The sequence below is a fragment of the Melopsittacus undulatus genome, chromosome Z (assembly GCF_012275295.1).
Source record: "Melopsittacus undulatus isolate bMelUnd1 chromosome Z, bMelUnd1.mat.Z, whole genome shotgun sequence".
Lineage (NCBI taxonomy): Eukaryota > Metazoa > Chordata > Aves > Psittaciformes > Psittaculidae > Melopsittacus > Melopsittacus undulatus.
The window spans coordinates 46,955,467-47,099,645 of NC_047557.1; the positions used below are offsets into that span (position 1 = coordinate 46,955,467).

A 144,179-nucleotide genomic window follows, 5' to 3' on the forward strand; every position below is an offset into this window, starting at 1 on the left:
TACTCATACTTGTACCACTTTGATACACATCTAAAACATTGAAACAACGAAGTCACTGTGTGGAATGGGGGCCCGTTCACATTAACAGCTCATTTTTCCTTTTTCTTCCTTTTTGTATTTCCTGTTCTCTTCCTGTAGAAGAGCATGAAAAGTTACTTTGGAAATGAAACAGGCTGTTCAAAATCACACAGTTATTTCTTGTTCTCAGAGTGTCACAAAATTTTTACTGCTTGCAGTACTTCACTGCAGAGACAAGGCAGAGTACAGCCATGCTCATCTAAAACTCTGACCTCAATCTTAACAAAGCATTACCATCCCACTTAGCACCACTAAACTAAACTTTAGTCTGCTTGAAATCTGTGGAACACAAAAAGGAAGGACAATGCAAGAAAAATCTTTAATAGTTATCGCTGAGCCATAAGATGTCAGAAGAGAAACACAATGTGGGGGAAATATTCCCTCTGAATGCTGTCAGAAGTCTGCATCAATTTATAATTACCAGTGTAAAAAACAGTGAAAATGGTTCATGTATACAAATTTTCACCCTGCATGTGTTTGGTGTGTGGCCTGATATTGGGGGTAGAGGGTAACATTCAGTTAAAATCTTAAACTGAGGCAAATGTTTTCTTCATTGTGGGAAACAACCAAATTTAAATCTTGCCTGTTATAGGATAATCTAGGGAGAAGTATAATGCTTTCTGCTATTGCTAGGAGCAGCTGTCTGCAGGGGCACCAGCTATAGTGATTCTTAGATGGCATCTTACTTGTTTCCAGATTGCTGAAAACCACGGAGGAGATCGCAAGACAGAAAACGTGAATAATGCCTTAGACATTTCTTTATTAGATGCAGAAGGACAGTACTTCAAACAGCAGTGCAGGAAAACAGATCCACTGTGGATTAAGTAGGCCCTCACATTTTCATTCTGCAGTTATTCACTAGGAATAGTCTTAGAATTCATTCAACATTTTTAACTTGGATGCGCTGTAATCTCTCTGTATTTTGAGCATTAGTCAGAACTTCTTTATTTGGTACAGAAACTTTATTACCAGAAGAAATGTGTTAGAACAAATTAAATTGCTGACACATGAAAGGAATGCTCTTCAAAAGACTGGGATAAGAGTGTAAGGGTAAACATATTAAAAGAAAGTAAGTAGCTAAGTTAAAGTGCCTTTAAATAAAGGTAATCTACATTTTATTATTAATCTCTAAATCATATGCCAAGATCCTTAAGCCCAAAATTAACTGGTTTGCTTAATGAACCCAAAAGAGAAGCCATACAATCATATTATATTGTTTGAGCAGCACAGCTTTTATTGCGACCACTTTCGTTCTTCCTTAAGCTGAAATAACTTGCATCAGAAAACCAGAGAGAGTTCCAGCATGGGATGAGTGGTACCTCTTCTGGCATATAACTTAGTTATTCTTTGGTGCCGTAAAGATATCCTCTCCAACCTCAAGCTTCAGGTGATCTTCCTGAGTAGCCATTTTAATGCCAGCATTACAAAATAAGTCTTTGAAAGCTGTGATATTAAAAGAGTGCTGGCTATGCTTAACTTACATACATTTCTCCTTCTAGCCTGTTTGTTCCTTTGTGCATTAGAGGCTGTTTTTCTTGTTGCAGCTCTCCTGAAGAAGAAAGAAATTCAAAATAATGTGTTAATGCTGCTTTAAAAGTTAACATAGGGTTTAAAGGTTGCCTGTACTACCTGTTCCACCTGCAGCAAACAGAGCTTTTGGTTGTCAATTTATGATCTGTTCTAACTGCTGGTGAAAAATATTAAAAGCTAGCTCTGGACTATTGTTCTTTAAAGGCCAGGATTGATGGGCAGTCCCGTTTAGGAAGTCCAGTGGTCTCTGCAATCCAGTTAGTGTACAGATGTGCTGAAATTAATCTACTGTTTCCATATACACAGACTTAACTGTGTTAAGTATTTCCATATACACAGACTTAACTTCAGGCAGGATAAGGATTAATGACTGATTAGTAGACTGAAGGAGCAAGCTGTCATAACTGTAATAGATGTCACAAATCAAGCAGACTACTGCTGAGAGGGTCAAGAATGATGACACGTACAGGAATACTGATCACTGTTACATAAATACATTTGGTTGTAGAGGCATCATAGACTATCTATAAAATCCAGACTGTAGTGTGCCATGTAGAAAGCACTGTGGGAAATTTCTGGAAATTCTTACCCATGTTTTTCTCCAGCTTTGCATCATCTTGTCGTGTTCACTGATGGCACTTCTCCAGGTATGGAATTCTTTGGTCCATCCATCCTGATCAGCACTATCTGAGAATTGTACATGGGGATGAAATAAGTGGATGGTATCTGTTCAGTTGTAATACTTCCTGTGGAGGATTGGGAAAGAAGGAACAAAAGCCACCATTTTGTCCTTCATTTTGTTCTGCCTCTTCTCGTGATATTTAGAAGTAAGGTCTGTAGAAATGGTCATGTCTCTTCCCCTCTGCAGCAAACTTAATAGCCTCCAGAGTAAACAGATTCAGTGCCTTTACCTGTAATCCAAAATACCTAAAAACTACAACCTGCAAGCTAGGGTTCAGACCCATCCAAGCAGTTCAGGAATGCTGCAGTTAGATTATACCACGCCTGGGGAGAAGAATGATAAGATGCAGCTGTCCACATGCAGTTTGTAGTTTCTTCATTTTTTGGTAATGTTACATAGTTATTCTTAAATCCACTGAGAACTTAAGGGCTGTTTGCTGTATCTTGGTAAAATTCTAATTCAGATTCTATCTGCCAGTTTTTCTTGCAGAATGTAACACTGGCGGCAACGTACACAGATGTAGTATTTTCTGTTTATCCTTCAGGACACAAGCATCAGTATACAGTACTTCTGGAGCACACTGAAAGCTGCCCTCTGCTTTACCTTTACAGTTGTTTCATTGAGACGACCTTCATTCTGCTACTGAGACAGACTTCAAATTGGAGTGATGGCAGGACAACTGTGTAACTCCTACTGCTTTTCTCCATCACTGAAAAAAGAAGAGCTATTCCTGACAAGTTCATGTTTACTAACCAGCTAATTCTTTTTAACTTTATGCTGCCAACTTCATCACTCCTGCTATCTTGCTAAACACTGTTCAGACCTTCTTCAGGCCCAGATAAGTTCCCAAAAGGTAGTTGTTAAAAGTTGTTCGAGTTGCACTGATCAGTTGTGGGTACCCGAAGATCTTGCAGAGCTGCTGAAGTTAGCTCTGACCTCCTGCCTTGTTAAGAGTCCAAAGCAAGCAGTAGGAACTGACCTCACCCAACTGCACATGATTTGCTGATAATCTGATTTTTTTTAACAGCCTGGGTTGCAATCTGGGGGTTTCTCTTTGCCATCTGACTTCCTTGGCATCAAACAGTTTTCCTATTTTCCACCCAGAGTGCCTGTTTTTAATGCTCTAGTTAAATCTGAATTTTAATTTGTGTTCATTAGTTCAGCAGTTTCATTTCTAGAACATAACTGCTAATGGGCAGGTTAGTCCTTTGTAGAAAGAATTTTAGTGGCTCTAAAACCTTTTCATAAACAATTAAAGCAGACACATTAAGAAAGAGTTACCATCTTTAGATATACACATTTTATGGATGAAAATTACAGAGCTCTGTTCATGTCAGGGTCAGGCCAAACACTGACTACATTCAAAACCAGCCTACCTTTATCTTCCACTGTGATGAGCACTTCTGATGTTGTGTTCCCAGCTTCTGAGACGAATGAACATTTATATTCTGTATTTTCTGATACTGAATCTTTCACCCAACTCAGGACATGCACTCTGCCATCAAACAGCATATGAGATTGCTCAGTGATGCATGCCTTCATCTTCTGTCTGTTCTTTCTCCAGACAAAATAGGAGCCATCCGGACCTGTAAAAATGTCAGCTTATTTTGTAAGAAAATACAAGTCTTTGAAAAGAAAACAAAACCCCAAGACCTCAAAAATTAGGCTCAAAAGCACAGCTGATTGTAATATTTCATAGGCTTCTTCAGCTGAAATTCTAAGTAAATTGGGATAAAACAGAGCTAGCATTGGTAATTTATGTTAAAGCCAAAGTTGTAAATGAGTTCATGTCTATAAATTCCATCTGGATTCCCATGAGGGGGAATGTGTTCCAGAAACATGATAAAGCAGATGATGAACATCAGCAGCATCTACCTGCCTGTACAATTTCCTTTGAAGCTAGGTCACATAACCTAGTGCTGATCAAGCTAGCTTCTGGTACAAAGCATCTGAGACATACCTTGCAAAATCTGAAATAAAGGCCAGGAGGGGAAAAAGTTCAGGAACTCAGCGTGTCAAAGATGCTGGAACTAATAATGAAAGAAGCAGAATTGGAAGAAGCACAGGACCATTAGTCACAGCAGGCAATTAGGCAAGACAGAACTTGGAAGAAGCTTGGATCAACAACAAAGAGCAATCCAATCTTTTATCTTTGTTGCTATTATTCATCTTAACCTGCAAGGACTGAATCTGAGTAAGTCAGAGATTGACAGTAGCCCAGAGGACAGAACAGCTGCTCCCAGAAAACCAGCCAGGCTGGCTGAAGTGTATGTGGCAGTATCTAGGCCTTCTCATTTGAAAGGAGACCTCTGAGCCCAGCTAAGAACTTCGAAGTGATTCTGATATGTAAAACATGCCTATTTCTCCCTCAGGACCTAGGATCCAGGCTAGCCTTAGCAAGAGAAGATGTAAAGAGAAATCTGGTATGAAAAGAAAATAAACTATTATTGCAAGTTTCTCTTGACAGAACAGGTAACCTATTAGGTCAGCTTCTACTACAAGCATTTCAGATTGCAAACTGATGTGTCATCTTTTCTCTAGATGATCTAATTCTAGGTTAGTGCCCTGAGAACTAATTAAATTTAGATGTTAAACAAGTATTCTTTACATCTGGCACTTCCTCAGGATATTGTGTTAAATCCTTAAGTAATTTGGAAATAAAACTAATATATTACAAATATGGAAACATAAGTTAGTAGTGATAGTAAGGCTGAATGACAGAGAACCTCATCAAGTGAAAGCCCGGTACAGAGTTTATCTCTGAAGGAAAGAGGGAGGGAAATGGCACAATCTCAAGAGGGACAGGCAACAGCGCTGACAAAGTGGAGATGGCAAGCATATGCTGAACTGAAAAAAAACACTCATTATGAAAATACAGTAGTGTATGGGTGACTGTACATGTTCTACAATTAACAGTAGATAGGTTACATGTAAAAATCATGGGAAGTCTGGAACAAAAGACAAAATATTTCAGTAAACAAGTGCTGAAGCTGGAGTTTGGACAAAGCAGAGGAATAGTAAATACAGGCACAGCAGAAAGAAAACAACAACAAAAAGGTCTTGAAGAGCACAAACCTACATTCAGTGGATTACAATTTCTAAAAGATGCCACAATCTGTCACAGCATTCATGCAGAAATAAAACAAAGCAATAGTATTTGCAGAGGGCAAGCTGGCTTGGAGAAGTTAGGACCAACTTGACCACAGTGAAGATCAATAAAAGGAGGGAATGCCACATATGGCACAGGCCACACAGATGAACTTTTCCAAGCACAGAAGAGTTACTACTCTAGCATTGCAAAGCTGAAAGCCAGGTGCTTGAGTAAAGCCATAAGCACACAAACTTTATTTGCATGAGACATGGGAACATGACCATGACCTAAATCCACCAACTTGAAAAAATGCCATTTTGGGACTATGTGGGGAAGGGGCATGTTCTGTGTGGGACTCTTCCTAAGCTGCCTTCAAGTGTTACTGTTCAGGCCAGAGAAGCTGTTCTGTTTGCTGGTGCTAAAGATCACAGTTGTTCCAGAAATCTGTCAAAGGCTGTGCTTAGACACACATTCCACTAAAGGACTAAAATCCAGTGGTTTCCCAATGTGGAAAATTCTGCAAGCTGCATTGCTTCTGGTCAGCCACTTAAGAATTGGGCAATTTTACCCTCCCTTTCTTTTCTTTGTGGAAATCCCCACAGATACACTCATCCCCATCTAACATATGATACAAGTTAGTCAACAGCAAAATCAAAGTCAGGGGTTTTAGTGATCATATTTCTGTTTTCAGGCACTGTGCTATTACTTTCTCTACTTCAACTTCCTCTTCAGGATTAGGCAATAGAAACCTAATTATTTAGGCAATAGAGCTTTATCTACAAAATCTCTGAATCACAACTGTTAAATGCAAGTATTTCCTACAACACCAGAGAGATAAATTCAGACTCGGATGTAATAGAGAAGTATTTTTTTGAAGATTAAGGAATAAATATGAACATACACTCCATATTTGCTGCTCTTGCTGTAGTACCAATTAATTACATGTCTACTGCAAACTTTAAAATATAAAACTTCTAACATTATTTGTTATGTTGGTATGTTTAAACATACTTACTTTGCCATCCATTTTAAGAATGCTTGAAAGATTGAAAAAGGTCATCTTATTAAGACAGTATATTCAAGCAGAGAATTAAACAGCACATCAGTTCAGCTACGTACATAGCTATGTTTAAGCAACAGTGAAAGATATTATAAACAATTTTGAAAACATTGCTTCAATCTCAGAAATACAGTATTAATTATTACGTGCTCATTAACGATTTTAGAAGGGGAAAGGTTAACAGTTGAAAATGAAAAAGCCTTGATGCATTGTCTGAACTACCCATCTCCTCTGCATGAACCCTTTGTGATTTCCATTGTCTGTGAAAGTGTTTGCTTCTTTTCTGGACAGATTTAATTTTCTCTACCTCTGCTTTCAGCACTTGGAGTAACATGGTACTGCCCACATACCACATGAGTAGTTTCTGCTGGCAAAATAGGTTCTCTGACCTACATCAGGTCAGGCAGGTTTGCACAAACCATGCATTTAATAGCCACATTATTCTGCCACAAGATTTTCCACAAGGAGAAACCTCAGCAGCCATAAGTAGCATTAGAAACCTGAACCACTGCAGCTGCTTGTAAGCTTTTATCCACAGTCTAACTGCATTCACTGAATTATTGGTGCAGACTTGATCTTAAGGTTAAAATAATAAGTAGCACCAGATACAAAGAATTTTAAGGGAACAGCCACAGATTCAGAGCAGCATGCTGGTGTGCCCTGATAAACTGTACCAAATTAAGCATTTGCCATATATGCATCAAATCCTCATAGACATATGGCTTGCAAGAAAGCTTGGAGATACTAATTTGAAAGCAAGAGATTATAGATTAAGTAGAGATCACTGACATAAGCCTGGGGTGGGGGAGCAAGAGGGAGTACTGGCCAAGCCAGCTCCTGCCGAATGCTGCAACTTGCAGAACTCTGTATAGGCATTTCAAGAGCCATCCAATGAAGCTGTACCATTAAATACTCAGAAGTGCTATCCCATTGCTGTTGGTTTAGCACAGAGTTTCACCTCATTATCAATATGGTTCTTGAAGGGTGACATTAAAATAAGGCTTCCCTATAAATTATTCAGAGAAACACTCCCAAGATAGAGGGAGGTAAGTTGGGTGAAAGAAAGCAGGAGCCATCAGCAAGCCTAAACCTCTTAAAGCTTTCCCCAGCAAAACTAATCTCTGACAGCTGACAGCAAACTGAAATCCAGTAAAGATAACCAACAGGTATCCCACAGAGAAATCCTGGCAGAGTAACAAGATGTCCACACAAATTCCTATGATCTAGACACAGAACTGCTACCATAGGCTATCCTCAGTGACAGGAAGTTTAGGTTTATTCCCCCAGTACACACCAAAACCCCTTCCAAAGCTCAAAACGTGCAGCAGATAAAAAGTAATAATGTTAATCTTAAAAAGGGATGCCTGGATTTAATGCTTGCTATATAACTTGCAGCTTTGGCTTGAACCAAATGCGACTGAACTAAACATCTGAGATGTCAGAAAACCGAGATCATACAGGAAAGCTGTCATACAGAGCAGGGATTAAGTTTTAAACAGACACTATAATCTGGGTGCAGAAAGATTATTTTAAATCGGAGACCAGAGTTGGCACAGAAGGTCAGTCAATCATTAACATTGAAAACAGCCACCAGCACTACTCCACAGAGGGCTGAAGGTTGGATTTAAGGCTGGTCACAGTTTAAGCTGTCGGACTCAGCCACTGCTGCTGACATGCTAGCAGAATAACAAATACATAGCACATGAAGCTATGTATTTCATCAAGAGGGAAACACATTGGAAAAGTGGGGAGGGAAAGAAGGAAAGAATCTTTAAATCAGACAAGCATCACTGCAGTTTTCTGAAAACAGTGTCCAAGGTTGGCAGGCTGCATCTTGTCACTGGGGGTCTGGGGGTTGGCTGCTTTGGGTTTTTTAAACAGGGGCAATACTTCTTAGAAAACAAACTAGGAATAGGTTGACAGCAATGAAAAAGGAAAATCCCGGGAAAATGGACCTCTCTGAAATTCTAACAACGAATATTACTTCAAACACCAAATATTTCATACTGAGGAACCCACAACATGTTTCTTCAAAACCTGGTGTCCTTGTCAGTTATTAACACATTGGTGTTAACACCACCACAAGCTGATGTGGCCTTATCAAGGCGGATTAAAAGCAGGAAGTGTTCCCTGTGAATCACAGAAGCTGGGAGAAGCTGCCTGTCACCAGAGGATATGAGGCACAGCGCATGGAGATCGAGGTAGGACACCATGTCTGCCTTCTCAGGGTGCAATGCAAAAGCAGGTTGGGAAAATGGCTCCTGGCTGTGAGATGAAAATGTGATCCATAACTGTCCATGCTCCCTGTGATGAACAGCATTTATTCAGATATTCTCCAAGGGGGCACAAAAAACAATTTGCAGCATGAATCCAGATAATTGTCTTTACAGAGTAATTAAACAAAGCACTAGCATCTAGAATTAGGACAGGCAGAAAAAACATCAGGTTGCAGTTTGAGCTTGCTCACTGATTTTTGGCCCTCCTATCAGCTAACACACCCACTATGTCAATTGCAGAATTGAAGAACATACCTGAGGGAGTAACTTGCTCTCTAGAAATCACTGCTGCTCTCCAGAGTGCACAAGCTATGGCTTTTGCTCCATTGTTCACCAGACAGATCTAGGTGAAGAACAACTGTAAATAAGATATTCATTTCCACAGAGGGAACAATGACATGTTGAAGCACCTCTGTGTCCTGGGTTCAGCAGCAGCAGTCATTTTTTTCCTCAGTAGCTGGTGCAGTGCTGCGGTTTTGACTTTCAGCCTGGGAACAGAGCTGATAACACCAACGGTTTTAGTTGCTGCTCAGTAATGTTTGTCTGACCAAGGACTTTCTGAGTTCCATGCTCTGCCAAGGAGGAGGGGAAGCCAGGAGGAAGCAGAGACAGGGCACCTGACCTAAACTGACCAAAGAGGTATTCCATACCACAGCACATCTTGCCCAGTATCTAAACTGGGGGCAGTTACCTGGAAGGGCTAGATCACTTCTTGGTTGGGCTCGGTATTGGTTGGTGGGTGGTGAGCAGTTGTATTCTCTTCCCTTGTTATTTCCCTTATCATTATTATTATTGGTGGTAGCAGTTTTGTGTTATACCTTAGTTACTGGACTGCTCTTATCTCAACCCATGGGAGTTACATTCTTTCTGTTCTCCTCCCCATCCCTCCAGGAGCTGGCAGAGGAAGAACGGGGGAATGAGCGAGCAGCTGCATGGCTCGGAATTACCGGCTGGGCTTAAACCACGACACTCTGGTAAGCACCTGCTGCTGAAGTAGTTAAAAAAGAGGAGACAGCTCTGTTCTAAATCAGTACCCAGTTTTATCAGCCATCACACGGAAGGATTAGTTATCACAAGCCTACAGGTTGTACCTTTCTCGAGAAAGACAAGGAAATTAAGTGTACAGGTAGGTGGTTTGCAACCGGGCTGCTTGGGTAACAAGTTCTGAGGAAGAGCACACAGAGTTGTGGTTATGCTCCAGAGACTCTGACACCCAACCAACTCCACCACATCTCACTAGGCAGGACTAGCTAAGACATCACTGAACAAGAGCTGCGTATTAGTAAGGAGAAAAGCATTTTTAACTATTTATGTTGCATTTCTAAAGAAGAACCACTTAGCTTGGAGGTCAGGTAAAGGTCTTGTAAGCAAATGGTACACAGAAACAGATATACACCAAAGTGAATCTCTACTGAAACAAGACACAAACCAAAAGTCCTTAGAAATCTGGACCTCCAAAGCCTCCAATGTGAAGCAAACTTCTCCTTTTATATATATCTAGTCAAACCATAGAAGCTGCCACAGATTCTGTAGCACCTTTTTCTTGCAGTCCCCCCATAATTACATGTATATTAAACTGAAATGGTGAACAGTGCCTGTTTTGTGACCAAATCAGGTCATCTCTGCAAACAGCCCATGCAGCACCCAATTCCAAAAGTAAGCTGAAGAGCTGAGTTGATCAACTAAGGAGCAGAGCTGCTGCTTCACAGAGGTACCCCTCCATAGGGGCACCTGGTGTATTCCTCAGTCTCAAGAGACTTTCTGATAAATTATTTTCTTAAAAGGATGGCTTGTTGAAACTGCAGATACCAAACAAACCCTTTTAAAACTATGTGGTGGGCTTAATTTACCTAAACCATCTGCTGACACATGATGCTGAAGATAGAATTTACCAATGAGTGTGCAAGAACACTCACCTACTGGTATAGGGGGGAATACATTACAGCACACAGTGCAGTTTGGAATGTTTTAAGCACATCACACACCAGTAATACTTGCAGACCACAGCTACAACTCCTAACTGGACATGATTTCCTCATGGGAAGAAAGATATTCTAATGTTTTGTTAGGGTTTAAGCATTTACAAATATAAGTCAAACAAGGGGAGGTTTCCCCAACTGAGCTTATTCTAGTCCTTACAAGAAAACATTAAAAGAGGGGTGTGTGTTCCTTTCCATGTATTTCTTCGCCTGACTCCAACCTTTACAGGTGAAAGTGCACAGCAAGAGAAATTTCCATAGAAATTTTCCAAAATCTGCTGTTATGACAGAATTTTAGGATGCATCCTCTAGTCCCCACAGATATTAACTTTCAGTTGCACTACAGAAGCCTCAAGGGGAGAAAGCCATCAGAGCCCCAGTAATACTAACACAAAGGTGTTTAATGCTGCCAGTTTTGCACATAAGAGGGCACAGCAGACCCTGGTGACTGTAAAGAAAAGTGCCAATGTCTTAGTAAGATAACTGCAGCCCCGAGATATTGCAATCTAAAGTAACAGGAAATATACCTCTAATGTCTGTGTATTATGTAAAAATGGTCTGCAATATTTATGTCATTTTATAATTTTGTCACAACTTCTAAGCCCTTTTCTGTTAATATATTAAAGGAACAATCTTAGTTTTTCAACTTCAGATTATTCGAGATGCATGTTCTAGATGCATCAAAAAATAAAAACCAGGTGGCATGTCAGAGACCTGCACAAAGTAATGGTTTTACTCTGAGATGCCTTTAAGTGATGAATATTCAGTCAGTGCAGAAATCACTGAAAGAAGTGGTACAAAACTACAGAATTTAAAGCTGACCACTGCTGTGAGATTACTGTAGCCAAAGATGCTGAAACCAAGTCATACACAGACAGCATGCAATAGAACACCAAAGGTCTGAGGAGAAGGTAATCCATAAAGCGGGATACAGGCCTGTTTAAAAGGTACAAACTTAGCATTCCTGGATGAGGATAATGACAAACCAAAAGCAGATTACTAAGCAACCACAGAAATCAAATTCAAGGCTATTGTTTCAACAAAGCATTACCATGTAAATATAGGTACACTGCACAAACACTTCAAAAAATAGAAAGTTTTAAAGTATTTGTACAGAGGGTTTGATTGTTCTGGGAAACACAGAGCTTTTTTTCCTTTCTAAGCTACCAGTTAAACCATTTTCAGGTATCAGAAACTGCTACATCTGTCCACAGGTATAACTACTAAGAAACACTCATGAAGACATGAAGACATGAAGAGATGCTCTGAGGAATATTTTATACAGCAGTTCACAAAACCCAACAAAAACACAAATAACAAAAAAATAAAAATTAAAAAAAAAAAAAAGCAAAAAAGACCAATCAAACCCAACACTGGGAAACTGCAACTGGTTCTGAAACAGAAGTGTGTGTCTGTGGGAAATTGCTGTTTGTTATTTGTGTTCTTGTAAGAGTAGAACAAAGTGACAACTGAAGTGAACTCCATTTTAAGATACCGAAACACTGTTAACTAGAACGCTGTAATTTACAGTCTTAGACCGCCCAGCACAAAGCCCCTTCCTCCACACTCATTCTGCTCCGGGTGCTGTGCACCTCAACACCTCTCTCTGAATGCTTTGTGCCAGGTCAGCCAATCAGATCACCCCAGGGTATCACAGGCAATGCAATTATCTAGGAAGCCTCACTCCAAGATGTCTTAGAGAGCCACTTCCAGAGGGAAGGTTTACTCATTTCCGTGGGCAAGTCAGCCTCTTGACATGAGCTGCTTCTCCTCCTGGGGCAGACTGGGCACACCCCGGGGCACAGGGGTTGAGCCCCATTGCCCAGACCCATGCTGCACAGCACTTCATGAAAACAGTACTACAGCCAACAGGGTCACAAGGTCTGTTCTGGACTCACTCTAGATGGTCTTTGTCTAGAACTTGATCCAGTCTGCAGCAGCACCTGGTGAAGGGCACCGTACCTCCCTGCCTTCCCCCTTCCCCCCCCAATGCCTTTCAGCACAACTTCAAGCTTCACCAAAGACAGAAAAACTGCAGTGAATCACTTGCAAGTGGATGTGGGAAGCTGTCTTACACTCCCTTTAAAATACCATAGCCACAGGGAACAGGCATTGTGTGCGAGAGTTATCAGATACTCATCTCAATATCTCCATGAAATAATAACTCCTTTAAAGCATATTGCTGAGTTTGCAGAACATTTACCCAGGGTTCACACTCCAGGGGTTATTTTAATGAGACTGAAAAGTTAAGAAACCATTGTGGAAATACTCCAGCTTCAGAGGAACTAAAGGAGATTACACTTCTTGACACCATCCAAATCTCAGATGCTTGAGAGCTTCTGAATCTGAGGCTAAAAAATATAAATAAAGCATAACATTTTGTACTATTTCTGATTATAAATGTATTTAAATTGTTGCTCAGCACACTCAGGATATTCTAGTACTTCATAACTTGTCTGTGAACTTAAGGTCAAGAAAATACTACTTTACAGCTGGGTGAGCTGTCAGTAAAACACCTGTAAGTGGAACCAAAACTGCTCGGAAAAAACCTGTTTCAACTGTACCTGAATTCAACAGAGCACACCAGAGAAATTATAAAGCATCAACTCACTGCCGCTCCCTAGCAACAAATCGTGTAGTAGTTTGTTCAATTTATTTGTAGCCTGCCTCAAATGCCTTTAACGGGTTTAAAGTTCTACAGTGTTGGAGAAACCAGAGAGGAGACCTAAGGCTTGCCAGTCTGTTTCTAGCAGACAGGTCTTTGGAGAAATGTGTAGATGTGAAACTCTTCAGAGGAGCAGAGAGAATCTGGGGGGCAGTTTGTGAAGGGAGCTGTGTTCCCTCCTTTTCAGGAACGGCAGGAGTATTCCATTCCTGAAAAACTTAATTTCCCAGAAAAAAATAAGTGTCTGCATGTGGCTCTTTGTGCCATATCCACTTTAACTTAATGTTGTTGAAATGAGACTGTTACAAGCTTGTAAAGTATTATCCTTAGGCAGCTTTCAGGTTAAAACATGTGGGATGAGTAACAGATGCATAAGAGAACTCACCAATTCCTGCTCAGTTTCCAGACAACTTGAAACAGACATGTACAATTAAAAAAGAAAAAAGATACAGCAATTCTCATAAAAATAGTAGAAACTTGACTGAAAATAAATCTCATTTTTTTTGACTGGATGATGTGGCAATCTGTACTTGCATCATACCAGCAAGGTAGCCATCATTTACACAGAAGACTGGGTATACAACATTTAACACTCTGCCTCTTGGTTAACACTTCTGCTCCTTGCAAACACATTTTAAGTTATGTGCATAGCTGAGTGAAATGAAGTTTCATTACTTATGTTTATATAAAGAACTATCAACAGGCTCTAAAGGAATCCAAGTAAATCCAAGCAGAGGGCTTCCTAGCAGAAGTATTTGCTAATCCACTCCACCCAGGATAAGTATATACATCCTCATGTGCAGGTCCCAGAAAGATGCAAAAGGTTTCCATCAGTCAGGTATGCTGGTTTGCATTCACTGTTACTTGTTTGTTTGCCTGTTTGTTGGATATTTTTGTTTGGTTGGGGTTTTTTTGGTGGTTGCTTGCTTTAAATGATCAGAATAAAGCTGCAATTCTGGGCAAGGGTGCCAAATGTCTTATTTTCCAAAGGAAGTCAGCCCCCCATTCATACCACAGAGCCCAGTCCTTCCCCACTCTCTGAGACTGATCGGAAATGCCTCAGCTGCTGGCTCTTCTTGTCGCTGCCTCTGCCATCCCTGAACCTCTTGGGTGCCTGATTCCTGTTTTTTCCAGTCTTCGACCATATCCCCTCAGGACTAAATTCCACAAGCTGACCTTAGGACACTGAACCTTACTGCTTAAGTTTACTGTGAAGGCAAATTACGATTACTGCCAATTTTCTAAAAGCAGCACAGGTATCATGTTAAAATTGACATCACTGGACGAAATAAAGCAATTTTAGAATAAAATCCAGATATTCAGCACAATCAAACTGTTTAAATCCTTTGTGCTATCAATTTTTTTTTCATGGTGGACAACAAAGAGATTCTGAATTGCCCGTAAAAACAGTGAATGAATTATTGCTGAAAGGTCTTTTCCAATCTAAGTGATTCTGTGTTTCTATTCTGTGAAAGAATCCGCATCTCGTTGTTCTTTTTATCCATGGAAATACAAATCATGCCTTTGTTAAGACCTACTCTAAAAATAACATTTTTTAATCTGATTCTGTGTAACACTAACACACAATACAAAACAATGCTACTTTTAGAAATAAATCTCTACCTACAGTCTCTTCAGGAATAAGGTTACATCCTAAAACTAATTCAGGTCCATTAAATCTCACTTAGCTTGAACAGGCAACTACTATGCAAACAAAAACTTACAGAAAAATGTTGAATATCTATACAGAAAAGAGCTTTGCCCCTCTCCTGTGAATTTTGGATAATATATTCTTCATAAAATGGAAGTTGTCATTAATATAAGTACCACTTGAAATAAGACTGAAGAAAGAGTAACTGACCTAGACCAGAAACATACACTAAATACAAACCCAACAGAAGTGTATTCTTAAATAGCATACATACTGATAGTGAAGAATATTTACCTGCTAAACATCCATATGCAAACGTGATTCAGTAAACTCCTTCAGAGCATGCAAGTGAGCCTATTAAAATTAATTGCCTATTAATATACTACAGTAGGCTGCTAAATAAGAGGCTGCATTTTACAGCATTCACAGTGCCAGATTTTCAGTAACAGCATATTGATAATATAAGCTGAAACGGTCTCTTTTCTTTCCTTCTCCCTCCTGCCCCCTCCAACATCCAAAAAGTAAACCATACACAGAACATGACAATGTATCTAAACCTTTAATGCAGAAAATGCTGGTTTAGACAGGGGTCCTCCAACTTACCTGTGGCTTGGCAGAAGAGGCGAAAGGGTCCTCGGACACTAACATGCTGTGCCTGGTCACTTAAGAAAGGTGGCAACAACATGATCTTTAGAGAGTCTGTGCTAGACCAAACATCAGGCTGGGTACTGGTGGGTGAAGGAGATGAGTCACTCCCAACACAGGACAAAAAGGAGGTACCAGTAGGAGGGAAAGGTATAGGAGATGAGGCTGTGTGACAGAAGAGGACAGAAAAGAAAAAGAGGGTACTAAGGAAAGAAGTTGTAAGAAATACATCATACTGAAGAAATAATGCAGAGACACAAACGAATTTTAGAAGAGTAGTATCCCAAAGCCCCTAGAGAAGAGCTCTTTCTTCCTTCACCCACATTTCTTTTTCCTTCCTTCCACCCTGCCCTGGGTTATAACCCATTCAATTAGAGCTGAGAAGAGAATCTGCTCCAAACTGAAATTTTTGAAACTACTTTTCCCTCCTTAAAGGAAACCACATCAGTGCTTGCAATATGGAAAGTAGTGTCACTGTGTCAAGTTTCATAAAAGTCAAGGTATAATACAATTTATTTTAATATTTATTCTGTAATATGTACATAATTAAAAATAGAAAAATAAAACCAAACTGAATCTTATAAAATATAAACTGTTTACACTAAGATGGTCTAAATTATATTTGCGTGAAAGTTCAACATAGAAAAGCAGCCCAGGCATACTGTTTACTGTTAAAATGTATTCTACTTGTAGCAATATTTACAGAAAGATGCAGTGAGAGGAACAATTCTTCAAGACTGTACCGCACAAAATGCTTTTACAGACAAACAGTGCTGCTGTGAACCAAGCTGAGAACAAATGCACACTTTCACAATTGCAGGCATGATTCACATAAAGAGTTCAAACTGATTGTTTTGAGCAGCTCCAGTTTCAGTCTCCAGTTGCATAGGAGATTGGGAAGGTGTCATCCAGAAAGGGTGACGCTGCAAAGATTTGTCACAAAAAGAAGCTGAGTTATTTCTGAATCTGAAAAAAAGAGAAAGAATCGGCAACGTTTTCTCATCAGGCTGTATCCTAACAGTCCATTCCAGCAAGTCACTAGCTGAATTATTGTAGTTAATTCTTCTTGATTCCAGCTCTGCTTCCACCATGCAAAAACCTCTCTCTGCATCACTACTAACTGATATCTGCTTGCCTGCACTGTGTCATTAAAAATAAAATAAAATAAAGCCAAGAAGAAAAAAATCAAAGAAATTCAGTCTTGTACAGAAAACACAACACGATTGTGTCCAGCTTGCTGGCTGGGGGGGAGGGAAGGGAAAAAATATAAGAGCATTCCTAAACCTATTACTTCCTCCCTCCCCCCACTTACTCCATGTTTTGTACTGATACTGTTGTACCTAAACTGCTAGAAAGCAGTGAAGAAAAAAGACTTTAAACAAGATTATCCCTGAGTCTTACACAAATCAAGGCAATACTATCCCCATTGTTCCTTAAAATCTCAGATACTTAAAAAGCAGTTAAAAAAATTAACTTTAAACAACTAAAGAGACCTAGTGTGTCAAAACACAAAGCATAAAACTAAAAGTAATCACTAGAAGCATAGAGAAAAAAAAAATGTCCCAATCAGGACAAAGACTATAATTTACCAATCTGATAAACTAAACTTAATTTCCAATTTGGAATTAAAATGAAACTAGGTCTTTTTAATGTCAGCAAAAAATATGTGTAGACTGAAGTACTTTTTAAAACCAACTGAATTAGAAAATTACTTTTATCCTATTGGAAGAAGAGGGATGAAGAACAAGCAAACAACCGTTCACAAGAGCAAAGCGCTCCTTGGGGGTAAAATTGGGAACAAACAAATGGTGATCTGAAACTGGCCATTTAAAAAAAAAAAAGTATAAGACAGTACAACACAAGATGCTATGGTCTGCAGACAAGAACACTACTTCTCTAATCTGGCGAGATCTGAATGCTAATTGGCTTGCTGTACAGCATAAGCATGTAATCCCCACTATGGCTCAGCGGTCACACCCGCGCTCTCTGTGCTCAAATAGCTAGCCACGGGACCACAGCCGACTTCCACCACTCAACCAGACAATTGGGTCCTTCAGTCCCCATCTGCGTCTGAGTCGGCATACTTGAGCTCACACTTGACATCGAAGGGCTTGTCCTTGGCTTCTCGGGATGCCTGTGAATCCCCAGCCTGCAGCTGGCCGTTCCCACAGTCGGGCTCAGTCTCATAGCCAGTGTCGTGCGCTGGCTTTGGCTGCTCCCCGCTCTGGTGGCTGACGCTGCCTTGCTCCACCAGTGTCTCCTTCACGCTTTGCTCACAGTCAGAAAAATCTGACTTTTTCTTCTTACCAAGCAGCATGATGGAGCGGAATTTCAAGCACTGCCCTGGCAAGTACCCTTTGTAACAGTTGTAGGAGAGCAGGCACAAGAACAGGATAAAAAAGAAGAGGAAGAGGAACATCAACAGGAAGTTATCATTTGACTTGAGGAACATTGTCTTTTCCGGGACCGTGTCAGGAATGGAATTGAAGAGCTCTGTGTTGGAGGGTGCACTTGTTTGAACAGAGCCAAGGGGCTTTGTTACTATCCTTGCTGTTGTTACTGGTACCATATGAGTAGTCAAAGTGTGAGCGGTTGACCCCTCAGTTGATACAGCTGACACTTTCGGCACATCACTATTACCTTCTGTTGGTGCAGCTGCCGTGGTGGGGCCCACCGTGGTATGCTGGATCTTTTTCAGTTCCAAGACATGCTTGGCCAGCACTTGAGAAAATTTCTTATTCTTCACTTTTTCTTCTGACAAACACTGGTAAACACCGCTGTCTCCTTCTGATAAATTGAAGATGAGCAGTGCCTTTTCCAGCAAACGGTACTTGGGACTCTCCACTCTCAGCACATCATCTTTGAACTTCCAAACTACCTGTGCCAGATTGGATTTTTGAGAACACTTGAGTTCTGCTGTGCTCCCATGCTTGAATGTATGCTGTAGGGAATTCTCGCTTACTTTATCTGGAACATCAAAATAAATGTGCAGAGTATCAGGAATGATTCCCATTTGCTCTAATCTGTGTAATTTTCACAAGACTGTGCTATAGTCTTAACAGAAATGTAAAGATTAAGACATTCAGATTACCTCACAAGACCAAGATGACAGCATGCAAAGATCTTAGCAAAATACCAAGCTACAATTACGTGCAAGACATCGGGACAGACTAGGAGATAGGACACCTCAAACTCTAAGACAGCCTCCACTTCCAAATAAGGATGACAGGTTGTTGATCCGCAACTGAGTGTGCATCTGAGAAGAGCCATTGTTTGAGACAAGGTGCTGAATTTGGTATCACTTTATATGCAGTTAGTGCACTTTAAGTAAATCAGCAGCTACAAAATATCCAAGAAGGAACTGAGCAAAGTGCTGTTACTCAACTTGAACTCTCTTCTAAAAACAATACCAGCACTTACAGCATACCCACAGTGCAACACCATAAATTAATGAAAAACTAAGAAAACTCTCATGGTGGTCCATGCTTTGCATGAATTAGAAATAAAAATAGAGTAAATCGAACTCCGCAGAGGTTTTTTTTTTTACTGCAGTAAAAACCTCCTGTAACACTGCTCTTAAGATCTCCTTCATCTGGTGTCAGCAGCACATATTACAAAGAAAGAATCTGTGGTTACTTTTGTTAAATCACTGCAAAGGGTACTTCAGCTGCTCTGCATCATGTTCTGAGTCATCATTCCCTCTCACCAGAAAACCAGCTTTTTTTGGGACCATTTGCTCTGATCCAGCTGCAATAACCAAGCACTTATCAAGTCTCACAGCAGAATGTCAAATGCTGTATCACAGAGACAGGCCTCTGCGCTAGAATTACTTATGGCAAATACTGCTTTCATTCACAAGTCGCTGTTGAGGTGCCCCCGTTCATTTCAGCAGTCTGTGCACTGCACACTGAAATGCATACAAACAGACATTTTAACACAACATGCAGGCTGTACAGGTTCTCAAATATTCAAAAGTATAGTATCATACCTATTAAGATATAAATGAATGTTCCGATAATCACAAAAAAGCTAAACTAAACACAACTTTCACTAATTCACCTAGAGGCATGAAAGAGCTCTTCGAAGACCTACTCACCAGAACAAGACGATGCATCTCCACCTATGTTCTGAATCCAGCTCCTGTAAAAGGAAGTCCAAGTATTACAATTTCAAATCTTGTTTCCTACAGCCTGCTCATCCTCCTGTCCTAAGCAAGATTCATTTTATCTAAACAGCACAAGTAGATGGAGACAGATAAGAAAAAGTCTGTATCTGAAAACATTTGGCTTAGAAAATGGCACTATCAATAATGGGCAAAGCTGATGTAACTGTAAGGTAATAAAAGGCTACCATTACCTTTCAATTTCATTTTCTTTAAAAATATCAATGCAGGAAGCTTCATGGGGATTCCAAGCACAGTAAGGATCCCTTGCTAAAACACAGTCAACACAAGTGGTGTACTTGTCACAGAATGCAACTGGAGACTGAACTACACCAGAATTAGAACCAGCATAGAGGTACCTTCTGCCCTAAAAAAAACAAAGCACAAAAACCAACACAGACAGTCATTTCCTCAAAGCCAAACAAACCAACCCATTAAACAATTTAAAGAGTTGCATATATTAACAGCCATATTTGTAAAAACTGGAACAGGAGCAGAACAAGCATTTTGATTACCTTAGAAAGGAAGCTTATGAAAATATTCAGCTAGGCTGGAAGTGCAAAGAGACAAAAGAACAAAAACCTGAAATAGATACAGTTTATGAGAATGGAAAGTAACCACGTCTAACCATGGCTTCATCACAGAGTTTTTCCACAAATACAAATGCATTGACAATCCTCCTATGAGGCAATGCAAGCCTGTGCTGATGACAGGGGTGAAGCAGGCACATGCAAGCCTGAACAGGCAAGGCCTCCTCTATGTAGGAACTGCTCCTGCTCCTGTTAACCAAAGCAGCACCACTGCCCTCAGCTCTTCTGCCAGTTGGGTCTCTGCAGCCACATCAGCAGCAGCCTTACAAGAGTCAGATGCAGCTACCTACTTGGGACTCATGGAGATACACTGGACAGTATTCAAAGGAAATAGCACTGGAAAAGATGGAAAAGGAAAAGTGGGATATAAACAGAACAGCTCTTTCACACACTGCTGCTGGGGATCCCAAACAATTATTACCCTGAGTATGACAGGAAAAGAACACTCTTATCCTGAACACCCTTCTTATAAAAGGCAGGCAGCTTCCTTATTTCACTCATCTGTTCCAAAGCTCAGGGAAACCAATAGCAAAAGGTACACCGTGAATTTACATATTATTATGCAAAGCCTTAAGAAAGGAGCCTGCGCTGCAACCCAAAACCACTAGCGACTGACCCTCTGGTCATTTTGAGAGGCTGTGAATACAAAGCTGAACAGCACACCCCACCTTGGCAGTGGGTTGCCTTCATCCTGAGCAGAATACCGAGTGGATTTATCAGCACCCTACTGCAGTTGTCATGGCAAATAAGCCAGATCCAAGCACAGAGTAGCTTTTCCTGTACTGCAACCATACAGATCTCAGTATGTAGAAATGTACTCGGGGACTGTGTCTGCAGTGACTCTGGAAGGAGGAATATGATCACAAAGTGATGGGCAGACGTCCAAAAGATTCCAGTAGAGAAACATTCTTTGAAAACCTCATTTCATGGTGCAGACTTCTGGTCTTGACATAAGAAACAGCCTCACCTAACACGGCATCTTAGGAATGGATTTAGGGTTTGGGGCTCAATGTCATTCTTTCATTAAGGATGTAAGGAGGTTTTGCCATGAGAATTCAGGACTGGTTAGTATCTTTGATGCTATGGTCATGAGTAAGTGTTTTAAAATCAAGCTAACAAATGATGCATTTCTGGCTAGCAGCATTCCCTAGAGTAAGCTACAAGACCAAGTACAAATCAGGTTAGAACCAATCTCATATGAAGTGTGCACACAGCTTTCAAAGAAACTGACACTGGACAATGAAAGTTGAAACTATCAAAAGAGAATCTGCTTACACTACTGGAAGATGGACTCAGACAATCAGGCTCAAGAGACATAAACTCAAATGCAGTATTTCATCCTGAAATTTGATGTTTTAAAATCAAGACACATCTTTCAGTAAAGCAGGAGTTAGAAGGATCTACTGTAGGCTCATCTGACACTGTCCACTAGTCTTCAAACAAGGTAGACGTACCATAGGAAGGGCCTGAAGACTACTGCAGTAGTGTGTTCAGAAACAACTGACTCCAGAGAGGTCTAAAGTAGCAACTATTAACCTCCTGTGATTAATCCTTATTATGGCCAGTACGCATACTGCAATACCACCTTGACAAATGACTTCAGTAGCAACTGACTGTGATTGCTGCTGTGATGTCCAGGGAGGTAGAAACTTGTGTTTTCATGCTGGGGAGCAGAAGTAATCCCTGCTTGGGTGGTACCACAACTATGCATCTTTCGTGACTCACACTTGACCCAATCTCCACTCCTCATTGCTGAAATTATCTTATTATCATTATCTTGTATCATAAAGCAAATGCCAAAACTTCCTGTCAAAGTAAGGCATTTAAAGCTTTCTTTGCAGATAAAAATAGAAGACATTAGCAAACACTTTATATATACATACACACATACTGTCTATATATGTAAGTTGCTAGTGCGATGCATCATATATTAAAAATATTACTATTTTTACAAAATCTATAAGCACTGAAATTTTTATTATCACACAAAAATAAAAGCTGTTTCTAAGGTATCTTGGCATTATTGCTAAATGTCTAGCTGCAGAGTTTTTATTGATCACCAGGTAGCTACTGAATACCAGCATTACTACAAGACATTTCAAGAGTTATTCTTTCCTTAGGATTAATAAACCCCAAAATTTCACCAGTTTGAGGGGTGTGATACTATAAGCCACTGCTTTAGGTGGTGATTTCATAGACATTCAGGGATCTGCTGGTCTGAGTAACTATGGCCAGAAGTATAGATACAATAAGTACACAGAGTGATTATCCTCCCACTCTCACAAACCCAGTATTAAACCAAGCAACTGACTAATAACTGGTTTGCAGCCTGCGGCAAGGCTCACCCCCACAAGCTGGAGCTGCAGCTGGTGCCTGCCAGAAAGACAGGACCTCACCAGAGGTCCTCATTGCACTAACATGAGTGATCTAATGATACATCTAGCGTGCAGAAGCTTGCAAGATTTGGGTTACACAGCTTTGAGTCTCTCTAATACACAAGGCTGTTCAATCATCTTAGGTCTATTTCCTCAGAAAGATACACTATTCCTCTGCTAAGCCCCCCAAAAGATTTTTCCTCACGGATTTGCAATGGCCACAAGGGGTCAGGATTTTTACGGAGCTCCTAACCTGAAAACTGGTACCTTAAAACACCACTTTTAGCGTCTGCACACGAAATCGCAGTGAAGACCCCTATACCTGTACTCCAACCTCCACATTCCCCATTTCTACACACTTTTAGAGGCTTGCACCTACCAAAGACACTGAAATGCAGCAGGTAATACATAATATTGCTGCAGCACAAGGAGTTAGAGATGCAGCCTTTGTCTCTGTGCAGTGACAGCTTTTTTTTTTTGTCACAACAAGGTTATAAGGTGGTATTAAAAAGTTTTGAGGAAGAGCAAAATGAGAGGAATGATGTGAGGATTATAGCACCTACTGTTTTGGATGAAATCAAGAGAGTTTGGACTGGCTCAAATTTGGGGAAAAGTTGTGTTTCTTCAATAATATGCATTCCATTTTCATAGCTGATAGCTTTGTGCAGGGCTCCTCGATCTGAAACGACAAAGTAAAATATTTAAGATCCTTAAAATAAAAGCCAGAGAAAAAATTGCACAACTGCTGTAAGCTGACTCAATCGGCTTGATGTTCAGCTGAAGATTTCACACAATGTGTGCCAATGGCAATCCTGAAATCTGCTACCATAAGGACCTCTGAGCAAGAAATAATATTTTGGAACAAAGAATGACCACTTAGGGATTATCTTAAATGCATTTTTGCTGCACTCGTTGCAGTTTTGCAGCTCTTTTCCTGCATTGCTTTCTCAAAGCATGAAAGATTCTCTACTCACTATTGCCCTTTACTTTTTAACAAAAGCACCAACTGCTGTAAAAGCATTGTAAATATGGAAACTCAAGAGTTTTCCTTAACATATTTGAGCCTAATGAATCAGTACATCATTGAAAAAAAGTCTTCTTCAGAACCCACCTGTACTGATGAACATAACATCATATATGGAGCCATTGAGTGCTCTGACTCTGTCTACTACAATCTGGGTGTACTTCACATCTCGTTTTACTAGTCGAGGTCTGTCTCCCATTGGAGTCACCGAGTCATCCATTAGGGGATGATCTTTAACAAACTGCAATGTTTTGTCTGGCAAATTCAAAGAGCTCATGTAGTTTGATGCTCTGGCTTCATTGTTTATGCACTAGTGAGGGGAACAAACCAAAAAGAGCAACAACCAAATTACACCATTTACTTGTACAAGGGAGAGACAATTACGAGCAGCTACGTGCGTTTTCTTTTCTGCATTATTCTGGCCAGTAAACACACATTTATATTATACTCATTCTACTGAGGAGGGTCCTCAGGTCTCATAGCACTTGAGCTTCTGTGATGTACAAATCCCTGAGGTTTGGACTACATTTTTATTTGGGCCCAAAATACATTTTAGAATCTCTTGCTTCTTAACTACTTTTACCTGTCACCTCATTCAATAGTAGCAACTGCAGGAAATGTAAGAAATTAAGAGAAATGTGAAAGAGACCGAGCACTATGAATATGTTGGTTTGCAGGCAATGCACTGTATTGGATAAACCTGCTGAACCCATTGAGACAATACAATGTTTGCTGTACTTCTGTTCAACTGACCTAAAAAATACTTGATGTTGGCTAGCGTATAATGACATCTATTTTGCCACTAGAAAATCAGTAACAAAATCATGAAAGTGCAAAACCAGCAAATAACTTTACTGTAGATTTAAAAAACCCACTTTTGATTTCCAGAAATAAAGTTCAGAATAAATCACTTGCGTGTTTTTTTCTACAAAGCCTTTAAAACAAGAAGTATCCAGGCCAGCTACCTAATATTTACCAGTTTCTTTAGTCCTAAGCATTATAAGGAAAAGTCTCTCTTTTTCATCATTTGTTATCAGATTCAAAATTATACAAACTTACAGCACCAGGTCGAGGATGAGGAATTTCCCCATTGTATCGTACCCACTTCGTATGAGACTGTTCTACTGTAGCACTCTGCATGTATTTTCCTTTCGAGAAAACCTCTTCTACAGCAGACAGATTGTACGCACACACTGCAGACAGCCCCATGTTATTCCTAAAAGTTCAGAATGAAAGAAAGAAAACCAGAGGACTAATTATTACTTATTGCGATAACCAACTGAGATTAAAAGTACTTATCCAGGAAAAGGCTGTACCACACTTACAGCTGTGGTGTGAAGACTCCATATATGACTGGTTCCTTCAAAGTTGTCGACTTGAGAATAAAAACATCATTGATAATATTGAAAACTAAATTCTTATCAGGGTTGGTACAAATCAATCTGGCCTTCAGGAAGGAAGTCCATTTTTTCTGCAAGGTCCTTAATCCTCCTTGGTCCCTCTTTTGACATTAAAAAAAAAATAAATAAAAGGTGTTTGTGAGAAGAATTAGCAACATTTTTGCATTTAAGAACCACTGCTCTATAGCATGAAATTCCTGAGCACTGCTACTTTCTAACGTTTCACTATAGGCACATTAGTAAGTGTTAACACAGCAAAACATAGAAGCCCCAGAACAATTAGTCAAAAACATTGCAGAATGGTTTCTATCAGTGCACAGAGGGGAGATATGAGACTTACAGAAAGAACAATACTTCAGCAGCACTTGAAAACTAAGATGAGTAAAGACCTGCTTATTAGAACAAGTAAAATAAGTATGGAATTATTATACTGTCCCTTAAGACAAGAAAGAAGCATTGCATTGTTCTGTGACATCTAAACTGTGATTTTAAATTCTAATGTTATGATAAGCACTTGAACTTGCCTGATATTAATAATTTCCTTAGAAGAAATGCAGCAGTGGTTTAATTCTGCAAACAGTTACCACCTTTATTAAGGACTTGCAGGACCCACACTTAAAGCAGTAAAGGTATATTGATTAGATATGTTTAAAAATATTTAGTACTCAAGCTGTAGCTCTGTTACTTGTCTTCAAAAAGCAGGGCATATTTGAACATTGCTAATATTTCCCATATTTCCTATGGAAAATATTAGAAGAAACCTGCAAAATTTAAGTATAAATGCTTATAGATTTGCAACTTGACATTGATTTCCATTTTAGACAAACAGCAGCAATAAAGCTCTTGTATTTCATGATACTCCTCTTTTAAGGAGTGCACAAGCTGCCAGCAGGCAGAGGGCCACAATAATAAGCCTCATGTAAACCTGCCTCCAGCTGCTTGTTTAATGGAAATCTCAAGAGCACTAACTCGTTATTGATGTTTTGACTTCCATGTTTAAATATAAAACAGTAAGGTCTAAATAAAACATTTCAACCTCATCAAAATGAAATGGCTAGATAAATTTCCTGTCGTAAAAAAAAAAAAAAAAAATCCTGCGGAAATTGGTACATTCCTGTGAAGATTTTTCGTTAAATCAACCTACTAAAAAATAACTTTCTTCATCAGCAAGATTCTTAACCAGCACTCCTAAGTACATACTTGAACCAGCCTAACACACTGAGGTTTAAACACATCACATGTGACAGAATCAGGCTGCTGGTGACCATTTTCCTTGAGGCTCTGGCAGCTCCAACAGCTTCATGAAATTTTACCACTGTGCAAAATTAAATCAAGTATTTGCTCCTAAAGCAACAATAAGGCTTTCTCAGTTCTGAGTAACTGACTGAAACTGCTGATTCACCAAGTTTGACTACTTCCATTTAATTGGCAGTAAGTCCACAATAATAAACACTATTTAAACACACACACAAAATTCTACTTGAATTAGTTAAAATAAACTGAATTAGTTAAAGTAAACTAACTACATCCCACCTTGCACACTCTAGCTATTCTTGGAATCATCAGTTTTCCAACAAATTCATACTCCACAGGCACCTCGGTGAAAAAGAAGTATATCTTGTCATCTTCTCCGTCTGTGCTGTTTTGGTCTGCTCTTATGACATCAGCAAAAACAAAATTAGGCTCTACAAATACAGAGAGAAGAATTTTATATTATACATGAGACTACTAACTTGATTCCCCCAACGACCCTACAGGAGTCCCCTTTCACCCAAACCTCACACTGCGTATAGGCTCTCCAGGCACTGACTTGCTTATACAGTTTGGTGTTCATAATATGAATAGCATTTCTAAAGAAATAGAAATGGGGGGGGGGAAACAACCCACAAACCCACAACCCTACATGAAAGCACTAAGATACTTGAGAGACCTCTATGGTCTGGTATCTCATTGCTTCCAACATTTTTCAGGCTGAAGTGCAGTTTTCTAACAGGCCTGAAAAGGTACCCTTGCTTGCACACCACTTCCCTATTTCAGCTATTAGCAGAAACACTAAAAAAAATATAGTATCGTTACTTCAACTCAGTATTTTGTACTTTTTGGACTTAATGCATGCAAAATAAACTGTAGCACTTTAACATCAAGTTGAAGCCTGTGTAGCTTAAAACTGTTTTCATTGCCAATGCTATAAAAATCCTGATATTTCAAAATAATGTTTCTTGAGGGCACACAAGGGCACACCCTTACGTATCCGTGAATGCCAGTATAACAATATCTTTCAGATATTAGACAATTGCCCCTTAACTCAGGTAAGGCACTTAGACTCTGTCTGGCACTGAAGAATGAAAAACAATTTGATTCAGACAAGTTCTCATGCCCACTTACCATTAAGCCAAGGTATCGCATACTCTGTTCTGAGAGGGCTTTGATGGGAATGCCTTGAAATGATAGGTTCGCTTCCCAAAAAATTGTAGGAAGTCCCGGAGTAAAGCTCCTCATCTTTAACACAAGAACAAATATTTCAGACTTTCTTATGTGCTAGATATCAAAAAGGGTATATAAATATTTAAGGAGACTATGTAAGCTTAAACTTCCCACAAGAAAAGATAAACAGTGATTTCCTCTAAACTGCTCCAGACATGTTTTCAATGTTTACATTTCTCCTTACCATTCTCAAGGCTGACACTTCCACACTTGGGATTATTATTGCTCTAACACTGGCAACTGGCAAAAGTCAGTATCGTTTTTGTGGTACTTCAACATTTAACATATAAACCTATGGCTTATGTACCAGTATGTAAATTTTCTTCAAAAATGACAAATTTTGCAACTATTTTACTCCCTCCGTGCCAACATTATTCAAACTCAACTTTTAAGAATCTAGGCAACAATATGGGAGTGTGTTCTTCCCTCCTTATTTCCCATTTCATGTTACTTTGAGTTTCTCTTTTATGGTCTTGTGACACTAGGGTACACCCAAGAACTCTGATTTCACTAAATTAAGATTGAGTAGTATCTAACCATACAGATATACACTCAGAATATATTTCTCACTTCCCCATTCTGTCTCATGGATATGTCTTCAGGACAGCTAAATATTCTACTTATTACATTTACTGGAATAGCTTTTAACAAATAATACTGTAGTATTTGATACTACAAAGGCAGTGAAAGTACACTGGGACAACCTCAACTTAATAAACACCTGAAAATATAGTTTAAAAATCAAGTTTTTTAAACAAGCTGCTTACAAAATAACAGAGTTTTAAATTCTCCTTTTAAGAAACATGCTAAGCTTGACTAGGTAAGTATTTTAGCATCTATCTGAGTACACAGTAAAGATGTACAAACATGGACACAATATCATTTCTATATTGAGAGCCTGGAGAATGACAGTGGAAAATATCTAACACTTTAATAAATAACAATGAGGCATTAAAGTCTGAACTTACCAACCATAACAGATGTGTAGCTTTGAGCAGGATCAAATGGACATCTGCCCTTACCATCTTCATTTTTACCTCCAAGTGCAAATGAAATTAAATTCTGAAAAAAAAATAAGTTGAAAACCACAGAACAACTGTTAGCACTTTAATCTTTCAGCTACTTCACTCAGAAAGGTAATTGAAAGAATTAACACTATATAATGGACCACATAATCAACTTCCAGCATCAAAGGCATTTTTTGGTAGTATTATAAAAGGCAAATATGCATTTTCAGAAAATCTTAGAGTCCAGCAGACAGAGAGGAAATGTGATCCTATGATTAGTGGGTGGAAGCAGAAAAGCACAGAAAATGAAAAATTAAATTCAGACAGACCTCAAGAGAGGGCACCAAAAAGAGCCAGACAATGAAAGGCAGAAGTTAACTGATATATGGAGAGAGCCAGCAATTACTGAATTAGCCTGCACAAAAATTGAGAGGTTTAGAAATTGGAGCAGCTTTCTGAAGTAGACTCAGCCATTTTCAAGATGGGTCACAGTCTTAATTAAATTTCAGAAAGCAACAGAGTAATTTGGCTGCTACTTTACAAATCCCTTAAAAAACAAGGGAATGAGGATCAGGAAGATGACTGTAGCCTCAGTACTGGGAAAGTGATCAGTTACACTGTGTAATGAAGATATTGAAGGCTAAGGGCAATGACTTCTGGCAATGTTCCAGAGGTGATGGCAGGCCAACTTGCACACAGGGGAGCCAGAAAAGAACAAACAATTACAAGATTTCCCAATTTCAGAATTAAGAGTCACAGTAAGGCTGATGATACAAGAGTCAGCAGCAAGAAAAGGGAGTTGATTTTGTGCCAAGACTTCACTCTTAAGTGTTCAGCACTATGAAGCTGTGGCATAGCCAGGAGCAGAGACAAGTAGAGACAGGAATCTGAGAAATTTCAGGGACATTCAGTAGTGGATGGAAGTCACAAAGAATGTAATTTCAATTTTAGAAACTGTTTTTATGCTAACACACAATATGCAAAGAATTATGAAAGCTAAGAAGAAGTAAATCCACAGTTAAACAAGGTGAATCAATAATTCAGTAAGTGCTTTGAAAAAAGAACAGTACAATTTGTTTCCATCCTCTATCATTACTGTGGAACAGTGTAATAAATGCTCCAAACATTACAACCAGCACTGAAACTGCAACAGTCTTCAGGAATAGAGATTAACTCCTTGTTTAAATGAGCTGCTTGTAAGTTACAGTTGCTACTGGGTCAAAACTGTATGTACATTCTTACCAGGTAATCACATGTTGGCTGAAACGCGTTAGTTCCACACACATAGAGAAAAGTATCGTTCAGCTGTTGCAACACACGCACATAATTACGACACTCTGTCTGTAACAAAGCATGAGAAAAGGCTGATAAACCACAGCTTCCAACATAAATATACAAAAGTTGTGCTGTCAGCTCATCTGTTGCCACTACTTATGCCACACCAGTAAAGCTGGGCAATACAATCATCACTGGGACACCCTTCTCCCTGCAATCTCTGGGAGCTGTGGTCCCCCAGCATCTGGTTTCCTACAGTAGTGCACAGCTGCCTCAGTATATCTATCAGAGTAGCATTACCAAGTAATGCATATACTCAGCAAGGTGCATCTCAAGTTGTTCCATGAAAACACAAGTTCCAAAGACACATCCAATCCATGGGAATGCCTAGTTAAACATGGAGTAAGTTTTAGACTTTGCAATCCCTTGCAAGCCTAGATGAAACAGTGATACTCAAGGCTGCTTCTTAAGAGAAACCTCTAATACCATTAAATTAGCTTTGTCACTTGTATCCATTTTGTTGGTTTGGAGTTACCCCACCATCACCACCACCATCCCAGTCCCTGGTATCAATTGCTCATCCAAGGAAGCGTCTTCATTCTTTTGGCTCAGGAACAGAACAAGGAGTTTGAGCCAAAGCCTTCAATAAAGGATACCATAAAGTTTCAGAATGACCACCAAGAAAAACAACCCACTGAGAGAAAAAAAAAAACAGTATCAACAACAACCCTTAATCCTTGGTGGCAACACAGCCAGATACCACCACTGTACTGTAGTTTCATAAACTACTTATGCAAGAATAAGCACTGTAGTTACTCTCCCTTCTTATGAGCCAAAGGAGGTATTTCTGCGACTGTACGGTGGGTTTGATATGGCAGAAAACTACGGGTTAGGTGAGGAAGCTAAATTTTTTTTCTGCCAGATGAGGTCTTTCCACAGCTGCATAAATGCCTTTTGGTGACACTAAACAGCACAGGAGTGTTGCCTGAGGCAGAAGACTGCCCATTTTAGTGTAAGGAATAGCAGTAGTGGCTTTAATACCTTGACTCTTTTGAAACTACTGTACTATGTAAAACATCACAGCTACTATAAATGTGACTCATAAAGGTTATGAGTACAGTGAAGGAAAATTATGGCTGGCAATAAATGTGACCTGCTAAACTGCAGGCAGGAAAAAAAAGGAAGTTTGGACTGCTGTCAAAGTACTTGTTTTGGGGGTCTAACACCCCATCTACCTAACGCTAATAATCTCTGCAGAAGAGTGGTAGTGATGCATGCACCACCTGCTAAACTATATGCGAGAGAAATTCATATTTTCCGTATTCAGTTGTGGATGTGTGAATTACTAGTAAGCCCATCTGAACCTGGAGAACAGAAATGACACTCTCCACTGCCTCCTGAAGAGGCAAACATAGTCCTTAAGTACCTGCCACACCTCATGTCAGAATAATCTATTGAAGGCTGTCAGTTGAAGAAAGACAGTAAGGTGAGCCAAGGGAAAGAGAGGCCACTCCCATCTTCAGGAGCCCCATGAATGCAGGAGATCTATCAGCTCTGGATGCGGCACCTGGGATTTTATAACAGTGTGAACCAAAGAAGCTGCCAGGTGCCGATGTCAATCCTTGCAAGTGTAGGGCAGGACTGCTTTCTGTATTTGCAGGGCTTGCAGACTTCCACTTCCTAACCTGTGCTTAAAAGCCTGACCAGTCTTGCACAGCAAACCCTCATTTTACTGTATCACTAAATGAAGCAGTGCTACACATACAGCCAACTGCCACAAGCAAACAGTCTCCACAGAAAGGCACAATGAGCAAGCCAGCCTGTTCACTGGCAGTGGCGAGGAGTCTGTGGGATCCCAGAGGCTGAGCTGCCTGCACTGCCAATCTGGCAGGAGACCAGGCTGCTCAGGTGCTGGGATGCTGCCTGAGCAGTCACACCATCGAGAAGCTGCTGCCACAAGTGGCACACCTGTTGAGCACTACAATAAGGATTTGTTGTTAGTGAATAAGATGCTGATGGAACAGCACTGGCCTAATAAATAAACCCTATGCCCTAAAGAAGAGCAAACAAAATTATCAACCATTTTCTGAAATCAAATGCTGGGGAAGAATTACTGCAATAACAAAACACAACAGTTGCTATCAATTACTCAGTGAAAGTACTGTTGGTTTGTAATTTCAATAGAAAAACTTGTAGTATTAAGCACACATTAGGGGGGTGTTCGGATTTTCAAACATTCGAATAATATTCACCAGCAAAAAATGAGCTAAGAATGGGGAGGGTAGAGGAAGGAGAGAGGGAAGACTAAGGAACATTGCCATTTCTAAAGCTCAAAGAAAATAAGGTGATTATTGTAAAATTTTAATTTCAAACAGTTGGAGCCTTTTTTCTTTTAACATCACTCCTCCTTAAGTGTAAGGTATAACATTTTCCCAAAGTTCAATAAAAATACATACCTGTTCTGATTTGCCCTTGACTGCACATTTAGTCCTTTTATCCTCTGTGACCTTCCAGTGTAACTAAGTGAAAAAAACAAGCAACAAAGGCACATCCAGAGCACTTTAATTCAACACAAGTTCTGAAGATCTTGTAGTAACACACAAAAAAAAGGCAATCCTAAGACTATCTGCAGCAAATGCAAGCCATTTTGCAAGTAGCTTTCAAAGGTTCAAAACCATTCTTTTCTGAAAAGGTCACACTTCCAAATGCATGTGCCTTAACTGGGGTTAAACAACTGCCATTATCTTTGGGTTCATCCCGATGTTTCCCCTCAAATTGCTAACAAACTTTCCATTACCATAGCCATTAGGGAAATGCAACTGTAACTGTTTCAAGTACTTCTCTATTTTAAGTACTTCTCCATTTCATTCATATGTAAATGAAAGACACTTGAGGGGGAAGGTCAAAGAAAATTTACTGGACCGGTTTATACTATGTGGAGAAGTACAACTTTGGCAGCTACATGCACTCATAAAACAAGTTTTATACACTGGTGAAGACCGTCCACCACCACCTAGGAACATGATGCCGTGACTCTAAATGTCAGCCTGTGCTGCTGATGGGATGAGGAGCAGCAGCCTGCAAAGGACTTGGAAACAATACAATGTTAACAGACTTTTGTATGGGCTCATCTACTCTGAGAAGGCAGTGTCAGCACATCCAAAGTACTTCTCTGAACAAGCTGGGTCAGACTTGTCTGCACCACCACTTGTGGTTCAGACACACCTAGAGACACAAAAGAGAAGCTGAAACTGCAAGGACAGGCCTTCATTTCATGTGAAACATGTCTGAAGCCTGCTACTCCTAAGCAAGCCCCAACTTTGCTTCGGTTTGGGTTAGATTACCTTCTGATTCAGATTAACAGAAGATGGCCCATTCCTGCTAATAAAAAATATGCATAAAAACCACCATTACAGCTGATATCAAAGTCCCTCCAGTTCAACATTCTGTCCCCAGGAAGAAAACACCTAAGGAAACCTCTAATTCCTTGTTTACATCTAACTTCTTTCTTCCTCTCATCTGATGGAATGTTTTATTCTATAGTCTCTTCCAGTAAGTAGCCCACATACAGTATTTTCTCTTTTAGGTACATTGAGCCAAATCTAAAGTGCAATGCTACTAATACCAGGATATGAAGCCAAACATTAAGTTTTGTTGTTTTTTTTTTTTATGTGGATGATAATGTATTAAACCCATACCTCGTGCTGCTTTTCAGCAATATTCACTGCGTTTAATGCAAAGATCACTTCTCTGGCTCCTATATATAGAACATCTTTGTCTTCACTTAACAGCAAGGTTGAATAGTTCGACACTTCCGATTCATGAAAATGTATGAGCTGGACTTCTATTGAAATGGAAAAACATCACCACATGAAGAAACAGGATCACTTAATGTCAAGTTTATGTTATTTTTCTAAGTTACATAATAGCTGTCCGATACCTTGGAAGCAACAAAGGTTAGTTTGGACAACCCACGTAACAGAAAAGAAAGCTATCAAAAGCTTGTTCAGCATAAACAGGAGCCCCCATCATCAACATTAAAATCACTGGTCCCCACTTCTCATTCCATTTCAAATGCCTAAATATTTCCTCTCATACTGATTCCTGTAACTCACATTTTCACATTTTTCCACCTGTTAATTCCCTTTTGCCTGATCTTCCATCTTGCATCCACTGTTGGGTCCTTCCTCACCTTTTCCCTTCCATACACCCACCTCCCATGGAAAATGAGCATAGTCACCACATCCCTTGGAAGTGCCCCAAACAAATCTCACAGGAAATTGTGCACCTTAAGAAATGACACTTCAGCACAGCAAGAAAGAAGACACAGAAGCTAAAATGGGACCATTTACAGGGGATCAGTAAGTTGATGTTGGAGACCACAGGTGAAGCACACATGATAAAGAAGTAACACTAGGGGAAATCAGGATGAAAAGGAATGAGAGAGAGACACTGGGGAAAAGGTAGTGGAATGAGGAATTATGAAGACTAACAGAATGGCTGGGAGAAAGATTACACAAAATGACTAATATACAAGAATACTTTTTCTGCATGTACAGCCATAGTAGAAAAATGACTGAAAGCTTGGAAGACTGCATTTTGTGCAAGAGACTACCACAAGATTAATTAAGAGTGGCCTTTTAACAAACAGGCAGAAAACAATGTATTACGGCTCTCAATTCTAACATTAGAAATTGCATTTTCAACTGTAATACTGCAGAAACATTCTTTTTAAACTAGAGTCTCAGGCATGTATTTTTAAAATCTTTTACTTGCTAGGAAAATTTTCCATAAATGGATGAACTGGTTCATACCACTCCACATGTTCATTCCTACATTGAACTAAGTTCCCCGTCCCGTTCAAAGCAGGCTTCTCATGTTTAAATGCAACAATCTTTAGCAGACAGAGACAGGGAGAAACAACAGGAATAAAAATAAATTCCATTTATTTTGAGCAATTTGGGTATGGGTCTACAGTGCATTACCATATTACCATTAAACGGTACCTTGCCAAATTTTAACTATTATACAGGACAGGCAAATCAAGGAGTGTAAGCAACTTTGTCTAGACCATTCTTTCCCAAAAGCTACATCAGCAACTCGCTTATTGCTATACCAATAAACAGGGAAAACACTTCCTATAGTCATCTCAAATAAGTTTACTATATTCTCCATCTCCATTTGTTTTTTCCTACACTGCAACTGCTCAGTATTTAACAACCTTATTTAGCGCTGTTTCTTCACACTACCCACATGCTTGGTTTTGTTGTTACAGCACACTTGAGTAAGTAATTGTTGCTAACTACCTAGTAGTAAAGGAGACCCAAACACAAAACCTTGTAAAATGTGAAGTATCCATGCCACATGTGGGGTGTGTGGGGTGTGAAATAATTCACAAACAGCAGCAAATAACTACTTCTTAGTCCTTGCTCTAGAGGTCTCTTCAAATACAGGCTAAACTATTGGAACCAAAAGCTAAAGGATTTTCTGATCCCTATTACTTCCCTTTGCACAGAAAGAAGAGAGAACCCTTTAGCGTTTTCTCTTGGAGCAAGCTTCAGCAGCAGGATCCTTCAGCTGAGAAAGCCAAAAATCAAAATTTCCCCTTTAAAAAACTACATTTTCAGATCTGCTTGAAGGACCTGAAAGAACCTCAGTTAAGCCAGTGCCTGAATCACTTTCGAATATTCTTGTACTAAGCACTTCATAAGATGACCAAAGCAACCAACACCTGACCAAACACACAGCAAACAGCCTGAAGAACATCCAGCCTCAACAAGTTTCAGATCTCACAGAAAACCTGAGGTTGTAACAATGTCCCATATCACACTACTACAGTTTCTCTTCTTACCTTTGTGTTCCCAAGTGATCCTTGGTACTGGGCCAAATGCTATTGCTACTTCCAGTAAAAAACCCCAAACTGCATAAAAAGCGCGTAGAGCCATCTTCAGTGTTCTTGCTCTTTGGGGCTCCTTGGATAACTGCAGCAGATAGCGTTTCGTTGGCAGAAAAAAATGTGTGTATCCAGGAACTATTAGAAATCAAGCATTTCAGAGCTTGAAATCAGCGCAACAAGGCAGCCTGGAGCAACTGTGCTTGTACGTGCTCTTCAGCAGATCACTTCAAGGGAACGCACATTTTCCAGGATGCTGCATACAGAGACTGCCCACACTCTCCACAGGCTGTGTAGCTGCTGAGAAGTGCAACTGAGCGCATTCTTCTGTTTCGTTACAGGATAAATGATGCTGTGGGGAGAGGAGGGAAGAGAGAAGTAGAAGAAAACTGAGTACTGCCAAAAATAGCACATTGTATGCACTGATCTTGCAATACTTCTGCAGCTGTCTTCATAGCTTAATTTAGTTAGAGTACATTAACGGGTGAAAATATAATTCTCGAAAACAAGCCATACATTTACACAGCAAATCCGCAATAGTTTAAAGCAGTCACTTCAATCTAGAGTGCCAGGTATCAATATTTTGTACTGCCACTTATGTTTAATACACCGAATTCAACTCTACATATTATTTTAAACAGCGAGTTGAAGAAAATCCCACTTCTCTGATAAAGATAAAAATCACCCTAAGTTCAGACAGTAAAAAACATGAGAAGTGCAGCATTCACCTTAAGCATCAGTTACACAAACCTGCCTCACTTCTTCACCTCCCATCCTTGGAATCCGTAGGAATTTTTAGCAATGTCTTTTCATGTTATTAATGTACTCAAGGTGTGTGGGGGCAGAAAGTAAGACAGCCACAGAAAAAAAGAGCTAAAGCACTGCCTAAAACAATAAAGGGAGAAAATGCTTAAATACTAAATCTGTTAAGATAGCCCTATGAATGTCATTCTGTCTCCAAGGCACCCATTACTCAGGTTCCTCAGCAATCCACAAAACCATTCGCGGCTTTAGAACTGTGATACACAGGGGTTATCCAGGATGAGGGAAAGGAAGTGTTCAAGAGGAGTGGGGCAGCACTTGGGGAGGACAGAAGTTAAAACTAAGGTGAGCTGCAGCGTGTCTCCAAGGACAAGTCTGCTGCTCACAGCCTCTCTGGGAGGGACAGGCCCCATGCTTAAGTAGGCAAAGGCAAGGAACCTTTTCAAAATGCATCCAGCAGATCTGCTACAAACACAGAACTCATGTGGCTGAGTAAAAGATGGACAAATACAGTAGAAACTTTTACACCTGGTTTACTAAATGATCACGGGGAAGGTTTAGAAAAGAAAACAAGAAAAGGAAAAAAAAAGTCTTATTCCTACCCATATCTTGTCTGCTAAGAAATCCCCACACGCACACACACACAATCACAACTCACTCAAGCTAAACCTGTGACGTAATTTTATTCCTTTTTTTTTTTTAACTTTTGGTAAACACTTCGGATCAGATCCAACTGTTTGTAATGGATCATACAGATTAATTTTTGGGTTTAAGGTGGGGTATTTTCAGTTAAGCTTACTAGGCTTGTTTGTCTATGTTGCACCCTTCCTGTTTATCATCATACATAAGCAATTTCATGATTTGGTCTTCAACATGTTAAAAAGTACCCACTCATCAGGGCTGCAAGGTATCACACAGGCTATTCTGGGCAAACAGCTTTACAAGTAAGTATTTAAAGACTGAAGAGTAGCTCAGTGATTAAGTTCAAGGCAGTTTAGTAGTTTTATTTTAATGGAAATGTAAGGTGAAACCCAGAAGTTTGAATTTCTACACAGTCCTAATTCTTTTTTTGATGCCACTGTTTGTTACTGAAAACACTCCACAAAATAATCTATTCCCAGTTAACTTCTGAATTCTCTTTTTTCAGAGACAGACAGAACATCATTATTCAGCATCAGTCCCAGTAATACGCAAACATTTATGTACAGAACAATAGGGTAGGGAGGTCTCCAGAGAAGGCTTCTCAAATCCTGTAAATTTTCTGGACTTCAAAATAGATTTGCCAATGCTATGCCCTTGTAAAAGAAAACCCTGTCTCCCCTACAGGCACGGTTACTTTCCTAACCTAGCTCACCTACCTTAGAAAATGCAAAAACACAACAAAATCTGAAACCTACTATGTTACTTTTGGAAAAGGACAGAAGGTCTGGTTGGTTGCCTACTTTGCTGAAGCAGAAATCTGTTATTTCATTCCCACTGTACACGTTTGCAAGGCATGCTCTTTTCCACATTAGTAAGATTGATTTGTGGGACATTGTTTGTCAATCTAGGGTAAAATTCTGCATGTTAAAAAAAAAAGGGCGTGAGCCAAACTACAATGAATATTACATGCCCAATCCTGCAAGATTCACTTTGTTCTCATTTCTGTGACTTTAAATGGAGAGGGAAATGCACTCAGGACTTTGTCCTTTAATTTAGCCTTCAATCTAATTACTCTTCCTCACCCCCCCTCCTCTTTCTCTGTGCTGAAAATTATCTGGAATAACTCCTTCACTGACATGCATTGACGTGTCATCCATAATCTAATATGAATGTTTTTTTATATAACACAAGGGGTAGAAGGATTGGAGGGGGAGGCCCAGACAATGTCCTAATTTCCAGGTTAGCTCAGTTCCATCAGTTTTCACTGGCTTTGATAAGATTTGAGGGCTTTACATTTCTGAAAAGTTAGGTCTCCTAATGCTTTTGGTTCTACCCATGAAAATGAGCCACACGTTGCTTGAAAATAAGAACATTGAACTAGTAAAGCAGAAATAAACTTGAAACAGTTACATAGCTAAGCTCTTATTAAAGTGACCACAAGCCTACTTTTCTGTTTTCTGTAAAACTGTTGAAAATTTTCTGAAGTACATTTAAACCAGTAACTTGAATTCAGGCACTCTGCTGAGGACGATTTTAAGTAAGTGTAAAATAACAAACTGGAGCAAAATAGTGTGTAAGCTACTTGCAAGAGTTCTCCATAATGCTTGCATTTGTGGTGACTGAAAACAGGGCAACGGTAGAAGAATTAAACAATCAACAGAGTTTCTGTCAGTTTGGCAGAGCACAGCTGGAAATTCAGAGCTGTGAACATTCCCACTGACATGAATAATTTGAATGTAAAGGCACAGAAACAGGAAAAGACAAATTTCTGCTTTCTCAAAAGGTAAAACTCAAAACTATTACGAAGAAAAAATTCAGTCTGCCTAAGTGCTAATACAGAATACTACCACTAATTCTGAAAGCAGGGAGCTGTGATGGAGTTATCTTGACTGTTACCACCATCAACAACCATCTGGCTCTCACATCGCCTGTGTCAGTGGGCATCAAAGAAACAGTGCTCTGGTCCACCTGCTAGAAAAATGCAAAATGCTAGCTTCACAATGAGAGAAGGTGGAAAACCTACAGCGGGGAGAGATGACTGCCATCTTTCTGATCCTCCTGGGCACAGAGGCAAAGTAAGCACAAAGAGGTATTTGTGAACAAAAGATTTAATCTTTCACAGATGCCAATTTATTAGTAGTAAATTATTTTTATATATATAAGTAATAAAACACAACTGCAAAACCCCAGAGGTACATGTTTTCTTCCCCAGTCAGCACGGGTAAAGCTGGATTCATGTATCCATCGCATACAAGATACTTGCAAAAGCTACTTACATTCTGGAATTTCAAAGTTAGGAAATGCCCAATTTTGCAACCGTGGTTTTGAAATGGTTTATTCTTCTAATAAGTACTTAGCTGCATTGTGCAACCTCTGACTTCCATTCAGTGTTACACAAAATGCTAAATGGATCTATCTTTATCTTCTCTGTGAAGGTAAAACTGAATGAAAACTTACTGACACAGCTGCAACAATTAGCACTATAGCTGAGATCCTTTCAACTACCCAGAAAAGATCATTAGCATTATACAGATCATGCAGCCTCTCCCTGCAGAAAGCCAAATGGGCACTGGCCTTCCTGGCGTAATCCCATTACTCTTTCCATGATTCCTGAGGCACACCAAGCACCCACATAATTTCATTTTCCTGCTATTTTGTACTGTACTTTATTTTCCTCACTGGGGTTATCTTTTCTTGCAATCTCCCACCTACTCTGTGGTTACACTCCCACCCATGCCACCACCACTTCCTCCCAAGCACAAACAGCACACAACTGTATGACCACAAGACCTGGCGAGGCTGCCAGACAAAAGACCACTTTCTTCTGGGCTGGAAAGGAGACCTTCTAGCATACATACTTCCCTAGCTCTCCATGAAATCACTTTCACACCCCATGCTATCCTAGCACAGCAAGCAAGGGCACCAAAGTAAGCAACAACTGACTGCAAGGCATCTCCCTTTTCATCATCAGGAGCAAAAAACCAAGGCAGCATTTTCCAGGCAGCCTACCCTGAAATTTTTAAATAAAATACACACACACACACACATATATATATCCATTTGTAAAGCTCATAACTAACTATGATGAGAGATATGAAGTTCAATCTATGGAGACAGACAAATTCATGAGCAAATTGTTTCTTCCAGCAGAAAAAGGGGGGAGTTAACAGATTTATGCCCTCCGTCAGAAGGCATAAATTGCAAGCTGTCACAAAATAGCTTCCTTTAAAGGCTCTTGAAAGCTTTAACAGAATACAGACCTGCTTCAGTGATGCCTATTTGGTAAAAAAAAATAAGGCTTCACAAATGGAAAAAACAAACCACTGAACTCCCAGTGTGATGTTCATTTGCCCAAATTTTTGTTTCCAAAACTAGAAGAAAGTTTGCAATGCTTGTATTTTAAGTATCAAAATTATTACGCAACTTACCTTTGACAGCTGAGCTTTACTTATACAGTTAGTTTATTTTAGACCAGTAAGGACAAACTAGATATAGCCTTTGCTTTAGTTTTCACCCTTTCAAAACCTCACAGTGCCATTTTTAGAATATCTCATTAAACACAATCTTTTTTGTATGATACAGTATGTACAGACTTATTTTCTGCTGAGTTACTTTAAAACCTAAAACTAGCAGACCAGCAGCCCTTTATGACTAACATACATGTAAAGCATGGGATTATTTACATTTCAAACTGCAACCAGTAATACTTTGCAGCTGCCAGATGCTTACAAATTAGATGAAGCTTTTTAAGATAATTTGATGTGGACTTTACCTACACTACAAAGCTTGCTGTAGGAAGTGCTCTAGTGCTAAGAGGATAAAAATTCTGAGGAAACCAGAATTCCCAGTTTTAGGCTGAAATCTTCCACGGAGACAGTATTTTCCTAATCCTGCACAATATATGCGCCATCAAGTAGCACTCAGAAAACAAATACTTGGTCTTAAAGCAGAGAATATTTATAATCTAGGACTACGTCAAAGTAGTTTGAAGAAGCCTAGCAGCAACTAAGGGTGAAAACACCTGTGTGTCTAAATTAACAAGCATGCAAGCTTTTAAGTAAACTATCCTAGGTGTTATACAATACTTTCAGGATTCAAACTTCTCTAGAAGCAAGCCCTGTACCTCCTGACACACAAACTACGCAACACAAGAGAGCTGCAATCCTGAGCTGGGACTTTTCAGTGGTAACTAAAGCACAGGTAAACATCAGGACAAAGAAGACAGTGTCCTCCTTTTACAAGAAGTCACATAGAAAAGCTCATGGGTGCAAGTTACTGCTGGGGAGATTCTGACTGGTCTCAAGAGAAAAATTTTTCACAGGAACTATCAGCCATTGGAGTGACCTCCCCAGGGAAGTGGTGGATTCCCCAGCACTGGGCACTTGTAAGGTTTGGCTGCACGGGGTGCTGGGACACCCAGTCTGGAAAGGTGGGACCAGGTGACTGCTGAAGTCCCTTCCAACCTGGTATTCTACAATACAGTACGTTCCCAAGTTAAAAAAGTCCTTTTTCTAATATATTTCTTGAGAAGTATTCTGGTCTTGAAGCAATACAAAATAATACATCAAGCTTATAATTAAATCCTTATTTATGTTTTTCCATATGAACTAAGTCCCTAGTGTTCTTGCAGTGTATTTGTTTTACTAACAAAGACACATGTAATACTGCCAACCATAAATCTACCAAAGCCCTCTTGCTGGTGAGGGAACTGGGGAGATAACCCTTGTTTCACTGTACGTACCTGCTGCCCCTTGGAGACTTCTGCACACCCCTGTAGTTGGAAAGCAGTCAGAAACACGTCCTTTCTGCAGAAAGATGAGAAGCAGGGTTTGACATCATTGCCACATAAACCCAAAGGGCAAGTTCTGATACGGGAATTATAATAAATCCTCCCCCAAAAGTTTGACTTTTAATTCCCAGATTACCAGGGCAGATAGTTTCTGACAGAAACCAGAACTGACACAGTTGCATCCAACAAGCCATGATCTTGATAATGCACTTAACACAAAAAGTCTATTAAGCAGTCCTGATAAAAAACACACACATCAGCCCTTTTCAAACTCAAATTGTTTCCTTTAACCTAAGCTGACTGGTAACTACTCATTATAAAATTACTCAGCATTTGCATTGCAGTAGCAATTACTGATCCTGGCAAGAGGCTGGGACCCATCTTACACTGGTATGGGACATACAAAGAAAGTTCAGAAAGGTTAGACGCCAGCGAGCCCCACAAACAATTACCATTACTAAATCCATATAAGGCAGATCAAACACTCCTGCATTATGGAACAACCTCATTATGCTTAAGCTTAGAAACAGAATATCTGGATATTTATGATGAAGCCTCATGTGTTCATATTTAATTTGGTGTAATCAAAGGAAAAGAGTGGCCCACCCTGAAGCAGTCTCAACAGGGTGCACTATACATTTATCCCAACACTGTTCTAGATAACATTCTTCTAAACATACAGACTTATAACACATCAGCTTTTTCTTAGCATATATACTATTTGCTGATCATCCAACTGCTTTTAGAAGGGCATAAGCTACCTGAAGGGATAGTGGTTTTTATATACAAGTCACCATAGGTCTGATCTGGATTTCACTGAAGTCAGCAGCAGGGGGGTTCCCAGAAATCCAAATGGGAGAATCGTGCACTTGAAGTAAGTTTCCACTGAGCATCTGAAGGCTTGATTCTGGACCCACAAGATTGTAATGAAAGGCTCAAAAGACAGAAAAGGCCCAAAAGAAACAGGCCAAAGTTACAAGGAACAGCTCAATTTTGCACTTATCTAAGAAAAGAGAGTCTATACAGACTCTTTTTAATGGTGTAGTATCTGCCCTTCAACTGTCTTCAGTTTCCAACAGTGCACATTTTGTGACTGCCAGTACAGCAGCAGGTGTCAAACAGGTACATCAAAACCCATTCTGCTTACAAAAACTCTTCTCAAAATCTTTTGTATCTTTTGTGTTACAGAGAGTGGAATCTCATCTGACTCTCCCCACAATGTTTTTTCAATAAGATACCCCACAGAAACCCGTAGGCCATCTATATGCTATTACCTGCTGGATATATTTCACATACTAGCAGGATACAACTGGCTTATTTTTGCTGTCAAAGGAACCATCTACCTTTCATTCTGCAGAGAAAAGCAGAGCAGGCAAACTGTGAATCATGCAACCAGTTATGAAGCTTTACATGAGCCAGCTTACACCAGATCATCTCTAAGGCTGTACCTACTCAACAGTTAAGTGGAGAGTTAAAATCCACAAAAATTGCTGGCAAACAAGAGGCCATCAGCCACCACAGTCACTATCGCTAAATAGAGTTTTTAGATCCTAGTGTGCTTCCTGATGGCTTTCTGCTTGCAGAGCAAAGATATAATCATCCACTTTAGCTGTAGGTACCTTAAGGGGAAAATAAAATTGTCTTACCACTGCTGAGAAAGGACTTCCAGCAGCCTGTGGCTTGTACAAACACTTTCATTTTAACAAAGCACATCTAAATAAATGGCCACAGTAGGTGCTGAACTGCTCACAAAACCCTTGCAACAAATTAGCTGACCTAAAACTTCACTGGCTCTCAAAATAGCCTACTGTGGACATTTCTATGTCTCAACAACAGGCTCCTGACCTAGGGCTTGAGGCCACTGGGAACCTAAAAGCCAGCTGGTCACATGGCTGGAGCTCAAGCTAGTTCTTTGCCAGCCCTTGGATCTCTGTGGAGGTGGGGAGAGGCAAAAGAGACACAAGGACTTCAGAGTTTCAGCACCTTAGCTCAAGAACCCAGCTCCCAAGAGCAGCACATCCTTCCTCAACTGCCCCTTCGGAAGGGGCCACTAACCATCGGTGTTTGGGGCAGAGAAGCCCACGGATGTAGGGCTGGATGTGAGGGTGGCCAGACTCAGCTGAAGGGTGGTTTGCACACAGGGGCTGACTTTTCTCCTTTGATCACCCTACTGCTGGCTGCCTGTCAGGACACCACCTGTAGTCACTCACAACTTGCCAAAAGCAATGACATAATTAAACTCTTTAATCCAACCAGAACTTGAGCATGCAATTAACATCCATGTAAGCACTGCAAGTTTGCAGGCACTCTTCAAGTTCTCTTGTTTGACCGAAAAGGCCCACAGTTGGTCCTTCAAAGCAAGCACTGCAGGAGCTCCCTAACAAAACTTAAAACACTGCTGGGTTTTAAGAGTGAAAACTGTATTTCAGTGTAAATTTAAGGAGGAGAAAATGAAAACAACAAAAAAAAAACCAAACCTTTTTCTTCTGGTAGCAATTACTTTAGCTTTGGGGGAGGGTACAGGAACAACAAAAAATTACACCACGAAAACTCATTATTTTGACAACTGTGACTAAGTCCTCCAAGATTAAAGAAAACATCTACTGGATTATAAATGAAAGACAGCCTGGAATATATTATGTAGAATAACATGATAGTCACCTTAAGGAAAATTTTCATGAAAGAGCCACAATCCTTCATATGTGTGTTTTTGCATATATTTATCTGAGGACTTTCCTTTAATCTGTCAAATTCCAAAGCACATTAATCTATTACAAGGTACTTCTGCCTGTCACAGCCCACTTGTATTAAAAAAAACAACCAAAACACAAACAAACAACCAAATGTAACTTGCACTGCTTCCTTCTGTATATCAATTACCATCCAGATCAGAAGCATTTCTTTAATCCACTATTCAAGCATATGTCTGCTGTAACCATGCCCTAGGGATTCAAATGAGAAGAAACAAAATAGGGAAGAAAACTAGCCTATAAGCAATTTTTAATTACTCAGAGAACTCCTCACGAAAGCATGGAGGCAAATTTTAAGTTTAGTAATATCTGTAGTATTGCAGCACCATTCACTGACCTTACTGAATACAATTACCAGATCAATACCTTGATGACTGCAACTAGAGGTATATTTGCTGCCTTGTATCAGGCACAACCTGCATGTGCTAGCCTTCTTAGAAAAGCTATTTTAAACACTCATGCAGAAGCCACAGCTAAACATATAGCTATGTGTAACTAACGCTGCATATGCTGCCCACAGCACACTAAAAACGTTCCTGTGAATGCTATCTGGGGTTTTAAAGTTTTAAAATACACAAACTGTGTATGATGATCAGTACTTTTCATAATTTGGTATTTAACATATCAAAATAACTGTTGCTGACTGCAGCAATTTCCACAGCTCCCACTTTCTCTTGATGGAACTGGTGATGATGCCTGCTAATCCCCTGTGCCAGATACTGGGAAAGCGGAATCAAGTAACAAACACACTACATGATTTACACAGCAAAGCCTCAAATGCTTTTTCCCCTTTCCCACCTGTGAAGCTTCACTTTCCATAAAAACATCTCAACCAGTCATTTCAGTTTAGCCCAAACTAGACTGGGATCTTCAGCTTTCAACTCCCCTGTCACCCTGACATTGCTCAGATCTCACAACCATCCTCAGAAAAGCTGAGAACAACCCAGAGACTAGCATGGAGACAGAGAAAGCCCAGGACTGCTAACAAATCCCTCCTGTGTCCCAGTGAGAAAATCCAAGTACCAAGGTTGGGCCACTGACTGCTGAGAACAGAGCTCCTCCAAAGAGGAAATGTAATTAAGCAACCTAGCTTGATGAAACCAAATGAGAGCATTCATATCATCTATGTATCCTTAATCTTCTTCAGGAAAGATTTGAATGTATTTCACAATTCTAACTTTCCTACAGCTACAGTAGGAAATACCTACAGTATTATACAACTAGCAACACAAGATTATTTTAATACAGTTTTCATTAAAACCATGATAATGGTTCTGAATCACTGAATCAATAAAGACAGAGGGCACCAGCACTACCAATGTGTGAGACAAAGGGACACAGAATATTAGAGAAAGGAAAGGATGCACAACTGCACAAAGAAAAGAGCAAATAGCAGCACTTTGGCTTCAGATTGAACTTCTTAAACCACCACTTCAAGGACATGCAAAATTTCTACCTACTTGCAACAGGGTGCATTTGCTTAGGGAAGTCAAAGGTCTTTCAGAAGTAGCATTAGAAAATTTTGGCCAATACAGAACATAGCGTTTAAGAGCAGAGATCCTTGGGAGCATCCCAGTATTCAACACATTTTGACTTCAACAAGGTCAGTACTAAGGAGTCTCTCCTCTCACCATACAAGCAGCATCCATTTTTATCTTACAAGGTCTTCTATCAGAAAAGGAGCAATTCAGAAAATGATTTGCTGGTGCTGAAACCTGACTGAGCAAGAAGAAACAGAAGATGAGCCCCCAGATCTTACTTTAACTATTCAATGAAAAATAACAGTAAGCAAAGTTTAAATTCCTCATAGTATTAGCATGAGAACTGAATCAATGTCATGCATTTTCATATTTAGTGTGACAATACAGCAACTCAAAAACCTAAAGCTAAAATCAGTATGCTGTATTATATCACCTAACTTCTTAAGAGCTTGGATCACATCTTTTGTCTCTTTCCAGCTATTTATGATTCTGGCATTTCTTTTTCTGACCTTCTTCAATTACAAAAACACACAGGCACTACTTCATATTGTTACATATTTAGTGTTTTTATTTTCTTGACATTTTTTCCTCTATTGCCTTAAGAAATGCATGGCCTCTTCCAAAAAAAGCAGGCAATATGAAGACATGGGAAGGAGTCTTACGCACACAGAACAGAGTATTTTACAATCATGATAAGGTAGGAACTCCCTGTTACTCAGTAATGAATTCACACTTTTCAGGCTTTCAAGACATTTTAATAAATTATGTCAGTTACTGATAGGTACCAGACCCTGAAGTTTCTTGACTCTCAGAGTAGGCCAATACAAAAGCCACCTTGCCCACACAGCAGAGGTTTTCCGTACCACCCCCATCCCCCTCCAGCATCTTCTTCCCCCCCCCCCCCCAATGAACTAGCATTAGATCGAGGAGGAAGAGTACTTTTCATCTCAGTGCACAAGACTGAAAAAGAGCACTTCTCCAACCTGCACAGCAAAATATTTTGCAACTTACTAAAGAAAAGCTCTGGCAGAGGTTACCTGCCCGTCTTGAGGAAGGCTCCTGTGCTAGGAAAACACAAGACTTCAGTTCAAGAAGTCAGAGAGAAGCTCCCTGGTTGTGTAAGTCACAGCACAGCCTCCCTGAGGGAGCTGCGTGAGGTTGCTGAGGTAGGAAATTTGGACCAAGTTATTCAAAACAGGGGAGAAACAACAAAAACAAAGCTTGACTGTGTTTGGCTATATGAAATTCGTAAGTCAAACCTTGCAGCAGTATTCACTATTAAAAACAATTAGAATTCACAGGTGGAATTTACCTACTTTTTTTGCAAAAACAAACCAGAATTATTTACATCCAAAGGAAAAAAAAAACTGTCCTGGTTTGAGCAGTAGCAGTCATTTTTCTCCTTCTTGGTAGCTGGTGCAGTGCTGTGTTTTGACTTTTGGACTGAGAACGGTTGCTGATAGCAAGTATGTTTTTAGTTACTGCTCAAATGTTTGGTTTGTCCAAGGCCTTTTCTGAGCCTCATGCTCTGCCAGGGAGGAGGGGAGGCCGGGAGGAAGGAGAGACAGGACACCTGACCCAGGCTAGCCAATGAGGTATTCCATACCATAGCACGACATGCCCAGGATGTAACCGGGAGAGACCCGGAAGGGCTGGAGCTCTGGGGGGATGGAGGAGGTATTGGTCGGTGCTCGGTTGGGCAGGGTGGGGTGAGTTATGGGTCGGTGGCTGGTGAGGTGTTGTATTCTCTTCACTTGTTACTTGCTTTATCATCATTATTTGTAGTAGTAGTGTCAGGAGTGATTTGTGTTATACCTTAGCTATTAAATTGTGCTTATCTCAATCTGTGGGGGCCACATTCTTTGGATTCTCCTTCCTAACTCTCCGAGAGTTGGAGGAGCAAGGGGGGGGGAGAGAGAGTAACGAGCTGTGCGGACTTGGTTTAAACCACGACACAAACAAAAAAACCCCACACAACCACCCAAAAAAAAACCCAAAAGCTATAAAAAGGGATTTCCTAAAGCTTTGTAAGTTATTATATAAGGAGATCTGACTCATGAATACAGGTAAAAATGTTTCTGCTTCTTAATATCCTTATCTTACTGATCATACATTACAGCTCCCTTATCATACACACCTCTTTGTAACTACCTGCCTCTCTCTGATGTCCAATTGCACAAAGCCGTAACATAACGAGAATGTCATTAGACTGGTTAGGATGATACTTCATATCATGTTAAAAACATGCCCACTCCATTGCAAAACAACCAGGATGGACTGCAGGAAACACACATTCCTGAATTCCCAGTTTCACTTGGGACAAAGAGCTACAACATCCAACTGACAAGTGGATCTGAGGTAATATTCTGGGGCTTCAGTTTTGGATGGAAGCAAGGACACAGCAGCATTGCTGCTCTCAGCACTTCACCTGCCACTCCACAGAGCTGCTCCTGCTCTGCTGCCCACTACACACAACCAGCTTTAACATGAACCATGCTGGCTAAACAGTTAAAACTATGCTATTTTTCCTACATCAGGTATGCACATATGCTGAAGGTGGTGCAGTAAAGCCCTTTTTCAAAATGCCGTGGGGTTTTTTTCCTCTATTAAGAAAAATAAATACTGTATGACAGCTACATGAAGAGTCATCAAGTGGTGTCAACTCTCTTTCTTAAGTACCAAGTTGAAGCCAGTGCCCACATGAAAGTGCTGTTGTTTTTGTGAGGTGCTTTTTCTGCAGCAAGTTTCAGCACTATCACATTTCCACACACAAGACAGACAGGGCATTTTGAGTTATGTAGAACATAGATTCCTTTTTCCCCTGTCAACAAGTTGTGGAAATAAAGCTGCACACAGAAGCTAAACTAAAGCCAGTGGATTTTCCAAATATTTCCATTGAGAACGTGCTACAGGTTAAAAATTAACAACAATGAAACAAACAAAACCCACAAAAATACAAACCCAAAAAGACACAAAAACTGACGATTTCCCTCAGATCTGCTCATCCCCATATTAATGGAAGACATAGAAACATCTTATTTTTGCCTTTCACTTCCATTCTTTGACATCTGACACTCAGACAGCAATGTCAAGTTTTATTTTCAGGTACAGCATCAATAGCACCAAGCAGCAATGCAGTTTTCACTGCACTGACACAAGCAGTTGGACATGCTCAGCTCTCACACCTGGCCTGTCACCAGCTTACTCCTTCTCCTGAGGTATTCCACTTGTATGTGGCAATCCACTCCTCTAGCTCTACTAATGTCACATCATTACAGCAAATTTAGACTTTCTAAGTTCAATACATAGACAGCAACTGGGGTCTGGAAAGAAATAATGCAAACATCTTAATTTTAAGACACACATCAGAAATTCAGCAACATGCCAGGGTGAATGTCTTAAAATTCACTTTCTGGTTCACCAAAATGCAGCTGGAGGACACAAGCTGGATAACTGCTCTTTCCCTGACAATTACAAGGGGTTCATCCTGCTTGCTTGTCCTGCCTACCTGCTACCTCTGGCAACTTCTGTGTCCCCTGGCCTCCATCCATTCCCACCTCCCAGCCCAAACTTGTGCCACTGGGCAACCAGTTAGCGAAGCTGACTGATCAACTTCCCCAAGTTAAAACCTACTTTTGGGACAGGAAGGGTTAGGACATTCTAAATCCACCCACAATGCCTCTTTCAGTAGCAGCTTGCTTGTGTCAGACAAAATGCATATGCAACAACATTGGAGACATTAAGTCTGAGCTTTCCTGGAGGAAAAAAAGCTCATTAAGTGCTACACTCATTCTGAGTCCTCCCAGCCTCTCCCCTCGGCCAGAGTAAGAAAAAGCAAGTAAGAGCTGAGGCATCCTGGCCTACAAAAGAAAACCCCAAAGGACTGATGGCTGTCTGAAACTCAGCCTGTGATGGACAGGATGCAGCTCTCTGTTGCTCCACAGCACCCACCAGAAAAAAAAAACCCGAGCTTTCTGCAGGTCTGCCTGATGGAAGAGATCTTCAAAAGAATAAAGTCAGAAAAGCCTGAGGGCAGGGCTCCTTCCCTGATGGTAAACATTACTCTTTTCTTGCTGCAGCATTATTATGAGAACAATTTGATTTATTCTGCCAGTGGTAAGAAGTTACAGTTCCTTCATCAGCTAAACTCTGGTCACAAGGGTGTTACCTTACATTGCTTCCATGTTCAAAATACTCAGCTGCCTCTGAAGAACTAGCAAAGGGCACTCACTGTGGGACAACTGCATGTACCAGCCAACCCCACACAATTAAGGATATGCCAGGTTTAGGGTCAAAATTCAGAATTCACACCACACTGCAAAGGTCGTTTTAAATACCCAAGATCTCAACAGCAGATTAATCTCCACTGGCAGACTGCAACTCATGTTTATTTGGCAATAACATTTGGCATGTTTATTACCATGGAAATGTAATAAAACACCCTTAAAATTTAAGAAATCATCATTTGATGATACCAAAACACCTAATGCAAATGGTTTCTGTGGCCAGCATTTCAAAAGGTTTGGGGTTTTGCTGTGCTTACAGTTATGCTAGCTCACTAACAAGCTCTTATCTTTTCCCCCATGTTAAAACCTCTACAGGAACCTTGCCATTTTTTATGCTGAAAGGTAACAGAACTGTACTTTTGAAAAAGCTGCTAGTGCATTTCAAAGACAGCACAGGCACAGATTTTACTAATTGCCACTGCTATGATGATGATCATCACTATTGTACTGTCGCTCACTAACCTTTGCTGTTTGTTAAGCTGTGTACAGCCAGGGAATCTGCACAGAGGTATAGGAGGAAATTAGACATACCAGCAACTACAAATCACATTGCACATAACTAAACTTGTTAAACATAGGTGTTTTGTTGCAGAATTTTGTTAGCAACAAAACAGCAAAGACCAGCTCTAGAGTTTGAAAGAACAAATCTGACTTCAGGAGAATGCACTTAGACACAGTGATTTATCATGTGTTGCTATATTCTCGCTATGAGGCTGCAGAGCATCAATCATGGCTGCTCTTGCCTCAATATAACCTTTGTGTTGCTATCAACAAGGCAAAGGTCATTTTGACCTTTATCTAGTAACAGGGTATCTGTGTGTGCCCCTACCACCACCTTCTGTACCTTCAAAAACACAGGTGCAGGTCTTTTAGTAAAACTACTTCAGACTTCACATCAAATTATGTGTGTGCATGTCAGCAATGGGATTAACAGAAGCTTTGCTTGCAGAACATTCTCATGAGCATTACTGGGATTTTAACTCCTGCCAAGCCTAAAATGAGCTTTTTCTTATGCCAAATGAAATGTAGCAAGAGAGAGTAATTATTAAACGTGATGATTAACTTGTAAGAATCTTGTTTGCAGTACCATTAAGGACATTATGAAAGGAAAAATCTATGTGAGACCTGCACTCTACAGAGGTCCTGTCTCAAAGTCTCTTGACAAAACATAATCACTTCAAGCTTCCAGTCCTTGAACATTAAATTTGAGGTGTTTATTTAGTATTGCAGAGAAGCAGAAGTGTAACATTATATGAAAACATTAGCAACAAGATTTATTGTGCTTCCTTCAAGGTCTAGGGCTCAAAAGTGAAACACGAAGCCTTCCTCAGTGAAGCTGACCTCCAAACGCAGCAGCAGCTGCCACCCACATCTTATCTTAAACCAGAGATCCCCACTCCAGACCATTTACAGCTTTCATATTTCAAACGTCACAGTGGAAAAACTGGGTTAAGCTCAGCCATACACAAAAATTAACCCCAGCCTAGGCAGGTATGTCAGAGAATTCGACAGCAATTAGTGTTACTTATGAACCAGATTCTGTAGAAGTGCTTGAACTGTTAGCTACTATCCTTAGAGTGTTCCCTTATCACCCTCTGAGGTCAGCAGCTACAGGTATCACATCACTAAAAGATACACAAAGGAGAACATCCTTGAGACAGCTACATCCTCTTTCCTGCTGCATGACTCAGAACAGGCAGACACGACTCAAGATACCATCACTTTCTGTACTCCAAGTGTAATTCTGTACTGCGAAATACCCTTCTCTTCCAAAGGGCACTTAATAGAGTGAGAACAGACCAAAGTTGCCAGGCTGGCTGTAAAATAAAGAGGACAGTTCTATTAACAATAATAATAAGAAGAATTCCATATTAATCTGAATCAATTACATATTCAAGTTCAAAGTTATCTTTGGATATATTACTTTCCTAAATTTAAAATTCAATTATTATGAAGCTCATTTGCTGGTTTGTTGGTGGGGTTTTTTTTGTTTGTTTGGTTTGGTTTGTTTGGGTTTTTTTTGTTGTTGTTTTGGGGTTTTGGTGGGTTTTGTTTTTTTAATAAGGGCAGATTTAATATAGTAAATAGAACAATGACTCTCACTAAACGTTAGTTTCCTTCTCAGTCTCCCTTGATGCTTCCCTTCATTTTCTCTAACTGGAGTATTAGTTTTAAACTAATATAAAAAGCATATAACAGCAAAGCAAAACAATGCCTCAGAATTGAAATGAAAGCTTAGCTAGCAATGTTATTCATGAACAAAGGAACTTCTAACAGTCTTCTTTCCAGCAAAGTATTAATAGGCACATTTAAGTCTAGAAAAAAAATCTCTAGAAATTGAAAACCACTCATCTTTAAGTTTCCTACAGGATGTGCAGGCTTGCACAGAGAATTTAAATCCAGTAGCAATCAGCTTGCTTTTTATAAGTAGCTTTTGCAGATCTCTTAGAAGTCATCCCTGCTACCCAGGAGTACACAGACTACAAACTGAGTATCAGTTCTTTGGATTAACAACCATTTATTGGCTGCTTTGCTACTGCTCTTCTACAGTTGGAGACTGAATGACAGTTTCCACTATTTTTGTTGCTAAGACACCCATTTCCTGTCAGACTGTTTGCTGATGGTCCTCAAGGCAGATTTCAAATAGCAAGCTTCACTTAAGCTTCCTTGCTCTTAAAGGCTGCAAATGTCTTTCTGCTTAGCAGAAATGCAGTAGTGTTTTTGCCAACACCAGATTTTCTGTTCCATGACACACAAGAAGCTGCACTATGGTTTGCGTGCGATGGTCTGAGAAGTCCACAGGCAAGGGCTACCCAATACGTACCTCAAGGCACAACAGAAGCTGATCCTTACTGATCCCAGAACTTCTATGACACCCTCTGAGAAAGCCCAATAGCTATTCTGCAAAAAAGAGAAGTACCTATGCTCAAACAGCTTCTTTATCTTTCTAACATGGTGGCTATCATGCATTTTACCATTGTCTCTTTTAAAAATATCTGAACAGGCTTAAGTATTTTTAATTCTAGCATGCTTTGAAAGACTGGTGGCGCATCCAATGTTTAAGTGACATCCAACGGTTATGCAATTTCACTACAATTGACCCCTCCCCTCAAGACTTCTAGCAAAATACTGTCACACTGCAGGTCATCCTAGATGATACAAACTGACATCACTGTTCAGCAGGGAAAAAAGGCTTTGCTTGCTTATCTTTCTGTTAGCATGAAATGAGGTATTCGCACATTAACATTTGAAAGTACTGCTCAAAATTAACCTTCTGCAAGGCAATGACAAACTAGTGGAAAGGTAAAAAAAAATAGGTTTATTTATATCACTGCTGTAGTGTCACAGTGTGAGACGCTTACACCTTGCTGATGTTCTCCTAGGTTCATTACACGATTGCTGATATAGAGGGAACTAAAGATCTCATATCTCCTGCTGCTTCTCAGGGTATGAAAACAGGTTGCTTCATCCCCCCTACTATAGGGGGTTTTCCTGTAGGAGTCCTTCCTGCCTGACACAAGGGATGAAAGCATGTCCTAAGGACCATCTGGTCAGATCCCGGACAAGATGAACTACTGATTTATAATCTCTCAGCCTGCTCCCTGGGTGATGGGTCTTTCCATCCATGCCCAGAACTTCTCAATGGCATTTATGTCCTGTACAATGCTTTGGCCTTTTCCAGTTATCTCTGACATATGTTAGATTTAGCCTTCCCTGACACATGCCAATGTTACATGCCTGAGAGAGACTGCAAAAGCCTGTGCTGCATTGCTTCACCTCCAAAGGACATAAGGGCAAAAATCAGGAGGTGACCATGCCTGGGAAACAGCCACTCAGCAAAGCCCTACCAGCTCCTGTTGTGTTCCACAGCTCAGAGTGAAAGCCAGGCTCAGGAAGCCAACAGAAGTGTGAATGACAGACTCAGGGAAAGACTCTTCTTATTACAGGACAGGAACAACAATTCAAACACAGTGAGTTTTACTTCCCAGAAAGACTTGAAAAATCTTCATCAACTCCAACAGACAGGTGAGAAGACTGCCTACTGAGATCCACATTACTTTTAATAAGGATTCTCCTGTCACTACTGAAAACTAGAATTTGCACTGTACAGTAAAAGTCTGCACCACATACAGTTTCCATTTTCATCTTAAACATTCATTTTAATGCTCTCAGCTTAAAAATCTTAATGCTTATGACACTCAAAATTGTTTTCTCCTACTAAGCCATTTATTAATTAGGAGGGGGGAAACACAAGTTTAATTAACATTATTTTTTTGCCTAACAGGCTGAAAAGTGGACAGCACAGCCCTCTGAGGATCTCTACTGCTTGCCACCCTCCTCCTCACCTTCTGGAGCCATCTCATCATTCAGCAGCACAGTCCTCTTCCAACTGCACTCAACAATCCCAAATCTGCTTTCAGTATTTGCAGACAAAGTTAGAAATCACCACTGGCAGAGACATTACAGTCTCATTCTTACTAGCCTATAAGTACAGGCAGGTTTGAAAACATGCCTCTTCTCTCAGTATCATTTTCTCTGGTCTTTAACAGCTTGCACAGAGACTAATACCACACTGCATACAAAAACATCACAGTAGCAGCAGCAGCAATGATCAGATTCTGCTGTCACCTTACAAGAATGGGTATCATCTACTTCTTCTCATCAGTATAACACACATAAGAGCAGCTAACGCAGATGGATATCGATTTCCCAAAAGGCTGTGGCTAAAATGGCATCTTCTTAATTCCCCTGTACCCTAAATGAGACCATCTCCACACACTTCTGACAGTGCCTCCTTCCACTGCCTCCCACACTGGCTAGAAAAGCCAAGGGCCAGGTGGGCAATTCTGTCCCATTGCTATTGCTGGGTCCCATTTCATCATTTTGACTCCTGGATGGGTGACAGATTTTAAAACCAACAAGCAACAAGATGCAGTGTCTCTCAGACAGCAAAGCACATGGTCTATTCTAGGACACTTGCTGATCAACAGGAAACACACAGAATGTCAAGAAATAAACACACAATCACTTGGATCACCTCACTGCCTGAACAAGACAAAGGCACTACAATACCTAGAGCTGGATGATGGTTCTCAGGTGAAAAGCTAATAAATATCCCCTCGACCTTTGCTGCTTGCCCTTGATAGCTGTGAAATTGAGACAAATGAGATTACAAAATCTTAAAGTCATCTATTTAAGAAGATAAAGCAAACACTTCGACATGTAACTGAAGCAAGCTGGAAGACAAGACCAAAACAGAAATCCTGCTTCTTCAACAAAGGGGTCTTCAGAGCTGCAGGGTTATTTCTGAATTTAACTGAAAAACAGCAAATAAAAATGCTTAGCGAACATATGTTATTGACAAATCCCGTATCAATAATGTCAACTGTTTGTAGTTCAAAAGATTAAACTCTACTGGATTAGTAAGAGTGACAAGTCACTTATCGAAAAACCTGGCTATGACAATTCTAGCCAGGAGACTGCAGAAGGCTGATCACCAGCAGAGGGAGGATAAGGCCAGAAAGTCAAGTATTAGTCAACTTTTGCAGTTGACTATAGTCAGGCCAGGGTTTAGACAGAATCCATGACAGGGAGCACAGTTCAGTCTCTCAGTCTACACAGAGATGCTGCCTGTCAACCAGGACTTGAGGAAACTAGTGTAAAACTGCCTCATTTTTTTTACCTGGAGAGTAAACAGCGCCTTGCTGATTGGCAGGACTTGCATTGAGCACTAAAAAGGACACTGCAATAAGATAACAGAATAAGCATGGATTGTTGGGCAAGTAATGCACCACAGTGATGGCCACAGGGTACGGTGGGAATAGAAAGTAAAAATAAAAAAAAATATCAGTAAGCTTTTTCAGTGGAAAGCTATTTCAGGAGAACAAGACAAAGACTGCATTTTTTACCAGAAGACCCTACAGTCCTATCACCATTAGTATCTCACAGAAGTGAAGAAGCAGCAGCACATGGGGCTGGGGAAGGGAGGAAGAGGATGAGGAACAGGCAACTGCAGTTACTAAATTAAGCACAACCTCTAGCCATGACTTAAGGCTGCAGCCTCAGAGGACTGGCCTTCCTCCTGCCTCACTCTTTAGCCACTTCCTGCAGTAGCTTGTACCACTATGAAGCTCCCACCAAGCCCAAGTGCTAACAACAGACTCGGAGCTGCAGGACTGAATATGAGAATGCCAGTCTGTTCTCCTTTTCTGTACATTAGGAAAGCTCTAGAAACCAGGCAGACTGTAACTTCAACCAAGGACCATTTATACTCTAGTCTTAGCAGACATTTTATCTTTTTAACATACCAATCACTATGACTGCTCCAGTTTCAAGGAAGCTGGTAATGTATTCCACCAGCACAATAAAACACTATCACCACCACCAACGGATGTTTCAGATGTGGTAAATTATTTGGTCCAAACCAAGGCTGACTGAACATGAGAGGCACCTGACCTGTGATACATTTACAGTCAGTTTTTCCTTTACATTTTTACGGTTCGGTGGCTAGCAAAAGCTAGTGTAGAAGCAGAGCATTTCCACTGGTCTAAAAATAAAAAAACTAGAGTTTCAGAGTGGCAACCATTTCCACCTTCATAGGAAAAACCTGAATGAATTTAGTTAATCATAACCACACCAAGCCATTCATTCTGTGGTAGAATGTTCCAGGCTTTGCAACTAGCATTTCACTATGTGAATGGGTAGAAACATTTGCTCACATAAACTGGTTAAATGTGATTCAGCCCAGATGTCCAAGTGGCTTAGCAGTCTTTGTTGTGAGATGTTTGCAAAACATCAACAAAGAATGACAGACAAATACATGACTGAATTCTGGTCCAGAGGACATGCAAAGCCTGGAGCATGCATTGCTAAAACTCACTGATGTACCTCAACTGTAGCTACACAACATTCAGTTTTTTGTTCAAAGGAAAGGTGAAAATGGGATACCATCCGGGCATCTCCTCACCCCTATGCAACACTGCCGCACCTGCGAGCAACAAGGAGATAGGAGACAAGAAACGAGATTAAAAATGCTTCCAATCCTAAGCATCTTGGAAAATATCTGATATACAATGGGGTGGGAGAAAGCATTCCATTTACAGCCTTGATACAGACCAGGTCTGATGAAGGTGTACCAGGGTAAGATTGGCAGACAGTGGCAGGTATGAGATAACTAGGCCCAGAATTATATTTTAGAGTGGATCTGCTCACATAATTCTATCAAACCAATAGTATCAACCAGCTCCTCTTAGTACTACACAGTTCTGGAGAACTCCCACAAAATACGTTATTTTAGAAGCAGAGACATACAAAACAGAAGAACTTGGGGTGAGAATGACACAGGGAAAGCCTTGGAACAAGGCCAGTAACATGTCAGTAATTCATTCTTCTAAATGTAATTTATCCTTCTAAACACAAGGTCATTTTCTTCTCTCATTGTGGAATGTATTGATTTTAATTAAGCACAAATTTTCCTGCAGCTACAGTTGTTAATATGATGTCTGGTTCAGGCAGTTTCTGCAACATAAGTGTACATTACAAATTCACCCTTAAAAAGTAACTTAGGAAAAAAATATGGACTTGCTTTATTATACAAACATATACAAACATGCACACAAAAATTTCTGCACAACTATTATACAGAAGTATTTGATGCAATATGGTAAAACAAACTGACATACAACCAGTTTCATAAATAAAGGCATTCCCCTGCTAGGCCATCTCAAACAGCAAATGCCTCTCAATATTACAGTCCCAGATTAGTTGCTGGAGGCATTTTAACAGATAACAGAGTGGCAACCAACCGAGCAGCTTGGTTGAAGCCCAAGTACTCCCCAGAACATACCATATACCAACAGGCAAGCCTCAACACATGAAATCTTATTTCTGCTTTTAGCAGGCTATTCAGCCTCAGAAAAAGGTATTACAGAGCATTTGCTTTGACTCGAACCTCCAAAGTGTGGATTTTAACTTCAAGGGTGGGAAGGTAGGGAGGAAAAACAAGAGCATAAAATACCCAATTACAGTTTAGGTTCAAGCAAAGCAAACATTTGCTCACACTGTCCATGCTTAACTTTTGTCTACACTAGCACATTCAGACCCTAAGAACCATTTCTGAAACACTTCTACCATAAGTCTTTGTATTTTATAGGAAAACTACCTTTTGTATTCCACTCTCGTTCACAAGTCATTTTTAATTTCATGCAGTTATAAATGTAGTTTTCCTCAATGTTCTCCAGAAAAAAAGGTGAAAAAGCAAAGCAACAAGCAGAGCTTCCCCTGTCCAAGATTTAAAACACACACAGGAAGCATAATGACAAAATATTCAGACTTGCAGGCACCACTCTCATGCACCTATTTTTTGAATGTTTATGGTCCCACTGCTTTCCACGAATTTGTTGTACAAGTATTCTTGCTACCTGCCACACACTTCGGATGGCACGTAAAAGCAGTTGCTCCAGCCAATTTTCTTCGAAAAGGAGCAACTGCTCTCTTTCCACCTAAAGAGAATTTAATGAAGCCATCTGCTCACAGTTGAGACCATTCTAAAAACATCCTGCATTCTTTATTTTCTCTTTTACAGTTCAAAGCCTGGCTAGCATCTCAAGGCTACAACCTTTGCAAAAAACTAAGCAAGAAGCATTACTGAAAACATTTTCCTTATACGTGCATAAAAATACATCAGTATCTGCACATATCATCACTAACAACATTTACAACAACATTTGCATTTTAAAGAAAGGCAGTACAATAGTAAATTGCAATGCATATATAAAACTGAATCTTGCAACACTTGTTTTTAAGTATTTGAATATATTATTGTGTAAAGTAAACAAATGTCAACTCAATAAAGCTGTTTCACAATTTTAAATTACCTCAGTGCTACACCCTCATATAAGCATAAACAAAAAATTGTACCCTTGTGTTCACTTATTCTCCAAAAACTCTATCCAGCCATCTGTAAATGCCAACCAGGAGATAGACATTTTAAACAACTGCTGTACAGACTATAGCAAAAGCCTATTGCAGAACTTTACCACACACCTGAAGCATCTGGTTTCAGCTTCAGGATATTGTTTATCTTTCAGGATGTATGGGGTAAGAGTACTAGAGGAGGCACAATCAGGCAAGAACAAACCCTGAGCACAGATAGGTTTCCGACATGAAGTTACTGCTTTTATACAGAGGAAAGATATGTAACACTTCCATACTCGGAAGTACATTTCTCCAGTTTCCCATCTGTTAGCACCCCTCTGGCAGAAGGCTTAAAACATGAATTTTCAGGGAGATCTGCTGCAGCACAGGATTAACTTCTGCTGCACCTGGCAGTATAAACAAGCACAAGGGTGCTTTTCCAAATGAAAAATACACCCTTTAAGGCACAACTCAGGTTCAAAAAGGTGAAAAACTGTTTTGCTGTGTTTCCAAGAAGATTCTGAAACTCATAGTGCTGCAAGTCATCTATGAACAGAAAATGTATGCATCACAGTACCTAGCACAATGGAATCTTTAATTTTGCCTAGCACTTCTCAGATCACTTCCCAACACAATTCATCATTGTGCTCAGTCACAAACAAATCATCATCACCAAGAAACCCACCAAAAACTATGATCAGCATAATAAAAAATATAGAACTTTATTTATATGAGGAGCAGATCCTACAGACAGCAACAGAGAGTATGAGCCTGAATATACAACACGCATGTTATGAGTTTCATTGTTTCCCATGAAAAGACTTTCTGGGTTGCAGGATACATGAAAGTGAGAAGAATCCCTCTTCCAAATTTTTTTTAAATGGCAGTTTTCAGAAGACACCGTTTCTCAGCTGGTGTCACATCTAACATACTAAGACTGCATATTCAACATTTCAGTAATCATCTAGTGCCCAGAAGAGTTACAACAATAGCACAGGCAAAGAGATCAGAGTAAAACTGCTATTAACAACATTCGGCAAAATTCCACACCAGAACCTGAGTGTGAACTGCTCTGCTCTTGTAGCACCCAGTGATAAAATTCCAGTTCTGTGCTCACACTTCAGGACATTCTGTCAAACCGCTGCTTCTTCACAAAAACAAGCTTCTTGTAACACGAAGAAACTCCAGAATTATCTCATTTGACAGGCTTTTTTCCCCAGATTTCTCAGTAACAAAAACCAGCCCTTGACTTGTGTTCATTAAAAAGGTGCACCTACCAAATGTTGCTGTATGTATGTGGAAAGGCCACAAAAGCAAGCCTGACAGTCTTGTTTTTGGATTTCACAGAATGGATAAGCAGAAGTAGAAAAGGTACTTCAGTGAATAAGATGTTATCTTGTTTTCCAATGCAGGGATTCTACAAAAGCAACTATTCTACTACTATTACAGGCAGTGTTAACTCATCTGCAATAGTATGCAGATCCCCAAACTAAGCCAAAGCTTCAGAAGGGACTTTATAAGCCCAAAACACGATATCTATGAGAAGCCAGCTCTCCCACAGCAAACTGTGCCACTTCCTCATTCTGCATGTGTTAAATGACTGAAACATGAGGTTCATGAAAATACAAGCGGTAAGCATCAACAGGGTGTTGTGAGTGTTGACACACAGCATCTCCTGTTCCAAGAAGCAAAATCACCCCCCCTAATTCATAGGGAAATGGTTTAAGTAGGATGCTTGCTATACTAACTTAAAACACACAAACATATGCCCCTCCTCCCCTGCGCTGGCCTGAGAAATTGTGCCCTGATGCAAAAGTTTTGCCAACTGACCCACTTCAGCCTCACCCTTTGTGTAGAGGCACATCAGGCAGACTGATGGTAGGATGGGTCTTTGCTGCAAATCAGCTGGACATCAGCACTATGAATGCACCGAACACACAGTTCCATTAAACAGTCCCTAAACACTCCTGGTTTCAAGCCAGAAAATAGGAAGCCAAAAACACTTATCAATGCACAGAAGGGAAGCAAAAGATCTTCCCATCAAAGGTGGCGAGGGAATCTGTGCTTGGTAGTTAATGGTTACTTCGCAAATTACTGCTCAAATAGCACCTTCATCCAACTCCTTTTCCTCTTCTCACATGTAAGGGGAATCTCGGAGCACTGTCCCCTCCTGCAGACTGTACCAGCCTAGACTTCCAAGAAGAGAAAGCCAGCTTTCTCTACCAACATCATAAAAAGAGAACCAGTGCCCCCCAGCACACCTCCTTTTTAACAAGGAATCCTAGCTAAAAAGATTGAGGCAGGAACCCATACTGCTACTTGGTTTTGCAGTTCTCAGATCTGACATGTTCTGGAGAACATCCTTCTGGGATATATAAAAACAAATCGAGCAAAAACATTTTCCAGGCTAGAATCACACCTCCATACCCAATTTTTTTTTATCCCCCTTGTTGTCTCATAAGTGTTATTTATCAAGGATTAAAGAGGTTGCAAACTACCAACTGCCTGAAGTTTGCTTAGTTGGAAAAGACCCAGAGCTCACTTGTTTGAACTGTGCCAGGCAGGAGAGGTAAGAGAATTTGAACAAATACTAGAAGAGCAATAATGGAGATGCAGAAACTTATCAGCAGCAAACAAAGTCTCAACTCCACAATCAGAGAAAGAATGCCACCACCCAAGGGACCAGAAGAACACCACCAGATGCAACCTTGGGGAAAAAAAAAATCACAGACTTTAAACAGCCACCAAGCTGATAGCACCTTGAATAACACTTTAACAGCATAAAATATGCAACTTATATTCTAGTACAAGAGATGCAGAAAGCCATATGTACAGAGGCTTTTCTTCCCCTGGTTCTTAGAAATAAATGAAAACACTAAATTTAAAGTTTATGTTGGTTCAAGAAACTCATCCAGCTGAAAAACTAACCCCCTTGCTTTCATGGGGAGAAATGGAGGTTACAAAATGTCACTTCTCAGCCAGATCAGTTTCTGAATGTAGCTCACTGTACAGCCAGACAGGTTTTAATAATACTAGTGCAGGGAAAAAAGTGAGAACTCATTTAACTCCATCCTTTTCACTGTGCAGAACTTCAGTTTTGGAAAGTATTAAGGCTTTGACTGAAATTCTGCCAAGCAGAGAAAATAGACTGGAAGCTACCAGACCAGTTGCTGCCATGGGACAAAGCACCTTTAATATGTCCCTCATAAGCTGGAGTTTCCCCTGATCCACCTGCCTCCTTAATCTATACTTGAATGAGAATATCTTTTGTGTCTCTTACACATAATTTTCCTTCTGACACTTGCACCAGAGACTTGACATGAACTCTTTGGCTCACAGCATACACAGCGTTAATCAGCTCCTAGGGCACTATTGCGAACCAAGTGAGAAAGTGCTGCCAAACACCAACCTACTTTATTTGAACTCTGTGTAAACTTGTGTTTGATCTCCAGTGAAGGTGAGAAGCTTATAGAAAGGCTCTACCATGCAGCTCTGAAAGCCCTGTGTTGATGCCAGAGGACTGAATAAGGTGCAAATACAGGAGCTGTGCTTCTAGAACACACAGGTAGGAACACATTACAAAAATACCAACCTGAGCATCAGTGAAACACACCACACAGATAAAGGCTTCTGATCTACAACAGTATCGACAATACATCAAAGCCTCTAACAGAGATGTACTAAAAAAGAGATTTGGAGTTAAGAACAGCAGGATCATGCAGATCATGGTGCCTTTGCTTCCTTGCCATCCCAGTCTGAACTGGGGCTCCCTCTGCCTTCAAAGTCTGTCTTCCCTGGGAGCACAACAGGGGATACCCACCCTCTGCTGCTCCATTCCCAGTCTTGACTTGGGCTGCTCACAAAGGATTACAAAATCACTGAATGGCAGCTATCCCACAGCCCTCTTGAGCTCCCACGCCTGCAGCAGGGACATAATGCTTCGAAACAGGCAGCAGTAGGATCCGAAAAGGACCACTGAGAAAGAGGGGCAAGTCACCTACACTGAAGCATGTTTGCTTACTTTTATTTGTCTTCCAACTTCACCGACTTCAGAATGGCAAAACCCATTTGGTACTGAGATAGAGGAGATAATCCCTGAACCACAATTTTAGCAAGTACAATTTCTACCGCAAGTTGGTTTCATAGAATCATAGAATAGTTAGGAGTCGGAAAGGACCTTAAGATCATCTAGTCCCAACCATCCTGCCATGGGCCAGGACACCTCACACTAAATCATATCACCCTAGGCTTCACTACCTGGATATCACAAAAAAAAGTATAAATAAGCATTGTTTGCATGTTTAAATTTACTTGCCACATTCTGAAGACAGAGAATATACCATAACGGATCATTTACAAAACCAAGGCAATCGGTACAGCAAACATACAAACTACCTGCATTACAGTCATACAAGTCTTACAGCCCCACAGCTTGATGCAACTTCAGGCAGCAAGCAAGGAGTGCAACAACAGAAACTGATCCAAAAGACCAATTCTCTGAAGAAAAAAATTGAAATAAAGTAATTTGAAGTAAACTAATCTTTAATCAAACATTTCCATCTCCATCTATCAAAGTTAGGTTCATTCTCATCAGAAGATCCTAAATACAAACCTGCTAGGGTAAGAGGTAGTGAAAATAATAATTAATGGCTACCCTGTGCAGATCAATGAACAGTGACAGACTGACCAAGATGCATGGTATAACTATGATAGCTGCAGAGACAGAAAACACTGTTTTCTACCAAAGCTATAGCCAGGAAAACGCAGAGCCAAAGAAAAAAGTTAACATACAACCAAGACCTTCACACAGGAACATTTCACTGACCTTTGCTTTGCAAGCTATTCACCCCTGAGTAACGGGTGAAACGGGTAAAACTTTGTTTTAAAAGGTTTGGCTATCTCACTATAAATGTACACGATCGAGGGTCACAAAGCACTACAGTTACTAAATGGATTTATGTAGGTATGACCATCTTGAGAAGCAGGACTGGGAGATCAGTGATTGAAACCCCTGCTTAAGGGTGGACAATACCCATTTACTTCCCTGTCAGAAGAGCTGGCTGCTAAGTTCAAAAGTGGAGCTTTGGAGCAGATAAATTGTAATTCACAGCTACTGGCACAAATCAAACTTTTCTGACTATTAGTGGATTTCTGATGTTGCAATTCATAAAGCAGCCTGAAAAGTTTTCAAGGCAGAGTCCTAAAATATTCCTGAAGGTTAGTGTATCACTGAGCAATGGGTCTGCTAGCACAGCTCAAACTGAACAAATTGTATTAACAAACTGTCCATTAATTAAAGCTGACGCTTCTCTGCCCATCAGGCAACAGTGCATTCAGAAGCCATCACAGAGCCTTCACATAAGGAAACCATTGTTAGTCTTTCCTTTACATATTCAACTGCAGAACAAAAGGTGACGTTTGTACAGTCAACAAGGACTTGTACAGTCAACAAGGACTTAAACTTCTGCAGGTAGCATTGCTTCTCAACAACAAAAACCAGCAAAAAAGATCTTGTACTTAAAGATGTGGAAAAACTCTTTAAAAAAACCAACAAAAGAAAAGCAAAAAGAAACAAACAAAAGGAAAACCAAAACCAAACAAATACAAAAAAAAACACTCTTACAGAACTAAATGCTTTCTACAATTGTTCACTGAATGGCGCCCTTTCATAAGTGCCATCAGTTTTATAAGTTCAACGTCATACTACTTACCCACTGCCATTAGCTAGAAAAGAGCACAAAATGCCACCCAAGGAAAGACAGTTTACTCTCTCCCCTCCTTCCGTGTTGTCATATTTACTGTTCTTTCGCAAGTTTTCGAACATATGAATAGAATATGACATTGAAACTTCTAAATGAGACAAATGTCTCAAATAATGAGGTACTCGCTTGTTCCAAAACATTTGTGATATGACAGTTTTTCTTCAGTTAAAGAAACAGACATAACAAGAAGCTGCAAAGCACTTACCAGAAGGAGACGGTAAGAAGATTCCCTGCATAAAGGAACGTAAAGGGGATTTTCAATGTGTGGTGGTGGTCCATGTATTTATGCAAGACATTTTAAATACAAAAACTAGTTCTTACTCATAGCAAAACGATGTTTCTAAACTGTGGTGTTTTACCAACCACACTAACTGCAAACAGCAACCACAGCTAACAAAGTGAGGACCAACTCAAAAGAGCAAAATAAATACTTTCATCCTAATTTTCCCAGAGAAGAGTAAAACAGCTGAAAGAATGTTCAAAGCTTCAGAAACAAGCAAAGACAGAAACCCCTGAACAAGAATAAATAAAAGGCTAAGACAAGTAAAGGGCCTCTAATGGTAGTGATTTATTCTATCACAGCCTGTTAGTGTCAGGTTATGTAATGAGCCCACATGATTTAGGAATTCATGTAGGGAGAAAATGTTTTTCAATTAGCAGTATAGATTTGGGTTGGCTGATGTTAAGTGCCTGTATGTGATAATCTCACAAAAATGAAAGCTGAGGACTCAAGTCTTAAAAGTTTGACTTTTAAGCCATTCTTAAAGTTTCTGAAAGCATGCCTTAATGCTATCTCCAAAATAAACCTCAAGAAATTGGAAGAGTACATGTAAGCACTAATTCTCCCTCAAGTACCAGCAGTTCTCTTACTTTCAAATGTCTATTATTCTACACTAGCGTACAGATGAAACAATGTAGGAAGCTGAAACACAAAGGAAAGTAACACAACAGCCACAAAATTAAGACGGGAAACCTGTAAGCAGTGAAACAAAACCACGAAGAACAATTAATATATGTTAAGCATTTACAGGAGAGGAAATACAGACAGACAAAACATGCCACTACAAAGCCAAAAGCTTTGGGTTTGCCCTCTTGAGTAAGACAGGCTACTAAAGAGTCAGCTGAACTGAAAACTTCCTCTTAGAAAAGGAGACAGTCCCCAACATACAACCTCCTGCAAAGGCAGAATCCATCATCAATTTTCTGTTATGTAACTGTGCTTTATTACTGGTCTGAAAGTTTCTGTCTTCAAGCTTCCGAGTACCAGGTTCTATATATGTCACCCTGATGAGAAAACTGAAGCTTCTTCCTCCCCACCATTTGTTTTTCTCAGTGCAGGACCATCACATTTTCTTTGGTAAGTTACACCATGTCCTGGTTTGAGCAGTAGCAGTCATTTTTCTCTTTCTTGGTAGCTGGTGCAGTGCTGTGTTTTGACTTTTGGGCTGGGAACCAGCCAGTTACCTCCAGTTCCAGTTCCCTCCCCGAGCATGATGTGCTGTGGTATGGAATACCTCTTTGGCTAGCCTGGGCCAGGTGTCCTGTCTCTCCTTCCTCCCGGTCTCCCTCCTTCCCTGGCAGAGCATGAGCTCAGAAAAGGCCTTGGACAAACCAAACATTTGAGCAGTAACTCAAAACATACGTGCTATCAGGAACCGTTCTCAGTCCGAAAGTCAAAACACAGCACTGCACCAGCTACCAAGGAGAAAAATGACTGCTACTGCTCAAACCAGGACACACCGGTAGTGCTTCCTGAATCTGTCCCACTATAAGCATATTTTCTAGCACTTATCAACTCTCCAGGTCTTGGGTATATGCTGTACTTCTCCACAGGCAGACAAGATGATGGAAGGAGACTAAACAATTTGTTTTGTGAGCTTAGCTAAACTGGTATGTATTATGAACACCAGTGATTAAAAAGATGCAATCTGTTCTTGATAGCTAAGATGCTACCAAAGAAAAAACAAATCCCAAACTGTTGAATGCATTCTCAGCAGTGACTTTTAAATCTGTTTTTTGAGACATTCAGACAGCAGCTGTTCAAAACCTCTTCTCAAAGCAACCTGGTACAGAGCCAGGAGCTGTGACTCAGACCAGCAGCCACTGGGGGCAGTCAGCACTGGGCTCCTCTGGTGTCAAGTCAATTTAGGTAGCTCTACAGTTACTGAAAGAAAAAGTCTCCAGAAAGCATTTACTCTCCAGAACACGTAAGACACAGGTACTCCTGGTTTACAATATAAGGGGCACTGGTACGGCCATCTCTGGGGTTTGTTTTGGTTTGTGTTTTGTTTGTTGGACGGTTGTTCTCTAAAATCAGCTATTGTTTTAGTACACCCAGTCTTTAAGGGATGCAGGTTCAGCCAGATCAGCACAGAAACAACACTCCTAGGGTGAGGAAGCAAAAAGCAAACTTTAGAGCACTTCTGCATTCTTTTTTTAACTCTAGGTAAACACTTTATGTGTGTAAAAGCAGATGAGTCAAGAGGTGGAAAATTTTCTGCCTAAGTAAGGCCCCAGGATAAGCTACTGAGATAGTTACAAGAGATTTTTCTCATGTTTCTCTCAGCAACTTTGACCATGCTATGCACATATTTCTCTAGAAACTCCTTCATATCTTCTTTATTTCCATTAGATGAAACATACATAAAAGTTTCCAAAAGGAAGGGAAACAAATGGGATTATGAACAACAAAATTAAACCTTCTGACTCATTTCTTTATTCCCTTTTCATCCATTATGAGTCAGCAAGCCTCTCACCTTCATCACGTAGCAGAAATCACTCAGATCAATTACCATCTGCACTTATCTCCCTCAGGCAGCAACAATTCCAACACACTCCTTTCAACTGATCTTCAAAACGTACCATGGACAAGAGTAAATGACAAACTCAGGGTAGGTATGATCAGGCAGGAAGGGAAGGGGAGGGAGGGCTGTGGTTCCCCCCAGGCTATGCAGCTCAACACCACAGTGCTCCCTGATAAAGCATCACTTACCCCTGCACCCCAGCCAGCCCAGACACTGCTGCATCAATCTGCAGCTGCCATCCCAGACATAAGCACCTTTCTCACCACAGAGAGCAAGACAGAGTTGACACAACAAGGGAAGAGAACAGGCATTGTGCTTTCCACCAGCCGGCTTTCTGCTCTGGAGGACCATTTTTGTTTAAGTAGTAATTGATATCCTCAGTTCAGGCCTCCAGTTAATCAGAACAGCAGAGGTCATGAGGACTTAAGGTTGTGGCTACTGTGTCTGCTGTGGAAAGCTACTGAGTAATACAGGAAAAAATACTGACTTAAAAAGTAGGCTACAGAACCCAAAGGATTTCAAAGAGAGAGCTCATCAAGACCAAAATGAGAAAAGCAGAAATAAAATACAATACTGTGTTGTAAATGACCCCAGTAAATCACAGAAAAGTGATGGCACTTGGGGGGGGGGGGGGGGAAACACCCAAACATCAGTTTGGACAAAGAATATTTCCAGATTACACACAAGAATATCTTATAAACAGCACCGTTACTCAAAAGCAACGAAGCCCAACTCTCACCACAGGCCCCTCATATCACTTGATACCAAATATGACAATACCTTTCTCCTTAATCAGTCTCTACAGACACAAGGAGGTGATTCACAGCTCTTCACTGACACAAGAAGGTGACACAGGCCCCTGAAGCAGTATAAAGGGACTCAGTCCCACCTCCCCAGGCTCTGCTTGGTTTCTTTCCCTCCTCTGCACAGGACCAAAGGCCAGCCTGCATCTGTGCACTCACAAACCGCCATTCCAGTTGTTCTCCATGCAAGCCGTGCTGCACCACACAACACCTTCCCCATAAAACCCATAGGGAGATCAAGAGATGGAGTTCACAGCTCCAAAATGCTCAGGGCATACTCCCTGTGGCAAGAAGCAGAAGTCAAGGAGGGAGTGAACAGGTGTGCAGGGTCAGAAACTCATGAAGCCTCAGTGCTCATGACTGAAAACAACATGTAAAAAAGTCACTAAGAGGCACAAATTATTAGGAACAGAGGCCATTTCTGCAGTGGTGCTGAAGGGAGCCATGGCACCAGTGCACCTCTCTCGGTCATTAACTGAGAGGAAACTAAAACAACATGCTTCCTGCCCATCAGTCACAGCAGGTCCAGCCCGGCCCAGTTCAGGTCCACAGCCCTTCACAAAGGCTGGCATCCCAGGGAGATAGCACTGCAGGGGCATGGCTCTTGTCACATCACCCACAAGAAAGGCCGGTGGCTGTCCTTCCATGCTTGCAGCATCCCTTCACTCAGCAAGATGACTAAAAGGAAAAAGCTGCACACCATTCTATCCCTATGAGGCAAGTTTTGATACAGAAAGGTTGCTGTACATCTAAGAATAAAACCCTCAAATCAAGGAGAAAATTAAGGCCCCATCATTAAACAGCCTTCTTTCTAACACATTTTTCTTTGAATTTTTCCACCACCCAGAAGCCAACCATGGTCACAAATCACATTTGCCATGTATTATATTTATGTACTATACAATTCTATGAAAAGTTTATCAATCCATAGAAAGTTAACAGTTCTCAAAACCAACTTTTGCTTTCTGCCTTCTTACCTAATAAGCAGTCTGGTGTTAAGTTAACTGGACCAAACTTTATAGCAACTGTCACATAAGGATGAGCTAGAGCAATAGTTTCATAGCAAACCACCGCCTACTGCCTGAAAACTCATTACTGAATGACTATTCCCTATTAAAATCAGCAACTTGCTCAACATAATTAAATATAGGTTGGAAACAGCATATTAAACCTTGGTAAAAGTACTTAAACAGCAGAATGTGAGCTGTGAAAGAAAAAGCACCACCCACCGACAGTCACACAAGCACAGAGAAGGCCCCCAGTTCATTGGTAAGGTGATCAACCACAGCAAGCTAGTCATGTTGGAAAGCATACCCAAAAGCCTACAGACCAGGTTACACCACCTTTGTTCACCTTATGAAGTGCTCTCCTCTACAATTAAGGTCCATTTTTAAGCCAAGTTAGCTTGCAGAACAAAGTACAACCTACTGAGAGCAAACAAGAGGATGAAAAACTGCTTGAATGAACAAGACCAACTGCTAACCTGAAATTAAAATCGGAGAGAGAACAAAACACACAACCCCAGTTTTTCAAAGGAATTGTCAGCAGAAGACTGGGTGCCCGATACTGTTATTAAACCAAGCTGTAACAGAAGCTGAGGAGCAGAGATCAATGAGCCGGAAGGTGAAAGCACCAGCATTACAAGGAGAAGGGCATTATGCAACAGGTCTCCTACACCCCATCCTCTGCAATTCCATCCCAAACCTTGGGGAGACAAGAGATAACCTGACAACCTGTCACCACAGATGATCATCTCTCCCTCCAGGGAAAGGCGTGGAATTAAAATAATTTTCCCCTTTGGAGGCTGCCAAGGAACATGACCTACAATTCCACAGTAGATAAGAACTGAAAGAAAGACACTATTCATTAAATATTTTTATCAGCTAGAAGAAACTGTCACTTCAGTCAAGTCACATTCCCCCTAATTTGTTGATGCCCATTTTCATACTCCAGCTCACCACAGCATGGACACAAATCGCACCACAGTTTCACCAACACCTCTCTTGCTGGCAAAACCAGCTGAAGCAGCTCCTGCCCCCGCAGAAGTGCTGCTTCATCACTGGTGGGGCCACACCACCAGCAAGCAGAACTGATGTGGCACAGCATCAGGCCTCCAAGCAGCTGCACCACTTCTGAAGAGGTTGCATGGCAGCAAGTAGAGGGAGTGGAGATTGGCAAAAGAAGTTTAGGCTACCTTTTCTGGCATACACAATGGCAGCAGTGCACCAACATTGAGAAGCACAAGACTCCATCAATGCGATGATCACCTGAACCATGTAAAACACCACCACTGCTGTTCTCAAGTTAGTGTAACAAGAAAGCAATGACACTGGATATTTGCATATGTCTTCCCACACAGGATAAGTTTCATATACAACTTTCAAACTACATTCAAACAACACATATAAGCTTGTGGAGAAAAAAGCAATTCTGCTTTTGCCCATGGTAAAGATGAATCTGCAGGCAAGCATATGTCAGGAACCATCACACTCTCCTGCCAATATGGGCTTGCATTTTATGCTTTGCATGCCCCGAACCACACTGACATCTGGTTTAGGCAGGAGGAGGAAAGCATGAACACCAACACATACCCAGCAACACGGACAGGCCCTGAGCCCAAGCCATCACACAACTGTATATTCTCCTTACCCTGGCACCACCACTATGGGTAACCCCAGGTTAGCTCTTCACAAAGTCTTCGGAGGGCACAGCACCTATGAGCCCCAAAAGCCACTGAGACACATAGGTAACTCAGAGCTCTGGGTCCTTCATAACATGACTGTCAGCCCACCACAAGCTGCAGACATTCCTATATATATTCCTATATTCCCAATGCACAGTGAGGCTCAGCCTGGCCTTTCTGCCAGTGGAACAGTAATGATTATCAACAGTCAGTGCAGCAATATTGCTGTAAAAACCTGCAGTACATTCTCTCACGGGTTTCTATGTATGTGTAACTAATATGCAGAAACAGTTACCCCCAGGCAAAGGGCATGCTTCTTACAGTTAAGGTACAGTTAAGTATATATAGTGTGAGGTGTCCCTGCCCACAGCAGGAGGGTTGGAACTTGATGATCTTAAGGCACTTCCCAACCCTAATTCTATGATTTTAAGTATACTAGGGTATACTGAGTACTATGAGGACCTGAGAAATCAACACTGTACTTGAGTAGTCTTTGTAAACAAGCCTATCCTCTGCAGACTGGGTACACACTGCTAATAAAGATGAAGGACAAAGGTTACAAAGCTGACAGCTTTAAATATCTGCTTTAGAGACAAACCTCAGCAAAACAGACAGATTGCAAATCAGAAACATGAGGTTTTTTGTGGATTTTTTTAAAGTATCATGAGATCTTATACCTCTACCACAATGTGTAGTTAGAACTTTCTCAGTAACATGTGTGTATGATTATAGATCTCCCCACAAACCCCCTAAAATTAAGTTCCAAGTTTGTGGACCAGATCCAAAGAACAGGTTTCTATGCATTCCTGAGGGAGAAAGGGCTATAGAAAAGCCTTTTATTTCTGCATGTATTTCCCAGAAGGCCTAACTAATGCAAAAGAAAACCTATCAGGCTTCTTCAATGGGGGGAGGGCAGGAGCGCATTAACATGTTTGATGGGCAGTGTGTGCAAGTGGGGAGGGGCGAGCACTTCAGTGTGAGCAACTAAATGTAACGCTTTTGTAAACCCTATGATAAGATACCTAAAATATCCTTTTCAACAGAAAATCCTACTCGAGTGTATGTCAAACTGCACTGAAAGACAGACTGTATGTCACAAAAAGCTACTGTGAAAGGGGATACTTGAGACTGCATTTGCACATCTCATGAGAATCACCACTTAAGCACACCAGCATCATGAAGGTAAGGGTATAAATACAGGAGTGCATGTCTTCATTACAAGTTAGCATCATTTGCAAGAACAGTTTCACACAATTGCTAGCAAGTTTCCTCCTACTAAATTGATTTTACACATACTCCAGAATTAGGACTTCAGCTGCTGGGTCTACTTTACTGCCAAAGCATACCTACAGGCAATGCACCAAGCAGCTTTTACCCCACACTCATGTCTTTGGAGACATCTTAACTCCAGACACTACATACTGTCAACTGCAGTATGCTGCCTTGAGCCTCTGCTGTCTAACACAGGCCAGCTGCTGTTCCCCTTGGGGCTTGGTTTTTCTTTACTAAAACACCCCCCTCCCCTTTCCTAGCAAAAGAAGGACTTAAAGAAGACACGGGCCAAGTCTGCTGAAGGAGTGAGGTGAGGCAGCAAACCACATGGCTCTAGCTCACAGGTCAGCATACATTTACCAACATTAATTTGTTCAACAAAGCTTAATTCAAATTTTGCTGCACTTGCTGGTTCAGAAATTCCTACTCTACCTGTATTTAAACACTGTTTTCATATTTAATGTAGCATGCAACTACTACAGCTCTTTATTCACGCTAAGTAAAAACAAATTCATTCTGAAAGTTATTTGGCATTAATATTAGTTACAGAGGTTACTAATTTTTTTGTTATTTAACTAGACCACTCAACAACACACCATCCATCCCTTCCTCCAGCCTTCTCATAGAAAGGTAAAAGAAGCAAAATAAATTATTTATTTAATATAAAATAATAACATTGATTGTTCTAGAACTGTGCTTTTAGGTGATAAGCTACTTAGCGTTGTATTTCAAAGATTTAATAAGTCAACAAAATAAAAACCAAGCAACATTTATTATATATTCTACTCAGTCACTTATTCTTTTGCATAATCTCATTTTACAATGTTTGAAAACTTCCAGCTTTGCAACACTATATTCTGGAATTTTAACACTACAAGCAATAGACATTTATACACCTCTCTGAACACTAGGATCAACACTTTCAGCAGTAAACCATTTGCTTAAGGAAAAAAAAAACATCCTGACTACAGTCTAAGCAACATGCGAGCAATCCAGATCTTGCAAATAGCAAGAGTCTTTCATTAAATAAAGTAGTGAAAAGATTCAGCAGCCAGAAACTGTCAAGGCAGAGAGTAATTAACCATTGGAAATAAGATGGCATGCAGGATTAGCAACCACTAGAAACAAACTGAGGAGATATCTATTTTCTGGGTGGGGAAAATGAAAATAGTGGACAAACGCCAAGGCTCAGTACAGAAATTCACCCAGTTGTTCCAAAGGTTCATGTTGCTCAATGGCTAATGTAACGCTTTCAATTTGCTTTTCTTCAGGGAAGTACTGGGTTACTTCTGTCATCTTTTCACCTCGGCACCCCACCTCACCTCACCACCTTCTGCTTTGGGCAAGAGAGGGGACACTGAAGATGCAAGGAGGGTACCAACTGCTGTAACTCTGGGGTGATACACAACAACGGTTTTCTCAAGATGTTTACCTGGTTCTATCAAGACTTTTTCCCCAACTTTCACATTTTTGCTTTACATTTCTACACTGCAGCTGTAGCTACAGGCTGCAGAAGCAATGAAATCTGCAACAGCAGCGTTCATCACTCCGCAGTGTAACCCCTTCTCAGGGCAGCAACCCAGTCAACTGCCTGCTGCTTGAAGTGCTATGGCCTTCGAATGAGAAGGCCTCTCAATCCTATGCAGTGCTCATAAAGACTTTTCATGCATACACCTCAGAGAGACAAGATCAAGGCAGTGAGTCCTCTGGCTGTTCTAAATACATTTCTCCATTTTCCACCCAAAACAACAAGAAAAAAAAAGTCATCATTACAGCCCTGATTTTTCTCATAATGACTCTGCCCAAGCCATTCCCAAGTTGGAAGCCAAACCCAAGCATCAGTACCTATGTGCTTTGGTCCAGTGCAATGTGCGCTGCATCAGTACCTATGTGCAATGTCCAGTCATTACAGAGCAAAGCTCTACTCAAGTCATCTATCTTAAAATTATTTTGAAAAAATCTCCTTAATTTTTCTTTGGTTGTACACATGGCTTTGAAAAATCCCACCTAGATTTTTAAGTCTCGTTAACAAAGCCACAGTCGTCCCAGTCTGCTCTTATATGCCATGAATCATTTTGATGCAAGTTCTCCATTTTAACTCCTTCATCCTTGCATGGCATAATTACAAATGTTCTCTGCATATTTTTTTATATTTAACTGAGAGACATTTCACACTAATGCAAAGGGAATGTCTATGTCTCAGTACACATTAATTTCTTATGTTATGTCTATATCGCGCTATATTGTTTACTTTTCCATTTCTAAATAAACTAGCATAGTGCAGGTGTAATTCCTAAACAGCAATTATAGCACAACTTAAATTACAGCTTAAGTGCACTGACAGACCATCAGCTGAAGGTAATGCAAAAGAAACTCCCCAAACTGCACATGATAATTAAGTGCCTTCATGAGAAATCCCATGTGGAGAAAAATCTCATTGTAGGCCAGGAAAGTGAGACTGTAAAATCAAGTTAATGGGAAGGTAAACTTCAGCCTCAAGACACTGTGTGCTCTGCATGCATGACAGACCTCAGAAAGCTCTTTTAAAATTTGTCACAGGATCTGAAGCTGTCTGGGATGATTTGGAATAAAAGGAGAGCAGCAGCATGTAGTGTTTTGCCTATGGAATCAACATGTTTTGAAGGCACTCTCTCATCCCTCTTGGTACCACATATCTCCCTAAATTATCATTCAACCAAAGCATTTGTGCTCCCATTGTCACTCCCCTCATGAAGGCACATGGGCTGAAGGGCTACTAAGAAAACATGAGAAGAACCATCCCTCTGGAAATCACTTGCCAGACAGAAGTCAACAGCATGTCCCAACGCAATGCAAGGATCTTTCTTACTTACACACACACACACACACACACACCCAACCAACCCCCTAGCCTTTACTTCCGAAGGACCACAAATTTTCAAGCAGAGGAGCAAGACCTCTGGAGCCTGGAGTGGAAGCATTACTCTTAATGCACAGTTAAACATTCTACCCCCAGAAGCCCTGTAAGCGTAAGCCGTAAGGCAGAGGTGGTCCACTCAGGAAATAATTAATCCCCATCACCCAAAAAGATGGACAAAACCCGATCAGCTGGCACTGAGCTCAAGCAGCCTCCCTTCTCCATTCTGGACTATTTCCTGCAATATTCCATCTGCTTCTCGCAACCTCAAACCCAAAGCAAGAAGCCAGATCATATAGTACGAGCTGCAGGATTCCTGTGCTTGTAACTAGTAGTTTCTCAAATCAAAGAAACAAGTATAACTTGTTGTATCTTCTCGAAGTTCTTCATGTGTCCTCAGAACATCTCAACTTGAGGCAAATAGAGCCCATCAGGATCCTGTCCTCCACTAGATTTCCAGACAAGTAAATTTGTATTTATGTGATTAATAATGTAATTACTATAATTACTTGTAATAATATATATTAGTATGTATTACGTGTTAGGTATTAGACTATGTATTAAAAGTAATATAATAATATTTATAAAAAACATTTTAGAAAACGTACAGACTTTTAATTGATGATGCCTTTAAAGTTTAAAGCAACATTTAATATAAGAGGAGAAAATCTAACAGGCATGAAAGTTAGGTTATGCAGTCACTTTACTTTGGTCTTTCAGGCAAATTTAAGCACTCTATTGAGGTTTTTGAAAATTTTCCTCCCACTTGTAAGACTCAAACTGCAGATTTATGTTCTCCACATAATTTAATTCCATAACCATGATGCTATCCCCCAAAGTCCCATAAAGCTTTTAAAAACAAACTTCATTTTGTCTTTGGTTATGCTACAGGTTCCGCAGAGGCCAAACAAAACTTGGTACTTCAGGTACGGCAGCACTCTCAAAGACTCTTGATTATTTGCATCTCTGGAAGCTAATGCAACGGGGTGACTTTGTCAGCATTATTTTTACAAGCCATTTGAACTGTGAAAGCCAGCATGCACCACTGGCTCCTGCTCTGGCATGCTGTGCTACACACCCCATCTGGTCCTTGTTCATGCTGCTGAAGCAATGCTGGGCTAATCCCAAACGTTTGTGACTCTTTCAAAAGAGATTGTTAGTTTCACAGCAGTTCTTGTGGACCTTATTTTACACTGATGAAGGCAAACAGCAAACAGCAACAACCAGAAGAATAATAGCCACTTTGTTCACACAATAAGACAATGTGTAACTGCCAGGGTCGTTGTGAATTGCTGAAATTGCTACGTTCTACTGCACTGTGTTAAATAGCTGGTCTACAAAGCAAAGACATAAAACTGATCTTTGGTATTTCCCTCTCCCATTCACCCTCTCTCATAGCAGATGCCAATTATTTGGTTAGCCACATTTCATTTAGAAGAAAAACACACAGTCAACTGATACAAATATGGTAACTGGAGACATCTCTACACTGTTTTAATCATTAGCTCTTGACAGAACAATGAAAAGGAAATGTAAACACTGCCCACTCCAAATCTGCAATTACACTTCTTCAGCTTACACTTACAGCACAACTCTGCCACTAAAATCATTAATTCTCACTACACAAAAAAAATTGCATAATTAAAAAATATTTTGCAGATGCAAATACAAGTGTTTGTGGGTTTAAAAAAAAAAAAAAGCTCCAGAAAAACGTGCTTTGTGCAAAAGGAGAGCAGCAGCGGAAGAGGACTGAACTTAACATGAGGAACACTCATTTCTCCTTGCTAGCAGTCACCACAGCTTACTCCTTGACACGCTGGGCAGCCAGCAGGTCCCTTGTGCAGCCTCCATAACAGCCTGTTTGAGTGTTTGTATTCACCAGCGGACAGTCCGTAGAGGCAGGTTGAGAGAAGAGGCCACAGGCAACAGGCAGGAGCCCCAGTGAGGCTCCCCACAGCAGCAGTCACTGCCAGGAGGTTGCAGAGGACTTGCTGAGCCGCTCTGCAACCTCCTGGCACCTTTGCCTCTGGCCTGCAGTGCCCACAAAAAACATGGGTAAAACTAATTTCAGTGCAAGAGACAGGTACAAAAGCAAAGGCAGAACAGTCTGCATGAAGTGCGCTACTAAACCAAGGCCCTTAAAAGAGCAAGTTACACAAGACACCAGTCACATAGCACCTGAGTAGCTATACACTCACGGAGAAAACAAGGTGAGCAGCACCAACCACAGAGCAAGACTCCAAATAGGTCCTCCAGATCAGAAATATCAGCTTACCATATCCCAAAATTACACCATGTATCACTTTTCAGCCATTCAGGAGAAAAGCAGGTCTGTATCTCATGCATCTTCCACTGACAGACAGGGCCAGCCCCCCAAACCTGCACCCACAAAAACAAACCTCATCTCCCACCAGCCCCAAAAGCCAAACCAAAAACCAAGAAAAGCCTCCTGTGGCAAACCTTCTGAAGGATCTACTTACCACCTCCAGGCCAAACACTGCTCTCCTGGGCTAGCTGCATCCTGACCCATGGCCATCATCTACTCCATTACATTTCCCAGGAAAAACTTCCTTCTCAATGAAGATGGACGTCCTCAAGACATGTATCCAATTTTTTTGTCAGCACCCTATTCTCACCGTAAAAGCCTTCTCCATAATCTTTATCCATCATTATTTCATCTGATATTATTAAGGAAGAAAGCCCTTTTATAAGTATAAAAATACGACTCCGAGGTCTCCTAAAAGGCATATTTTATTATTAGTTTGCCTTTTGCTTTGCCTGTATTTGCAAACTCAATGCTACTGATTTTCAGATTTGCATGCAGTGAATTCTGCTCATTTAAGTGAGCCTCAATGATGCAGATAACCAAGCTACAGTTAAATTTTAAAAGCACTAAACCAAAAAAAAGCTTATACTAGTTTTGTAACACGTACTGTATGTTTTAATAAAAAACAAGATCAGAGCAGCCTGATTTAACTGCAATAAGCAGAAAACCCAGTAATACATTCTAGAGCACAACCACAACTGAGGTCTCTCCCTGTCCCCATTGTCCCTCCCCATTATTCTTTCAACTCCAGCATGACTACTCTTTAGGACAAAATATTGATATTCAACTGCCAGTTACTTATATAAACACAGATTATTCTGTATACACGAATACAGATCACTTCAAAGTCTGATGTCTTCAAAGCCTGATGACTTCAAAATAGCTCTCAAGAGTCAAACTAGTCTTGCACACTCACAGGATAAACAAAGCAGACACCTGTTAGCTGCAATTTACACAATACACACAAAGGTTTTTTTCATTAATTCCTCATATTTAAGCTGTATGGCAATAGAAAACATACAGTATCTATGCAAAATGTATCAACAAAAAAAAGAGAACTTCCACAGATAATACCACAGCAACGCAGGCACGTTGCTCTTTAGGTGGATGTGTGCCTGGGCGCTCTCAAGCTGAACCAAGGCTATTACAGATATTAAGAAGAGCAGTCAGAGAAAGAGATCCCTCTCCAATGTACACATAAATATAAAATCATTTACAACAAATTTCCACACAGGCAACATGACACGGTCAGCTTAAGAAATCTCAATCTGCTGAGTAATTCAAACAGCTTCATTGTTAGTTATGATGTAATGAAATCGGTTGGTCAACAGCAACACCACTATATAAAGCTCACTCACTCAGAGCCTACATTACAGCATTTTACAAGTTAAGACAATTATTTTCTGCTCCTACTAAATTATTCTCTGTTGTAACAATTAATTTACCTGATAAGGAATCTTTAAATGAGCTTTCCGTTCACACTGCATTACAAAATATCTTAAAAAAATGCATTTCTTACCTGCAACCCAAACTGCATGGCTGTTCTTGTAGCTCTCTTATAAAGACCATATCAAAAGGTTGCCTTGAGCAGTTGGCAGTGGTCTGAATTTTGTTATCAAGTAATGAGTCTGACACAAAATAATGACTGCACAGCAGCAGCCTGCTGGATATAAATCCCTTTGCTGCTTAAAAGTAGATTTTAGATCAATATTAAAACCCCATAAAACACACACACACATGAAAACCTCCACAAACAAAAAAAAACCCATACAACACAAAAGCCCCCAATACCATCTGAAAAGAACTGCAATAATAAAAAGCATCTCTGCTGATCTCACTAACTATACAGCAGGATGCAAATTAGCACTAAGTTGTCTGATATTTAAGCTACTATAAAAATCAGAGTATGAAACAGAGAACACTGCACAGAGTCGGCTGCAAGTATTCAATGCTACACCATATGAATGGTGAAATCTTTATAAAGAGAGACTAGTACTTAGAAGCAGCAAAATAAATGTTACATGTTTTGTGAATGTAGCCCTCCCTTTCCCAGACCTGCTCACCCTTCCCTTCCCTAAGGCTTTATTTAGTTCTTGGTTAACATCTCTCCAGCTGAAAATAATTGCCTGCCTCCAAAAGGCATCTTGGACAGTGTCACTCCCTAATCAGCGGGAAGACAGCTGAGTGATACGAGGCATTTCCACCTTCTCCCTGGAGTAATCTCACCATCTCCACAAAGCACTACAGCATTGTCACAAGCTAAAATGACTTTAAATATAGTGCTCTCCCCTAATGAGAGCCATATTAAAATAATGCCACATTCCAAATACCCACTTCAGCTGCCTATTAAAACTTAAGCTTACTGATTCAGCTATCAACCAAGGATCAATCAGTGCAGGCTGCATACAAACCTCGGGGAAAATCCATTTCTAGAAATGAACTCACAATGCGTTTGGTATACCTAGATATATAGATGCTAGCAATAATCAATTGTGTTATCTTTAAATTTTTATCACAGTGTGAACAACATAGTAACAAGCAGCAAATTTGCAAGTTCTCATGCCCTGGCAGAAGAGGTACCAGCAGAATTACACTGAATTTATAAAATTCAGAAATCTTATAAAAATCTATTTCTTGATAAATTGGAGAGGAGAAAAAAGAAGCAAATGTGTTTATGGGCTTTGCATTGGGTATACCAAGAAAGAAATGTGTGGATCAGAATAATATAAATTTCAGCTTTCAGAAGATAAGTAACATGCTGTAGTTTCACTCCAGAGCAGAACATCAGCATCTAGAAATTGCACATATGTATTTCTTCAAGTCACCTCCTCCACCCCACATCAAAAAATTCAGTTGAAAATCTAGACATAATCCTCACCATTGCTGTTCTCAAATAGCCACCAAAAATCTTATTTCCTGTGAGGACACTTGAATCTTGTGTTTTTTTTTTTTTTGCTTTTATCCAGTTTTCCATCCTTCCCAGCTCTGCCCCCTTTTGCTAGTTATCTACTCTTGAAGTTTGACATAAAGTCACACAGCTCAGACCTGATTTATATTCCTGCCCCACACCCATTTCACTCTGCATGTTATTCAGTAAGCTAACAGCTACTGCCCTTGTCTCTCCCCCATGCATTTGGGATGCACATCGGCAGGAAGACTTACAATAAATCATTTTCAGATACAACAGCCAAAGGCACAGCTCAGTGACTGCATGCAGTAGGACCACACAAGCACCTTTAACTCTTCCAAATTCTGCTTCTCATCCTTCCATGAGGTTCACTTTCTTCTTGTTTCACACTATATTGTAAATTTTCCACAGAAGGGACTGTGTTTCCCACAGGTGTTTATATACCATAAACTCCTAACATACCAAAGCTCTGCTTGGGGCCCTCCATCACTACCAGAATGCAACAGCCATGGCAGTACCTTAAACCATCAATTACACTTCAATCCAGCACCTTCAGATTTCTGCAGGAAAGGGAAATCATTAAGAAGGTGACAAACACTGTCCTTTTCCAGCCCTCAAGTACCTCCACTCCACACAAAGGGAACTACCCAATTTGCTTATATTAGACAGCATTTGATTGTTGAGATCAAAGTTTCAGGTGCCTTCATCATCTCCTCCACAACTTCTTAAAGATTTAAGAGAAGGTTAAGAGATTCTTCTCAGCCTGCTTTCTTCTCTAATTCCCAACATTTTTAAAGCTCACATTTCCATCAACTACAGAAGATTAGACTGCCTTTGGTCCATCCCACAGCACAGTCACATAGAAACATTTAAACCTCTTCACACAAAGTTTGAAAAGCAGGTATAATTCACTATTAAAGTAAAAGAGTTTTGAAAACGGAGAAAGCAGTCATTGCTTTGGGAGAGATGAAACAATAAGTGCTTTATATCCTTAAAACAACCTTAAGCACATTAAGAAACTTAAGTGGAAAAAATACAGCAGCAATGTAAGTAAATACAGAAGGCTTGATTACAAGTGAGTTTTATTGAGTGCTTAAAGCATTCAAGTTGAGAAGACAGTAAATTGCATTATGTCAGTAGACAGACATGACACAGGAGGGGAAGTGCTACTGAATAGCCCACATTTTTAACAGCTTCCTGTTCACACTAGATGACTTCCTTGATTAATCGATGTATTCCTGTATGATGCACACCTATAGTACCCCCTATATGTACAAAGACAGCCATTGAACAACATGCATTAAAGCTTGCAAACACATTGACTCTGCAGATGGCCACGGCAAGAAGCATAAAGCTTCATTACTAATCTCCACTGTTATCACAGTTTCTTCCCCTTTAGCCATTTCAGAGCTAGGCTGCTCCCCACACACCTCCCGAAGATGTGGAAGCCTTAAGTAGCTGACCTCAGTCTCTGGATCAGATCACTCTGTCCTCCTGCCAAAGAGCTGAGCAGGGGGTTACAGCCAAAGTCCAGAAGCATGCCATAATCACTGCAGCAAACACTCAGCTGTTTCAGAGAACTCCAATTTCCACCTGCCACAAAACCCAACCCCCAAAACAAGCACAAGCATGGGTACTTCACTTCTGCCATCAGCCACTGGCTGACAGCTGGGCTAACACAACAGAGCCTCCGCTGAATTTGGCATTTCGCTGCGCATTTTACGCAAGCAAACAGCTTTCACCCTCCCGCTCTCTGCCTCTGCCACAAACCCAAGCACTGAAAGTAGCAATATAAATATGAGGTTTTGAAGCCCTGTTGCACAAACTTGGCAAATCACAATAGAGCCCCATAAAATGCAACCATTTCACTGTTGGTCATGTGCTGGGTATCACATGCCCTGCCTCTTACTCTACACACTTAACCCTTTGGCACATGTCACACTGGTGTTTCCGTGTGATGAGTCCAGAAAATCTGTGCCAATGCAGCTATCCATCGCACATTATTTACAAAGAACAGACAGCTATGTTTACATTTGTTGTATGCAATAACATCAGGAATTTTAGGCAGCCAAAAAGCAAACTTTATTCATAATTCTTCTAGGTGTTACAAATGCTACACATATAACCTGATTTACATTACCTACATATGCTAGTCACTAAAAATTAACAGCTCTATCCACATAAATTTCTAGGCAGTTTGATATTAAAACTTAGACTAAAGTGGTTTTAATTTTAATGAAGCCTGAATTCTGAGTCTTATGGAAAACACTTCTCTCTAAAAGCAAAGTATCAACTATGGTTTTATCAAAAGTAAATGGAATGATACAAAGAATTAAAAATAAACTGAAATTCAGCTACAGCTTTTCGAGTGAAAATAATCATCCAGTTTTACTACAACTTTGGCCTTCACATTTCTATACTCAGGATGACTCAGGAAACAATAAAGTGTCTTGTTCCAGTACAGGCAGTACCAACCTGACATTGACTTTGGCTCACAACAGTACAAATAGTTCCATCAAGACATTTGTAAAATATTACTTGCTGAAAGGAACACATTGGCTTGAAACTCTGTATTTTTCCTCTTTAAATGCTGGAATCAGTAGGCATCATTATCGTCAGCACCTCAGCAATAAAACTTTATGTCTTGCTTCTCACAAGAAACTTTACATATGCCAATATTAAACAGTATATCAATACTAAATAGTACATCCTATAAAATGGTTATGGCTTTACTGTCAATATGTGATTAATTTTAACTCTAAGCAAAGGTTCCTCTGTCTGTTAAGGGAAAGCACACTCACAGGTGGTAATTCATAAAGGAAAAAATTAACAACATATTGCCTGGGTAACTAGATACAGCACTTCAGTATTAATGCCATATTTGCAATTTGAAAGTGTATAAAGTCTTAAAACTCAAGGCTTGAATTTCTTGAACTCATGTAATCACAAAGGCCTCAAAAAAGCCTACTGAAGTCATGTGATCACATCTGAAGAATTTTAAAGTCACTGCAGCAATCACAACCCTACATGGACATCTAAACAAACATTTGCACAGTGCTACTGGCTGTAATGAAAGCACAACATTAAAAATCCACACTGCTCTTTCTAATGAAAGCACTGAATCATTTTTCAGGAGCCAGCAGAAAACCATGTGGATTCTGAGTAAAGGCTTCAATATTATCTCCTATTTACATATCTGTTCCAACTGAGCTGTATCCAGACAAACACTGCCAGGTTCTTGATAAACCAATCACCAAAGAACATTCTGGTCTGAACACACCAGTTCAGAGCTGCTGCAGCACCTTCACAACTGGAAGCACATGCTCAGAACACCCAGGTCTGTCCCACATTTCACATACCCATCTTCAAACCTCAACAGTAAAAATCTCAGTTGCAAGTGATACAGAAGCAAGCTAACACATACGTTTTCTTTCCCCAAGCACTGACCCAGACAACTCTCTGCACCATACCACAGGTATGGGATTGCTCTCCCACTCGATGGCAACAGCTGACAAAAGCCTCATGGCTTTCCTGCTTCTGGTGGGTAACCCCTTGAACAAAACCACCTTAGGAAAAGGAGTTTGCAACTTTGGCATTTCACTGAGAGTATTCTTCCATCAGAAGACAAATGGCCACCATCTTCGTAGGTGTAACTGATACAAACCCATGGTGTTTAGTATTCAGATGGTAAGGCAACTTAATTCAAGAGTTGCTTTAAAAAGAAAAATACTCCAACACAAAAACAACCCACAACCAAAACACTGACTACAAAACCCAAACCCCACCTTTCTGATTGATGCAAACAGGGCAAAATGCTTTAAGTATGCCAAGATGTCTATTTGACATACAGGACTGACATCAGGATGACCTCTATATGCTGCTGCTTTTCAAAAGCGTATTTACATCTCACGTAGGCAACAGTTACTTCTCTTGTTTCACAGGGTAGCCAGAAGTACTTACTCATACCACAACTGCTACCAAAAAACCATTCCCAACCCAGAATTGCATGGATTAATAACATATCAATTCCCATAACTAGCCTGGATTAAAAAAGTATTTTCTAATGCCATTTAATTTTTTCCTCAAGGTTTGCTTTTTTTTAAATAATGGAGGAGAATATCCTTATAAGTTCACGATAAAAGGATATTTTTCAGTAGTGTTTGCATAGTGGTTATGAAGTTTTCAGAATAACCAACCACATCTTTCAGTACTAAAAGCTTTCTCAAGGAATGCTAAGCATTTGTACAAAAGTAGCACCAAGAGCCCTTCACAGTCCCAACAGAAGCACTACATGAGCCTACTAATAATCATACAGTATGCTTAGCCTTAAAAATTCAGCTAGAACGCATCTGTGGCAGTAAAACTCCCTGTTTTGGCAACCGCAGCCTGCCCTCTCCATTTAAACAGCCAGTCACTACTGTACCCATATATTTCTTCCTTCTGAAAGAAGTGATGGTGACATTCTTTCTTCTGAAAGAAAAGTGATGGTGACATGCTGGACAAATTCAGCATGTAGTCCTGGCAAAACAGCCCTTTACATTTGTCTTGTTCTCTCACCAAGGTAGGGACAAAAAAAAAAAAAAAGCAGGATTAAAAAATTATATATAATGGAAAATTAGTCCATTTGCTTCCAAAATTCCACCAATTTCCAGCAGTAAGAAATTCCCAGAAAGCACAACATGCTGCTGCACCTGAGCATTAGGCATGAGAAACCCTAACCTGAATGGAAACCATTCCTTTCATGGCACTGCTACCTGGCCACCACAGCATGAAGTAGAATACTTTCAAGAATATGCAGATGGGGTAGGGGAGGGAAAGACAGAAAGATGCACCAAGCATAAACATCATAAACATGCCCTTCCACACAGTCTGCAAGCCAACAGGAAGCCTCAGTTTCTGCATTAATAGTTTGCTCTACACACTAGCATGAGGTTTTTGTTTATCAGACATTATACCGCTTGAGAAACTGTAACTCGGGTTGTATCTCATGTCCTTCCTCTCTGAAAATAAGTTTTATTTAACAGAGAAGTAGAGTTTTTTTCTGCCTCAAACCCTTCTAATCAGAGACACAGACCAAGTACAATTTTGGCACAAAATATAGTAATGTAAATAAATAGCAACTAAACTGGCAAAGTGATGTTAGTGCAGCTATGATCAAAGTCAGGTATCTATCTCCAGAGCATCACATTTGTCCCAAAACATCATCTCGAAGTCTACCAAATGGGGAAAGGACAGCTGTGTTCCTTATAAAGCCTTCGCACTCTGAGGAATGTAAATAAGGGATATCGTTAAAATGAAAGATCTAACTAAAGCTTTACATTTGTAACATTTTAAAGGTTTCCCCCTCCTTTTGTATCTTTAATCAAAGGTTCTAAATGTGTAAGTGATGGCAGTTGCCATGGAAATATGCAGACCAAGTTCCCTCTGTGGGAACCTCAAAGCTCCCCACACCATCAAGTGCCATGTAATGACAGGATCACATTAACACCTTTGACTCCCAAAACCCATTTATTGTATAGAAATCGGTAGAGCTGACCTTCCACAGACAAATGTTAACTATTCCTGTCTGCTGCACTCATCCCTTCCCCTGGATGTGCTCCCAGGTCTATTCCAGCACCATCCTTCATACTGCAGAAAATGAATGTGTACAGCCTTCTCAACAAACACTAAGCAGAAACCAGAGTGCAAAGGCCATCAGATGCTTGGTCTGATCAAAAGCATCATTTCATAATCTGATGAAAAATTTCTTTTTCCAAAGCAACTGACATATAATAAATCTGCATCCTACTCCAGAAGATGAAGATGAATAAAAACAGGCAAATGTGCAGTGACAGGAACTAAACTCCCATAAAAGCCAACAATTAAATTAGAGAACAGAAGACAGGCTCTGAAAAATGGTTACTTTTTCCCTTGGTGGCTGTCAGTACTAAAGCAGGAAAAAATAGTTCTTAAAAACCTCAGTGGAATATCAGCATGTACCATTTGATACACAATTTATGCACATAGGAGGCCCATTTCAGGGGCAGACACAAGCAATCTTTTTTTTTTCTTTAATCAATTCCAAATAGGCAAATTCAATCATTTCAGAATGTCTCCTTATCAGCACCTTAATTCTGTGAGCAAATACACATTTAATTTATGCAGCTGTATGTGTTTGCATGAAATAGATATTTATGTCACACACCCTCTGCCACTGCAATAAACACATAAAATATGAGATTCAAGACACACTTAAAATAACTTATTTGTGTATTTGAAGAAAAAACTAGTTCCGTAGTATCCATCCTTGCTAAAAATAGTCTTCTATTTTAAATTATTAATATGTTGTGAATACATACACATAAGTTGGTTCTTTTTCCCTTTTTTTTAAAAAAAAAAGGGAATTCTTTAGGGAGATAGACTTGCACAGAGGAAATCCTTTAAGCCTACAAAATGGCCTGTCTTATGTATTTATCATATAAGTACTGACAACTAACTCCTATGCAAAAGGGAAATGAAAAGGCCATTGTGTCTCATTTACCTAGCAGGTAATCAGGATAATCTTCCAAGGCAGTTTATCAATTTCACTGATACAGAGTAAAGCCCTAGTCAGATTCAACTCAACAGTAAACTTACAACAATAGGGCCAAGCATCTAAACATGTAACTGCAGATTTTTAGCAATCACAGTAATTTCAAGACAAAAAAGGCAGCCATTCTCTCAACCATATGACTAGATTTTAATAGGAAAAAAGAATTTAGTTCTTATTCCTTAGCAAAAATACAGACACTTTTTAGCAGCTTTGCAGCTGTTTTTTGTTTGGTTTTGGTGGGGAGGGTGGGGGGAAGAGAATATTCTTTCTACCAAAGTTATTTATTTTCTTTGAGCATACATTTCCATGGACAACTAATTTTCTGCAAAACTGACCCTTTAGGTATGGTACATCTACAGCCAAATAGGAAGGAGAGCTGTGTGCACATACATACGCATCTCTACCAAATCCCTAGTAATTATGCAATTGCTGAGTGGAAACATGAATGCAAAATTTCTTGCCTCTGGCCATTTTACACACTTTTTGTTAAAAGAAACAACAAAGATATAAAAGAGGAAAAAAAGCTTTGAGGACAATATTGCTCCACCAGATTTCTACATGCAGAACAACAAACTAAAGCATTACTGCCCTGTTAACTACTACTATTTTTTATTTGTTTGTTTGTTTTTTCCGGTATTTTGGGTTTGCTTCGGGTTTTTTTCCTGAGAGGACAGGACAGCACAGCGTGCTTATGCAGGGCTCTTGCCCTACAGGTAAACCTCAGCGCCACTCCCACACAAAGCTTGAGCAGGGTCAGGGCCCTCATTAACTGCTGTGTGCAGCACTTTCTGGTTTTAAATGTTTTGCAGACAATTCTTACCATGCTCAAATTAAGTGCAGATTTACACACAGAAATAGCTCATGGCCCACGCTATAGTGTCTGGCAGGAATTACAGGGTCTATCAACAACCAACCAGCTCTTACAGAGAAGGGGAAGAAGTATTTTATTAGATTAGGTTGGGAAAGGATTGATTGTCCTAAAGCCTGTCTATATTGCTATAACTCTTCCAGTTATACTAGTTGGTCCAACTGGTATAGCCAGTGCTCTTTATAAAGCCTTTTTCCAAGCTTTCTCTTCCTTATATCTTACATGAGCAAGAGGAATCTCATCTATTTTCACTGAACAGGCAAGTGTTGTGCTTGCATTAACAACTAGGATTTTATTTCTTAAATGTGATTTAATAAATGTCTTCTGAATAAATTCAAGCATGACTGGATGAGGCAAAAGCACAGAGGATATCCATAAAACACGCTATCAATTCTTGCTACTTACTGTAACTCCAGCGCATGAACCAGTGTTACCTATGCACATGACAGTCCCAAACATGACAAGGGATGGCTGGACTAGTCTTTCCTACCACCATAAGAGACTACTTGCAATCTGGGAAGGTACAGTAAAATGCATTTTACCAAGATAAATTACTAAGTCTAATGTGTCCTCACACAAACTTTGACCAGCCTGTTTTATGATAAACAATACAAGAGACAGCTAGCTCCTTCTGAAGTATTTCAAACTTCAGAGTTAAACTACAACAAACCTAAGCAAAGCACAACCTCAATGTCATAATCTGAGACATAAATTCATTATTTCATTTCTTATATAATTTTACTATTTTTATAATTTTAATAATTTTAATTTTTAAAAGTCAATATTGTTTTGTTCTCTCCAGAGCACATCAAATTTACACTGAGAATTCAAATACAAATCCAAGAACTTTCACATCTCTAAGTCTCTTCCCTATATCCTGCGTTGTTTTTCCTGTAACAGGCAAGCATAACTCATTATCTTACAGCAGAAATGAGAACAAAGACTTTAAAAAAAAAAAAAGGCTCCGTTTTTCTCTGTCACTTTGTATACACAATGACAAAGTTCATGGAGCATCATTTGTTTATTAATGAAAAAAAACCCACAGCACAACAAAATGGGCATATACATATAAAAACTAACCATTTGGGGCAGAAAGAATGCCTGCTTTATCTTGGGAGGAGGAAAAACTCAGTAGAAGCACACAGTTAAAGCCTGCCCCTGAAAAAAAAAAACACTCTCGAACAAAGCAAGAACTATAATCATGTTTCATGCATTTTTCCCCCATTTTCTCCCCCTCTGCCATTTGTAATGCATGCAAATCTGCCCAGACCTGGCAGGCCACATTCAAGCACAGGGAACACCAGCCTCCCCAGTCTGTCTCACCTCGACCCAGTTGTGTCAGACCTGCCTTAGCTTCCAGGTATCAGCTGGTGTCTCTGCTGCACACCAGCACAGGGCTAACAAAGTTTACCTGTGTCTATTCCCCTGCCTGCTTTCCTAGCAGAAACGCCTGCCTCCATAAACTTTCCCCTGCTTTGCATATTCTCTTCTGTATCCCAGCTCAGAAGAGTAATGAGATGCACACCAGGATTTCCCAGTCTAATTCCATACATTTCCTAGTCACTTCTTTATCAGTGCTCCATCACCTACACATCTGCTTGGCAGGCACAACCCTGCACAGGAACACACAAACCAAACTCCTCAGACCAAATCCATGCCATACTGACCACCAAAAGCATGCTTCACAGAGGCAGCCAGCCTGTCCTTGCAATTAGGCCAGCAGGTACTAATTTTGCAGCACAGTGTTCAATCCTCTTTGGCTTGCCTCATATATAGGCTAATTCTAATTTTTTAAGAGGATCAATGCAGAAAACGCCTGGTAGATTATGAGTTTACTGCTGTACAAGAACAGAGAGAAAACGAAATAAGTGGAAGATGAGGGAAAGACCGGAAATCAGATATTATTTCCAGATCACCAATAAACTTGTTCTAAACTTTATACATGGGTCTTCAATTAACTTTCTTTATTGTCTTTAGAAAAATTTCTTATCTGTTCATGTCTTTAGTCCAAGTTCTTATCAATCTGCCATCTGTTTTGTTTCCCCCTCGGGCACTGTAAGAACATACTCTAGAAGTAAAGGCTAATGTTTGGTGCTTTAAAGCACTTATCAAAAAAATCTCAGTGGCAGTACTACATGCATGCCTCTGCTTTGAAAAAGCCTCTTTTATTCTCCCCCACTCCAACATAAATAAAAACCAAAACACACTAACAGCGTTGAAGTTAGTTTTTTCTTGTTTACTCACGTAATTTTCAGAAACGTGTTCATGTACCCAGACCCTCACTGCAGCACAGCTTGGTGTGGTGGAGAGCAGGAGGAGACAAGAGTGGCTCCTGAATACCCAGGTTAGCAGAGGTGGAGCTCAACACCCTTCTCACTACAGGCACTAACCTCCCTTGCAGCAAAGGCAGCCTGCAGCAGTACCTCCAGGAAGCTGAGCAGCCTTTTCTTTGCACTCCTGGAACTTCACGGGTAGATAAAAGCCAGAACATACAAGGTTTTTGGCCAGAACACAACTAAATGCATGACCTTGTTAATGCAGGCCTCGACAGCAAGACCTGTAACTTCCTCATCAAAGATGATGGCATGCATTAGCCTGAAATACAAGGTGTTACTTTTTGCTTTGTAAGTAAACAGTTCTGTGAAGAGAAAAAATAAATTTCTTTCTTTTCATTAACTCATCCAAGAAACAAAACCAAACCCCTCACATCAGAAGGAAAACAATTAAAACAGCTTCCACCCTGCCTGTACAGCTACATCAACACACAGGCGAGTTAACTCTCCAAACAGCAGCTGTCTGCAGCAGCATCCTTTTGGAGTTCACAGGCTCACCTTTTGGTACACAATCAGCTGTGTGCTACACTGAAAAGCAACTCTGCAGCCACCTCACCTTCCTAAAACTCAAGATCCCACTAAAATAAGTGGATCCCTCCAAATTCTTTTTTATACACTTCCACCTGTCTACTTAAGACAGTGAAGCACAGGACTATGCAAAGCCGAATGAAGCAGCCCTGGTAAAAGACTGCTTTATCATCACAGAAATGACCAGTCTGACAGGAGAAGAGGGGAAGCTTCAGGGAAAGAAAAAAAAAAAAGGCCAATAAAATAATCAAAAGTGCTTCCCAGCTCCTTGTTAATTACACATCCTCCCAAATGGGCACATCTTTTTCATCTAACTAAACACTTATTAGGCACAGCAAAGAACACCCCAAAACTTTAATATTATAATAATGACAATCTGAACTCTCATTTTAAACTTCCAACACAGTAATTTATATACAGCTGTAAAAAAAGGAAAGCTTTAAAGAATAACTCAGGGAAGCTTATGACCTGCTTTCCTTCTTTTTCTTGTCACCTTTAAGTCTCCATTTTTATTGTCATGTGCTACTTGGAATATATTACTGTTCTGCGCATTTTTCTGAAGGCAAAACATTGTGAAAAATTCTCTCAGTCATGCCTACAAGTAATTAAACCTCAGTTCAGTGGGAAGCATAGCAGAGCAGCATCCATTCATGAATAATGTTTGCATGGTCACACACCTTCAGAAACTACTTTTCAACTCATTTAAATCACAGAAAATGAATATTTACAAGACCCAACACTTGGAAGCACTGAAGAGTTACAAGAAATGTTAGTCAGCCTTGGCAACTACAACTTTTCTTCCCTGTCACTACCTATTTCAAGTTACCTTTGTACAGCAAAAACTGGTATAAATAACATCACCCCTGAACATTCAGGAGAAATACTTCATTTTCTTATGATCTACAAAGCCCCTACTGCAACAACCATGGCCTGAGATTCCACTGCTCCTGAAGAAAACAGAACTAAATCATAGCATTTGAGATGTCCAGAGATAACATCCTGGAAAATCTATATCACTGTTATTTCCACTGATTTAAATAAGAGTCCCACTTCAGAAAATCATCCTTAGAATGAGGCACAAGCATCTACCAATTTACCCAGCAAACTAGGTGGCATATACAAGTATGAGATCTATTGCTAGAAGCCCTGATCAAGAATTAATTTTGGCATGACTGAAAGAGATCCCTACTTATTTCACTCCAAAAAAAATTCTAAGATACTGTATTTTAGCAACAAAATGTTCATTCGAAACACATCCCATAAGGTGGCTGTGAGTGTAAGAGCACACACCACAATGAGTACAGTGCAGCCACCAGCTCCAGCCAGGTGGCCCTGGGCAGATTACAGATCCTCTCCAGAGGTCTCCCGCTCCTCTCCAGTAAGAAACTGCACAAAATGGGTAACTCAAGCACAGCTGCCCAGGAGATAGGGCAGCAACTAGATCAGCTGGCCTTCTTGAAAACTCTAAGTGGTACAAAGCCATACACTTCTGGCAGGGCACAGCTGTATCTATGTGAGCAGGTTAACACAAGGTTATCAAGTGTTTAATGTAATAGCTGTTTATATTGGAGGAGGAGAGGGGACTGAATCACCACCAGAGAGAGAAACACAGCACATTAAGCGAGGTCTCCAGGCACACCTGTACTTACAGCATTCAGAAAAACTTATGAATCAGTCTTACAGCTTTGAAATAAATCTACTCACATCATATGCTTCATCTGCTGTGGGAAGGAGCTACCGCCCTCCCCACCAGCCAAAATAGCTTTTGTGTCTTTAAAAAAACAGCTATAGACTTATATTGGTAGGTATGTATGCAAGCAGCCAGCAGACTCTGTAGCAATCCCTGAACATCATAAAGTGCACAAAGAGTAATTGGGTTTTTGGGAGTGGGGGGAAGGGTGAATTATTTCTTCTCTAGGCCAAGAAATCCCATTAGAGATGGATTTCAATGTCAGTCCAGCCCAGTATTTACAAACCTTTTCCTTCTTGAACATTCACGTACGTTCAAATGTCACTCATTTGCTTTCAGTGGAAAAGAGCTGCCTGCACCTCATCTCTGCTACCTGAAAAGAATCACAAGTGCCCATCCATAGCTTGCTCATCCCAGAAAGTACACTGTAGTCACTCAGTTCCCTGTACAGCACAGCAGGGAACATGGTACGCACTGTGTTTCACCCTATGCGAGCTACTCAGCTTACAATGCCCCTTTCTAACCCAGTTTGTAAATGATACTCCCACTCCGGCACAGCCTTCACATACACCATCCACACAGCCAGCACAGCTTCCTCTAAGAGCACTTGCGTTAAGTGCCTAAGCTCGTGCTCCTGATAATAGAAAAGTCATTAAACAGTTCTCTAACAAAACCTCCGTATAGGTATTTCAAACGGAGAATGAGATAGTAGCTATTTCTGAGCCTGATCGTCATAAAGAAATCACAGAATGCTTTAGGTTGGGAAGGATCTTAAGATCATCTGGTTCCAACAGCCCGCTGCTAATTTCTGTAGTAATTTTAACACGACAAACAAACAAAAAAAAAAGCTTTACTACTGCACTGACACTGATTTCCAGAGCCTACTGTAAATACTTTGGTGTCATAGACTTACAGGTGATGCTTCACAATTTCCAGCCGAAATATCTCCCTGCTAGAGGTACACGAAAAAAAGGAGTCAAGAAGAAGGCAGGAAAATGCTTCAGAGCATGGAGCCAAAGACATAAAATAGCCCTTCAACCTGCAGATCCACTAGACTCCCTCCCACAGCAGGGCAGGCACAGGCTCCTGTTCCTCTCCTTGCTAATGGCAGTCACATAACAGAAGCGAGCGGCAACAATAAAGTTACAATCAACGGCATTCATCCATTCACTGCTTTCTCCCTTAAACCCAGATGCTGCGTGGTTTCCTATACGCAGGAAACACCGCCAAACAGCCCACACCACGAAGCTGTAAAGACATCGCCTTATAATTAGCCAGAGCACAAACAGGAATAGACAGGAAACTCTTACGTCTCTTTACCCATCTCTCGCAAATTCAGCGCCTCTTGACAGATCTAAACCCTCTTGACAGCTGAAAACCAAAACCAGCAGAGTAGCTCTTCAGAACGTTTACAGCCGGTTTCCCCACAACGAGTACCCGGTTCATCGCCCAACTATTCGCCCAGCAAGGGACCGAGTTTCCCAGCAGACATCAGCCTCACCTCCAGTGCCCGAGCACATTAAGCGGGTCCGGCACATAGAAACGACCGGGCCGCTTCCCGGGTGGCGGAAGCCGCCTCGCAGCCAATTCACCGGCCCAGGGCCAGCGCCTCGGCAGGTGCAGGCGGGGCCGGCCGCAGGCCCCGGGCGCGGTCCCACGGCCCAGGAGACGCACCTGAGGGGAGCCGCCACTTGCAAGCAACCGCCGCCAGAGCCGACCAGACTTGGCAACTGCAGCCGAAAAAGCACATTTATAAACCTGCCAGAGCTCTCTCATTCGCTGCGGGAGGCTCCTCCTCCGAGCCCCGCTCCGGCCGCGCTGCCGGCGGGGGCTGCCCGCGTCGCGTCCCCACCTCACAGCCGCCAAGACCCCTCCCAGGAGCCGCCGGCGGGCTCGTCCCCGCCGGGCGGAAGGCCCCGTTCCGTAGGTGTGCCTGCACGGCCAGCCCGGCCCCACCGCGGTGCTGACCCGAGCTCCGCCGCCGCGGCAGATCCCGCACCTACCTCGGCGGGAGGAGGCACAGCGAGCACGGCCACACACCCGCTCCAGCCGCGGCCGCTCTGTCTCTGCCTCCGCCGCCAGCGCCGCCGCCACCGCCTCCTGCTCCTCCCCTCGCCGCTGCCACCTCCTCCCCCGGCCCCAGGCGGCGCGCAGCCCGTCCCACCGCGCGCCCCTACCTGTGGGGCCTGCCGGCACTGTACACCCCCCCGCTCGCCTCGGCGCCTTCCCCGCTACAGGCTGGGCCGCGCAGCCCGCTTTCCCCCAGTGCCGGCGGGGGCAGGGCGGCGGGAGGAGGACGAGCAGCAGCAGCAGTTGGTGCCCGCGTGTAACAAGTTTCGGTTGCCCCGCAGTATGGCGGCGGCCGGGCGGGGGGCGGACCTGGGGCGGCTGCTCCGCACAGGCGGACTCGGCAGGGGCCGCTCCGCCTGTCCTCCGCAAGCACTGCTTTCCGTGCGCCAGCGGATGCCCCGCTGCCGGCAGCATCCCTGCAGCGATGGCCGGCGAGGGCAGCAGTTCGGTGATTCCACACGGGGACAGCCCCAGTAATGGCACCAGCAGATCGGAGCCTCCCTGGAGATTTAGGGCTTGGAAATGTGTGGAGGCACTTCTGCCAAACGCAGATGCGGTGCCCCCGCAGCTGAATGAGGCTGTGCAACAGCTGCCTCACCTTCCCACGCTTGGTGCCACTTGTCCCATTCACCTGACCCTGATCCTTCTCTTTTTTCCTGCCCTCTGCCCCTGCTCCTCCTCATGCTCCTTCTCCTGCCTCTGCACCATCTCCAGCAGGATGCTCGCTGCAGACGGCAACGCCAGTTGCATCCGGATGCAGCCTCTCAGCACAATGGAAATATGAATGATTTATACTGAAAGCAAACGTTACTGGAATTGCTGCACCTCAAAGTACAGGCCCACGTAGGTGACTGCTTGCTAATATTAAAGGAGGAGCAGCTTGGCATAACAGAGAAAATAGGTCAGTGACTGCACAGATTTCACCGGGGTGCTTCTGCTGAGTCACTGATGAGTTATTGATTACCATCATGTCCATGCACGTCTGTGTTACTGCTCTGATGAACGACAGGAACCAACACATGGATGATTTGTGTTCTTTTACTGCTGTGGAACAGGTGATATCTGATGTCATTTGATTGCTATAGCTTAGTTAACAGGATTTATTTAAGCAAGACTGAATAAAATACTTAGTTTATCGGATGCTGGCATTTGTATTAGTGGCTGCTTTAATTCCAGCATTGCACAGTAGGTATTGTTACAATAATGCGACACTAGATTTCTACTGTCTATAATTCACGTTAGCTATAGCTTAAAAATACTATCAAAATGAAATTATTGAGGAAATAGAGCCTCTTAAAGACTCAGAATCATGATAATTGCCTCAGATAAAGTTTGCATGCAAGGCAAAACCTGGCCACCTTGTTTTTGAAACAGCAGGGTTTGAAGGACATTAGCAAAGCCAATGAGCAGTTTGTTGTTGTGTGGAAAACACATGGGAATCCCCTTCCCATCATTACATGTTCAAAATGGTGGTTTAACTTAGGCCGGTTCAACACTGGGCCAGTTAATATCAAATAGGGCCACACACCATCAAAACGTTAGATATGAGGCATAGAGAAGCAACAAGTCACACCGAGCTCTGGGAGGCAATGGGGAACAATAACGGGAAACACCAAGCAGGTGGAACTAAGGATCTGGGGTTTGGTGGGAAGGGAGAGAACCACTTCTGACAGTTACCTGTGTCTGCAGGGAGCATGAAAAGGGATCAAACGCTGGACCTAAGCTGGAAAATATCTAATGCAAATACAGTAGCAAGAGGAAAAATCCTGGTCGTATTTTATTTGGGGTATTACTGTAATTTATACCAGCAGAAGAATAAACTGCATTTCTTCTGGGACTGGCCCTTGGTATTAATATACCAGCAAAACATTTCTAGCGTAGACAAGACTTTAAGCATCTCCAGAAGGATTCAACTGAAATGATATTCCAAGGGAAGAAACAGAAGTGCTTTTTAAATCTCTTTTGCAGTTTATGAATTCTAGGCTAAGGCAGTTCTTAGCACAGAGTGGTAAAATCACAGAGGTTTTGTCAGCTTTCCTCAGGGAGCCTGCAGTCTGCACAAGCTTCTAAAAACCCAGAGTGGCACAGAGGAACCAGAGCACAGGCGAGCATCAAAATAAATTTTCCATTGCTTCTGCCTGTCTCTATCCAGGTTAGATTTCATGACCTTTAAGAATTATACTGTTAATTTGTACAGTGTAGCTTTCAATCTCCATTCTCAGTAAAACCTGTGGAGTATTGCAGATTGAAAGGTCAGAGGTAAAGCAAGGAACTGGTATTTGGACCTTGGCAAATACCAGATTCTCAGCCACATTCAGGATCTTCTTTCAGGTAGAAAGTGTTACCAACAGGGGCTTGTTGATTAAAATGAGATGCCCTAATAATAACAGTGTTGGGAACATACATCTAGTAGCATAAATTGCACCACAGATAATTCCTATTGTTTCCCATTACAAATGATGTCTTTCACAGGATTAAAAAAAGTGGCCTCTAATGCCTGGGGGACACAAATGTGGGAGCTTTCCCAAAGGTCTGTAACATTAGCCTGGATTATTTGTGAACTAGCGGTGTAGGGCTAAAGACACTGTTCCTAGCAGCAATTATAACTGACTTTGTTTTGCTAAAAATTATTATCTTCTTTCAAATACTATGTGCTGTGGCAGTGAAATCATATAATGAACAACTATTAATACAAGTCTACAGCAACTCCATAATGAATATTCTAAAGATATGCATGAAACATGCTTGTAAAATCCTCCATTACAAGCATAATAAAATATAATCTTCAAAAGTATATATAATGTATGCTGCAGAGTAATAGCATGTAAAGACTGCCTCAATCATAATACACCTAGTTCAGACATCATGTTGAGGGATGCATATATCCATGGGTATTTTAAGTCTAGGCAAGCTATGATTCTATATCAAGTCTGTACCACAAAAGAAAAAAAAATAAACAAAACCAAAACCAAACAACAAAACAAACCAAACAAAAAACAGTTAAGCAAGAAAAAGTCAAAGCTATTAAATCTGACCCCCTTAATTAAACTCAGGGAGAAATAAGCTTCAGGGCAGAAAATACCAGAAGAGAGTAGGTAATGAGAATAAGACCAAAGCTGGTCTGGAAGCCAGTCCGATTCTGAGGGCAGATCAGTCCAAGAGTGAGTGAGTGAACAGGTGGTAGGTATTTAGTAAGCCAGTGAAAAGGGCAGTAAACGTGCCCGGAGCTTTGCAGACCAATATATAATGCAATGAATAGGTCAGCAGCAGAGTACGTGAGAGAATGAATGGATGAGAGGATAAAAGAATAAGCAGTTGAGTTGAATGAATGTGACTATGTGAACAATCCTAAACAAAGTCAAAGTTTCAAGCTATACTGTCTCATTGCTATATTGCTATGATGGCACTCCTTGATAGCAATATATCATGCTAAAAAAGAAACCAAACAGATTTTAAATGCACTTTATACTCAGAAAATAAAAAAAAAGTTTTGGAAACCTTAACACAGAATGCACTGTCCAGTAAATTAATGTTGATTAACATTATTAAACTACTAAATTGACAGAGACCTAAAATTATCTGCTGAGTAGGAAAATACCATTAACTCTATCCTAGTTACGAATATGATACACAACAGCTTAAAGCGATTTGTGCAAGATTATACATGAAGTCAGTGTCAGAACCACACACAGACACAATCTTGAACTTTTACTTCTGTATCTTCCCCATCAGGCAGAGAAAATGCATTGTCTTCACTTTTGCAATTACAGAGGTAGTGGAACTAAATTATAATAGTCTAGGGGCATTATCTCCTAACCCTGTGGTGGTTTTTTTTTGGTCTGAACGCTTCCTATATCATTATGGATAAACATGGCAATTATGTAGAAGATACACTCCAAGACTCTAAAACTGTCCCTGTATTTACCACATGTCTGTTTGTATGTCTAAGTTATAAGGAGGAGTTAAGTAGGTGCTGCACAGACATCTGCATTTAGACAATGTAGTGCAGAGGAAGTACATGGCAGAATGATATGGAAGAGGAGGGTCTCTTTCTCCTCTTTTCATGGGTCTAGTGGTCAAGAACCCTGTAAAGGCCATAGAGAATATTTTCCTTTTGCTTTCTAAGCTGGAATAACAGATCTAGTGGAACCACACTGTAGGCTAGTGTCTAACCAATGAACAAAACGGTTATTTGTAGTCCAGTCTCTGTTAGGTCTCACTGCAAAGCCTGTTAAAAAGTTTGCTAAAAGAATGAGAGACAGGGTTAATTTACGGAAGGATGGCAAAAGTGGCAAGAATTCCCTTCATTCTGGATCTGTGTAAGCATTCATATTTTACGAGTACTCACTAGCAAATTACACTGACATGTTTTGCTCCAGACAAAATACAACAGCTTGAATATTATTTGTGCTAATTTTCACCTATCAGTGACCAAACTTGGAGCTTCTTAACAGCTAAGTTAGATGCATGAGTACAAAATGAAGAATGTAACCACCCAAGTGGTCATTCCATAGGAAGCTATGGGAAAGGTAAGGAAAATCTTAAGTTCAACAGTCAGTGAGTAATAAATCAACGATCAAAGACACTTTTTCCACTCTACATAGTGGAAGAATTGTGTGGCCTAGTGGAGGAGGTACACATGTTTATTAATGAGAAAAATAATAAAAAAGGTGTCAGCAGTGCCTGCCTCAAGGGACAAGGTTAATGAGACAACATTAATAATGTAGTACATGAAGAATAATGAAGCAACTAAAACTCACTGTATTGTTTTTCATTCCTTCTAAAAATGCAATTAGATTTCCAAAAAGATCAAAGTTAATGAAAATTTTTACATGAAGTCATCATCAATCACAGGAATTATTTCTGATTACATGTTTTTCACATGGGTCAGTATCAAATTTCTGATGTGGGGTAACTTTGCTAACCATGAAGAAGTATGAAAACAGAGCACTGAAAAAGGTGTCCTGTAGTTAACACAGGAAAAGCATGTGGGGTTTCACAGAAATGGATGAGACATTTATAAACTTCAAACTAAGCTTGCAGTCTTCCTATATGAACCTTACATTTTTATTGCCTGCACTATTACAATTCCTTAATTGCTTTTTCATATTCTCCATTATGATTTTTATAGATTAGTACCTTCATATCACAATTCACAAATATAAAATAAGAAATGCAATTATGAGAGATTTGTTTGTTGACAAACTTGATTGTAAAAGTAGATCACCACAGACCGATCTCCTTTATGTAGGAAGTGAAGAGTTTGGCTTTTTATCATTCCACATAGCATGTTAATCCAATTTCTTTCCTCACATGCCAGTTTACTCAGAGAGGATCACAAGACTGGTGAGCTTCTTTAGCTTGTATCAATGCCTGTAACTTCAGCTGCATTAACCAGCTAAAATCTGTAGACTCCAAGTTTGAACCTTGATAAGAAAATAATATTAACTTTAATAATAGATCTCGTAGTTACTGCTCTTCTTGTACTGGGCGTCTGACTCAACTAATGCCCAAGCTAATTAATTCCTGTCCACACTCAGACAACCACAGGCCAGTGAAATGAGGAGTCAGCAATGGAAATATACCATGAACCAAAAGTGAAAGCAGACACCTCTTCTAGTGTGCTCTCTTCTTTTCCTCAGCTTTTTTTTATTGCTGGCACCCCTTGGCCTTCTCACTCCGAAAGAATGCAGAAACCTGATGTAACTTGCTGCTTGAACTAAATTGCCCTAATAACCAGCCCTTTGCTGAAGCTAAACCAGGTCATGATTCCCCAGTGTGATGTTACAGGGACATTTCTTTCCTGCCTTACAGTAGGGTTTTCCTTTCCACTGGTTGCTCCTATTAAGTTTCTGTTACTTCAAATGGAGAACAAAAGCAAAGGATCCAATTGCCTCACTATTATAAATTAAATAAAAGGACACACATTACAGGAAAGGATGGGATTCTCTAATATGATATGAGCAATCTGCAACTAACAAAACCCCCTTTAGAACACAGCATTCTGTTCCAGAGGATACAAAAAGGCAAATAAAGGTAGAATGGAAGGGACCAAGGATAGTCTTTGACAAGAGACTTACAAAGACAGAAAAGATCACTTTCAGTGTGCAGAAATTGGGAGCGTTTTATAGCTATACTATGCCTTGCAACTGTCTAGGTGAGTAGAAGTGCATAATGTCAAAACTTACATCTGCATCTCTCTCTCCCTCCTCCAAGAAAGACAACAAATGCAAAGACTTATGGTTACTGCATTTAGTAAGTGCTGAGCAGTCTGGCTATCTGGAAAAGATGTCTTAGCTATCTAAAACATTATCCCCCTTAGAAGTAGTTTATTCATGTTTGTGCAGAACTGCCTGGCCATACAGAGAAATAACAAAAAAAAAAAAAAAACCAAACAAACAAACAAAAAAATCTTGGATCTTGGAGAAAGAGGAAGTTTTATTGTAGAGCAAGTTGGGATTTTTTTTTGTTATAGAATCCTTGAATTTCTTCACTGCTTAACATCAAAACCTTTTACAATGAAACAGTTTTGGTTATTGTGATTAAGTATTTATTTTGTGCTTAAAATGATCAAGATGTCATTAGCATAAAGTTTTTATCCTGAAGGACTGCTTGTTTTGCCCCTTTTAATTTTTGTTAATTAACACTTAAAAAAATCCTCTGTTACAGATTAAGCAATTTGATTAACCATTTCTCTGGGAACAGTTTCTATATTGATCTTTGGGTTCTGAGCTGGTAATGCTTCAAAATCAAGGAAACTTTCCAAGGGCAAGAAAGGAGGTGCCCAGAATTCTTAGTAGGCATCTGAGTAATACAATGTAACTCTTGCAAATTCAAGTTTTTGCAAAAAAAATTTTGCAAAATGGTAGCTATAGCTACCTCAGGACTATCCCAGAAGGTGGGGTGACATAATATTTACTCTTTCTTTTATTTGATTAATATTTTACATTTCTAATTATTTAAGGATAACAGAGATAAGAAAAAGGCTAAGAAAAATGTCAACAAAGGAATCATGAAGGATATTATCTGCTGATAATCACTATTGTTTGCTTTGGCTTCAGGAATGAAAAAAGTACAGAAAGAAAAGTCTAGTAGAAAGCAAGCATCTTTACTAAGAATTAGCCAAGAAAAAGAAAAAAGGAAAAATAAAGATAGAGAAAGAAGATCAGAGAAAAACATTAGAAAAACATAATGACTCAGCTGGACTCAGTTATTTATCCGTTTCTCACATTTAAAATACTTTTTTGCACTGAGATAAAGAGAAAGATAAAAAATATTCTGTAATTAGCAGCAATAAAGAAAATTCACTCCCAGACTTCCTGAGGTTTTGAAGTTGCTTTCAAGGCCTGTTGTTTCTGGTTATTATATCTGTCCTCAGTGTTAGGACAGGCCTGGAGTTTCCAGCTTCTGGGATTTGTTGCGTGATATGCCTAGGGGCAGGCATTTTAGAGCAATGCTTTTTAGAGTCACTGGTAGTCTGCTCCCATTGTGTATTCACTCTATGTCTATTGTGTACACTCCTTTATTGGAAAAAAAGTACATGACTCTGCAACAAAGGATAAGAAAATTGTAGTTATTGCTTTCCATGCCCACTTTTCCTTTGACCTACAGCTGAACAAATAGCTCTGTCAAAGACAGTCTGAATGGATTTTAGGGATCAGTATCGTATCAGTCCCTTCCAGTCACTGAACCACTGTCACACTTCCTACAGATCCTCCTGTTTTCTTTCCACACTAAATCTCATGGTTTCAAGGCAAGACATGCAGTACTGGGCTCCTTTGCTGGCACTCCTTTACCTGTTCCAGAGCCCAACCTTGTCTGTTTGTCTGCAAGTTAGTCACTTGGAAATCATTTTGTGCATAACAGCCAGGAAGTCTGGTAGTATGAAATTATTAGGTAATATAAAATAATGAAAAGTAAGCAGTATCAAAAGAGCTGCTCATGATTCTCTGTGTGAAGCAAAGAAAAAAATAAGCCAAACCCAAATCCAAACATGTTAAATTGCTGATATTTTTTCAAAAATAACGGATACTTTCACAAATGTTAAGTGATAGATCTCCCAAAGAGTAAGCACAATTCCAAAAAGCAGGCTTGGATTGCTAATTTTTGCATTTTATCTGTGGTAGGAGCTCAGGCAAAGAGTCCTGGTGATACAATAGACCAAGATGAGAAGCCACATTATCTCCAACCTCAATGCAATGGACTGGTTGCATAGTATGCACTTGTACCATGTATCGTCAAAGTTTTATGCAATCTAATTATTTAGTAAGAAGAAGAAAAAAAAAAAACCTGTTCTGAAGGATTTTAAGCCTAATAAGTCTGTGTCCTGGTTGGGAGGCATTGTTGTCTTTTCTTGTGTCCTTGTCCTTGTTGAGTCTTGCCCAATTATTTTGTTTTAGTTAAACAGAGACTGCAGATAGTAGCAGTATTATACAAGGTCCCTTTCTAGGCCTTGTAATGACATTTGCTGATATCCTTGGAAGGGAAAGACCTTCCTTTTCATGGTCTTTGTGCGTCAGCTTGGTAATTAGTTTGTGTGTCATGGTCTCATCTGCTTCAAGCTCTCTGAGCATCAACAAACTTTGATCAGGGGATGGTGCAGGACAACCTGCCCGTCTGCCCCTTGGTGTTGTCACACAGCTCCCCTTCTCTCGTGGTTTCAGGGCATCACAGCCCTTCCCCACTTTTCCTGAGGTGTCAATGGTATGCTGCCAGCACCATGCTGCACCAGAGCAAGCTGAGCAAAATCCTGGCCTTATACTGAGGATCAAAGTCTCAGGGCAGATAGCTTTATCTCTGGAAAAATTACACATGTAGAGGACAATCTGTTCCTCCAGGGTCACTCCTCCCATCTCAGCAGGATTTGTGGAAATCCCTGGAAAGACATCCTTATTCACTGAGGTTTCACTCAGAAGAAAACAACATGAGAAAATGACATTATTTAAAAGGCTCACAGTTTATTTCATTTCTTTTGCCAGTTTCTTCTTTGTCCTTTTTTCTGGGCTTTACTAATAATTCTTAACCAGTTTCCAGCTCCTTTCCAACAAGCAGGTACAGGTGGGACTTCATCAGGAATTGGTCTTCTAGTGGCTAGTTAGAAATCTGTTTCGAAAAAAAGACAAATAGCAGTGTGAAAACATGCATTAGCATCCTGAGAAATTGGAGGAGGATTTTTGTCCAAGTAATTAATGCTCCTCTTGATGTTTCAGACCAAGGAAATTAAATTAAGAACGCACACGAGAAGCTTTTCCCGTGTTCTACAGTCAGCCCTGGTGACTGACTTACAGCAAGTTGTCCTTGAACAGTTGAAGGTAGGTTTGGAGCACAGATTAATGACACCTTGAATATGATTGAGTATATTCCCTGATTTCTATGGATTATTTTTTAAGTAAATACTTTGCTGTCATCAATATATGGAGCAGTAGATTGACAGAAAAGCCAAAACATCAGGGCCATGCCTCCAGTACCCTGAAAGCCCTTGTGCCACATATGGGCCTTTGTACTTCCACCTTCCTCCTGTCCTCAGGCATTCATTTGACCCTTATAGGGACAGATTTCTCAAATGACCAAATGCAGTATGGATACCCAGTCAATAGGCATGTTTGTTGTGCTTGTTTCATAATCTGAATAGAGGTAGGACATGCTCTCAGATTCACAAAACACCTGAATGTATCCACCAACCAGAACTAATTCACAGCACGAATTAATTAACGAGAAGTAAAAGCTAGAGAGGGGGGAAACCGACGTGATTTTTCACCCTTTATTGTATATTGCTCCTCCCTGTTCTAAGAACAGCTCAAAAGGAGTTGCAGGAACTGTGATTTGCATTGCTTGGTCTTGTTTATACATGTTGTTAAACCACTCTTCATGCTGGTTTAGTTACACCCAGTACCAACACCCATTATAAATGCAGGATTTTATGAAGCAGTTTAGGAAGCAAAGAGCCTTATGTACTAGGGCTTGTACCACAGATAACAGAACAGCTCATATCACAGTGAGCTGCTTACTTCCCTCTTTCTGTTCATAGATTTTAAGGATTAAGGATGATTGATCATTCAGTCTCACCCTTCATATCACAGAGGTCAGCGAATTTCAGCTGGGGTTTTCTGCAGCTAGTGCAAATGATAATCAGCATGGGTTTTTTTCCTGGAGCACAGGAAAAAAATACTGCGTTTTATGGTGTGGGAAGCTTGTCCGGCTGGTATTCAAAGTGCATGTAATTGCTTCTCACAGTACTGCTTTGAAGGAGAGGCTGTCAAGTTTTCATGATTATCTGTCCAGCACAATTCACAGACATGAAAGTCTCATATAAACGCATACAGACACATATACAAACCCACCGTGCAAGATCACTATTCATCTTACTCACTTTCAAAGTGCCAGAAAGGACAAGAAATGCTGTACTGGTATATATAGCCTCATAAATAAAAAAGGATTGCATACAGTAACATAACACAACATGAGTCTCAAGGGAGTGATGATTTGATTGTTGATTTTTCCCCTACCTGCCATGGAGCCTGTAAGTCTGAAAACCAAACACATGTGGGAATCAAGAAGATTTCCTATATGCATGGTAGTTCTGTCAGAGACAGTCTAACAGCAGTGTTGCCCTAAGTGCTAACCAGTGTATTTCCAACATCTGTAAACTGTGCGGTGATCAGCTAATGACCAGTTGGCCGCTTTTTGTGGCACTTGAGAAAATTATAGCAACCCTTAAAACCCTTTACATCCCTCCTACTGCAGAACCACAGTACTGCAAGGCAACTTGCTGTGTTGCTGAAGGTAGGAATAAGCTTAGGCAGCTTGGCCGAGAGTAATGAAATTACATGTTGCAGTTCAGTTCACCGTGGTCAGTGCCCCCAGCCTCCATTTGGAGAATAATTTTCCTGAAAGCGACTGTTCTCAAAGCTTGGTAATACCAGCTTTTGCCTCCTGCTAATGTTCGCAGGAATAAACGCCGTTATTCCCCTTTCATTAAATGATGTAACTCACAAAGCCAAAATGCCAATGCTTTAATGGTCTTAGAAAGAAAGACCAATAGGTCTGGATCTAGCCTCACAGACAGAAATGCCAGTAAGTCTTGAGAGTGCAGAATAAAAAGGAAGGAGCACTGATTATTCTTTCGGCATGAAGCTAAAATGCACTTGGTCACTCACTGAACCCAGGCTAAAATGCATCTTCCTAATGAAAATACTATTACTCTCAGTAGCTATTGTGTTGCTATCCATGCTGGCTATCTTCTGGCACAAAATACAGTGAGTTCTTCCAGGAGGAGAAACCTTCCTGAACATTTGCATGTATAAGGACACCAAGTGTTTGGTGATGATCCAGGCTTGAGGCATCTCTGCCTCTGGGTCTCTCCCCTGAAATCAACTGTTCATTCCCAGTCTTTCCCATGCACCACACTCTTCTAGGTGTAGTGTCTGGTTTTCTGTAGGTTTGGGGTTTTTCAAAGCCGGGGCATTTCCTCAGGCATCTTGCGGCAAGGCTGCTGGAGTGGAGTCCCCACCAGCAGTGACCAGTAGGCAGGCGAGGGGATCAGGAACACCTTCAGGCAGTATTGCCACCAAATGTTTTGTATCATGAAACAGCCCAAGTAATTATACTTTTGTCAGCACTTTCCTTAATTTCATGAATTAGTACAAGGAAGACAGGCCATACTAGAAAGATCAAGGGCTGTGATGACTAAGGAGTTAATTAGGGAGGTCTGAAGCTCTCAGTACCTTTCTTGGCTCTTACCAGAGACACTGCTGCTGGAGGAGTGTGAGCAGGGCCATAGGGAGAAGGCCAGAAGGTGATGCCATGCATGAAATCAGTGCCCTGCCGATGTTGTGACATTGAGGGCCCAGGAAAGCTGCTCCCTGAGGAGCTGCTTGGAAAGTCAGTCCGCTTTTGTGAGACTATGCTACTCTAAGAGCCCTCCTGCTTCACCCTGCCGACTCAGCCGTCCTGTTTATGCATTCCTGGGTGCATTTATCCTGCTCTGCAAGGGCTGGGGTGGCTTCTTATCAAGTTAATTTCCCATCTTGCAGAAGTCGTTATTCATTAGTAATGCAGTGAAGTTTCCCATGCGGTAGAGCTTTGTAAATGGAATTGGCGCTGACAGCAGTAAATGCCTTATAATGTTCCCTTCTCAGGAAGCTGGACTGTCACCCCACTGCCAGTTTTCAGAAACATTTTCATTTCTCAAGTGAACTGTTATGGTAGGAAAATGCAGCCTGAGCTCAGAAATCAATGCCAACTGATAACTATGCTGCTCCTTTGGGAACCTGTTGGTATGAAACAGCACAATGATAAACTGGAAGAAATAATGTGTAATCAGGTTTTATACAAAGCAGTTACAGTATTTTACTTACTATTTATGCAGCACCATAAAATGGTAAAAAGGACTTGTCCCTGCACAACTCATTTTCGTATAATTTACCTGTTCTCAGCATGCATACATGTACAATTACTGCCTGAATCAGAATTTACATTACAGAAATCTCTGTTTATTGATAGTCTGTTATGGTGGAGTCTAAAATATTTGCTCTCCTAGTTTATAAGCATTCTTGAACACTCTTGCTTAAGAGGGATAAACTTCCTACTTAAAATAAGTGTTCTGCATTACTCCATCCTTATTTACTCTATACAGTGTCAGGCTTCCATCCTACATGTGCACTGCAAACATATAGCAACTCCCACCCTGACTCCTCAGTCTGCACTGGGTTAACTATGCAAATTGTTAGTAAGTGGTAAGCAGGCAAAAAGACCTTTAACCCTTGCAGAGGCACTCCATAACTGCATTCCTTATGAATTAGTATGGTTATTCATTACTAAATAATTGCATTTTTAATTTGTTACATGCTTAATGAGTCTAATATCAGTTACAGATGAGGAAAATCATTTTTACACAAAACTTAGACTGCTAAAGAAGGAGGCACTGCAGCAAGCAGAAAATACTGCTGTTGGCTTTACCAATTTCATGAAGGAAGGATGTGGCAGAAAATGTAGCTTTTCTTACAGTTTAAAAAGTATACCATTTTGGTTTTGGGGTTTTCTTTTTGGAAACTTTGACTTTCCACAGAGATGCTCTGTCAGCCTGGTGAAGTGCCCTTTCATCTCTGGAATACATTTCCTTTATAGCCAAAATGAGAAAGAAGCATCTCCATGACAGATGTGCATTACCTTGTGGGATTGTTGGTCTGGCTGCCACCCAAGGGGATATGCAACTTGTGGCGAAGGATATGAAGATTTCCTTTTCCCTCCAAGAACTTAATCTCTGCACGAGATCAAGCTGCAGGGGCACATGAGACTTGTGGCACTTCCAGCTGGTGAATTGACTGGAAGGCCCCTCAGGAGTGCTTTGTGAGCTTCTGAATTGTTTGAATGTTAGCGCTTATGCTTTTTTTTTCCCCCTCAAAATATCCCAAATAACATTGGTTGTTTTTCGAATGTTGGTGCTCCTCGTTCTGGTCTTGGCCTTTTTTCCAAACAGGCAGTGTGGATATAGCAATGTGTTTCTAAGTAGTGACAGGGACTACCACCAGCCCAGCTTCTGTGAGACCTCCCGATGTCTGCTGGTGCTGGAATAATGAGGTAGAACTGAAAGTCTGCATTTGAATGAAACTTTTAGGCTATACAACAATGCTAAAGAGAGATCCTAAGGCCAAGAATCTTCGGCGGCTGCTGATTGCCTAAGCATCAGCGCTTAACTTCCAGCGATGAAAAAGAAGAATGGGAGAGGGGAGAGTGGTAACAGCGACATCCTCCGCGCTTCAGGAGGGCATTGTCATGTACCTGAAGCTGTGCGTCACCCGCCCGCTTGCATCTGAAAGGGCGGTCGCCCCTGCGCTTCAGGTTGATGGTTATGCATGTTCTGCACCGAATTCTTCCCTTTGAAAGCAGGCGCCGGTGTACTCATGTTTCCGGGCGCGGCTATCAAGGGCCGTTACGGTGGTGAGGCGGGTAAGGCCCCCCCCTCCTGCAGTCCGCGGGGAGGAGGGGGACAGTTCCTCACTTCTCTCTGCCCCTCCCGGCGGCGGCAGCGGGGAGAAGCCGGTGTGTGTGTGTGTGTCTGTGTGTCTGTGTGTGTGTGTCTGTGTGTGTGTGTCTGTGTGTCAGTCAGCTGTTCCGCACAGCAGCGCGCTGCTGCCTTTGTTCTGCAGCCAGGCAGACCGCACCGGTACATCCGTGGCACAGGGGAGCGCGTCGCTCCTCCTGTATTCGGGAAGAATCAACTGAGAAGCCTCCCCCAGTATATAAGTGTCCTAGTGGGGAGGAGAGGTGGGGAAACACCGCGTTACAAAACACAGTGAATGTCTTAACTAAAACTGAAATGTAAAATACAACCTAACACATGATCAGATGTGAATCCACGAGCATAACCAGGGGCAGTTACGCTTAAGAAAATATTAGCAGGTCGTGATGATGCCCAAGGCCTAAAGTTCATCATGCCTAGCTAACGGATGTCTGCTTCTAATTGAAGGAGCCATTATAACATCAGAATGTTGAAGAAGAGGGGGGGGGAAAATGGCAAATATAGGTTACATCTTTAACCACTCATTTCTCCTTAAAATAAATTAAATCAGAAGCAGGTTTTTTCCTCAAAGTAAGTCTATTGCAGGCTAAGTCACATGTTAGATGGTGTGTTAGCTGAAGGCTTTTTGATCTCAGAGATTCCTTTTGTTTCCCAGCTGGCCTTTGAGTGCTGTGGAGCAGAGCCACGAAAACATATCAAATGCAAAGAGGGGTTTGAAGTGCTGAGCGCAACCACCAATAAAACTAAATGTATACAAAACCTGGGAAAATCCAGGGAGGTTTCCTAAACTGAATTGGGCAAATCAAACATCCTAGGGCTAAGGAAGCTTCTGCCCTACAAATCCACAAGTATCACTGCAAAGATACCATATTAGCTGCTGCTAATGAGAGCAAACATGAGTATAATCACTGGGATATACTGCTGCTGTTTAAAAACAAACAAAAACCCAGAGTGAAACAGAGAATCTCTCCTCTCCCTTCCTAAAGGTTCCCTCCAGAACCTGTCTGGACTGGCTGCCAGATTCCTGCCTGCAGCAGCTCCCCATGGCAGGCAGAGAGCCTGATCCTGGCCCCTCTCCTCCATCCCCATCTCAGGTGGGAGCACAGGCACCTGGCCTGTATTCTCCCATTCCCTCTCTGCCATCACCTGAGATGCTGGTGACTGCTCTTTCCCTTCTGTCTGGTGCCTGGATGATTCAGCACATCCACCTTTTCATCCCTCCTGGATGTTAGCTCTGCTGTCCTTTGAGGGATACTCTTCATTCCTGCCTCTGGAAAGCTCTTTTTTTCCCCATGTGTATTATTACAGTTATCCAGTGTATTAGCTGAAAAAGTCCCACATTCTGAGAGCTTTCTTTTTTACACTGAGGAAATAGTCGCTTCCCAACATTTTATTTGCTGTCCCCACCAACTGTCTCCTGGAGTTTGCTCTCCAGGATGATGCCAGTTGTCCTTTCTCCCCAGAGCAGCCCTGTAGATGCTTGCATGGTCCCTACAAGGACACTGTGAGCTTTTAATTATTTTTCTCCTTCACAATTTCCTCATGATAGGGCAAAAAGTTTCAGGAATATTTTTGGTTCCTTCTATATCTGTCACAATGACACATCTAGCCCCTGTGTCTACAGACAGAGCATTTTTCATCCCCTAAGTAGGACATACCTGACAACCCTTCTTCCGACAACAGACCACTGTGCTGAGCAGCGGTGTGTCATCTGCTGCTTTGGGCAGCCGTCCTGAAGAAGTGCTCTTGTACACACTGAGACAAGACCAGTGCTGTGCAGCTGCTGGGCCTCTGTCATGCACCAAGGGTCTCTGTCGTGCCTGCAGGGCCTTTCTGCACATCCACATTTTGGGTTGGTCCCGGGTGTGCTGGCTTTGCTGAGGAGATGCAGCTGGTCAGGTGTGGCCCATGGTGGGTATGTCAGGGAGATGCAATCAGTATGGTCAGGAAACAAGGTGTGGGGGCCAAGTGATGTGCCAAATGCTCAGGAGACCTGAGGCAGGTGCTGGGAGAGAGCCTCACCGCTGAGCACCACACTAATGGCTTAACCCACGGGGCAAGTAAAAATCAGACATGGCCTCACCTGGAAATGTGCATGGGACAAAGAACTAATTTCTGTCTATCCTTATGAATCCATTAGCTCTTGCATAGTTGTGGTCGCATGCCTGTGCTCTGTGTTACCTTCTGAAAACTCTGCAGCTGCCTGGTTATATGATGGGACACCTATGGACATGCCTATTTACGCACTATTAGGTCTCTGCAAGGCCAAAGCACCCTCTCATTGTCAAATTATTGCACAACTTCAATAGATTGAAAAATGCATGTTCACAGAGACCTAACTACAAGAGGAAATACTCTGAATGTATGGTATGTGCTAAATGACACAACCCCCATTTTATACATTTCTAGATCTACTGCACCTAATTTTCAAGTTTGTTTTATTTTTTCTTTACTACGTGACAGTTTAACTGAGAACAAAATGTACCTCAGGCTGCCTATCCTTATTAAAAATCAGTAGATTTTTCACCCACACTTTTCTCCCTTCGCTTATCTGCAGAGCAAATGCAGACCTATTTGCTTAAATCAAGGCTTGTGATTCACCAGCACATCAAAAGAGCAGTCCCTATCATATCGTTTTCATTACTGCACCTTGTCTGCATGATCTTCACTGCATCCATGCTGCAAAAGGAGGTCCCTTTATCACTTCCCTTCCTTTCCTTCTGTTCTTAGTGGAATCTGAGTTAGTGATCAGAATAATAATAATTTACCTCCAAGGGAATGTGAATGCAAGCCAAGTTCCTTGGTACGCAGAGAAATCAGTTTGGTATTGTTTACTCATCCCCTGTGGATTCACCAGATGGCATCAGACAGCATTATTTGGAGTCCATGCTCAAAAGAGAAGCAAGGCTTGAGCTGCAAGAGTTGACAACGTGAACTTGCAGGAATGGTTCTCTTTTTTTTAGTATATGACACGTCTTTCGTCTTTGCTGCGAAACATGCAAGAAATCAAAACATATTGTAGCACACCTGGACCCCTAACATGTTGAGCAATCAATTTTAAACACTGTAATTTATGAACGATTTTGGCTACTCTTCTAACAGCTTCCCCTAGGGAGGATGCTCTTCTTGGGCTGGAGTGAAGGTCCTGAGCAGGTTAGCAGAGAGGAGGCAATGGGAGATGAGGCGTTGCAGCTGTTTCCTTCCAGGCTAGCTCTGCTTGAATTCAGTAAATAGAGGATTTAAGTTTCTGTTCTTTAAATATCCCAAGCATAAATTATTCACTCAAAATACATTTGTCAAAGAACAGAAGCACAAGGAAAACAGAAATGGAAAGCCTGAGCAGAGCCTGAACCAGCTACTGACCACAGCACAAAGCACTCAGTATAGCCTGATGGCCCTGCCCCGAGGGGTAGAGGAGATGATCTATTCATTCTTTTCCATCTTGTTGCTGGGATTCTATGATTTGAATTGTTTTTGAGCCAGATTCTAAACTGACATAAGCTTTCCTGCAGTGAATACTGCTGCATTGATTTACAGCTTCCGAGTGTCTGGCCTTTGAAGACTGTTTTAGCCTCTAGAATATTGATTCCTCTTTCTATTCTCCTTAATGCTGGAAGCAAGCCCCTTGGTCAGGTCCCTGGGTGTGTGACATGCAAAAGTGCAGCAGTGGCGTGATTTGTAAAAATGAGTGACCAGATAGGTGAAGAGTTCAGCAGCCTTCGCTGCGGTGCTGTGTAATCGCTGTAAAAGGGGCCGTGGCCTCCTGGAAGGAGGCTCAGCCTCGGGAAATCACTCAACAGCGGTGTTTACTGCATGGGACACGTCCTGCTGCAGATGGGGGACCAGTCCCGGAGGGAGGGGCATGCACAGGGGTCCCAGAGGAGCGGGTAAGGGGTCCCAGAGCAGGCTCAGGGCACCAGTGGGGGTGATGTGCAAATATCTGTGCTTGGTGCCCACTTGGGGCACTCCTCCCTCATAGGTCGCATTGCCCTTGACCCTCCCTGAAACTGTCGCTCATCACATTCAGTCCTTCCTGCCGCTCTCCCTGCAGTCATCCATCTCCCTTTCAGGAGCAGGGCTTTAGCTCAGCTGCCAAGACCCCCGGGTGGGAAATGGCCGCAGGAAACAGAAACATGAGTTGAAAAGATGGCTGGTGGAGGAGGGCAGTCTGCGAAGATGAGAGCAGTGTGAGGACAGGGAGCACAGAAGTCGTTTGCAAGGCACCAAAAGGCATCCAGGAGGTGAATTTTGCGCCTTGACGGGCACTGTTTGTCCTGGTTCTTGCACGGGCGGTGCTGCTGAGAGACCCACAGCCATGCCGCGCTCAGAGGAGGGAGGAAGATGCTGCCCGGCCTGCAGATGTGCCTCTGTGCGAGCGGCCGCGGAAGGTGTTGAAAACTTCTGCAGGCGCAGATCATTAACAGGTTTATCGTGTGACAGAGCCGCCGAGATCAAAGGGGCTGTTCAGGAGCCGCCGTCGGTCCCCACTCTTTCCAGTGACTTCAAAGACATCTGGCCCAGCCGAGGGGGTGTCTGTCAGGGTAAAATATGTCTGAATTTCAGCCGAGCCTGATACAGATCTACCTTTCCTGAAGCTGCTAATCACAGTGATAAGAGTATCCCATCATTGTCACACACACCCCCCCCCCCCCCCAACCCCCCATTCAGTCACGAATGGTCGATTTTCTAAAGGGAAACATACGCCTGCCTCTGGAGCATCCCAGAGGAGACCGAGTTGCACAAGGACAGCAGCCCTGCCTTGTGCTGTCTGTTCTATGGTTATCTGTTGATAACAGTGATTAATAACATGGGCTGCTAGCAAGAAGTGGGATTCAGAGCTAGGAGCCTGCCTGCCAGCTGCACCAGTTCTGTGTCCTCATTTCATAATTGTCAAAGTTAGAAAACAAGCTTTTACTTGCTTTCAGTGCTGAATTATCACTCATTAAAGGCTTATAATGCAAGGGAAAAAATTGAAAATCTCATACATTCCAATCTGTTTTCAACTTATTTATTAGGCATGCAGTGACATACATATTTATATATGAACACAGTATGCATTTGGGTATTTAGCTGCCAGGGAAAGGGTGTGATTTTGTTCACATGCAATGTTTGTCCCACATGTCAACATCCAGATTTAAGTAATGGACTATCATGATGACTTTAAAGACCTACACGGTGCCTGCAGCTGTGTTAAACATCACAGAAAACTTGCTCTTTCCCCTGCCGGGAAAGCTCGCCAAGGGCACGGATAAAAGACCTTCACACAGCTTCTCCACTGTAGATTTTCTAGCTTGCTCTGTTGCAGCGATCCCGCAGGTGTGGGGGTAGCTGTGCTGATGTGGATGCAGTGGTGGTCATTGTCACTGGCTGCATCCGGTCCCCATGGTGGCATGTGGTGCCTGCTCTTGCAGGACACAAAGTGGTGAGGCTGATGGACAGCACTGCAGTAGTGGTGGGTTGGGGTTTGATGGCTGGGGCTTGCTGTAGGGATGCAGGCACCATGCGGACAGGCTTCCTTCCTGTATTGCTTTTCAGGTCCTGGTGCTTTCACCAGGGTTTCCCCTCACTGGGGCCACAAGTGTCTACACACGCTTAACCATGCTTTTACTCCTTTGGAGTGCACAACCTTTCATCTGCAGAGTAGAGCAATGCCCTGCTTGGTCAGGCCCACTCGTGTTCTTGACATTTCAGTATGTGAATAATAAGACGTGAGCAGTGGGCATTACCCACTGCATGGGGGTGAGCTTTAACTGGACGGTGCTGGTGCAGCTCTGAACCATAAATGCAGGGACATCTGCAGAGCTGCTTCCGTGCTCACCACTTGGAGCTCTTCCCAGAGCAATGGATTTCAGTTAGCAAAGGGCTCTCTGGTTTAGGAATAACCTGGAGGGAAGCCTCAAAATGTCACACGAAGACTCTTCCTTTCAGTGCTTCAAAATAACCATTTCTCACAGAAGCCAATTACTTGTAATGCAAAGCAGCTGGGAATCTGAAATACCTCCTCTCACCTCTTTCCCTATTCTAATGTGCCCCTGAGCAGAAGAAAGTCCGGAGAGGCGGGTAGCAACCAGTCATTGTGCCAGTTGTGATTCCCAGAAATTTCCCACTTCTTTTATGGCAACCTTCCAAGCTTTTAGTACCATGAGAGTAATGCAGACTTATCCTCTTTCCTGTCTGTTTTGAAGTTTGGTGTTTTTTTGGAATTGATTTTGGTTTTGTTTTCAGTAGTATATTAACCTGCAGCAAATCTCACTTTAATTTACTGAGATCCCTGATATGGATAAAAAAGTATCCCAGCCACTTTTTCCCACCCTTCTGTAACAATTGGTACCTATAGTGATGTTGGCATCAATTGTGGCTTGAATTAGCCTATTATTAACCCTCACTAACTTGTAGATTGTCAGACAAGCAGAGAGAAAAGTATTGGCTAGCTAACTATTTGTTCAGTTATGTTCCCACCACTGAACAAAGGCATTTAAATTGTGAAAGTTACACAGTACAAAAAGGTATACAATTAATATTTTTATTACTATCAATTAAATGGTCTTTCTACAAAAGCTAAGCATTTAACAGTATACCTGCTTTTTTCCTGGCTTGGTGCAAGCTGCCAGGTCTCCTCTCAGGGAAGCAGTTTTCCACGTGAGCTCAGAATATACTTAGCATATTGTAAGCATACTAGATTCTATTACAGGTACATTATTATAACACCACTTACATGCAGTCTGCAGTAATGAAGTCAGCAAATGCATTGGGAAAGCCAGTTTGTCATGGGTACTATGTTGTAGGAACATTTTATTCTATGAGCATCTCCACACATTTCAAACTCTTTGGATTAGCGGGTGGGTGCAAGCACTGCCAGAAGTTGGTTGTGCCCAGTGTTGCATGATTACAGGAACCCTTTTCTATAGCCTTTCCTATAATAAATATATAAATATTCCTATAAAACATTACATTGTATTCTTATGCCTAAAAAGCAAATAGTTTTGTAACAGCTGTGACAACCTTTACTTATGCTTTCCAAAAGCACAACTGGTTTGTTTGTATACACAGGATTGTGGAAAATCTTACTAACATAGTCAATAATCTGATCATCAGCAAAAAATTAATATCCAAGCCTGAAATTAGGAGGAGGAAACCTACTCGTCAGGTCAGGCTGGTGGTTTCAGAGCACCTTAATTATTTCAAGTCCAATCCTAAAAAAGGCTGAGGATTTTCAGCTTGCATTACAATCACTGAGAAGCCAGTGCTCAGGGCTGTGCAAGAGCAGGCCTGAGAAAAGAATAATTTCAAGCAAAGGATGCCAAATCCATCACTGAGATGGCTGATCTGGAATTGAACCTCCTTGCACCACAGGTTGGTTTGGCTCCAAGACAGTAAAGCAAGAGAGCTTGTCAAGACAGAAGTATACCAACATGCCATGTGAGAGAGGCCAAAGTACAAGTTAAAACACATCTTTCTGGCAGCCAGGAGTACCCCATAATTATTTGAGAGCACTGCTGTATGAAGTCTCATTAAACAGTTCTCTTTCATTTTACCTATTAAATACGGCGAGTCCCATGCCCGGGCTGCTCACTGCCTTGTAAAATGCAAGGCTGGTTTGTGAAATCTGATTTCTGCTCTCCTTCTTGCCTCCAGATCATGTCCTTTTCATGTTCTTAAGCAGACATACATAGCTAATCCTGTATTACTTGTAATTACCGAATGCTCTGCTTTTGTGAAATTAGCTCCTCCGACTGCAGGTCTGCATTCAGCTGGCATCCCAGGTGTTTTAAAGGATGTGTCAGCAGACAGAGATACCTGGCATTGCGCGGCATTCCTGCTCACTGCACAGGAGCAGTTTCATACACCTAAAGAACAGTCTCCAGAGTCAAGAGCAGCCTGCAGTTCCTCTCCAAAGCATGTCCAAGTCAGCCAGAGGGCTGTGGTCTCTCTACAGAAAGTGGTATTCACCCCCACTTTGCCTCAGTTCTGGCTCTTGCAGTCAGCTGACTCAGTGAATCGAGATGAAAAAGTGATTTTTTGTTACCAAAAGTCCTTTGACATCAATATTTAAATGAGAACAAGAATGAGAGTTAGTGAGGGAATTCAAGAGGTGCATAAGAGTAGCCTGCTGGTAAGGGAACCAGGCAGGTCCATGTCCTGGTGTTGTGCTTAACATCTCTTACATCATGCATGGAAATATCCTCTGGAGCAAGGTGCACAGTTTAGGTTTTCAGTGTCCCCGGTTTTATTCTTACGTTTAGCTCTTGCACTACTTTCTGTACTGTAAGTAATTTCAGTGTTGCACCAAGAGACACTAGGTTGAACTGGTTTTCAGAAGAGGGTTTGGGATGGTGGATGCTGGCAGCCCTGACTCTGATTTAGCCCCTGTAGTAGGATGACATCACACATGCTTTAGGTGCTCACTGTTTGCTTTTTGTGGCTCTGTGATGCAGGTGTTTTGCACTCCCAGTCTGAGCAACCAAGGATTTCCAGCACACTGTATCAGCAGCTGCAGAGCGTAACATAAACCTATTGATCCTATTCTAGGGATCAAGTATTTAAAAATCACTGCAGCATCAGTTCTGTTCCTGTCTTTGCTGAACATAGCCCACAGCCTCAATTTGCAAATTTATGGTTTCCAGAGAATGATTTAATTTGTTAGGTAGATTATTAAATAAAACATGAAAAGATTCCTACAGTTACAGCCATTTGGTAAGCAAACTGGAACTGAACTTCACTAGGGAAAACTCTCACCTTTCCATAGGTGCCTGTCTTACAGTTTGCATAGGATGAGGTAATCAAAAAGCACATAGATTAGGTTTATTTCCTGCGGTAGAGCTCTGTTGAGCATAAGTGCTGTGCATCTGTGCCACAGGGGAAAGAATGCAGCCCATTCAGACAGTTTCAACCAAAAAGTGACTTTATAAAGTTTGATGTATAATTCTTAATAGCTCACTAAGTTAGCTCTTAGTTATGGAGCACTGAAGCACAAACGGTATCAAGAACATCGTTTTTGATTTGCATCAAAATATGAAAGGGAAATATTGGCCTCAAAGCTGTGTGTTCCTTAAGTATTTGTGCTTCTGTGTCTTGCTGAAATGTCTCAAGTATTCGAAGGAAACTTTTATTCCTTGTTATTTCATTTCAGGTGTTTTCTAGCAAAGCCTGACTTCAGTATAGGAATACGACATTTTCTTAATCCATGTTTTAGGAATGGAGAGACTGATTTCTGCTCAAGTCATTGACAGCTTTACACCTGGAGGGTTGGTTATGGTCACTATTACCATCCCTGCTAGACTGCACAGATACCTAGCATGCAGAGCTGGAGTACTACATCTGTTTTCTGAGAGCAAAAATAGTGACACTGAAGGACACCTCACTTTTGGGACTGTCAGCAGCCAGCACCATTTCCTAATCAGCTCTTGTACCGTAAGCACAACATGCAATTTTTAAGCTGTTCTGTGAAAGTGAATGCATTTTAGCACCATCAGCTCCTCATACTGTGCATTAGCAATATGCTGCAATTCTCTTAACAGACCTAGCCGTAGGGTTTTTCTGCTACAAACAGCTTTGAAAATCATAGAATAGTTTAGGTTGGAAGGGACCTAGTTCTATCCCCCCTGCAAGGGGTGGGGACACTTCCCACCAGAGCAGGTTGCTCAAAGCCCCATCCGACCTGGCCATGAACACTTCAAGGGATGGGTCAGCTACAGCTTCTCTGAGCAACCTGTGCCAGTATCTCAACACCCTCACAGTAGAGTATTTCTTCCTAATATCTAACCTAACTCCACCCTCTTTCAGTTTAAATCTATTCCCCATTGTCCTATCACTAAATGCCATTGTTAAAAGTCACTCTTCAGCTTTCTTGTAGGGCCCCCTTTAGGGACTGAAGGCTGTTACAAGGTCTCCCCAGAGCCTTCTCCAGGCTGAGCAAGCCCAGTTCTCTCAGCCTGTATTTGTAGGAGAGGTGCTCCAGCATTCAGAGCATCTTTGTGGCCTCCTCTGGACTCACTTGAACAGGTCCACATCCTTCCTGTGTTGGGGCCCCAGAGCTGGACGCACTACTGCCCATGAGGTCTCACAAGAGCAGAGGGGCAGGATCACTTCCTTCGACCTGCTGGTCACGCTCCTTTTGATGCAGCCCAGGATACAGTTGGCTTTCTGGGCTGTAAGCACACACTGAAGCCAGCTCATGTTAAGTTTCTTATCCATCAACACCCCCAAGTCCTTCTCCATAGGGCTGCTCCAATGGTGTGTGTCAGCAGGGCTGAAGTTAGCGTAACAGTGAAAGCTCATCTCTCTTTCACAAGTAAGCTGAATTAAATGGATAGTCAGACACTATTGGAAAATCTATAGATCTCCATGGGGATCTCTGATGACTGTTCAGATCCTCTCCGTTCGATTGTCTGAGTACACAAACACAGGTCCCATCTACATTTACACAGAAAAAGAATAATGGACTGCATTAAAAAAATAGTGATTTCTTCTGTTTGTTGGTTACCCATTTGTGTGGTCACGAACCAGGAAACAAGTTTCTGTAAACAAGCATTACTCTGTAGGTAGGTTAGTGGCCAGAACACCTGACTGGAAATCAGATGACTACCTATCTCCAATGCTGGCCAAATGAATGGCCACGAACCTCTCAGCCTGTCTCTACTGTAGGTTGTTGCTCTTGTAAAATAAGAATAATGATAATGCTTATGATCTTAATAAAGGCAATTTAGACCCACTAATGAAAATCGCTATCTGAAGTTACAAATAATTGTTTCTTATTGTCTGAGAGCAATGGTATTTTTTATAGCTTTGGAGAACAAGAATCCATGTAGTTCTGGGGACTCATCTCCAAGGATAAATCCCCTTGTTTCCAGCACTGTTTTTCAAAGTGTGTCTACATCTTGGTGACAGAAGCCAGGGTGCACCTGGGGCTAGTTTCAGCCCATGTCTGACATCAGTTCATCTTGGTGTTTTGCAGGATCGGCTTTTAGGGGAAGTAAAGACAGCAGACACACAAGAAAGGAACAAAGAATTGTTGAATGCAGCTTCAGGCTGTGGGTTCATGGAGACTACTACCATGCATGCCATGTGAACCTGACCTGCTGCTTTCTGACAGTCTCCTGGTATTGTCCCTTGCTGTCCTCAGAGCACTTTTAATCAGGCTGACCGAGGTACCTGCAGCAAGGTGAGACTGAGCGAGGTGAGCTCCTCAAGCCTGCTCTCTTGGCTGCAGGAACCATGTCAACGAGACTACTCGATCAGACTCAGCTGGGGTCCACTGCTCGCCTTTGGGGCAGGGCTCACAATCCTTTCCTAAGCCAGTGCGCAGTGCAATGCTTCCTTGATCCATGAGAGGGCTCCTGCGGAAGATGGCGTGGTAATAGGGAAAATCCCAGCCAAGGAGGGGAATATCCGAGAGCATTGGCTTGCTTCTTTTTGGTAACAGCAAAACAAGGCCTGCTTTCCTTGTGGCTGCATGGAGGGGTGCATGAATCCTTTCTGGGGTAATAAGGGGGCTCTGTGGCAAGATAAGGGGATGCAGGAAATAGTGCAAGAAAAAGTGAAATAGATCAGTTTGGATCTTAAGGACTCCTCTCCTGTGGGACCTCAAGATGGCAGTTTGGCATGGCCTCCATGCTGCCTCAGGCACCTGGCTGTGATGGGGAGGGCCACCAATGGAAACAAAGGATCAAATGGCTTCTTTGTGGAAAAGGCTTTTTAGTCCTTGATGGATGTGTGAAAGGAATAAGAATACTGTGATGATTACCTTGTATTCCATTAGTGAGTGACTAGGGAGGATATTAAATGGCAGATATTAAACTTGAACGTTTAAAAGTCTGCAGGATTGGATAACTTCCAGGAATTGGCCAAAGAGCTCTCTGACCCATTAGTGTTGACACAATGAGAAATAAAAAATGGAGCAGTGAAGAAATTGAAAAGGGTTGGAAAAAAGCCAATCTTTTAAAAGAGTAAATGGGATGAATGAGGCTCTAAATGCTCCTGAACCTGACATCCATCACGGGGAATGGAGCGGCTGATGCAGGATGCAATTGGCAGAGTGCAGGGTCTTAGCCTCCACCACATGCTGATTAAAAACCAATAGTAATTGGCATTGTGCAAAATTACTGCAGCTCCCTACTGAATGAATTAAGAACCAGGTAACTGGCCAGTGCAAAAGCAGCTACTGTTGTCCATTAAGAGCATTTTGCAGCCAAACCTGAGAAAGATCTGTTCTGTGTGCATGGTGCCCTTCAAGAGGGTCTTCCTCCGAAAGGAAACCTGAAATCATTGCAGTTAAATATGGGGCTGGCTTGAGCACTTGGCATAATGCTGTGCTGTGGTGGGAGCAGGTCTGTGAAACATGCTGAGCTAGACTGTTTATCTATCACTGGAACGTGTTTTCCAAAGCATCCAACTGTCAGATCTTGAAACAAAGAATACAGGTCACTGGGGAGACTGGATGTTATAGAGTGCTGAAGTTCCTGAAAGAACAGGGAAGCTCTGTGAATAAGCCTAATTGCACATAGGCTCCCTATGCCATGCTTTGCTTAGGGTATCAAATATGTTCTTCAGAGACAGGGTATATATTTGTATATACAAGCATGTCTGCATTAAGCAGAAAAACTGACATTGGGTCCTGCCTCTCACTGCTCCACATCTCGTGTATCTTGTTCAGTTTTAGAACTATGTAGCTGCTATTTTGTGTTAAATGTTACCCTCTAGAATGTCTGAATCAGCCAAAACTGTTTTAAATTGGGTTAGGAAAGTAATTTGTTTATTCCCATGATGCAATTCCTGCCATAGATTCAAGAGCAACAGCAAATTAAAAATCAAAGCTGGCCAGCCCTGCCTGTTATGCCTCAGACAAAGTATGGCTGACACTGCTAGTTGCTTACTTTTTATCTGACTTTTCCTATATCATACAAGGATGAACACTAGTTTCCAGGGACAGCTTCAAGTCTGGGTTCTAGGGGATTTGGTTATCCATGTTTTCCTTGGAAGCTGTCTTTCTCTTTTTGCCATGTGCAAGTTTTCTACATTGTGAGCTGGCCCAAGCAACTCCAAAACAGTTAAGTCAGACTCTTGCAAATTATTTTAGGTTTAGTGTATGTCCTTGGTCTGTCTGCAATTCTAGTTTAACAAAGTTATCTGAACTCATTATAGGAAGATGAGTTGAAATGTTCCATGAAGGCTGTTACATTGGAGAGACTGTGAGCACTGCTCCTCGTTAAGTGACACAGAGGACCAGACTTCCAGTCTAGGTTGCCTAAAATAAACTCATCATCTCATACATTCCCATCTAATGGCCCCGAGACCCCTCAATAGGAACAGCCAGCATGTGTGTGCAGTGTCCATTTTGTATCACCCTACTGCAGACAGTCGGTTAGATGGGATTGGCTCTTCCTCCTTGTTTGTCAGCAGATGACTCTGCAGCCCAGGCTTGTGGGCGCTTGTGACACGGGGGCACAGCCAGCTCTGATCTTCTCCCACAAAGTCCCCCTGATAGCCAGCATTGCCTAGGGCTGTGGCAGGAGGAAGGGAGGCACAACAACGTGTAAAACTCCCTCTTGCAGCTTGGCAACACAAGGGGCTTTTCCAGTTCACAGGCATCCTCAGAAACCCATCAAAGTAAAAGCTAAAAGCACTCCACACAAAAGCACTACAAATGTGGTGCAAAAACATTACAGCTTTTGGTGTGGCAGCAAACTTGATCTGAAGAATTCATCGTGATTTCTCACAGCCTTCTGGAGGTTTCTGTGCAAGATAATAGTGTGAAATTTTTAGGCTTGTTAGTGTGTGAATGGCATTAATTTTTGGCCTTGTGCCAAATGCCAGAGATGTTCCATGAGACCTGAACGTAGCCATCAGGGCTGTGTGTGGACTCTGGAATATGCTGTAGTTTGAATAAATGACAGGGCCCAGGCCGTGTCCTGTTGTGCAAACCAGGGCTATGGAGCCACAGGGTGGCCTCAAATTTGCACAAAGAACCTGAAATATTTTGTTTCTGTTTTGCAGCATGAGAACCTTGAATGAGAAAGCAGAACACAAGTTTTCACATTATCCACATCAAATGTTTCCTCCCCTCTCCTTTGTGTGTGTGCGTGTGTGTGTGTTTATTTTTGGCCAAGCCGCAAAGTTCATTCTCAGTTTCCTGAGTGCTGATGTAGGGTCTGTGTCCTGCAAGTGGGGCATTGACACTGTCAGCCAGCTGTGCAGGCAGGAGCAGGGTCGTGCAGGCGATGGGTTTACCAGGCAGACCAGGGGAGGGTATTGCAGTGTGTCCCTCGGGCATAGAGTGGCTCCCGTAGGAGCACGGTGACCCCAGGAAGAGGCTGAGCCTCTGTGTGTGCCGGGGGCGGTGGTGCGAGCAGAGGCGGAAAGGGGAGACTCAGGGGAGCGTGTGTGTTGCAGGGGGAGGGTGCACAGGTCACTTACTTTTCCTGCTCGTGCTTCAAGAGCTGCAGATGTTCTTTCCCTGGACTCGATGCTGGGAAAACAGAGCAGTGTGTAAAACCCTCGGCTTTATTAATTACTGCTATCATCATCATCATCATCATCATCTAACAGTTGTGTAAAATTACAAATATTTATTCAACTTTTACTCCAGTATAATTTTAACCAGACTTGTGGGTTTGCAAATGAATGAAATCATAGGATCCTTCAGACATTTTACAAGCACAAATGCGATGATAACATCTAATTGCAGGGATCTGAGACTGTCTGACTGCAGATGGGATGCTATTAACTTCTTTCTGTCTGTAATGTATGTGTCAGAAAATTGTCAGGATTGTGCTAAACACACTCCAAACCTGTGGATGGAGCAAACATTTAGGTCCTGAGTCTGCAAGAATTTTATCCACGCTTAGGCTGATGCATTTGCAAACAGCACTTTCAAGCTACGTTCATGTACAACCTAACTCGTGAACAGAAATGGTTGAAGAAGCAGCATCCCAGAAGTAACAATAACCTAAATACACCTCAATGTAAGCAGGTACTGGAATGCTAACTACATTAAATTCTAAGTTGTGGTTGTAGGTTACTGTATAACCCAGGCTGATGCTGTCTGATGCCTGATTTGCTGCCATAGCAGTTGTTTGTTCTTTCATTCCAAGTCATGGTCACTTTCATGCTTCCAAAGTCCCGGCTACTTCTGACTTTCAAATGTGCTTTCTATAGGTGGTTGCCAGAGTTATCCTCAGCATAGGTGTTGCTGTCTAACTGTCTGGGGCTTTACAGGCAAAACAGAGAATCTGCTTCCCTATTTAGGATCACAGACTGGTTTGAGTTGGAAGGGACCTTAAAGATCACCTAATTCCAACACTCCTGCAGGAACGCCTTACACTGGACCAGGTTGCTCAAAACTTTCCTCCTGGTTCTGTGGAAGCATTGTACTAGACTCAGGCATGCAAAATCCATCCCATTTTGACCACTTTGTGTGCAGAGGCTGAATTAACGAGAATAAAAGAGAAGGCTATGTAACTCATACTGCCAGAAAATGATGACAGTGGAAGCTTTCTAGGCGTGCTCAGCGTAGCGGAGCCCAGGAAGTGCACGCTCGGTCTAGTTTCTCTGTGAGACACGGATGACCTCCCTCGCCGTGGTTGCAAGAGGAAACCCGGCACTTCGGGAATGGTTTCCTCAGGCTTCCCAAAGGCTCTTTGGAGCTGCGTCCGGTACATCTGCGAGAGCGCGATCCGCGGGTGACACCCTGTGAGCGGAGCTGTTGCAGTCACTGCTGTGAGCTGCTGGCTGCGTGCGGAGCGCTCCATTGCTGCGGCCAGCACCGCCGCCTCCTGGCTGCCCCGCCTGCCGCGAGTCGGGAGAGAGAAATAAGGGCGGCCGTGAAAAGAAGCCGATCCCTGTCCTCCCCTGCAGCACGGGGGGGAAGGAGTGCTGCTGAGTGCGAGAGCAGTGAGTATGGAGTGCGAGGGTGTCCCTGCCCAACCGTTGACAATGCTCGGCGTTGGCAATGCTGACAGTGCTGCTGCTGACACTGGCAGCAGATGTGTGCTCTGTGTTATCAAATCTATTTATTCCCGTGCTTTTTAAAACTGTTAGCTGACAAAACATTGCTCTCTTGTAAGTCATATAAAATAGTGTGGTGCGTTGACCCTGTCTGGATGCCATGTGCCTACCAAAGCCGCCCTGTCACTCTCCCCCTCATCAGGGGAAAGAAAACGCAACAAAAGTCTTGAGATAAGGACAGGTAGAGATCACTCGCCTCTTACTGTCACAGGCAAAACAGACTTCACTGGGGAAATTCATTTATTATCAGTCAGAGAAGGATAATGAGAAATAACACCTAAATCTTAAAAACACCTTCCCCCAGCCTTTCTTCTTCCTAGCTCAACTTCACTCTCCATTTCTCTGCCTCCCCACCCTCCCTAGTGTCACAGAGGGACAGGAATGGGGGTTGTGGTCATTCCATCACACGTCTCTGCTGCTCCTTCCTCTTCAGTGGAGGACTCCTCACACTCTTCCTCTGCTCCAGTGTGGGGTCCCTCACCTGGAAACAGTCCTCCATGAACTTTTCCAGTATAGGTCCTTCCTGCAACTGCAGCTCTTCATGACCTAGAGAACAGACTGCTCCAGCGTGGGTCCCTTCCATGGAATACAGTCCTTCAGGAACAGACTGCTCCAGTGTGTGTCTCTTCCCTGAGGTGCATCCTTCAGGAACAGACTGCTCCAGTGTGTGTCCCTTCCATGGGTGCATGCTTCAGGAACAGACTGCTCCAGAGTGTGTCTCTTCCATGGGTGCATCCTTCAGAAACTGACTGCTCCAGAGTGGGTCCCTCATGGGGTCACAAGTGCTGCAGCAAACCTGCTCCAGTGTGGGCTCCTCTCCCCATGGGGCCACAGCTCCTGCCAGGAGCCTGCTCCAGTGCAGGCTTCCCATGGGGTCACAACATCCTTCAGGCATCCCTCTGCTGCAGCATGGGGGCGCTGCAGGTGGAACCTGCTCCATCATGGACCTCCGTGGGCTGCAGAGGCACAGCCTCCTCACCATGGTCTGCACCACGGGCTGCAGGGGCATCTCTGCTCTGGTGCCTGGAGCACCTCCTCCCCTCCTGACCTTGGTGTCTTCAGGGCTGCTTCCCTCATAGTCTCAATTCTTCTGGCTCCTGTTTGCCAGCATGATTTTTCCCTTATTAATGTTATCCCAGAGGTGCTACCACTGCCACTGATGGGCTCAGCCTTGGCCAGCGGTGGATCTGTCTTGCAGATGTCTGACATCAGTTCTGTCAGACATGGGGGAACCTTCTAGCAGCTTCTCACAGAGACCACCCCTGTAAGCCCCCCTTCACCTCCAAAGCCTCACCATACAAAGCCAATACAAATAGAGAAGCTGATTAATATAATTGCTTAAACTTGAAGCTGATGGCATGCAGCTGAAGCAGCACATAGCTGTTGGGTTCTGTTGTTCAGCATTTCCCACTGCTGGAAAAAGATTGACATGTTCTGCTATTTTTACCAGACAGCACATCCGTTTTGCTAAAACATATGAGGAAAGGCTAAGTGAGCTGGGATTATTCAGCCTGGAGAACAGGAGGCTTAGGGGGATCTCATCCATATGTGTAAAAACTTGAGGGCAGGGTGTAAAGAAGACAGAGACAGGTTCTCTCCAGTGGTGCCTGGTGACAGGACCAGACACAGTGGGCACAAACTGGAACATGGGATGTCCCCCAGAGGTCCCTTCCAGCCTCAGGCACTCTGTGATTCTGTGGTCCTGCACAAAAGATCCAGGAGCAGTCACTGCTGCTGGTGGTATTCAGTGATCCTAACTGGATTTAACCTGGGAGGTTAGAGAAGTTGCCTTGAGCTTTTTGATGTTTTTCTCTCCAAAACAGAGTTGCAGAAGAGCAGCCAAGAAGCCTGATTTCTTCTTTTTATTGATAATAAAAAGTATAACCAAAACCAAACCTTAAACTCTATTTGAAAAGTGAGTAATTTTTAATATGGGGTTATAGTGAAAATAAGTGGACACAGAGTGAAGGCATATTTAGAGTTTTTTTAATATTTTTTAAAGATTTTTTTTCAGAAGAAAATTTTATTTCATGCAGTCACTGCTTCCTTTTATGTAGAAGTTGAGCAACTGAGGTTAGCAAATGAAAGCTGAGATATACCCTGATCTTAGAGGCCTCCATTACATTATAACCTTGATACTAGGAAAAAAAAAATCATATTAATTGAGTCTGTTGGTTTCAAGTTCTACATTTTATCATTCTTATTATGTTTGCACCTGAAGGCATCAGTTAAGAGCAAAGCATCACAGCACAAGGAGAACTGTGGTTATACTGCAAGAAGCTGTCTCTAGGCAAAGTTATTGCAAATTAACTAGGCAAGGCCAAGAAAGAGTTTCAGAAAGGCAACACCACTGCAAGCTCTTTCAACCTCAAGTGATAAAACTGATAAATAAATGATGGGTCAGACCTACAAAAAAAAATTAAAGAAGCTTGTTTTAAAGATTTTTTTTAATTAGCAGATTCTTTTAATTGTGATTATGTTTTTATTTAATTTCATTTTATTTTTTATTGTATTGTATTGTATTTTAATTTTAACATCAGTCCCTAAGTTTCATTCACTTCTACCTTTTCTCTCAAGCTGTGAGAGTTATAAATCTTCCCTTCACTAGCATTTAAAATGACAGAAGACATGCAAAGATTCAGCCAGTATGCTAATCCTGATTTGCACATGTGGAACTAGGCCAGGCACAGAGAGATTCACCATTTCACCCAGGGTTACATATAACCTTGGACAGAGTTAGATGCCTGGATTACCAAACAAGTCTTCTGAAGAACAGAAATACCCAGATTCTACAGCCAATTCCCCCTTTTGAATCACGATACAGGTTTACTTGTCCAGCAGACTCTAATCCTTGCTAGCATATGCCAAGCTACTGTGTAACTTCTGGATTTCCCTCCTTCAGTCTTTTTCAGGGGAGATGTTTTACAGTTCTTTTATATTCTGAATGGTGATTGCTCACTGCACAGCACTGCAGTAGATCTCTGTTGCAGATTCAGTCTTATTGTTGTTATAGAAATACTGGTATCGATGTCTCCAGACTTCCTTAATCAGCTTGGAATGGGTCACATCTTCAAATGTGTGTGTCCTAAACACTAGAATGCAAACAGAGTTAAATTGAACAACTGATAAGTGATGTTCACATTTTCCTCCTATTGTATCCACACAAAATGGAGCCAAGGGGAATTATATTTCAAAAAATCTTATGCCATTCTTAGACTTTGAAATATTCAGCCACATCCTGACTTCCTCCAAAAGGTGGGAGGTAGGATTTCGCGGGGCAGTATTGGAAGAAATGCCTAGTTTAACCACTAGAGGTCAGTTTCACACAAGTCCTTTACACAGTGTAGAAATGACTGAGTATAAGCATCAAAATTTGAAGCTCTTGCATACTGTAACAAATATCTAAACAATTTCGCTTTAAGTAGCTAGTATGAGAACTTAAATGATAACATGCATTTTTTTTGTTTTCTGGCATTTCTTGTAGTTGCAGGTAGATCTTTGTTTTGTCTTGTTAACACCTCTCAATTCAGCATATTACTGAAGAATACTAAATGGGAGAAGAGATCAGTGTGTGTCTGCTGACAATTTTACTCATTCCTCACCCCTAATGTGCAGAGGAAGAAGTCACTGTGCAAGATAGCTCATGAAAGCCCACCTTAGCATCCTCATCTTTTTCTCAGAAGCTTTGGAGGCACAAGCCAAAGGAGCTTGCTAATGGCCTCTCTTATTGATATTAGACATTACAGAGGCAGAGACTCATACCGGCAAATGAGACACTCTGACCTAAAATGAATTGCCAACTGTGAAGTCATAATGAGAGGAGTCACTGTTCAATATGTGTGTCTGGGACTTTGAAGAACCACTACCTTCCCAGTTAAAGATGTCGAGCGTGGCTTTGGGTTCACAACCATAGAAGGACTTGTAAGGATAAGGACTGTGTGAGTGCAGACTGAAAGGCAAAGCTCTTACTCCTCCAGTCTCTCCGTGTGACTCAGCTTTCACTAGAGCCATTCCCAAAACTGAATTCTTGCCTACATGAATGTGTAGCGCAATTTCAGACTTTCAGTGCTGCTTCTCCACAGCTCAGACAAAGCTGCATTCTGTAATTAAGCCCTGTGAGCCCAGTGTGCACTATCTTTAAAACTGGACCCAGCATCAAATGTAGCAGTAGCCAAACTCGGGACCAGTGGTGAAGCTATTGCTGCTGTACCTGTTTATTCAGATGGGCAGAAAAGGCCCTGCTCAAATGTCGCATACATTCCAGTTTCCATTTCCAGGGCTGTCAGAAACTCTCCCTGGGCATGCCTTTGGTTAAGCTTACACACATCACTGTGATGGGCAGTACCTGACACCCTCTGTGTTTAGCTAGTACAAGTAGGCAGTAGTCAGCCCCACTGCCCACCAAACCCCAATATATGGTGGGCTTGAGAGAGTCCTGCTGTGAGATGCTGCTGCCTACTGTTTAGGGAAGGTAGCTGGGACCAGGGAAAAGCTACACTGTGGTCCCCATGTGGACGACCACTGCTGCTTTCATTTAAAGCTTTTTTTTGTTACAAACGTGTAATCCTCAGAGCAGGTGTCAGGGGTCAGGCGTAAATCATAGCTGATGGAGCTGGTGTGGACACCGAATATTTAATCATCAATAACAGCATCTATCAGTGCTACTGTGCTGCTCCTCTGTCATATCCAGGTCACACACAAACTGTCTGAAGCAGAGAGCTTTTAAATACCCACAAATTCTGACATCAGTATCATGCTTCAGAGCATGTGTCAAGGAGAAGCTACCTGCCATCACCTTCTTATGAGCACCCATCCGTGTGCCTTTCCCACCTTTACTTCCTGGCAGATGAACTTATATTGCAGAGGGAAAACCGTGATTTATGAAATCTCATAATCAATGACTGAGGTATAGTGATATGCGGGAACATTACAAGGAATTACAGATAGGAACATGAGAAGGCTAAAATGTAAAAAGGAACAGACAAACAATGACAACTTAGCCTGCTGGCATGCACATACTTTAATGAAGTTAAAACTATCTCAGTGAATCTTAGAATGAACTGACTAAAGCTCTTTGCTAGTATAATGTGATAGCCAGGAATACTAGTCCTACTGCAGTGATTTAATAATCAATAGTTCCCAGCTAGCCTTCTCCTACACAGCGCTATCTGCATCTAAATGTTAGGTTAAATTTCTCCACATTTGTCTACTGTTGCCACTTGCTTTTTGTAATGTTATGAAGCAAAGAGTGCAACTGGAATTCTCTTTCTGGGGGTCATTCATGGCTCACTTATTAGGATGTTTGGAGCGTTTGAATAACAAGAGAAAATCTGAACTTCCAGATACCATTATGTAGTAGCTTTATTAATATGCTTCTTTGTATCTAAAGAAAATGTCTCTCTTTGTCTTGGGTGGGTGAAAAAGAAAGGGAAAATGTGTTCATTGTTTAGCTTTAAGCTGATTCTTCTTCTATTAGCATAAAGATAGGCTAATGCAAATGTTCTGATGTGATATTGCTTTTGATCAGGGAAAACTGGCATGTGTAGAGGTGTCTTGGCAACTACTTGAGATTGGTAAAAGAGTTTTGCTTCTCTTACCTTTCACTTTGTTTTAAAGAACAGGATCAAGATAAAATAACTTTTATGATTGGATCTTGTTTCTAACCTGTTTAGGTATAAGCCAGTGTCACAGATAGATTTTTTTTTTTTTAATCAGGAAATGAACAAAATGGAAAAACTCAGAGTTACACATGTAAGGTGCAGGCTGGCCATCTGAGTTTTCATTCTCAGGTTGTTCTGTTACACCTATGACAAAGGACATCAAAGGGCTAATGCAGGATCAGTTTATTTTGCTCAGATGGGCACATCTCTGCAGTAAAATTTCCATTAGACATTCTATTGTTGAGATACGAGAGGCACTTGACACAGGGCATTACATCTGCCTTCTTTGTGAAACACATTTCTTCACGCTGCAGAATTACCCACTGAAAGGAATAATTCTGGCAGCATCTGGGGTAGGGAAAGACTGTGTTCTTTCATTCTATCTCACCAACAGCTGTTCAGGGATCTTCTTAAGCATTTGATTTTCAGCCTTTATTGGCATCTCTAAGAAAGCTCAGTACATAATAAAATAAAATCAGATTCTTTAACGTTATGCTGATCAAGTTATGTTCAGCTGTTCAAAAATTCCCTTTGGCATCATATGGAGCCAACAACACTGGGAAAGGCAATGCTGTCATTCAAAGCAGTCTTTCATGTCATCTGGTTGGACTGGAGACCTAGCAGTGTTTTCAGTGGTTTTATTCTGATAGAGGAGAAGGGCCCCTGTGCAGCACATTAACAGATATGGCAGAAAAAGATATATGAAAGAAGTAAGGTAAGTGGGGATGAAAAACAGCTATGTCATAAGAAATTCCTGGATTTATTTGTAACTGAGCCTCATTTGAGGCTATTACTGGCAGCAGCCAGAAGGCTGCAGTGCTGAGTGGGTGGAGAGTTTAAATCTGTGATATTTGGTGCTTGGATTTACCCCTGGTTTTCTGGCTTGGATTACTAGCAAATGTAATTTTCAGTGTCACTTCTATAATTTCCTAACCTTGAGTGTCTGTCTGTCTAAAGTCATGTTCCTAAGTAAGGTTTCCAGGCATTCCTGAGCAAAGATGTGTGCTCAGGGATAGTAAATCTGACACTGCAGACTTCCTGGCACACAGACTTCAATTGAACATACAAGCACAATCTGCCCAGTTTGGCCTGAAAGCATAGGATTTACTGAGCTGGGTGTTATGTAGCCATGGTGCATATGGGCTGTGAATGTGTCTAGGATTTTCAGTCATACAGCAGCCAGTCAAGAGCTGCTGTGAATGCCAATAAGGTTTCAGTTTCTGGACATAGAGACACACAGAAATCCCAGGGGAGGATCCTGAAAATTTTGCCCTTATAAAACTGCAGTCTGAAAGAAAGCAAGCACTGCCAAGAAAACCTGGCTTTCAGCAGTTCTTAATTAAAACCAAGCCAAAACCAAAACACAAAAGAAAAAAACCCATCATGCATCCCAGTGTTCCTGAGAGACTGCTCAGCTGGGGTGTAGCAGAAGGTTCCCTGACATGTCATAATCTGTCCCCCATAAGCTGCTTCAGACTGCCCTTCTCAATTCCCGGTAGGATGTGAATTACACAGATTTTGGCACAGGGCTGGGGAAGGAGAGGTGCTGGCCATCCCAGACATGTATTCTTTGCAGCTCGCTGTGGTGTTAATACAATATGGGCAATACCTTTGGATTTTTTTTTGTTGTTGTTATTTTTGTTGTTTTGGTGATGCACACAAGGGTGGCCCCTCAGGAACATAACCTGATGTAGAACTGGCTTGTTAAAGATAAACGTGAAAAGGAAAACCTTTTTCTGCCTGACTCCCACAGTCACTCGTGGTGGACAGAGATGGCCAGGAGATGTGTATCTTGTTGAAAATATGAAACCTGAATATGCAATGCTGTGTTGAAGATATTAATGTGACTGTCCTTAATTGAGGCATCACATGGGAAAGTAAATCCAGTACAGGAATCTAAGCAGCTGTGTAAGCAAATAATTTCTGAAGAGGAGAAAGTGCTTGAACTTGCTGGATACTTCCGTCTAAGCCTGTCAATGAAAGCAAACCTGCCAGGAAAAACAGCACCACGTTTTGAGGCGAGAAGGGACTACAGGAGCCTTTTCAAATAACTCTTTCAATTCAGGTCAGTCATGTCCTGATTCCAAACAGTTGCATTGGCTGGCCTATGCTTTTAGCTGATGTCAGATTGCAAATTGCCACAGATAACGATATTAATTTACATTATCAGGTAGGGGCTACCATCTACTTGAAGCGAAGCAAAGCAGAATATACAGAGTTGCTCCAGTAGGAGCTGCTGGATACAGTATTTCTCCCCTCCTTGGCTTTCACTGTGCTTGGCTCTTTCTCCATAAGGGCTTTTACCCGCTCCAAGTGTGCATGTTAAAATCACCTCTTTCAACCTCCCACCTATATAAAGACTTGACTAAAAATATCCACCTCTGGAAAACCTCTAAAGGCTTGAGGCACCTGGACAAGCTTGAGCAGTGGGCACCCCCATTATCAGTACAGACTGGGGAATGAAGGGATTGAGAGCAGCCCCTAGGATAAGGACTTGGGAGTACTGATGGATGAAAAGCTGGACATGAGCTGGCAATGTGTGCTCACAGCCCAGAAAGCCAACTGTACGCTGGGCTGCATCAAAAGGAGTAGGTCAAGAGGTCAAGAGAGGTGACTGAGCTCCTCTACTCTGCCACGATGAGACCCCACCTGCAGTAGTGCATTCATCTCTGGAGTCCTCAGTACAGGAAAGATATGGACCTGTTGGAGAGGGTCCAGAGGAGGGACACAAAAATAATCAGAAGAATAAAGCACCTCTCCCATGAGGGCAGGTTGGCAGAGTTGGGCTTGTTCAGCCTGGAGAAGAGAAGGCTCTGGGGAGACCACACTGCAGGCTTTCAGCACTTCAGAGAGGCTTACAAGAAAAATAGAGACACTAGTGTGACTTGTTGTGGTAAACTAAACTAAAAGAGGGTAGATTTAGATTAGATGAAAGGAGAATTTTGGTTTTACACTGAAGGTAGTGAAACACTGGCACAGGTTGCCCAAAGAGGTGGTGGATACCCGATGTCTGGAACCATTCAAGATCAAGCTGGATGGGGCTCTGAGCAGCCCGATCTAGTTGAACATATCCCTGGTCATTGCAGGGGATTTGGGCTAGATCCCTAGATTGAAGGTCCCTTCCAACCCAAACTGTTCTAAGATTCCAAACCAATCCTTTCTTTTCTTAGAACATGAGAGAAACATCCATCTGCTTTTAGAAATATGATTCTTTATTATTAGATCAACATTTCCAATTTCTTTATTTGTTTTACAAATAGCATCTGCAGGAGGAAGAATGCATTAGCAGTGTGAATTCTGTGCATGTACAAAGAAACTCTTTTGGCTACTTGATGTGGTGTGCCATTGTCTGTACAAGATCTCAAACAACCAAAATTAACACAAGAGGCGCTTTTGCCAATTTTAGCACAAAGCCTGAAAGGATGACAGAAATGAGGGCTCCTCTGCACAACATTCTGTAATAATCAAGTCTATGCAGCCAGTTAAGTGTTGTCCATTCTATAGCACTTCTTCCTTTATATTTGTGGAAATATATATTTTTTTTTTTTAAACAGAACAATGAAGACTAATTCAGCAATTCAGAAGACTCCTGCACCCATCCTCACAGCATCTCTTTCAACTGAGACTTGCAACATGCAGGTTTACTCTTTTAGAAAAACAAGATGTTACAAAAAGTCTTACTTCACTGCTATCTCAGTAAGTTAAGTGTCCCTACTGCCTCTGGATTGTGGATGTCTGGTGTTAGCAGGTGCTATCTCTGTGGCAAAATGGCCACAGAGCAAAGTGTATGAACAGAAGGAGCTGTCGAGTTTACCAAGCTGGGGATCAGCAGCATCTGTGGCAGGTTCAGTGGAAAGAAATTACACAAAGATTAGGTAGGTAATGTGTTGGTCTGTTGGAAACACAGAACCAGCTCGATCTTATCCAGAGTATTTGGAGAGGAAGCTCAGAACACAGCCCCCTTTCTAAAACATCTCAGTTTTGTAGAAAAGTTTTGGGTTGTTTTTATTTAATGGGATGCAGTGTCTGGAGAAACAAGCTTGCTGGGTGAGGACAATAGGGCTGCAAAAGGGCAGGACTGGATGGGAGCCTGTTGTGGGAGGGGGAGAAGCTCTGATAGATTTGGAAAGACTTGAGGTGGGGCAGTGTGAGAACCCCCCTGCTGTGCTGCCTGTTACCACTGCTTGCATGCCGGTTTTGATGTGGAAGGCTTGGGCCTCCTCTCACTTAGGCCAAAAGGTGATGTCTGTGCCTGATGCTCTTCAGATGGGTACTCACTCTTATTTTCCTCACAAAATGCCACAGTCATGTTTATTACCAGCTATACAGTGGTGTAATCTACTGCAGTTTTAGATACACCATTTCTTATTATTTTATGCTTTTATAGTTTATGCTATTATTTCCCTGTTATGCTGCATCTGACTTTTAATAAGATTAGGGAGCTGTTTTAGGGGTTTTGTCCATGTAGGACACATAAAAATCTGCTCTTTTTTTATTTTCCTCAATTTTCACTAAAAACATTAATGGTACGAAAACAGGAACCGACTGTAGGCACACGTTTCCCAGTGGGCTCTTAATGACTTTTTGCAGCAGTAATATTTTAGATATCCACCAGAGGTCACTGCTGTACCGAGAACGCCGCACCAGTTTGGCTGAGACGCATTTGCCACGGTCTAAAGATGCCGCTCAAAACCAGGGGTTGCTGGCGAGAGTTTTCATGCCGTGGAACGCAGGGGCTCACTGCAAAATCCACTTATTCGTGTCTGAGTACTGTTGCCTTCTGATGTTCCTCTATCCTTTGATCTCCAGGGTGGCTTCACACACTCAATACTGATCCACAGGAGGTCTGGCACATTTCAGTTTTCTGTCAGATGCATAGATTATACTGAGCTGCACTTACAGAAGTGAATTTCAGTGTTCAGTATTTGTCATATAAGCATACTGAGGACACAGTCTAAGTATGTTCAAATGTCCTGTGGCAATGGTGGGTGCAGATTTCAGATGGGTCTTTTAGTGTTCTTACTCTGGTGTTCATGGCCAGGAACGCAGAAAAACAAAAAATAATGTATCATTATTTATTTATTTATTCTTCTTTCCTTGCACAGATGTACTAAAAACATGAGAGGAAAAGGCTAAGAAAGCAGGCAGCTGAACCCAGCCTCCACTAAAGTTTAGTTTGTTTACTAAGCATCAAAGGTATCACGTCTGCAGAGATGACGCCTTCAAAATGGGCATGGGACCTGGGACAGCCACAGCTCTCCTTGCTGCACCTCCTCTTCTGCATCAGAGGCCTGGTATTAATACTGGGGTTTGAAATAAGCTGGTGTCAGGTAATGCTTTGTGGCCTTCAGCACCATCTGTGCTAGGAGATCCAGGAATAATGGGGCAAACTGCGAAGTGTGATGGCAAGAAGCCCTAACTTCAATGTACTGCATCATTAAGCCAAATCTGGAAGCTTGCATGTGAAAGGATTAATGTGTTACATGGCTCCATGCATCACTTTATTATTCAGATCCCTATGTATGTTGTACTACTACATATGTGCTCTTATTTACTACAACATACTCTGGCCTACTAATTTGATATATTTTAAGTAACTTTAATTTCCACTGTAATGGGAAAGTTATCAAAGTCATAGTTGATGTCGGCATCTTTCAAAGCCCTGAGTTAGTCCTAGATTTTTCACCTATTCCATCACGCACTGGAACTATAGTAGTGCACCAAAATATACCTTTCAGTACTTCTAAGAAATGTACCACTTAGCACATTTAACCCAATTTAATGAGAAAACCTAAAAGTGCCAGTTACCACTCAAGCTATTCTCCCACATTCCTCTGCATTATATATTTAGAGACAAAAGAAAAAAAAAAAAGAGGCAGACATAAGAAGGATTTTTACATTTTAAGAACAGATGGTACACACTATACTCATGGACACAATTGCCATTTCATGAATACAGACTGGGAGGTTATTTTCTGAAAACTTCTCATATAAAGAAGTTATAGAATATTGTCCTCTTAAAGAAGACAAACTAAGAATTTATGCCATGCTCAAGCCAATTGAGTGTGTCATGTCACTGGTAGAGGTTCACAAGTCAAAGGTCCCTTTGCATGTTAGTAGGGTGCAAAAGGTCATTAGGCTTGAGGATTGGTGTTTACAACAAAGAGTTGTCTCTCCAGCCCTGACATCTCTGTCGGTATCACCTGGGAAATGTTCTCAGAGAGGCTGGATGCATCTGTATTATGGTTTAAGCCCAGCTGGTAACTCGGAACCATGCAGCTGCTCACTCCCTTTCGGCCCCCTTCTCCAGGTGGGATGGGGAGGAGAATCAGAGGAAGGTAAACCCCACAAACTGAGACAAGTACTAAAGTATAATAATAATGGCAAGGGAAATAACAAGGGGAGAGAATATAAAACTAAAAAGGGAAGGGAAAAAAAAGGCCCCAGTAAACACAAGTGATGCACAATACAATTGCTCACTATCTGCTGACTGACATCCAGTCCGACCCTAGCAGTGATCTGTTCTTCTGTGTAACTTCCCAGTTTATGTACTGGGCATGATGTGCTGTGGTATGGAATACCTCTTTGCCTGGTTGGGTCAGGTGTCCTGTGTCTGCTTCCTCCTGACTGGTAGAGCATGAGAAGCTGAAAAGTCCTTGATCAGGGTACGCATTACTTAGCAACAACTAAAACACTGGTGTGTTACCAGCCCTGCTCTCAGACTAAAGCCAAAACACAGCATTGCACCAGGTTACAGCTACTAGGAAAGAGAAAAATAACTGTTAGAGCTGAATCCAGGACAATCTGGCAGTCCCTGCTGCAGTCATCAGTTTAAAATGGAAGCTCACTAAGAGATTACTGCAGGGCCCAATGCTGTCACCTGTAGAGATGCCTGGGACACTAACTAGAAGCAACTGGAAGCAGAAACACAGCAAGCTGCTGAAGTGGCTCAGTTTCAGGAATGGTACTGAAATTACGATGCACAAAGAGGCTGAAACTTCTGTGCAGATGTAGTACACGCTGCACAGAGCCACCGACGGGCCGCTCTTGACGCAGTCTCCAGAGAAACGGACACCCTTGGGTCTGGGTTTGAAAACACTTGAAAGGGGACGATGTGGCCGGAGGTGAGGGAGCAGCGAGGGCGCCGGTTTACAGAGCTCCCTGTGTGCAACCTGCTGGACTCAGCTCGCTCCAGTTTGCGAACACGCACAGGTCTACCGCAAGGTGGCTCTGAACAACCTCTGTAGAGCGGCTCGGTGCTGCTCTGAAGAGGTTACTGGGTGGACAAGTAAAGGACTGGCAGCCTAATCTAAATTAGAGACTGAAAGGACTTGGGAAGGGATTTGTCCTTTAATATTTAGACTGTATTCCTTCACAGTGGGAAAATTTGTTCTGCTATTTCATGGTTTACTGACGAACAGGTTCAAATGTGAATTCAGCAATCATACATGTTTTACACCGTATTAATTGTGAAGGATACACTCAAGCTCACATTACTCTCCAAATCTACTTTTAATAAAGCTCCGTTGAAAAAAAAAATTCCGGGAGATTTCGTGGAAAATAAATACAAAATTGAAATACGAGGCTCGTAGAAACATACAATACAACCCAGAAGGTACTGAGAGGTACTTGAGGAGTTCTCCTGCCTGCAGCAGCGTCACCAGGGAGCTCAGACCGGGTCTCTTGGGGTTTTGCTCCACTGGGGCTTGCAACTCTGCAAGGATGCAGCCCGCATAGGCTCCCTGGCCTGGCAGCCTCCTCTGCTGCCTGGCTGCCCTCAGGGGAAAAGGGTTTTCTTTATATCCCCTCTGAGCCTCTCGATCTAACTTACGCCCGCTGCCTGTCATCTCTGCACCGGGCATGCTGTGAGGATGTTTCCTGGATGCCAGCCCCACGAGTGTTTGGTGCCCCCGGACTGTACCTCCGCCAGGCTGCACCAGCGCGCATACCTCAGTACGCAGGGCAGGGCAGAGCAGGGCCGGGCAGCAGAGCAGCGCTGGACTCGGTGCCCTCACCTGCACTCGCTCCACTCACGGCTGTTTCCTCTCTGGGGGTGCCGGAAGGGGGCAAACTATACTAGGGACGACCTGAGGGGATTATCACCTTCCTCTAGCGCCTGGCCCCGCTCCTGCCCATCGTGTCGCCGCTGCTGGCACCCGCGCTCCGCGGTGGCTCGGCACTGCCGGGCTATGCTCTGTGCCGTTCCCCCTCTCAGCCCCGCGCCACAGAGGCAGCGGCTCCGCCGCCGGCAGCGCCGCGCCTCAGGCACGCGCCGCCCCGCCCCCACGCCGCTCCTGCCCCACGTGGCCTCCGGGCACGAGCCGCCCGCTCCTCCCCCCGGCACCCCCGCCCGCCGCCGGCGCGCGCCGATTAGCATAACAAAGCCCTGCCCCCCGCCCCCCTTTTCTTCGGCGCCCGCCAATGGGGGCCCGGGAGGCGCCACCAGCTGCGGGCGCCGCGGCCGCGCGGGCTATAAATAGGGCGGTTTGTCGGGTTCTCCCTCAGAACGCTCAGGCAGGGAAGGAGGAGGCGAGGCAAGGCTGTCTCTCGGAGGTACTGCCGCTAGCCGCCGAGCTGAGTGCACACGCTGCTATGACTCTGGAGGAGATCCACGGACAGCACGCTTTGCCGACAGAACACGACTGGTACGTCCGGGGGGTCTGGGCACGGCGGTGGGGAAGCGGCGCGGCCTGTGGGGACGTGGCGTGCACAGCGCTCACTCTGCGCCTTCTCCCTCCCGCAGGATGCAGGGTGCCAGCAAGGCCCTCCACGAGCTGCTGGTGTCGGCTCAGCGCCGCGGCTGCCTCACGGCCGGCGTCTACGAGTCGGCCAAGCTGATGAATGTGTAAGTACGGAGGGCGGGTTCGGGGCAGCGCCTGGCTGAGCGCGGGGGTTTCAGCGCCGGCCGCGGGGCTCAACGCACCGATCCCCTCTTGCAGCGATCCCGACAACGTAGCCTTCTGTGTGCTGGCCGCGGACGAGGAGGATGAGGGGGACATTGCCTTGCAGATTCACTTCACCCTGATCCAAGCCTTCTGCTGCGAGAATGATATTGACATCGTGCGGGTGAACGACTTGGCCAAGCTGGCTGCTATTGTGGGTCCCAGCGAGGACTCTGGGGAGCCGCGGGACTTCCACTGCATCCTCATCATGGTGAGTGTCAGCGGGAGCCGAGCGGGGTGCTGTCCTCCAATGCTATGCTTGCGCTGCGGGACTCCGTGTGGGGTGGTTAGAGCTGCCAGTAGTGAGAGCATCCTCTGGGCAGGGAAAGGAAGCGGGCTTGGCGCACCGTACAGAAAGTCAGCTGAGTAGTAGTAGTAGAAGGCTACGCTTCTCGTAAGTGTGGATTTTCTCAGTTGTCCACAAGGGTAACATCACTGCTTCCAGCTTTGTCTGTTTCGGGACAGGCAACACGAAAGTGCCTTGCTTCCTAAGCTAGTGCTCCTGTAAATGTTGTGATGACTTTTGCTGGTGGGCAAGCACTAATGGTGTGCAACTTCTTTCTCTTTGGCAGAACCCGAGTGAAGAAGGCTGGAAGGACCCATCTCTAGAAAAGCTGAACTCTTTTTGTGAAGCTAGTCGAAATGTCAATGACTGGGTGCCGACTGTCCCCCTGCCTGAGTGATGGTGACCCAGTACATCTGGGGAGGCTGAAACCTTTGTTGCATTCTCTATGTGGTATGGGTTCACCATTGTGCAACAAGCTGCTGATTCCATGGATTAGCCTGGTCAAGAGACTGGATTAAAGTCACTCAGACTGGCATGCAGTGGGCTCTTACAGAGGAGAAAGAGAGCAGCTCACATCACTAGTGAGCCTCAGTAGGCTGCAAGTGTGGAAAGGCTGACATACCATGGAACTGAAAGAAGTATTGCAAGTTTCCTGGTCAAGTGGAGCTGTTTCAGAAGGCAGAGAGAAAGTTGAGGGAAGTGGGCCGAAACTTTCCAGAAGGACTGGACAGAGTATTGTAACTAGGAGCTGTTCATACTGTCTGCAAAACACGGAAGGAAGTTTGTTTTGATGGACTACCTGGTTACTAAATTAGATTCCAAAGTAGACTTTAACAGGCCTCTTGGGTCACTCTGCAGAATTAGTTTAATAATGCAATAATTTCTATTGAACTGTTTGCTGCTGTTGAAGCTTTCATAATAAATCTTTTGACAATTAACTTCTGGGAGTGTCTTGCTTACTGGGTGGGGAAGCATGTCACTAAAATACCACTGATGTTTTGCTTGTGTGCTGTAGTCGAAGGTATACCTCGCACTAATGGAGCTGTTGCTCAAATACTTTCTCTCTTGAGCCTGCTCAATGGAGAACTGTGCTGCCCAAGTTGATAATTCAACCTTTCACCCTCTTGCAACAGCTGCTTATCGCAACAGCTTGCAAGACTATGGAGCTGCATGCTTAATGAGCTCACATATTGTAATAGGTGGTCTTTGTAGTCTAGTGGGGGAGGACAATACATGGTGGAAACATAGATTTTTTGGAAGATGGAGCTCCAGTAAATAGTATCATTAGTTCTTAAATATGACTTAGACTCATTCAGAGCTGCAGTACTCCCACTTGACAGAAGCAGTTTAAACTTGGGGGGGAGGGGGGAGGCTGCAAAACTCCTTAGATGTCAAATACATCTAACACTTGCTTTGATTAAAATGACATCGTTAAATCTAAAACTAGCTAATAGTGAATAAACATCACATCTGCCACAAGCTGCTCTCTGATTGCCATATGCTGTAACAATAGAAGCTGTCACTCCAGAAACCAATTCTGCAAAACCTAATTGCATGTCAACACCAAATTCACTCCAAAACAATTTAAGGATGGTGAGGCCTTTTTCAGAGATCCTGTCATGGGAAGTTAATATGAGTGGGCTTTTTTAGCCCTGTGTTAAAAGAGAAAAATATCAGTCCCTCACCCCCCTCTTTTGTGCATGATCTATATGTGTGCTCCAAGACTTGTTATTAAAATGGCATAGTAGTGATCCCTTCTCCAGAGGGCAAGAAAGCTAGACTACTCACTTCCTCTATAGACACTAAAAATACTTAGTTATCACAATTACATTTCCTCTAGGCTGACTTGCAGTGATTGACAGGAGCACTTGCTGAAAAGTGGTCATTTCTACAGTTGCAGATTCTGGGAAGCTGCTTGCTCTCACTTTCATTGTTCCCGATAAGGGAAGTTCAAATTCAGCTCCAGCATTCCTGGAACACGCTCCATTCTGCAGGAGGTATCTAGCAGTACTTGCCCTCCTATTACAAGAGGATGTAGGATGGCAACATGACCAGAGTTTATGCTGAAACAAACACTGTAAGGAGCCTCAGACTTCTGCAAGCATTCCCTCTTTGCACTTCAGATACAGGAGTTTCTGCACAGCCTGTTTTTCTACTTCACCTGAACTCATCAACTGGTGTCTGCTCTAGGACTTTGGGAAAAATCACACAGAGGAGCTAAGAGAATAAACAGCTTTCGCAGCTGTGATAACAGAAACTGCCTTTGAGGCAATTGCCTTGATACATAGAAAATATAATGTCTGGATGCTTTATTGTACGTTTTTATAATTTTCTCTTAGCAAATGCAGGTTGCTTTATTTTCAGTGGTTTTACAGCTGAGAAAAATATTTCTGTTCTTTGCTTGGGGCCTAATCAGCACTCAGAGACAAGAACAGATTAAAGTGAACTGTCCTGAAATCAACTTTTGTGTAAATTGTAAGCAATACTTTACAGTCTCGAGTGGTATAAATAAAAGCCTGAGAAGGTGGAAGTTCTCTAGCATGTATACAATTACATTTACAATTATGTATACAATTAAAGTATAGCAGAGAAGAAATGCAACCAATTTGTTGTCTGAGACAGTAGGTAGATAGTTGCACCTAGTAGGAAGTTTAAATTTCCAGCTTTTTTTGGAAGAAACACATCAAACAATGAAATTAATGAGGCGGCACCAAAATCCCTTTGTGAGGATGTTGTGTCCAGTCCCTGAGCAGATGGGAGGCTGACCTTCGCCTCCCCAGTAGTCTTGTGAAGCTGTAAGTTGTGCCTCACAAGAGGTGCACAATTTCTTATTTTAGTTACCCATACAGTTCTCCTGAAATCCCTTCTGGCTCAACACAGATCCACTGTAACATGAATAGTATTAAACCTGAGTTAGTCTGCAAATGTTATTAATACGGGGTTGCAGCCAAAGGCAGCTGTAACTTGCAAGTTATGTGTTGCTACAAATATCTGTAATGATTAACGCTACTTAATGTAGCAAAAATTTAGCAGCTGGTCTCCTGATACTAGTAGACTTCATCTTTATGTGCTCAGATACCTAACTGTGGAAGGAGCTGTGTGGTTTTTAAAGATAGGCAGGAGATGCTGGTCAGCTCATCAGGTATCTGGGGTGCTCTGTCAGGTATCTGAGGGATCTGGAGGGCAAGGACAGCAACCTCTTTGCCTGTGAGCCTGGGCCTCTGGACCTCCCTTCCCAGGAGGCAAAAGTGCCCTGGCATTGGCACTATGGGTTGGCAGGGCTGGCACGGGCTGCTGGAAGGTCAGATGGTGTGCTTGCATCCCAGCTGTGCAGCATGGCCTTCAGAGGCTAGTGTGCTCTGCACCACAGTGGGCCACCTCTGGGAACTCTGGGGAGGAGACTGAGGCTGAGTAAAGGTGGTTCCCCAGAGCGCAGGCCAGCCTAGTGACATATCAGGAGGTGCAGCGCACAGAGTGCAGTCACAGAGTGGTGATGCTTCTGCCTCTGCTTCTTGAAGGTCTCATTTCTGTCAAGCCCTTCACTTGTGCACCACTAGGTGATCAAAACTGTCTTTAAATACTATAATCATAGATATTTGCGATGTGATGTCTGTATTTTCTTCTAAGCTTTTTTTTTTTTCTTATGAAGTAATGAATAAAGTTTCATTATTTTTTTTTTTTTTTTTTTTAGCAATGGGTTTACATTTCTCTGCCTGGGTATCTATTTCACCATCTAATAAGTGCTGACTGACAGGAATTTCCACTCATATGCTGTTTTCTTCTCTTAATGCTGTTTTTTTCCCTGTTATACTTCTCTGCATCAGTTTACTTTTCTCTCTCTTGTGGTTATAGATGGTGATCTTCTCTTCAGATGAATTACTCTTTTCAATGAATTAACTACATTATCATCTTATCAGGATATATATGCATACTGGCACACAAGATGCAGCTGTTATAAACAGTGCTGTTGTAAAATCTTGGCTGTTGAGTAGCAAATACAAAAGGGAAGATAATAAAAAGTATATTACAAAGAAGCAGGCAAACTGCTGCACAGAATAATGTTTGCATAAAATCTGTGCATGTGCTAGACAACCTGCTCAAACAACATTTACAGCACTGGATGCCCAATGAAGGGGAGCTGACATGCCTTTGCAGCTGTAGAGTTCTGCTGACTGGTGGAGTTTTCATCGTAGGTGGATGCTGTTTGAATTAACGTTATGTTCAACAATCTTTGCAAAAATGCTGGTGGCAGAAACATGCCA

At 41.8% G+C, this 144,179-nt stretch overlaps 2 protein-coding genes across 7 annotated transcripts; one reads left to right on the forward strand and one right to left on the reverse strand.

Moving 5' to 3' along the window:
* Positions 1-16,321: 16,321 nt before the first annotated feature.
* On the reverse strand, positions 16,322-95,623 carry SEMA4D (semaphorin 4D). 6 transcript variants are annotated; one of them, XM_031054123.2, is made up of 16 exons: positions 95,606-95,623; positions 42,013-42,076; positions 35,826-36,219; positions 33,673-33,818; positions 32,431-32,493; positions 29,942-30,040; positions 28,661-28,754; positions 27,594-27,707; positions 26,742-26,893; positions 25,134-25,309; positions 24,868-25,024; positions 23,896-24,118; positions 23,348-23,463; positions 20,014-20,186; positions 19,754-19,797; positions 16,322-18,624 (listed from the first exon to the last, which is right to left on the reverse strand). In XM_031054123.2, exons 3-16 carry the CDS (start codon positions 35,917-35,919, stop codon positions 17,711-17,713), a joined length of 2,565 nt encoding a protein of 854 aa, XP_030909983.1. In that variant the 5' UTR covers positions 35,920-36,219; positions 42,013-42,076; positions 95,606-95,623; the 3' UTR covers positions 16,322-17,710. The 6 variants fall into 6 exon arrangements, with proteins under 6 accessions (XP_030909983.1, XP_033928491.1, XP_030909982.1 ...); XM_034072600.1 differs by lacking the exon at positions 95,606-95,623 and adding an exon at positions 95,115-95,133; XM_031054122.2 differs by lacking the exon at positions 95,606-95,623 and adding an exon at positions 94,941-94,991.
* A 43,585-nt stretch (positions 95,624-139,208) lies between these two features.
* On the forward strand, positions 139,209-140,855 carry GADD45G (growth arrest and DNA damage inducible gamma). Its single transcript, XM_034072913.1, has 4 exons — positions 139,209-139,334; positions 139,433-139,534; positions 139,629-139,842; positions 140,204-140,855. Exons 1-4 carry the CDS (start codon positions 139,282-139,284, stop codon positions 140,312-140,314), a joined length of 480 nt encoding a protein of 159 aa, XP_033928804.1. The 5' UTR covers positions 139,209-139,281; the 3' UTR covers positions 140,315-140,855.
* The last annotated feature ends 3,324 nt before the right edge of the window (positions 140,856-144,179 follow it).

Bases quoted from the DNA above. Each gene is read 5' to 3' on its own strand.
- GADD45G (XM_034072913.1), top strand. From the start codon at position 139,282: ATGACTCTGGAGGAGATCCACGGACAGCACGCTTTGCCGACAGAACAC. The intron at 139,335-139,432 runs GTACGTCCGGGG...TCCCTCCCGCAG, and splicing joins TTGCCGACAGAACACGACTG to GATGCAGGGTGCCAGCAAGG. The intron at 139,843-140,203 runs GTGAGTGTCAGC...TCTCTTTGGCAG, and splicing joins TCCACTGCATCCTCATCATG to AACCCGAGTGAAGAAGGCTG.
- SEMA4D (XM_031054123.2), bottom strand. From the start codon at position 35,919: ATGGCTCTACGCGCTTTTTATGCAGTTTGGGGTTTTTTACTGGAAGTA. The intron at 25,025-25,133 runs GTAAGTGTGGTA...CTGAACTTTTAG, and splicing joins GGAGTCTTCACACCACAGCT to GAATAACATGGGGCTGTCTG. The intron at 18,625-19,753 runs GTGAGTAGGTCT...TTGATGTTCCAG, and splicing joins AGATGCATCGTCTTGTTCTG to ATAAAGTAAGCGAGAATTCC.